At 37.4% G+C, this 127,969-nt stretch overlaps 6 protein-coding genes, 2 long non-coding RNA genes and 1 pseudogene across 17 annotated transcripts; 4 read left to right on the top strand and 5 right to left on the bottom strand.

Moving 5' to 3' along the window:
• The first annotated feature begins 22,441 nt into the window (after nucleotides 1-22,441).
• Nucleotides 22,442-72,741, top strand: LOC147486923 (uncharacterized). Its single transcript, XR_015203240.1, has 3 exons — nucleotides 22,442-22,484; nucleotides 72,102-72,248; nucleotides 72,361-72,741. It is a non-coding gene; the product is annotated as an uncharacterized LOC147486923 (long non-coding RNA).
• Nucleotides 24,044-26,669, bottom strand: LOC147486927 (AT-hook motif nuclear-localized protein 25 pseudogene; annotated as a pseudogene).
• LOC147486926 (uncharacterized) lies at nucleotides 31,929-38,767 on the top strand. 10 transcript variants are annotated; one of them, XM_086572454.1, is made up of 7 exons: nucleotides 31,929-32,069; nucleotides 32,783-33,052; nucleotides 33,378-35,076; nucleotides 35,192-35,784; nucleotides 35,888-36,106; nucleotides 36,272-37,008; nucleotides 38,250-38,767. In XM_086572454.1, the coding sequence occupies exons 2-3, from the start codon at nucleotides 32,788-32,790 to the stop codon at nucleotides 34,754-34,756; spliced, it is 1,644 nt and encodes a 547-aa protein (XP_086428580.1). In that variant the 5' UTR covers nucleotides 31,929-32,069; nucleotides 32,783-32,787; the 3' UTR covers nucleotides 34,757-35,076; nucleotides 35,192-35,784; nucleotides 35,888-36,106; nucleotides 36,272-37,008; nucleotides 38,250-38,767. The 10 variants fall into 10 exon arrangements, with proteins under 10 accessions (XP_086428580.1, XP_086428581.1, XP_086428577.1 ...); XM_086572455.1 differs by lacking the exon at nucleotides 31,929-32,069 and adding an exon at nucleotides 32,505-32,637 and having other exon boundaries at nucleotides 32,783-32,935; XM_086572451.1 differs by lacking the exon at nucleotides 31,929-32,069 and adding an exon at nucleotides 32,505-32,637.
• On the top strand, nucleotides 46,866-50,566 carry LOC147486925 (protein INVOLVED IN DE NOVO 2-like). The gene is made up of 6 exons (XM_086572151.1): nucleotides 46,866-47,161; nucleotides 47,618-47,796; nucleotides 48,937-49,083; nucleotides 49,200-49,415; nucleotides 49,609-49,856; nucleotides 49,978-50,566. The coding sequence occupies exons 1-5, from the start codon at nucleotides 46,870-46,872 to the stop codon at nucleotides 49,846-49,848; spliced, it is 1,074 nt and encodes a 357-aa protein (XP_086428277.1). The 5' UTR covers nucleotides 46,866-46,869; the 3' UTR covers nucleotides 49,849-49,856; nucleotides 49,978-50,566.
• On the top strand, nucleotides 56,410-57,321 carry LOC147486924 (uncharacterized). Its single transcript, XR_015203163.1, has 4 exons — nucleotides 56,410-56,536; nucleotides 56,639-56,805; nucleotides 56,882-56,980; nucleotides 57,075-57,321. It is a non-coding gene; the product is annotated as an uncharacterized LOC147486924 (long non-coding RNA).
• A 7,478-nt stretch (nucleotides 72,742-80,219) lies between the features above and the next one.
• Nucleotides 80,220-81,011, bottom strand: LOC147486922 (uncharacterized). Its single transcript, XM_086573889.1, has one exon. It carries the CDS (start codon nucleotides 81,009-81,011, stop codon nucleotides 80,220-80,222), a length of 792 nt encoding a protein of 263 aa, XP_086430015.1.
• A 55-nt stretch (nucleotides 81,012-81,066) lies between these two features.
• Nucleotides 81,067-84,666, bottom strand: LOC147486921 (uncharacterized). The gene is made up of 4 exons (XM_086573888.1): nucleotides 84,621-84,666; nucleotides 83,856-84,527; nucleotides 83,503-83,741; nucleotides 81,067-82,092 (listed from the first exon to the last, which is right to left on the bottom strand). Exons 1-4 carry the CDS (start codon nucleotides 84,664-84,666, stop codon nucleotides 81,067-81,069), a joined length of 1,983 nt encoding a protein of 660 aa, XP_086430014.1.
• Nucleotides 84,667-94,072: 9,406 nt separating this feature from the next.
• On the bottom strand, nucleotides 94,073-94,585 carry LOC147486920 (uncharacterized). Its single transcript, XM_086573887.1, has one exon. It carries the CDS (start codon nucleotides 94,583-94,585, stop codon nucleotides 94,073-94,075), a length of 513 nt encoding a protein of 170 aa, XP_086430013.1.
• A 2,009-nt stretch (nucleotides 94,586-96,594) lies between these two features.
• LOC147486919 (uncharacterized) lies at nucleotides 96,595-110,955 on the bottom strand. Its single transcript, XM_086573886.1, has 4 exons — nucleotides 110,586-110,955; nucleotides 97,717-98,001; nucleotides 97,115-97,623; nucleotides 96,595-96,993 (listed from the first exon to the last, which is right to left on the bottom strand). Exons 1-4 carry the CDS (start codon nucleotides 110,953-110,955, stop codon nucleotides 96,595-96,597), a joined length of 1,563 nt encoding a protein of 520 aa, XP_086430012.1.
• Nucleotides 110,956-127,969: the final 17,014 nt, after the last annotated feature.

Raw genomic sequence — 127,969 nt, 5'->3', positions numbered from 1 at the left:
TGCTAAGAAAAAAAAGAGGGGGGTTCAATTCGTATTTCCTTATATTTTAATCAGGTTACATTTTAGCTAATTTCAAAAAATAAATCAAAAGGTTTCAGAACCCTTACCTAATTTAAGAAAACTAAACTTTAAAATTCTTTCTATTAATTGAAATTGATCAAGAAAGTATATCTAATTAAAATTATAAAAATAGTAATGAGACTAGTATCCATTGTATAGTTAATTTATTAAACAATATTTAATTTGAAAAAAAATAAAGGGGCAGTTTTCTTGGTGAAGTGACAGGAAACAAATCGACGGATATTGATATTAAAGAATTTATCATCCACAACGAGGCAGTTCACAACCAATACTTTGGTATATTTTTTCTTGTTTAATGGATCTAAATTTTTGTAATGTTAAAAATATAATATTATGTATCTTCATAAATATCTTAGTTTATAATTAACTTAAGTAAAGTAGTAACTTTTCAACATTGACTTAATCTTCTCGTTTGACCAATTGTAACTTTTTTTTTTTTTTTTTTTTTTTTTTTTTTGAAATTGAAAAATTAAGTCCTTTCATAGTCTTGATTATAGTTCTTTTTTATCCTTTCGAAATATATAAGAGCTGGTGAATTGGAAATAATTAAGCAAAAAAAAAAAATTATTTTATTATGATTATGGAACTAACATACATATCAATATGCATAGATCATACCCTTCGTCCCCCTTCAAGTTCCTATAGCAATAGGGGTAGGGCTTCTCTTTGTTCCGACGGGAACAAAAAAGATTCGTCGTATATATATGGGCTTTTCCTAGCGTTTTATTACTAAGTATCATTATGTTTTTTTCTTATCCGATCTGTCTATTCATCAAATAAGTGGCAGTCCTATCTACCAATATGTATGGTCTTGGACCATCAATAACGATTTTTCCTTAGATTTCAACAACTTGGTAGATCCACTTACTTCCATTATGTTAATATTAATTACAACTGTTGGAATTATGGTTCTTATTTATAGTGACAATTATGTCTCATGATCAAGGTTATTTGTGATTTTTTGCTTATATGAGTTTTTCTAATGCTTCCATGTTGGGATTAGTTACTAGTTCAAATCTGATACAAATTTATATTTTTTGGAAATTGGTTGGAATGTGTTTATATCTATTAATAGGTTTTTGGTTCACACAACCAATTGCAGCAAGTGCTTGTCAAAAAGCCTTTATAACTAATCGTGTAGGGGATTTTGGTTTATTTTTAGGAATCTTAGGTCTTTATTGGCTAATGGGTAGTTTTGAATTTCGAGATTTGTTTGAAATAACCAATAATTTGATTGATAATAATGGGGTAAGCTCTTTATTTCTTACTTTGTGTGCTTCCCTATTATTTGTTGGTGCAGTTGCTAAATCCGCACAATTCCCTCTTCACGTATGGTTACCTGATGCCATGGAAGGTCCTACGCCTATTTCGGCTCTTATACATGTAGCTACTATGGTAGTTGTGGGAATTTTTCTTGTAGCTCGACTTCTTCCTCTTTTTACAGCCATACCTTACATAATGAATATAATTTCTTTTGTAGGTATAATAACAATACTATTAGGAGCTACTTTGGCTCTTGCTCAAAGAGACATTAAAAAAAGTTTAGCCTATTCTACAATGTTGCAATTAGGTTATATTATGTTAGCTTTAGGTATGGGATCTTATAGAGCTGTTTTATTTCATTTGATCACTCATGCCTATTCGGAAGCATTATTATTTTTAGGATCTGGATCCATTATTCATTTAATGGCATGGAAATCGTTGTTGGATATTCTCTAGATAAAAGCTTAAACATGGTTCTTATGGGCGGTTTAACAAAATATGTGCCAATTACAAAAACTTCATTTTTATTAGGAACACTTTCTCTTTGCGGTATTCCACCTCTAGATTGTTTTTGGTCCAAAGATGAAATTTTTAATGATAGTTGGTTGTATTCACCGATTTTCGCAATAATAGCTTGTTTCACGGCGGGGTTAACTACATTTTATATGTTTCGGATGTATTTACTTACTTTTGAAGGGCATTTAAATGTTAATTTTAAAAATTATAGCGGCAATAAAGATAACGTGTTCTATTCAAATATTCAATATCCGTATGGGGTAAAAAGAGACCGAAAGCGATAAAAATGATTTGATTTTTTCAAGTATAAATAATAATGAAAGGGCTTCCCTTTTTTCGAAAAAAACGTATAAAAACCTTATATATATATTCTAACATACTATTCTAACAGTAGCCATTAAGCCCGACCTATGGTCGGGCCTGCTACCTTGATAGTTGAATAAATTTTTTAAATATATATGTATTTTATGAAATCCATTAAGAACTTTTAGTTCAAAACGTTAAGTTGTGATGCAAGAAGAATCAATGAATTAGAACGATTTTATTATTATTAATTGAACTATTATTTATCTACTATTATTTATCAATATGGTTGAATAAATTTTCTAAATATGTATGTATTTTATGAAAGGCATTAAGAACTTTTAGTTCAAAACGTTAAGTTGTGATGGAAGAAGAATCAACGAATTAGAACGATTTTTTTTTTATTAATTGAACTATTATTTATCTACTATTTAGGTGTATCAAATTGAAGTTGTAAAGCATGAAGAAAAAATGTGAAAATTGTTTTATTATTTTGTTTGGGTTACGAACAATTGAAATCTGCAAAAAAGGGCATATATTTACCTTTTTCCATTGTTTGATGTGTCATTTGTATCATATTTGTAACTATCTTTTTATGTAGGGTAATAACTACTCAACATAAGAATCTGAACCACCAATGAAGCAAGATAAGGTTGTTTCTTAACACTGATGTGAAAAAGCAGGATATAGCGTACACAAATGTATGTATTCATAGAAAGTTATGTGAGTTGAGATAAACTTTATATTTCTATAGCATTTGTACTTGTGATAGTCATATTGATGCTTAATATTTATGCAGACATATATCTTTAAGAATGAATTTAAAGTGGGCCAACTTAAAGAAATTGATTAAAATAAATTACATATTACTAAATCCCAAAAAAATGAAATTTTCTTTAGAGTAGAGTATGTTAATAGAGAAGATTTTGTAAATGAAATTGGTCCTGTGGTGATTAAAGACTGAAAAGTCATACAATATATTAGAATAATTTAAACGAAAATCAAAAGTGGGAACTAAAAAAAAAAGGTGGACATTAAAAAGGGACTACCATAAAGAAGCAAAATGGATAACTTAATCACTTTTCCATGAACTTTGGAAGTGCTTATGTGAATGTATATGTCCTGCTTATGCATCAAGTCATGTGGCATTGTAAGTCATTGGAGCATAGTTGACTTCATCAGTCACCAGGTGGAACGCAATCCTATCTTAACGCAGTTGAGTTGACAACTACTCAAGTAGCAAGAATGTTGTCAGAGAAGTGAGCATAGAGATAGCCAGTAATTTTTTTTAATACGATTGTATTCAGTAAGTTTCCTCTGAATATTTGAGTTTTTGTAACATTCCACCGTCAGCCTGACACCAAGGCAAGATAGGCTTTTCGGGACTTCTTCACCGCTATCGGCTTGCAAAATCAAGAAAGATACAAGTGTTGCTTGGAGAGGGGAAGGGAAGAGGAAATATAGAAGCAATTCACTCTACTCACAACAGCTCTCATAGAGGAATTGGAGCAGCGAATAATGTATTGGAAATTGGTAAGTGGGGGAGAGGTATAGGAAAGACTCTGGAATCACAATGGAACAGAACTCCCGACTTGCGTAGGAGAATTCAGTCTTTACATGGTTCTCCTGCGGCAAGTGGATATGGCAGAGGAAATGGAGCAGCAAACAATATGAGGCCTACAACATCATATAGCTCCTCATTTGAAATAGGAAAGTGGGGCAAAGGTGGAGAGATGGATGATATCTAATCATCATGGAATCGAAATTCTGATTCTTGTAGGCGAGTTAACCTGCCTTTGGCACATGCAAAAGATATGGGATCATCAATAGAACAGGATTTCTGATTCCGAGCAGATGCATGCCTTTTCTGGTTCACCTGTTGCCAGTACAAAGAATGTCCCAGTGAGAGGCAAGGAGCATATAGTGTTATGGAGAGATCAAACTCCTGAGTAACTCCTGAGTCTAATATGATAGTACACGCACCAAATCAAGTCCTCGGAAGAGGTAGGGGTGTTCCTGAAGGAACATGGTTGGCAAAGAACAGTTCCTGGGCGTTAAGAAATGCCACAAAAAATGATAGTAATTTTGCCTGGCAGCGTGATTAATTACATCTGGTTTGACAAATGGGCATATATAGTGTTCCACTTATGGTTTAGCGGAATATATTTGGACTCACCACAGTGGTGACAAGAGGAAGATGTAAGATATAATCAGACGACTCTAGCCTTTTTGTTGACACGTTAATGGGTTCCTCATTCTTGCGTTGATCCTATTTTTGGTGCAAGCGTCAGGAAAATGCTGCAAGCATCTTGTACTTGTTATATGGCGACTGTAAGTACAATGTGGTCAAACTGTAAAATCGTATTTCTGGTGTGACAGCAAGTACTTGTTATATGAACTGTAAGTAGAAGGGCTATCGTATTTTGTGGTGAGTGTGGTATGTAAGTTGAATGCGGTATTTGGGTAGTTGCTGTAAGTAGGATATGGAGTTTAGCAATTGTCAACATAATGAGGAGAAAATAAAACAGAAATGATATATATCTTTTCGACCAATAAAACTTAATAAATTGATAATATCCAATTTTTTCTAATCTATTGATATGATGCAAACAGATACATCAATTAGCTAGAAGCTAATAGTCTACGAAGGCAACAAAACCAAAACAGAAGAACATATAGCAACACAGAAAGTGCCACTCCTATGAAAACACTCCTCCCACCGAAAAAGGTATAATCATGACGCTTTCTTATCTCATCTCATATGATATTTCGAATCGGTTGCTGAAATTGGGAATACTAAATATAGTCTCTAGTTATATCAGAACTCTGTAGCTGTTGTTATTTCTGCTACCCATTTTTCCCAGGGGATTTGTCTTACTCCGCTATATCTTCTCCTACTTTCTCCACCACCGCAACTAACAGCAGCAATTCCTTCTCCATCTCCTGCATTGTAATTAGTGGTTTCTTCTTTTGGAGTTGCTACTTGAGTTTTAGTTGTGGTAGTTATTGTAGTTGATTTAATGCTTCCACCTTCTTGTTTTACTGTAGAGAGATAGGAAATAAAGTCAAAACAAACACCTAATTGCCTCAAATGAGGTGGCCTAATTTTTACTTGGAAGTGAATATATATATTAGAAGAAAGAATACTGTTCGATAAAGATGAAATAATATTAGTTTACCAACAGAGGTGTAAAAGTATGTTAAAGAAATGTGTCATAGGAACATTCGAAATGACTCGATACAAAAATTTAAATAAAGCAGATAATTGAAAATGAGATAGGAATAATAAAAAGGACACTATTATAACTAACCATGATCAAGAATTTAAGGATATATGAGATATGTTCACTCTAACCAAGTTTGTTTTTAAGCGCCGAGGGGTGAAGTGGACAAAGTGCTTAAGCACCTGCACCTCCCTGCTAACAACATAATAGAGAAAGGTAAATAAAAAAAAACTTATAATGACAGTGATGAGTAGAGAATGTCAAGGTAGAGAATGTCAAGGAAGATTGTTGAAGACTTCTTGGAAGACAATATTTTTGGTATGCTGATGCAATTTGTCTTCTCTGTCGTTTAATAAAATCTTCAAGCCAGAGCGTGAAGTCACACGTGACACTGCAACATATAACTGCCCATGCAAGAATACTGAATTTTTGAGATATACTCCAACACTGCTTAAAGTTTGGCCTTGGCTTTTGTTTATTGTCATACAATAACAAAGCTTTATTGGATACTACGTTCGGCGTAAGACAAAAGGCCAATTTTTATTTTCTGACTTCATCATAATCCGAGGAATGGTGTGTTCATCTCCACTTCGTACTCCAGTAATGATTTCTGCTTTTAGGACATAATCTGTTATTTTTGTCACTTTCATCCTAGTACCATTGCAAAGTCCCTTACTCTGGTTTATGTTTCTAATAAGCATGATAGGAGCTCCCTCTTTTAGTTGAATTTGATGATTTGCAATCCCTGATATTTGAAGAGTGTTAAGGAACTCTGTAGGATACAAAATGTCTTGATCTGCGATTTTATCAGATGCCGCACTTAATGTGTCTGCACTCAAGTATTCATGTATTTCACCTGGAATTAATGAGAGAACGTATTTGTTTAACTCATCTGCAGAAGCATTCGTAGGTGTCAGAATGCATCGACTTCTCAAGTATTCTACATCTTTGTAGTTCCTTGAAATTTCTGTATAAACAGTATTTACAATCTCTTCTATCCCATCTCCTTCTGAACGAATAATTATATCTTCAGGTATTTCAATCCATGATGGTTCTTCCCCTTCGCATAATGATTGACTGGGTAGTTTTCCTTCACCAATAGCTAATATCCAATTGTTAAATTCTACATCGGATTGGGTACTTGGTGATGTAGAATCTATTCTACTCAAACACATGTTTATGGAAAGACGAAAAACCTTGAAGTGACGCCATAAGTAGGATCTATTTATCGAAGCTGATACAATAGCTTCTCTTGAGCCTTTTTCTATAACTGGAAGCGTCTGCCTGAAGTCACCTCCCAAAACAACTGTTTTCCCGCCAAATGGTTTATCTTTCAAGCTTTTATCAATCACAGACATTATGTCTCTAAATGTCTTGTCAACAGACTCAAAGTCATTTTTCTTACTCATTGGTGCTTCATCCCATATGACCAAATCTGTTTTCTGAATGAGTTTTGCCAAGTGCATCTTTAGTGTAACATTGCAAGTTGTAGATTCATCTGATCGAATGGGAATTTTGAACCTCGAGTGGGCAGTTCGACCACCTGGTAATAAAAGAGATGCTATACCTGATGATGCTACAGGTAGAACTATTTTTCTTTCAAAGCGCAACCTTGCAATTATTGTATTCCATAGATAAGTTTTTCCTGTTCCTCCACTTCCATATACAAAGAAGAGACTTCCAGCATTACTTTCAACAGCGCTAATGATAGCATAAAAAACAGTTTTTAGTTCGACATTCAATCCACCATGAAGCTGTAAGTACTGTGAGGAAAGTAAATTGCAATTATAATTTAGTTCCTCTTGTATCATTCTATTCTCAGCTTCATCTGCTTCTGGAATATCAAACTTATAATCTTTTAGACTCCACCCATTCTCGTTCATTAGAATTTCAACTTCAAGAAGTGTTTTCCTTTCCAGTTCCGATTCAGATAAATTTGGATTAGCCCTTAAGATATCATCAGATAGTAACTCCCAATGGCAGTTCCACATATCAATATCATTGGATAACTCACAAAACACTAAGAGTGTTACAAATAACTCAAGGCGAATGACGGACCGAAGACCATTCATATGCTTCTTTAATGGCAAGATGCCATTCATTGTCATCTTGTAAAAGACCAAAGCGACGGCAAGTCGACTTGTAATCATCATAGAGAGTACCATTAACAGTTCGATTTCTTCAAAATTTCTAGCTCCCTTTACAATGTTTAGAAGCATACGCATATAATATCTTTCCCCTTGTGTTGGCTGAGCATAGAATATTCTTCCAATCTTCAATCCTTGGCTTCTTCTTTTCCATTCCTGAAAAAATTAACAAATATGTATGTTATGAATAAATATAAATTTTATATGTAATTTCAAATATAAATTTTTGTTTGGAAATTGTAATGTATTGAGACCTTTGCATTTTTGTCCCACACAAATTGTAAAGGGAAGTCAACATATGTAAGATGTCTTCCACTCTGGTCTTTTTCATTAATACGCATCCACTCAGTGAACATAGTTTTTTGTCTTTTTTCACTTGCAACAATTTCAGCTGGATCCCCATTTGCACGAAAAACAATATTCTGTTGATTTTCAAGATGGAAACTCATTCTTTCAATAGAAGGATCTCTGTACTGGATGTCAAATTCATAAATCCTCCAACTTGCTTATGATCCAGATACATATCTGAAGTCTAGATAGTGCTTAATCTCATCAACTTGATGTACGACCCGCTTCTGGTTATCTTGGTCATAGACATTATTTTCTTCAACAATACCTGTAGCTCGATCTTGCCCTTTTGAAATGTACTTGAATAAGTACTTAATCATCCGTGAACGGTTACAATGTTCAACATTGATGTGACACTGAAATTCTTTGGTAAGTTCAGGGTTGTAAGGAACAACCCACTGATTGTCAATTTCAACCGGATTTTGATGGCCCACCACTGCAGTTCTTTTATTATCTCACCTTTGATAAACTACAAAACCTTTCTCATCAAATGTCGTTTCACTGCAAAAATCCTTTGGAAATTTCCTTGTACATTTCTTCTTCTTAGTGTCCATACATGGAGAACCCTTTTTCTTCTCACCACACGGACCATGAATCATTGTTTGGACTACAATATCATACAGTAGAGGTTCACTGGCTTTGTCTGGCAATTCAGCTGATATCATCTTGTCTATATCCGAAGTACTTTTAGATTTATCTTCCGGATGTAAAAACAATAAAATGTGAGCATGTGGTAGTCCTCGTTTTTGAAATTCAATAACATACAATATTGCACACAAAAAAGAAAAATTTATTTATCTTCCGGATGTAAAAACAATAAAATGTGAGCATGTGGCAGTCCTCGTTTTTGAAATTCAATAACATACAATACTGTACACAACAAAGAAAAATTTATTTAGTAGCAGTCTTTAAATAATTATAAAGGTATATGATCTTATCAATAAGTAAGAAATATATCTTCCTATTAAGAAGTGAAATAGATGGATCACTCAGAAAATGAGACAAACCGTAAGCATCAATCTTAACAAATTGAATTTAAAAGGGTACTAAAGTACATTAACTAAGTAAATGACACTGGACACAACAAAAAATGAGTAGTTTTCGTTAGATGGATGTTAGTTCTCTTTTGTGGCTGAGTTCTATGAGGGCGCTTTTTCATTTCATTGGGGAGTTATTCTTGTTAATCAAGAGTCTTTGCTAACCTAAGAACCTCACTAATGATAATAACTCAACATGTACACCAGCTAGTTGAGTATCTCTCAAGGTCTAACTGTAAATCTTGTAGCATTTACCAACTATTCCCGAGTGGGTGCTTTCGGACTTCTTACTTCTAAAATTTGGTGCTCGGACTTCAAAATAATAACAGTTAGTGTGTTTTTTCACTGGTGAAGGTAGCTTCCTTCTTTTTTCCTCCCATCTCCTCTTCATTACGTATCTGGTTTCTAACAACTTTGACTATATTTTATCTTAGCCACAATGCACTGTTTTCCATAAAAAACACATAGCTCAATTGGTGCCCGGACTTCAAAATAATAACAGTTAATGTGTGTGTTCTCCCCTGTCTAAATATAGGATGTTAAAACACATAAATTTACATTTTACAGTTAATAGCAAACATGAATTCCACATTTATGAATAAATTATTAACTATTGTTTCACATTTTGTAGGTTTTTCCTCTACGTCAATTTATAGTCTTACTGGACATTATCTATTCTATATAAAAAAAAAGGTATGTGATTATAACCTGCAATGACTTTGCCGAAATGATTTCCATAATGCAATCTTTTCATGATGCACTCCAACTTCATTTTGAATACTCGACACACAACATCAGGAACATCATTAGGCAATAGTCCAGGGTCTTTTTGTAGATAACTAAGAATTTCATTCCAATTTGGATTGCAAGTCACAGTAATAAAAAGATCAGGTGGTCCTGCCCATCTACATATGGAAATAGCATCTTGGTAGGTTTGTATCATGTATCTAGGGCCTCCTGTAAATGTTGATGGAAGGATCAAACGATTACCAATTGATGCTGACTTAGTATCACCTGTGTTTATTTTAAAACGGGTTATTGATAGATTAAAACAAATTATAAGCTAATGGAATTAAAATTTAAAAATTAAATAATATTACTTATATACCTGCGACCACTGCATCCATCACATTGCTGTATAAATCAGCCCTAATTTCTTCTTGGTGTGTTCGATACCAACACATTCTTTGATCTTCTATACATGTATAACCATCAACAATGACTGTTTGACGTAAACGTCCACCTATCCAGAGTAGGCGACTTTCTAGTGTCCTTCTTTGCAGTCTAAAAGCCCAATATTGTCTCATACTAACCGTATCTCTTTTATGATCATCTATATTAAAAACTCTTTCATTTTCCTCACTATTAGGAAATCTTCTATAAGGAATCCCAGGTCTATAGCCATCTTCACCACGGAGAAACATTAAAGGATATTGCAAAGCCATGAATTTAGGATGCAATTCATTTATTCTCTCCAAACCTCCTCTAGTTTCAACAATTATGTCCCTAAAATCATTAACATTAAATCCATCCCCTTCAATTAAAGCTGCAACTTCATTGCCAGTTGGCAGATTGTATTGTCTTCCATCACTCTGCCGAGAATTAATAAGTCTTAGGCGGACATCAATCATTTCATCTTCTTTAAATCTGTCTCTAGCCATCCTAAAAGATTGTACAACTTTATTGTGTTGATCAAACATTTTGATCAATCCATCAACAATTGCAGGATCAGGAAGTTCATTATATTCATTGAATATTTGCATCCTATTCTTCAATTCATTTTGAGTATCGTATATATATAACTGGGCAAATTGAGGAGGCTTATTTTCGAATGGAAGAAGAGACCCAATTTTATGATGATTTTGCCCACTTATTCTGAAAACGCAAGGACCTCCTCCATCATTGATAGTCTTATCTATCTTCCCTCCTGCATAAGTAAATTGAAACATGGAGTTGTATGTCCTTATATATCTTATAAATTTAGTAGATCTTATTCCTCCTTGCAAGTCTAAGAGTTTATTAAGAAACTCAAGGGCAGCCTCAAATAGTGGAAGTTGAACTTTTCCTTCTCCACAACATATAGAGAATGTTGGAACAGATGATTTTCCTTCCCAAAGAATTGCTACACAGTACATACACTCTTCAGTTGGTGGTCCAAAGTCATGAACTCCTAAAATATAAAAAGTAGTTGTGAATTTGGCAAACATTTTGAATAAAATATCAAAATTGAAGAAGAAAACACATACCATCATTGTTAGTATACTTGCTTAGATCACGATGAATTTTTTTTTTTGCTTTTGCAAATGTTTATTCCTTTCACTGATATTTGTGATTTGAGATATTGAAGTCATTATACGGCGCATAGCATCTGTAAGATTCAAAGTACCTATTTGGCCTGTGTAATAAAAAATATGAAATTTCAAAAACTCTAATTAATCCTCAACGGAATATAAAATACAATTTTACCTTTATTTGAACGCAAGTTGTTTTTCTTGGATGCCAACAAACGATTACGTTTCTTTAAAGCCAACAAACGACTTCGATTAAGGCGAGTTATTTTAGCAGTCTGTTCCTTTGTAGATTCAACATTGACTGTTTGAGAATTTTACCAAAAAAGGGTCAACTTTAGCCATTTCTTGTGGAAAGGATATTAAAATTGTTGTGTAATTATAAAATTAGTAAGTTCATACCAGTACTATTGCTTAAATGATTGCTCTGTTGCTCATTTAATTCCTGTGTGTGTATCAATTCCTCTCCTAAATATAGGCATAAAGAAAAATATAGATATCAGTTACTTACATCTATACAATATCTTAAAATCAAATGAGAGTATAAAACGGTATTTTTTTATTTCTCAAGTTACATACCAATGTGACTTTGATATTCCATTAGCTGTGGATGTTTTCTTCTATGCTCTTTCACCACTTTTTCTCTATGGTTGCTCTTTGTATTTGCAGACATCATAATTCTTCTATGACGCATAAGGTTAGAACCTTCAATATATTCGCAAAAGGTTAGACCCTTCAATATATTATTTTGTTAGAATATTTATCAAGTGTGTAAAATAAAAATTAACACTTCATACCATTATTCTTTTTCAGTGCAAGAATACATCGTCTATTGTACCGAGCAATTCTGGAGGTATATATTTTTTCGTCATCCATAAGGTAAACATGAACAACTCTTCCTCTCTTTGGCTAAAGCTTTAACTCTTCTTATAGCTGCTGCTCTTATTCACTGCAAGGAAGTGCATTTGCATCGGAGTTGGGAACAATGTAGGTTTTGGAGCAGACTGATACATTGAGAGTTCTTGGTACTGACCCAGTGGATTGCCTTGTCACGCTGAGAGTGATTGCTTGTTGTGTTGCTTTGCCGATTTTGACGCTGATTTGTTTCACGTTTGGGTTGGATTCCAGTGCCCTTCTTGCTGATGGGTTTTATGGTGTTAGTATAAATATTATACTGGAAGCCTTATGATATAATCAGTGCTAGGATTAAGTTGCAGGTGTTTGGGGGAATTATTTATATTGTCAGCTGTGCTTGGGGTGTTAAAACTCTTGGAGGTGCTAAGGGCGTTGGGGAGTTTACTACTTCGGCATATATGTGACACTATAGGATTTGTAATTGTGTAAGAACTGAGTTAGCTTTAGAGTTTTAATTGTATAAGACTTCTTAAATTTATCCTTGGACATTTGTATGTATTTAATTTAATCTTAACATTTGTAGTAATTTATTAGGTTATCTACTTATCTCTATTAGTATAGTATACCATAATTAACATGGACCTTTAAATTAGACCAACCTTTTTTCTACCATGAAATGCCCTTAATAAAAAATTAAAATCAATTATTCAATGCCTTTAAGAAGGACTACTTAGTCATTTTATAATTTACTACCATCTATACCCTCAAGATTATATAGTAATTTAAGGACGTATGTGTAAATTCAGGTCGGAAATCTACTATACGCCCCTATTCAATTGTTCGCCACTTACCCATCATTGATTGCCCAAATAATTACCTTTTATAAAAATTAAATTCAACAAACCAACCGTCTCTCTTCCACTTTACGGCTCCCTCTTTTGCAAATAGAAAATGCAATAATATCAGCCATCATTCTCTCTCTTCCAATTGAGTTCTCCCACAAATAATCGAACGTCTCAACCAAGCATTCAATCAAGACAATTCAGGTAGGCCTTTTTGTTTCTTAACCTCATTTTTTCTGCTTTAGCTAAAGATTTGATCGCACTGCTGGTATTTGAAGAGAGACGGTTTAGATTATTTCCTTTATAGTTCTTTGGTAATGGATATCTCCTCAGTGCGATTTTAGATTATTTGATTATTTGATTATTAGTTCCTTTATAGTTCTTTTAGATTATTTGAAGAGAGACGGTTTAAATTATCTCCTCAGTGCGATTTTCTATTCTAAAGGATGTAATGTTCTTTGAAAATTCCAGTTGTGCAACAGAACTTCAACTGGATGCACAGGAAATTCCATCGCACTGCTGGTGGCTACATGGTTTCTCCAAAGAAAGGTACGAAGCGAATATGAAAACATTAAAGTTACTGGATGAGGAAGAGGCTTGGAGGGTGGAGGAAGCAAAAACGATAACTTGGTCCGATGACAATCAGTACGATGATGATTTGGAGGACGATGAGGAAGACAACAGGAAGATAGCATAATCGATTTCGAGTACTCGTGGCTAGGGGTGTGCACAGGTTGGTTTGGGTTGGGTTTGGGACTAAACCGACGACCGAACTGACCCTATAACCGAACCGACCCGAAACTGACCAGTTCGGTTCAGTCGGTTCTGTCGTTTTCAGGGCTTTTAGGGGTGGAGGAGTGGGACATGTAGTAGGTATGGATGTATGGTTGTTGTGAATTTGAGGAGGGAGAAGGGACTGAATGGGGGGACTGCATCAGGACAGGAAATGACACTTTTCTGATGTTCCACCATGGTGTGGTGGTTCCTAGGTTTTTGCACTCTTTATGTTTTCGCTTTCAGGCCTTCTTTGGCTACTGTACTCTGTTTGTTTTCTTCGTGCGTTTGCTTTTGTTTCTACCTTATTTCGACATGGGGGGATTGGATGTACTTATTTTGGGTTTGGTCTTTCTTAGCTAATGGTCTTGGTGTTGTTGTAATGTCTACAATTATACCAATTTACTATCTCTTACTTATCAACAAAAAGCTTTTGATTAATGTATCCAGTGTAAACGCCTTTATAAAAAAACATATAAATTGTCCGTGGTATAAGAAGGATATTGCATAATTGGCATTGACATGATATGGTATATTAGCAAATGATCTTGACTGTTTATGTGCTATGACAGCATGATGGGCATATATTCTTGATTGCCCTCAATTGCTTACGAACTTTAGAGTCGCATGTGTTTTTACTTACCCATATGATCACCCCTCAATTGGGTACAAACCGTCCCAGATCATGTGTGTGTGTGCGGCAGACACATGCAAATATTTTCTGCTAAAATAAAGTGACCAGGAAACTGAAATCATCCAGGTTCATGTTAGTCCATGCTAATTTTGATCTCATTTTCCAGTTCCTAAAAATTATTGGTATCATCCTTTTTTTGCTTAAAGCTGATTAACGATTTTGCAGGAGTCAAAAGAAGATCCAGTGACCTCATTTCCGTCGAAAAGAATTACATCATCACCCACTAAATGCAGGTAGGTCGATATCATTTATCGTGTATTTAATAAATTATGTCTTTTAATTGATAAATTTTCTCAATTTTGGAATCTACAGGGATACTATGGGGAAGTTTAGAAAGAGTTGCTACAAAGCGGGTAACACTTAAATTATAATTGTGCATTCTTCTGCAAAATACTGCTGATATAATTTAGGCTTTATAAGTCTGAAGCCTTTTATCCAATTGAACTTTAACCATCTTTGTCTCCTCTGCTTAGGTCCGCAGCTTTGAGAATCTGCTAGATGGCTACAACTCCTCCCCAACTTTTGATGTTCATCGAGACGAATGTTTGAAAGAGCTAGAAGTTCCTTTATTGATGGAAAATGATAAAAATGTCGAAAAGGCCGAAGCGTATACAAAGGAGCTTGAAGATGTAAGTAACCTATGGACTTTACACTGGTTATAATATGTTGCTAAGGGTCTAAAGACATCAAGTATTGAATAAATAAGTTTGGGAGAAACTTCCAAACTCATAGTTTACTTTTATTTTCTTTCCATTTTCCCTTTCTTCTTTAATTGCAAGTAAACTTTTTTAGCACTCAAACTTCTAGTTTTGAAGAACATTTAGGGTTTATCCTTTCTATTTATGTTTTGTTTATGCTACAAGCTGCTTTGAAACTGCAACACAAACCCAAGCTGTTAGAAACGTAGAGGTTACATCCCTTCGGTTGGAAGCAGTGGTATTGAGAACTTCTGTCTCATGTGCCGCTTTTCATTTTATTGATCAATCATTTTAATAATCAGCTGCTTCTCAATTAGATTGACATAACTATTTTTGAGTTAGGCTGCTAGGGACGAGGCAACAACTTCTCTTGAGCAGCTCCATGAATCTGAATGTGAAATTAAAGCACTCTGAATCGTGTCACAGAGAATGATATTGACAAAGGAAGAGATGGTATGTATTCAAAGATCTGTTTAATGGAAAAATTACTCCAACCCTTGGGATATATGATCCTCAGGGGGCGCAGTTATCTCGAGTTGACAAATTAGGAATAACTATCCCAAACTATTTATGCAAAGGCACTTTTCCTTTTGTCAGTGCTACACATGTTTTATTCCGTAGTTAACTTTTTCTAACTTAATCAAAGAAAAAAGTCGAGATCTATGCTAATACCCAAGTTTGCTCAACCTTTTTCTTCACGCCAAAAAAAATTCTCTGTTGCCAGTGAAAATATATTAGTGTAATATTACCTTCAATATATTACCGTCAATATTAGTGTAATGGTTTTCAATATTTGTGTAGACAAGAATTAGTGTAATATATTACCTTCAATATTAGTGTAATGGTTTTCACAGCTATTGTTAAGAAGCCCACCTGAGGCATACAAGAAATGGAGTAGACAAGAATACTGGGAAAGGTTTGTGCAGTCAAGAATATCAGATGAGTTTCAGGTATGAATTTAATTACTACAAGATTCTTATGGTATATATTTTCTTCAATTTAGGATGCAACATAGCTATGTTTTGTACTTCCATATATTTTTATGTCCACATGAGCTGGACTAAAGAGGGGTGATAAGCTCTAATTCTTGCAATAATTATTGGTTAGTGAAATTCTTTGGTGATATATAGAAAAATTTCTTTGGTAGCTTATCAAGGTTAATAAGCTCATAAATTGTATTCACCATAATGTTTGAAGAGAACCCATCTATATAATCACACAGTCACTTCATTCAGTTCCATCATCAATGAAGAATTTAACCACACACGAGCTTCGTTGGACATCTGATACAGTTTATGGCAATGGGTCATACTCGAATTCACTTTCTGGTGAGTTCATAGAAATAACACTCGACGTACAAGATGACGACATTGTACTTCTTCGAAGCGTTGAACACTTGAACCAGCAACTTCCACCAACCATGATGGTAATGGCACAGATACACCCATGTCGTCAAAGCCATCAACAATGAAGAGAACTTCATCAAGCAAACTTCTACACTTTTCGCAAGAACTCAAAGCAGAAGCTATCACAAAAGCTAAGCAGTTTTCGCAAGAACTTAAAGCTGAATTTCAAAGGAAGTTTTCAAGGAATCATAGTACTGCATCGAAAGCACTTTCGAGATCTTCTTCTTCTTTAAATCATAACCAAAATGGTGATCACCATTTTGACTCGGCTTTCATTTGCTAGATCTTTGAGGCGACAACGAAATGCCGAGTTTAACAGACTCGATCAAGTGCTTTCGAAAAGCACTTAAGGGGTTGAGATTTATTAGTAGTAATGCAAGTTCAAGTCATGGTGCTAATGGTTGGAATGATGTTGAGAATAATTTTGATAAGCTTTTGAAAGATGAGTGTTTCTATACCGATCCAATTTAAGCTTTCGGTGCATAGGTTGGTTTTTCATTTTTCATTTTTGTTAATTTTATTTTTTTTTTCTTAAATATATATATTTTTTCTATTAAATTTAAATAGTTAATTTATTTGTATGTTTATTTGTTGACATTTTTTTTTTTTGTTTGAAGGAATGAGAGATTCGAAAAGAATTTGCATTGGAACTATTCGATGCACTAGGCGGAGGAGGCTTAATGAAGGTGGAAAAAAATCAGCAAAGATGAACTATATGAGTTTTGGTCTCAAATTGCTGATCGAGAGTTTCAATTAGATCTTCAAATATTTTCCGACATGCATGTTTGTTTTTTATATATATATATATATATATATATATATATATATATATATATATATATATATATATATATATATATTTTTTTTTTTTTTTTTTTTTTAATTTTTAGGTGAGTCAACTTAAATTTTTTTTTATAAAGAGGTCAACTCAATATTTTTGTTTTGTTGGAGCTAATTATAATAAAATAAAAAACACGCGGAAATTTTAAAAAGAAACTATGATGTAGTTCTTTTGGGAATTTTTTTTGTTTATGAGAATGCTAACCCGACTAGCTTTTTTTTCTTGGTCATAATTATATATTTCATGTATATGAATGTATTCCATGTGTTCATGGTATACATTCAAGTTTTGAGTCGAGGATATATTAGTGGTTCATGGTATATTCACAACAATCCAAGTTTTTTTTCTTAGTCATAATTATATATTTCATGTAGGCATATGAGTGTATGAAGAAATGCTTAGGGTCTTTTGTAGCAACTGGTGGTGTTACGCTATAACATTTATGTAGTGGAGACAAGTAGTTATGCTGATTTTTCCATTATTGTGATCGACTCTATGTTACCATACTTTTTATTAGATTGTTAGGTGCTATGGTCGTCATATACTATGTGAGTAATGTCTCGCTTATGCACCCTATCAATACTATCATGCTTATGCGCGACTAGATGGAGACAATCCTGAATATATATATTTTGGACTTATGTTCTTGGAGCTAAATAGGCGTACATTGCATACGAGTTCATTGTCCCATCTCCTTTCTTTCAAGCTGTTGTTAGTTTTGCTCTCTCATAAACTGTACGTATTACACTAAATAATATGTTTTGCCCTCCTGATTTTTTTTTGGGATAGCATTTGGCTGTGTGAGACTGTCCTCTATTTGGGATCGAGCTGATTTCTTTTCACCTTATTTATGAGGATAGGTTGCCTTGTAAGCGACTTCTTCAGAAGTAGAACAACTGATTTTGGGATTTTGACTTGGACGGAAACTTGACTTAGTAGGTTGGCTCTTGGATTATACTGTGGATGGTAGATCTGTATCTGCTTCTCTTTTACATCCATAGAATTTAGTTGCTTACTTTCTGATAATTTGATTCTTTAATAAGCTACATTACAAAGTCATCTTTGGGGCTTTGTTGAATTACAAAATCAATCATCATAAGGATTGGCCGTCTGCCTGGAATAGGATTTCATTCCAGCGGTCTTATAGCATTTGTTTTTGCTAACGATTGGGTGCAGAATTATGTTTACTTATTACAATTCTTATTCACCTAAGTTCTGAATTTCTGATTAATTGGACACCTTCACGAGCTATAACTCCTGGCCTTGGTATACACTGTAAGGATATCCTCTATTATTGTGATCCTCAATAACTACTTCTTTTAATGTTTGTTCTTAACAAGATACCCTAGCTATTGTTATCCTATTTGTATTACTTGCAGGTTAATTACTTGCCTTTCGAGGATTCTAATCTTATGAACCTATACAAAAAAGTTAGCACTTTATGGACTTTAGAATATCATTTTCCTGTTTTATTTCCATTTCTGTTTAGGGTCCCTTCTGTTTAATAGTTGCTTCTTCTTGCCTCCAGATTTCGATGGCTGAGTTTACTTGCCCTCCTTGGCTCTCTTTAATGCAATGAAACCGTTAAGCGAATTTTGGATCCAAGCCCTATAACTGTAAGTACTTATGCCTACTTAGCTCCTAAAGCGATAGAAATTGGTATTGATCACATGGCTTGAGATATATGCATATCACATTAAATAAAAACTCCATCGGAAAAAAAAATCTACATGTGTGAGTACCATTACAAGATTTTGTCAACATGTTTATATGCGTGCGCAAGCAACGCCTGGACCATCAAGGATTTCTTATTTGGATTTTGAGTGCAGAGAATTTCATAAGAAAAATAGGTTATAAGGATGAGCAAACTATGTACCTTTTGACGATAGTTTAGTAAGAATGCTAATGCCTTCAGTCATATAGGAAATTTCAGTAGACTGAACCCTCATAATCATTTGGATAATGATGGTTTTAAAAGGATTTTTATATGATGCCTAGGACACTAAAAATTTGTCCTCCGGGAGTTTACGTGCACTGTCGGCTTCTTGCTTTGGCTCCAGTTTTTTCGCACATTCCCGTCATATAAACTAAGGCTTGAGTAATAGGAACAGAGATATGATAGAGCGGACCTTTTTTTGGATAAGTAGAGATAGGGCAGAATGTTCTTGGCTACATTTTGGGAAAATTTCGAGATGTTGTGCATGACTTGAAATAGGTACAATTATTATTATGATTTTTACAATCTCCCTATGAGACATTTAATAAATGTTTCTTCTTTTGTTCTAGCTTTTGCAAATGATTGATGGTGGGCAGGCAGTTGACACGATGAGGATATCTGATAGATATTTTGTTAAACAATTGAGGAAGCTATTTGTTTCTTTGAATCTTAAAGAAAGTGATGATGGGATCTTTTATTGCCTACAAAATGTCGTCCTACTCACGGAAGTTGTTGGCCCCATGATGTCCTTGCATGGGAGGCTTAGGGACCGAAAGCTTCCTCGATCTGGGTTCAAATATTGAACCTATGAAAAAACAACAGATGGCGCTCATGGAAGTCCAGTTGTTGTTGAGGAAGACCTTGCTCCTAGAAGAAGGGTGATTGGTCCCGAAATGCCTTCTTCGGAGTTACTAGCTGCTGCAGACAAAATTAATGTAAAACTACGGCCGAGCTAAGGGACGCTTGAATTTGAGTTCGACAATGATTTATTTATTGGCCCCCACCACTGCTGAAGTTGCATCATCAAATGAGGCGTGAGCGTTTTGAAGAGGTATTGAAATCGACATTTATAAGTCGTCAAGAAATTTTTGTCATGTTAAGCTAGTCGAGTTAGTAAAGTTCATATATTGAGACATCGTGGGGAGGAACATTCCTACTTGCTACACACATATTTGTCATCACCCCCAAAATATTGCAACTGTAGTATGGTCATTTGCTTTTGATGATAATAATTCTCTTCCTACATCACTTTATGGTTATATGAACAATAAAGTCATGTTGACTTTCTTGTAAGTCCTTATCCTTGTGCACGCTTTGATAGTAGCATATGAGTATTTAGTACCTTCTTTGCTTTATTTGGTTGATCGGTGACAAGAATTATGGAAGTCGAGACCGAAGTCCATATGATTTGCTTGGAGTGAATCGAAACATGTCTGGCGATAACATTAAGAAGAGGTAAGTCGCAAGTCTGCTACATGTTCTTGGATCATACATACCGTAACGTCGCGGCTTTGGATGCTTATATATTTTGAATATTTAAATAGTGTATGTAGTTTTAATAATGCGTTCGTTAAAGAATATATGTGTCCTCATTATGTGGAAGGACCATGCCATAACTATGTCCATAAGGACATTGACTCGTGAACTGATAAGGCAATAAAATTCGTCTTGTAAATTAAATGACGACACAAGTTATATCCTTGTAATATGTGTTCATGGTACTCATCATGTCAAACAAATATATTTTTGCAAAATTAGATACAATCAGAACATGAAGTAGATGTAAATAAGAACACATGAACGGAGTAGTAATGTGTGTACATAGTACACTCCATTTGAACTTTGAAGACATTTTGTCATTAGAGTAATCTTGTGCTTTGATGTGGAAGAACTCTCTCTCTCTCTCTCAAGCCAATGATAGAAGTTTGTCGCGTGTGTGATCTGCAGCTTTCTCATGATTGAATCTTAGAGGGCGACAAGTAGTCCCCAAAAGCATTTTATTATAATAACCGAGTTTTCCAACGAAAAGTTTCAAGGTATCGACAATTTCATATTGCTCAATGGTGATAATTAGTGTTTTTTCCCTATCATTTTAATTTAGGTGTTAGTGAATGGGCTGCATGTTCTAACTTGATAGATAATATTGTGAATAGGGATGATATTCTTACTGAAATGTTTTTCATGCTATCTTACGTCCAGTGCTTGGAAGTCATCACTTATGGTCCATCCGCACAAGTGCTCTCATCCACAGGCCCATCAAGCATTTGTTAAGTTGAACGAGGGTTTTAAAGAATTGCATGATCCAGATAAGGTAATTATTCATAAATCGTAGCTGTTTGCTCAACCTTAGAGAAATTAGGCGTGATTTTGTTTTGGAGTTTTCCCTAGGAGAAGAATACCATACCTTAGGAAAATGCAATTTTAGAAATTGATGATACTGTTTAACCATGATCAGACGTCTTTTGTATATATCGTTTTTCACCTCCCTTAACTGATCTTCATCAATAATCTTTGTGAATAATGTACAATAAAAAAAAACAATTATGGTATATTACTATATTTGGTGGTGCTTATTGGAGAAAGTTGGCGATAAATCCAACGCCTAAAATATTCATATTAGAATAGGAAATATCTAATTCAATGAATTATAAAAAGGCCATCCAATTATAATTCTAGATAACTATAACAATCTGAAATTTAATCTCTTTAAATGAGTACAGAAATATTTTCTAACTGAATTAAATTCATCCCAAAGATACTCGGTTAATATTGGAGTATCAATGGATTCAATGGGTTGTATTTTTGATGATTTCTTGCATATATGTGAGTATGATGCATTCCATTTCATAATGCAGTTACTATATGAGAATCATTCCCTTTGACAATTGCCAATGCCCAATGTATGAACACTCATAAGAAGAACGTACTTCCATAGATTCCCCACCCGTCTCACTCTACCTGTGAGTAGATGGTTACAACATATCAGCTATTATAGTGGAGGACAAGTCAGAGCGACCTACTTCTTTTTGTTATTGGTGTACTTTAATTCTTATATTGATGTAATATCCTATGTAGACTGAGTATGCCATTGTGCCGCATATGCCATTGTAATTCCATTTTGGATGATTGATTAACAAACCAAATGACTCAGCTCCTGCATGTCCCATTCTTCCAATTCAACACCTACGATTGCATATTATCTATTTACATAAGGTTTTGATACTGATTTCAGTGAATAAAGTTACATAGATGCTTTTGATGCACTAACCTTTTATCTTTGTCTTTTGCAACGTGCATTTGCTAGGATGAGAAGCTTAAAGTACATGTGATTTGGAGCTATACTTAAAAGTTTATTACTTACATATGTCTGGAAATCAAATAGGAATGGAGTTCCATTCAATTCAAATTTTAAATGGCTGCAAGTGTGTCTACTCAGGCATAATGTCAATTGTAAGTGCTCATCTAAATTATGTTTACACTATTGGGTGAGTTTTGTTTGATATCGCGTGCATAGCACGTGCATCTTGCTAGTTTGAATAAAGAGTGTGAAACAAATCAAATTCCTAGTTTTGTCAAGATAAAACAGGATCCTATTCCTAGATCCTATATAATAGCTCTGTTCATGTTTGTGCTAGCTCGTGTTAAGATTTCACTACAAAATAAGCCTCTCCGATGATATAGGTGCTGCAAGATAATGTCTAGATAATTATGGGGTGCAAGTATAAAGCTCAGCCCCATCAGTTGTTGTGGATAATATATAGGTGCTGCAAGACAAAGTTTAGACAGTTTTGGGGCGTTAAGTATTGAGTTCGGCAAATCAGTTGTGAATATCTTTTGCTCCAATTTCAGAAGTTTTAGAGTTCCTAAGATTCATTTCATCTTGAAATTCATCATCAGTTTCACTTTCTATTTAAGAGTGAACCTAACCAACTAACATCATAATAGAAATTACTTGAGCCAATGATAGTTCGAATCTGAAAAGGATAACAAATTAAGAAACGCACATCAAATAATTCGAATTAAGCATAAATATTACCAAAGTTTAGTACCACTTCAGGAGGGGAATCCAAATATAGAGCTAGCGGACCCTCTCAAAAACGTCATTTCATTTTTACAATAAAGCTTAGTAATATATAGTAAGAAAGATTTAAAAGATATTAATCACTTGTCTAGCAACCAATTCAATTCCCCGATCGGGGAGTTTGCGGGTATTGTTTACGAAAGTATGAGACACTGAAGTCACCAAGAAGTGGAGCTCCTTCAGCATCGGTTTATTCTGACAATTAAAGTCGCAAACATCCATTGGCCTACCAAGAAGATTAAATTCCCACTTGAGCTGCGTGTTGTTGATATTTCTCTCCGTTCTATAGTTTTTATCAAGTCCATTCCTTTTGTAGAACGCTGCCACATAGTCCAGTATCGGCCATCATAGTACCTTGGTGTGTCTCATGTCCGAGAAACTTCACTGTCCAGAAAAATTGATTATGTGTTGGACCATCAAAAACATCTAATCGGAAGATGAAATAAAAATGAAGAAAGAAATCACAAAAACAATGAGAACCAATACCGGTGGAGAAAGCTGAGGAAGCTTATTTGGTTGGGTATGCATCAACCCCAACGGCTCAAGATCATTTAAGAACTCATGCTCAGGAAGAGCAGATGGAAGATGGACTTGTTTGGCGAAGTTCCCCATCTTGGCGACATAGCAATGCAAATGGATTTCCTTGACTTGAGGGTTGTCTGGGGGACTTATTCCATACAGGTAACCTGCAATTTGGGTCCGTAGATAAACTTCTTCAAAATGTTTTTGGGCATAATGTAGGTGGAGTCTGTTTCCTGTACACACAATTTGTACTTGCAGATATGTAAATTTCAAATGAATCATCGTCACCAAGATCCGAGAAAGACAAAAAATCTATGTTCGGCAATTCAATACAAATATATCACTACCAAGTTACCTTGATGTCTTCGAGTTCACATAAATGTGGTTCATTCGAGATCTGAGGTTCGTGGCTGAGATTGCTCTCACACACCAATCTGTTTTAGAGCCAAAAACATTTTGCTCATATGGACACCATTTCCACTGCCACCATCAGCGAGTTGCTCACCAACACCTCCGCCACTACCTGTAACCCCCGAGGATTGTGAGGCTGTAGGCTGGATGTGGACAGGAGACTCCTCATCATCTAATGGTAGCCTTTCAAACACTGCATTTGCAAATGAAGCGGCCATCAACACCATTGGACCTGATGCCATCAACTTCTGAGTTTTTGCAAATAAGTATTGTATTTGCCTGATTTTGCAATGCTGAAAACCTGCTGAGTGGACAGAGTAAATGTTCAACACCTATTCCACTAACCCAATTCTCGTTTAGGTATAAGCTCTCTAGATACTTATTCTTGAATAACCCAAATCGGCGATATGACTCCCTTGTCTTTGAGGCAAGTCGTGGATAGGTTCACCTCTCACGAGGCTTTGATTCGTTCTAAAACCCATCTGAATTCCTTTACCCACTTGGACTTCAATCTGATTCTGTCATATCTAGAGATCGGCGATTAGATTCCACCCCAATGCCACAGGCGACCACCGCAAAGATCCCGAAAGATCTAGTTTGTAAATCGTAGTGCAAGGTTGCACGGTTTCAAATTCCACCACTTTGGAGCTTTTTCTCCATTCCCTCCACTCCAAACATGAATTTCCATGGTCCGGTTCCTTGCAAGTCTTGTGGAAATGAGAGGGCCTGTTGTGATCGAGTTTGAATCAAGAACTATTAACATCTTCAAAGTGGAGTTTACTTCAATCATTTTTGAGAGTTCCTCTGCCCTCTCGAACCAATTGAGTCCTCCCATATCTGCAACTCTTCCAAACTCTCGTTTATCTTTAGAGCGGAAGCAAGGAGCCCAACTCAAAAAGACCCAATCGTTGATTCAAAAACATCATCTCTTTGATTCCATCATGTTTTTCAGCATTTCAAAGCTCGATAAAGCTTCGAACTCAACTGTTTCTCGGAACCGCGACTTGCTTGACATTCATATTCTTCTCAAGTAGGGTGCAAAGATTGTGTAGTTGTTGCAAGTCCCATGAAACCTTTTGAAACTCCAAATTTTTAAAGTTGTTCGAGCATTCTTTGCTTCTCCAATTGCTATTAGAAGCTGTGAAAAGAACCGGAGGTCGTCTTTGTCGTGGAAATGTTTATGTTTAAAGAATTTGTTGTCTCTCAGATAGCAGCGAGGAAGTGGGTTGAGAAAGATAGAAGCTGATCTTTGTCGCGGGTTTACACTTTCTCGACTTGATTGCTTGAAGACCCCATTGGAGTTCCATGAGCTTACGGTTATTAACGCCATTAGTTTGTTAACATTGCAAGAGTTGGAGCTTGGAAAGGTTCTTGAGTTTCTAACTAACAAGTAGCATGCTAAATTCTTTATTTCGAAAGGTCCAATCATCCTATTGTAAGCAAGGTAGAATAGAATACTAAATCACGATGCCACTTTCTCGATCTAAAATATAGGCTATTGTTAATATATTCAAAAAAACATTTATGCTTTTATTAGCAAAATAGATATATACCGACCACCAAGATCTTGAAATCCTGCAAAGTTCAAGCTCTTTCAATATGCCATCCCACCAATTACGTAGACCTATATGTCCGCCAAAGAAAAGGAAAAAATATATATTATAGAACAAATTCAAATGCGATGGTCAAAGTGGCTTTGATTTATAGGTTTCGAGAGGATCCGATCTGTTCAAGGTCTTAGGTTCTTGGTTCTGAAGCATACCTTTTATCCTTGGGGAAATTAATGGATGGAGATAAGCGGCGGCTGCAAAACATGAAGCAAAAATTTCTTCCCGAAACACTTTCGAAAGCAATAATTAAAATTGCAAGAATATGCAACGAGAGTTTATAGAGTGAGTAAAAATGAAGCAAGCTCGAGTGAACCCGACCTCGGTGGCGCTAAGGCCAAGCTGTTCAAACTTTTTTCCGTATTGTTTCCTAGATTTGGTGGAGTTGTTTGTAACAAATACTAATCTCTTGCCCTGAAGAAAGAAAAGGAGAAAAAAAATTAATTCTTCGAGAGTATTATTGGGAAAGAGAGAGAGAATTCCATCGTGCCTTGGAACGAAGCATATCAAGAGTTTAGGGCACTCCATCGATCAGACTATCGCCTTTCCATATAACCCCTGCATGCCAAACATGATCATCATCACCGGACTAAATTCTAAATTACCTTAGATAAAATTAGTAACTGTATAGAATATAGAAAAACGACCATCGCAATCAAATATGAATGTCTCCACGGACTCGATACTTCCACCAACAACCTGACCTAGATACTATCCTGATAAAAATATTGCAAGTCCTCCTGCGCCAGGTGGTGCTGGTGGTGGGAGCAGTGTACCCGACAGTGATAGTATATCGAACCGCCCGTGAAGTGTGACCACACCTCCGGTTGAGTGGTCGGATCGATGCAAAGGTAACATTTACAACTGTCGCCACCATCGAAAGTACACAAACTCCCCGCCTCTTAAGCCTTGTGTAGTTTGACACACGATCCATTATATCAACACCGATGATACCTCCGTAACATGAGATCTCGGTGCATTTGACTCACGCCCCGAAACAATTATTAATTGCATAGATGCTTTTAACTTTAAAGAAATTGTTTTGATATGAAAATGCTTTTGGTGAGGCGGACCTTACCCAGGAACCGACTTCAGCGATTCAACCCTCGCTCGCAAAATTTAAAATTCTCAAAGTGCAACTCAAATTGCCAAGTACAAAGTGTTAATTACAATGATTCTTTGCGGAAATGCTAGGCCTACTAACAAAATGTTTATGCTCACTACAACTGATACAATGAATAGCATTATAAGACGGCCATACCTTGTATTCCCATGATTGTGTTCGTCTTGCATTCCATAACTGATAAAGCGTTTTCGGAAACTCAAAAGATCAAGTTGTTCATTAGAAAAGAATGAAACAGAAATATGTAAAGAGAAAAATTAAAGAATCCCAAATACAAAAATTAGGGAAGTTTGTACCTCTAGCAAAATGGGTTCCTTCGACTGCTATTAATTAAAAGATATACATACAAAATCCTCATCTACTCCAAAATTAAATTGAAAGGTACTATCTAGTATCTATTGAAAAGTAACGATTATCCAAATTTCCAATTTGAAGAGGAAGAAAATAATCTTATTGACGATCGTATTCAATCGAGCAAAGAAACAAAATAAAAACTGGAAGAAAGAAAGTGAGACAGTGCCTACGCATGTTTGTAGAAAATATAGAGCTGGATGGCGTCAACATTTGTTGTCCTGGTCGTCACTGCTGTCAGCTGATTTGCTTCTTTTGCCTGCATTAGGTAGAAAGGAACATAATCCGCTGTGAGTAAGAAGGACGAAATTAAGGTTCATGAAAACAGCTCAACAATGTGATCTCACATTTTTACATCTGTTCTCATATTTTCAATGGATTTATGTCCTGCCTAAATCTTGATTCATAATATAATTAAACAAAACAGCTTATGCACGTTCCTTGATAAGCAATTTTGATAGCAACTGCATGCCCGACCAGCTAACTAATCTTATGAAGCATAAAACTCTGCCCCAAAACCTCACACTTAACAAAATCACGATGAATCCTTAGAAATTCATATATACATCATAAATTTATAGCAAATAAGAATATACGTATACTTGTATAGGTTTGGCAATGAGAAGTCCAATAACAAATACCGTCTTTTTCATTGTTAGTAAGTACTGGTTTCTAATAATTACGTTGTGTGAGCTTGTGTACATAATGTGTCGATTTACCAAATTGATAGTGGATACATTTCAGGTTTAATTATAGTGAACTTCTTTTTTGTTATCTTTTTACTTCTTTTTTCTTTTCTCTATTCCTTTACCAATATTGTGTTTTGAGTACAATAACCCCAAACTTATAGCTTCTCTTCGTCTTCCTCAAACCCCGAACTCGTAATCTTTCTCCTCTAGGAACCCATCCCCTCTAAATCCTATCAAGGTTAAACCACAAAGTGATGAAGAAGACCTGGTCTAATAAGATTTGTGCATTTCAGATAATGTTTTGGGTGATAACTATCAAATAGATATCTTGGATTTCCATGTTAATTATGTTCCCCAATTTTGATAGGTAAAATTTTCTGTATTTGCTCAGATTTGATTTTACCTAATGAAAAATATTGCTTACTTCTATCTTTCCTCTTCCCATGGTAGCAACGGAAGGCGTAGCATCTTTAATCTAGCGATAGAGCAGCTGCAGCAATCCTCTTGGCCTCATCACTGGAGTAATCCAATTCTATGGAGTAAAGCAAAGATCAAAAGCAATCTATGCCATTATTGGCCAGGAAAACAGTTGCTTTAACATTAGCGGTAGTCAACGATGAATGAGCACTTAAACAATTAAACTATGGTTCTCTGATGCATTGGCATTTGAATCCACAGTACAAAGAAGCCATAAATGGAAATATGTGGTTGGGGGCACTTACATGGTTATTTTTCTTCCATTGATATCCAATAAAACCCATTTTCATTATGAGTTTAGATTCTTGGTCGCGAATCGTATTGCATATCTATAAGCACCACCGCTATATCTCTATTACACTCTTCACTGCAAAAAAAAATATATATTAATAGATAAAGTTTGAAGTTTTATTTTAAGGAGAAGAAAGATTATTACCATTGGGTGAAAGCACTTCCATCTTTGGCACGTTTGAGAGAGTTATTGGTACTGTTGGTGTCGGTTTTAGCTTCAACCCTCTTTCTTGTTCTTGGAGGATTCGTCGATCTTGCTCGAGCCATTATTTTCAGAGAGATTTTGAGAGATGGTTTGGAATTTGGAAGTGAGAAAGGGTGGCGGTTTGTTTAATAAGTTGGGTGAAATGTTTTTGGATTTTGAGTAGCCCAGGTTACAGTGCTAGTTCCATTAATGAGCTCTTGCTTAATATTTCATGGTAATGGCGGTGAATTTGAAGAAGTGGTAGGTTAATATTTCATGGTAATGGCGGTGAATAAGAAGAAGTGGTAGGTTTTTGTTTTGTTTTTTTTTTTGTTTTCTATCTGGTGAAGAGTTTTGTTTTATTATTTTGTTTGGGTTACGAACAATTGAAATCTGCAAAAAAGAGAGTATATTTACTTTTTTTAAGAAAAATCTGATGTGTCATTCTCAGATAAAAAAAGGGGGCTAACGTGGGTCACTGGGAGCATTCTCAACTACTCAGTATTAATGGTCTTTGATACCAGCTATCTTGACATATCGAGCCAACCGTCAGATCCAACCGTCAGATCGATCTTATAGAATCTAATGTCCATATAAATGTTTCTAATTAACAACCAAACACATAAAAAAGATGGGCCCAAACTGACATTTGCATTTTTGGTTTTTTTTTTTACAAAAGAAAGTCTCGTTTCTTCTTCTTCATTCAACATCACTTTCGTTGCCATAAAATTCCTAGGAAGAAAAAAAATATTGTGCTTGTTCCCATTTCTATAATTGCACCCTTACAGAACTGTGTAGTGATTATATGTGCATTATAATGATTGATTGCCTGTATCTTTTGATAAAGAGGTACCTCAAACAATTGAGCTCGATGGTATAAAAGCTAGACTCCATGGTTGGAGTTCCTGGTGTGAGTGGCATATCCACTGAGCAGGATAATAGACTAACTATGGCTGTGGAACTTGTTGGTAACCCATCAATTATATGTATTCCCCGACACTTAAATGCTTCAAGTGCTTTCCAACATAAAAAGCTTTATGTACACCTTCAACTGATTCGATACCCAACTATTATTAGACTTGGATGGGTCAGAACTTTGGCTTAATCAATCAAATAACTCTAAGTTATAACTTATGAACAATGGCACTGTTTGGGTACTTTTAAAGACTAAAACACTAAAAAGGGCAATGTAGTATTTGAAGTTTACCAATTGAAACAATGTACTATTTTTTGGACCAATTTATGCAATGTACTATCTTAATTTGAGCAATTGACATAACGACTGTAATTCAGGCCAAATTAGATTGCCGGAGTGGTGACGTGTCAGGTGAAGAAAAAAATCTTAAATTAAAAAAACTCTAAATTAAAACTCTAAATTGTAAAGAGAGATAAAATAAGATTTGAATACAATGAAAATGTGAAAACTTACTTCAATTGATGTTGAAGTGATCTTGAATTTCTTGTCAATTTCAATTTAGGGTTTTTTTCACTTGACACGTCATCACTCCGACAATCTAATTTGGCCTGAATTACAGTCGTTATATCAATTGCTCAAATTGATATAGTGCATTGCATAAATTGGTCCAAAAAATAGTACATTGTTCCAATTGGTTAATTGCACATAGTACATTGCTCTTAGCAGTATTTTAGTCTACTTTTAAATGACAAGGGTGCAAGTATCTCATCTTTGTGTTAGACAAGAGTATGACTTGTCGTTTCTTTGTTTCTTCATTGAACCTTTTGTTCCAATGTCGAAAAATATGCTTATTCATTAGTAGTGGTTCTGTTAGGATTCAACTTAACGCTTGTCAGGATTAAACATTGATTTCAAGTGTTATAATGACTTCATACCAACCAAAGTGAAAGAGATGGCTAGAGAAAATGACTTGTTCTTCTCTTTGGTGTGTTGCTCTTGGTGGGAAAAAGAAATGTGACTAAAGAAAACGTGAATGAAGAAGATGAAGAAAAGTTCATTTAGGGGTTGTTTGTTTTTTTTGAATTCAGCATTCAGAGCCTCTTAAACTTAAGTTTTAAGCATTCAGAGCCTCAAAACTTGTTTGTTTTTTTTAAGTAGTTTAAGCATTCAGTGGTACTTTTAGCATTCAACATTCAGCACCAAAATTTCTTCTGAATGCTGAATTCTAATACTTGAAACAAGAAAGTCCCTTCTTGTCCTTTCTTAAGAACCCAATCTTAAGAACCCATCTACTTTCCTACCTTGACTTTTATGGCTTCAAAATAAGTTCTTCAAAATTTGATGTTGGCGTCACGGGTTTTTTCATTTTTTTGGGTGAATGATATCCACTTTGTTAAAAATAGAATTACATATATATATTCTGAAAATAAACAAAATATGAAAATAAACCGTTAAAATATATTTGTGAAAACATATTTTAAATAAATTTATTTATCATTTATTTTTTTCGATAATCCATCTCTTCTCCTCAAATATAATATATATTTTGTTTAACAAGAAATCAAGTTAGTGTTTAAAATAGATAGCATGAGTAAAATTGTCCGAATGATTTATATTCAGCCTTGAGAGCCAGGTTATTATAACAGAAAAACAAACATGTTTTTTAGAATTCAACAATCAACATTTAGCATTCAGAGAATGAGCCATTCAGCATTCAGCATTCATAGGCTCAGAAAAACAAACGACCCCTTAGTTTGAGGAAAAAACAAAACGGTGAGTTTTGCCTATATATATATATGCTGATGCTTTTAATTCAAGTCTCTCTCCCCTTATTTGTTCCTCATTTTATGTGTTGAATTATCAAAATATAAAGGGTATGTGTAATGAGTTGGTTTGCGAGAAATGAAATGCATAAAATTATCATAACCTCACTTTAGTGTACGCATGAAATGATTATGAAATATAAAACTATTAGAAATGGTTATAGCATCGATCCCTGCTACCATGGAAATGGTCTTTTGGAAGTTAATTAAACGCAAAATGTTTTGAGTGCCGACTAGTTAACTAGAATTTAATAATTTCCAACAATGGCAAATTACAAGTGCATCCTTGAGACCTTGACCAATGGTCATGCACAGTTGCAACACGTAACGCTGTTAGAACTATGGCGGCACTGCACTACACTACGTGAAGTAAAGACTCATTTTGGACTTCTATGTTTTGCACAGTACACAGTCCCATTCGAATCTTTAACCGCAACTCTACAGTTTCTACTTCACTCTCCTTTGTTTGTATTTTTTCTTCAGCCGTATTCATAGCTTGATCAAGTTGGAGATATACTGCACCTTGACGGCATGCCCTGAGAGTGACAATAATACCTCAGGTTAGTAAAGTTTGTTTCTTTTTTTTGTTTTTTTTTGACAGCGTTTGGGGACTTTGGGTTTGTGGAAAATCTACTTATTCTGGACCTAGGCCCTTTTGCTCAATTCTGCTGTAGACAAAGAGGAGCTGGAAGACGGCATGGAAGGAATCAAATATAATCAAGAAGGAACATTATTTCACGATTCTGAAAAATGGAGTTGGGTTAGAGGTAAGCCCACGAGATTTAAGACCATAAGCGAGGGTTGCCGTTCAATTTCGGACAGAGATACCTGGATAATGAAACTATCTGGAGCTGAAGATTACCCTGATGCAGTAGTGGATTACCATTACCTACGTATAAGACAGGAAAACAACTTGAACTGCGGGACACAGGAGATAGAGCTCGGATCCATCTTTGCCATTCGAGATCCAGCTGTCTCGTTTAGAGTTCAATATATATCTCCCAAAGGGAGGACCTTCCATTCTCTTGTTCAGGCGTTGTCTGCATTTGACAATGACCAAAGAAAGCGATTGGAGCATACCTGAACAGGGATATAATCCAGAGGCAGTGATGGAGCTGTGTTGTGGGGGTGAGCTAAGTGCATCAGATTTGAAGGAATAACACAGTCATATATACAACTTAACTTTGTCTTTTAAAGTTGATAATAGCTATAACTGTATAACTCTGCTGTTACAAGACTTTGTTAGACTCCTTTGACTGTCCTTGTTTTTCAGGTATAATGCAGTCCCAAATGGGCAGTAGAATGCAGAACAACCAGCCCTTTGGTTCAGAGTTAGGTGCTACCACGTCATCCCAGTTTGTACCTGCAACACTGCAGAAGGGAAATACAATGCAGCAGAACCAGCCTATTTATGCAGTCCCAGATGGTAATACATTGCTTGAATCTGGAATTGTACATAAGATTCATGAGAATTCTGTGCCATCTAGGTTGCATGAGAACATTCACTCGGTACCGGGGCGGAACCAGGAATGTAGATTAGTAGGTAAGGGGGGTGGGGGCTACTTTTTTTATAGTAGCCTGAATTGTATGTCTATTATACACTGTTCATATATAGTTTTTTGTTTTTTGTTTTGTTTTTTAGAGAGAAATTTAGGGGACCTGTTAGCCCTGCCTTAGGTTTGCCCCTGACTCGGTATCCAAAAACCAAAATAGTTGGAGTAGTATCATCAGCCATCCACCATTGGCCGAGAACAGAGTAGAGAGTACATCTGCTACAGCTCGTTCCCATAACGATGATGACAGACGCTTAAATCTGATAGGGTCCCATTTTGTTTCTCTGCAAGTTTATGATGGGATGTTTTTTCCAGTTATTTACGAGCAAAGGAGGAGAACAAGGCCTCCTGTTGTTCCTGAAAAGCCGAGTCCAACAATACCTCAAAAAAAGATTGCTGAAAAGCATGGGAACCCAGAAACACCAGATTGGAATTCAATGCCTTTTATGGAACTCGTAGCTAGTGCTAATGCACCTTTTGAGGCTTCAGCAGCGTCGGCCAGTGGGAATCACGTACTACAAAACATTGCAGCGGGTAATATCGTTTCAAATGGTAATTTGTCATTCCATGCATCTCCAACTCTGAATAATGGCAGCAGAATGCAGAACAACCAGCCTTTGGGTGCAGTGTTAGGTGGTAACGTGTCATTTCAGTTTGTACCTGTATCAGTGGAGGAGTGGAGCACAGTGCAGTGGAACAAGCCTTTTCATGCTGTCCCAAATGGTAAGACATTGCCTGAATCTGGAATTATCCATAAGAAGCATGAAGATTCTGTGACATCTAGGTTGCAAGAAAGCATTCCCTCAATACAGAAAAACCAAAATAGTTCAAATTTTATCACCCCTCCACAAGCGGCCGAGAACAGACTAGAAAGGGCATCTGATACAGCACATTCACATACCGATGATGAAACAAGCCTCCGATCCTTGAATTTGCCAGCGGCGCATTTGGATTCTCTGCAACTTTATTGTCAGATGTTTTTTCCAGATATTTACAAAAGGAGGAGAACAAAAAAAAGACATAGAGCCACATGTAGCAAATTCCATGTGGCAACTGTTGGAGATGTTAGTAAAGAAACAAGAGTGAACAGTAACAGTACAAAAAATGATAACTCCACACTTCCTGCATCTCAGGGAATCTCCTTTCGACATTGTTCTCCTAGCACCAAGCTTCCTCCCCCACAAGAAGAAGACTCTCAGCGTTGTATTTCTGACGGTACACCATGCCTCACAAAAGGAGCCGGTACACTCACAAGTGATTCTCGTTCTGTGTCCACAACAACTGGAGACATTTGCCAAATGGGAAATATTCCTGCAAAACCGCTCACAAGCACTGAAGAACTAACCAGGAACACTTTTGATAAAACGAAGTATTCCGCGTCAATGCTTGCCATTCTCCAGAGGAAAACACAGGTTCCTGAGCCGGCAATCTTAAATTTAGTTCCTCAGCTTGCTATTGGCCTGACAGAAATGAAGAGAAGAAAGAGATCTAGAGGGCGTATTCGCATTCGCGATGCGGCAAACTTAACTTCAGTCACTCCGTGTAAGAATTTGCAGTCAAATGTACCAATAGATAATCCAACATCTCTTGACGGAGGAGTCATTGAGACGTTCCAAAGAACTCAGAACGGCACACAACCTTCAGTTGTAGATAACAATGCAGATTGCAGATATTGGAATGAAACAGTACAGTAGAAAAAAACGTAAACGGAAAACTCCTGTTCGCAATCTAGCAACATTAACTGCAGTTACTCAGTGCAATAACTTGTCCTCGCCTGTACCAAGAGATGCTCCAACGTCTCATGAAAAAAGAGTCATTGAGACGTTCCAAGGAATTAGGAACTGCATACAACCACATGGAAGTCTGTGGCTGAAGGTTGCATGCAATTCTGAGTGCCTTGGAATGAATCAGTGCAGAAAAGGATCTAATGACAATATAGCATGCTTTTGCAGTACCAATGATATGAGAATTCCAGAGCATCAAGCTGACATATATGGGAATCACGACTACTCAGGTATGTCCTAGTCTAAATATAGATAGACATGACTGATCTGCATACTTGAATTCTCTACGTAAGTCAATTTTTTCATTGACATAGAAGTAACATTGTGAACTTTACTTTGATACAGGACTGAGTAATATTGAAGGTGACAATAATTCCAAGGTCCAACAGGAGATGGAGGCTTTGAGAAAGGAAATGAAAGAGAAAATGGAAGAAATAGTGGATATAGTTAGTCGTAATCAAAGTCCAACTGTCAAGGAGCTTAAAACCAACCAAGAGATGGAGGCATTGAGAAAGAAACTGAAAGAGAAAACAGAAGAAATAGAACATTTAGTCAATCTCAATCAAACTCTAACATTCAAAGAGCGTAAGAGTAACCAAGAGATGGAGGTTTTGAGAAAGGAAATGAAAGAGAAATGCAAAGAAATAGAAGATTTAGTTAACCATAATCGAAATCTAACAGACAAAGAGCTCAACAGTAACCAAGAGATGGATGCATTGAGGAAAGAACTGAGGGAGAAAACAGGGGAAATAGAAGACCTTAATCGAACTCTTAGTGTTAAAGAGCTTAAGAGTAGCCAAGAGATGGAGGCTTTGAGAATGGAAATAAAGGAGAATACAGAAGAAATGGACGATTTAGTTAGCCTTAATCGAGCTCTAACAGTCAAAGAGCTTAAGAGCAACCAAGAGCTGCAGGAAGTACACAAAGCATTGATCGATGTAAAAATATTGGTTAATTTCGGCTGAACTTAGTGCCCCTCCATATTCTTTTCCTTAGAAATGTATGAAAATAAATGTAACACCGACTTTCTTTTATATCCAGGGCTTTAATGACTTCTTGAGTCATGGTCGCCGAACAACTTTCGGGATCAAGCGAATGGGGGAGCTAGATGAGAAACCTTTCCAAGATGCATGTTTAGAGAGGTTACCAGCAGGAGAGTGGGATGTGAAATCTGCCAAGTTATTCTCCATTTGGCAGGAATACATAAAAGACTCAGAGTGGCACCCTTTCAAAAAAACTAGTATTGATGGAAACCTTCATGTATGTAATCCACTTCCTTTATCTAAGGGGGATTCCCATTTGTGATTTTTCTCTTAATGCTCATCTTCGTTGGTAAACTTCCAATCTGTGAATCTATTTTTGGAAATGTCTCCCATTTGTATACAATATTTGTTTTGTTGATGACGTAACTGGTCAGAAGTGCAGGAAATCATTGATGACAATGTTGAACCACTAAGAGACCTGAAGCGTGAATGGGGTGAGAAAGTGTATGATGCTGTAGCTATGGTGTTGCTGGAGATAAACGAATACAATGCCAGTGGCAGATATGCTGTTCCTGAACTTTGGAACTTCAAGGCAGAAAGAAAAGCCAGCTTAAAAGAGGCCATCACATATGTATTAACACAATTGAAATCTCTCAAAGCTTCTAAGCGACGCAGACTATAAGCCAAGGTAAGTGCATTTTAATGTTTCTCTTATAAAGTTATAAGTCTTGCGTGACAATAGCACAGCCTACAAAAAAAATAAAAAATACCTATAACGACTATTTTCTCCTGTCCAACTGATATTTTAGATTGGGTTATCTGTCCACACCAAAATGACAATGATTTTTGGTCTCTAATCTCAGCTTTGATTATATTAAAAAAATAGTGAAATTCCGTAGGGACATTTTATCTATTTTTGCATTCAATATACCTCTTTGTTTTGTTGGGCTATTTTAGCTTTAGTTAGAGTGAATATATTATATTTTGGTAACTTCCAGACTTGAAGCATTTTGATATTTGCATTTTGCATTCTCTTTGGTTTCAAATTGTAAATCATTAATGGCGGCATTGGCAAGACATCCTGAGTGGCTGGGAAAGTGTGGGGACTAGGGCTGACTCACTTGGGTGGTCAAATTCGTTGCTTAGTGAAGTGGTCAGCCAAGCAATCCTAGGTCTCAGGTAAGCTCTCAGCAGCAAGGAATGCTATTGAAGAACGATCGTAATTTTCAACGTCCTGCACACAACACACACACACACACACAGAGACCACTCAACAGAGTGTAAATAATAATGTGCAAGTCGTTTAGATATTTTGTTAAAAAGTTAATCGTAAAATTTTGTTGTGATATGATCAAATATTCCCAACAGCTTAAATCTCCATCCTTTACTCTACTTTCCTTTGAGGTAGGATGCGATACATCCAGACAGTATCTTAGTTTATCTATAACTTGTAGGCATTGAAATTTTTGTTAGCAATGAATCCCTTTGAAGGCCTTAAGTGTGCAAATTTCACTTATTGATCTGTAAATTTACAATCGTATTGAAGATATCCTTGAGATGCATCCTTGGAAGTTATGGTACAAGACAGTATCTCATGTTGCAAGTGGTGTATCATGTGGCCATTACATGGATCCATAAATTCCTTTTGAAGATATCCTTGGGCTGCATTTGACATTTTCATTTTTGTAAATTTAAATTGTTAGCAAGTTACCATTAATTAATATTTTTGGTTACAAGTTTACTCATCCAAATATGTTAAAAATATGTAAAAGGAAGATAATCAGAATCATATTACGCTATGAAATCTCGAGGATAAGTACTTGAAAATGAATCAGTGCATGTCAAGCATGGCCCTACTGCGGCCCTTTCCCAGCTTAGTGTCAGCATTGCTTCATATTTGGAGCGTCAGTTGAAAACCTTAACAGGCTTTCGAAAGTTACCATATGAATACAACAAATCCAACATTAACGGACCTAGAGTCTTATGTGTTTATATGAAGTTATGTTGTGAGGATAGTTTTTGTTTTTGTTTTAACTCCTGATACTGGGTCGGATAAGTTTGTTCTTTGGTTGCTAGGACTGTGCTGGGCCTATCTTTGTTTGTGAACTGCCAGGCCTAAACATCCAACAACTGTGGATAAATTTTGGTGGAGAATGCTCCCTCAGGCCTTCAAGATTTAATACTGTATGAATTATGGAGACAAATGGAAGTGACTTTATCTTGAACCAAAAAAGATATCTATAGCAAGAAAGGTTCTAACCCGGAACAGATGCAGCTAGAGGCACAATACTTGGAGTAATTGGGTTGCCTATAATTGGAATAGTATCGATAAAATAGAATAGACTCAGTTCTACCTATTGTAATCCCTGTTTAAATTTCACCGCATTATGTGATTTGGCTTTTGATACTATATCTGACAGGTTCGTGGCTGTGGAGGTGAAGGGATGTTTTTTGCTGGGAAGGATACTACTTCATGTGAGGAACGGAGCTTTTGGTACTTTGATTAGCAGTTATGGAAGCACACAGCAGAATAGTACGTGCCTGAAGGCCTTGAAATTATCAACCTAGTGAGAGATTAGTCTGACAAAGTTTTTGTGGGCAGGGTACATGGCAGGCTCTTGTATGAGTATCCGTAGGTTAAATATTTAAATAGGATGCTTGTACCAGCTTTTGCTAGTTATAAACTATGTCAGGGCGTCAGGCAGTGTATTAGCCTATGAACTATCCTTGGGGTGTTACTGTGTGTAGTAGAAGCCTTGCTTATGAATTTGTGAATATTCGTATTGTCAATGTTTAGCGGGGAGAAAAGTGCACAAGAATGCAAGTTTTGTTGACTGAATTAAAATACTGCAGGTAATCAGGAGCTACTCTACCGGAAAGACATGATCATATATGTCTGGCTGGAGATATTTGAATTTTATAGACTTTCACTTCCCAATCATTGTTTTCATCTTATATTCTCCCAATGTATGCCATGGATGAGTTCTAGAACTAGCATGATATCCAACCGCTTTGTTCATCGTCAATCCTGAGATTGCACTTTTTATCCAGTCTTTAAGGGCATCACCAATGGGACCTTGATATGGCCCTGTATCTTCAAATTTAAGAGAACAATACATAAATGGGCTTCCAATGCAGCCTCTATATTGGCCCCTATAGTTACCATCCTTTAAAACTATCTCTATTTCTATCACATTTATAGAGGTCCCAGTCCGTTTCGCGAGATAACACCAAAATGGGTCATAATAATTTCAGTTGAGTGGTACCAGCAAAGTTGGTCAAAATTGCTCATATATTGGGAAATATCCCAAGTTCGAAACCCCACCCGAACAAGTTGTCTGTTTTTAAATTTTTGTACCAAATTTAAAAAAGAAAAATAAAATCACAATGAAATGTTACAAATGGGACTCGAACCCAGAACCTACAGGTCTTCAGGCTATCTCTACACTTCCACCATGCCAATTTCACAAGAACTGAAAGTTAATACAAGATTTAAAATTAATTTTAAAGGTTAGCATTCATAGGACACAAAATATAAGGGTCCTCTATGTCCCTTCTCTCCTCTATACATATCTTCAAAGCTTTGTGGCCCTCTATTATGAGGGCCTGCATTGGTGATGCCCTAACCCAAGTGCATTAACAAACACATCACTTTTAGGGTACAGGAAAATTCATTTGGAGTAGGTTTCTAAAAAGAATGGGCTTTTCGCCTATATTGCCTTTTTTTTTATCATCATCTTCTTCCTGAAATCCTTCTTCCCTTTTGCAATTTTCATAGTGAAGTAAAGACAAGCATAGCACGTTTGAAAAATGCCGAACTTCCTACTTTTTATTTTACAACACTTAGGAGTTAAATATAATATGCTTATAAATATATTTTTACTGTTCTTAGAACCCGTTTGTGATTGCATGATTTTAGTTTTTCTTTCCGTCATTTTACCAAAATGTTCAAAATCAGTTCATAAGCAGCTTTTCCACAACTCCATTTGAAGTTATTTAGCTTGTGTTTTTTTAACTGCACTGTCTGGCTTAGAAGCGTAGTAAATTTTAGGGTTTGGAGTTCTTTTAATATATGAAAAGGTAAATTTTCTATTACTGATGTAGCTAAAGGTGAATTTTTCTTAGAGTAGATAGGAAAAATCAAGAAGAAATAGTGACACAAAGATTTTAACCTGGTACGGAAAAGCCTAAGGGGTCGTTTGTTTTTCCTCGAGCCTATGAATCTTTGAATCTTTGAATGGCTCATTCTCTGCTAAATGTGATTGTTGAATTCTAAAAACATGTTTGTTTTCCGTTAGAATAACCTCCTCTAAAGGGTTTGAATATAAATCATTCGGACAATTTTACTCATGCTATCTATTTTAAACACTAACTTGATTTCTTGTTAAACAAAAATATATATTATATTTGAGGAGAAGAGATGGATTATCGAAAAAAAATAAATGATAAATAAATTTATTTAAAATATGTCACAAATATATTTTAACGGTTTATTTTCATATTTTGTTTATTTTTCAAATATATATATGTAATTCTATTTTTAACAAAGTGGATATCATTCACCCAAAAAAATGAAAAAACCCGTGACGCCAACATCAAATTTTGAAGAACTTATTTTGAAGCCATAAAAGTCAAGGTAGGAAAATAGATGGGTTCTTAAGATTGAGTTCTTAAGAAAGGGCAAGAAGGGACTTTCTTGTTTCAAGTATTAGAATTCAAAGATTCGGGAAGAAATTTTGGTCTTTGAATGTTTGGAATGCTAAAAGTACCACTGAATGCTTAAATTACTTAAAAAAAACAAACAAGTTTTGAGCCTCTGAATGCTTAAAACTTAAGTTTAAGAGGCTCTAAATGCTGAATTCAAAAAAAACAAACAACCCCTAAGAGAACCATTTATTAACTTTTTTTTTTTTTTTTTTTTTTTTTCTCTCTCAGTTACAAAAAATCAGTGTCACTTTTCTACTATATACATTTAATTTATTTTTTATTTGAGTGATTTTTATTGTACTTATACATTTTTACTTTCAGCAAATTCTTCTGGTGATTACTAACTTGGAAAACTTCCAACTTGTTCGATCACCACAACTTCAGTTGGGAGTTGCTGAAGTTGCCCTCACAATAAAACTTCCATATCATAAGGTGAAGGCAACGGTTGCGTGTGGGAACAACACAAGCAATACAGCAGCCCTCACAAGTCATGAACTCTGTGCGGGATTCTTCAAATGTTGGTAACCACTTTGAAATTGCTAGAAACATTCAGAAGCTTTTGCAGCCAAGGCTTCCTGAGCATCATAGGTGGTCTCCTCCTTCAACTGATTACACAAACCATTCCTTAACTTGCCAGATATGCAATGTTTCTGTAAATGGTGTTGAACGTTTACTTGTTTGCAACACTTGTGAGAAAGGAAACCACATAAGTTGCCTTCAGTTGCACAAGCAGGGGGTAGGCGACTGGAGCTGTTCTCAATGCTCGGTAGCAAGAAATGGGAAGTGTTTGCCACCTAAATATGGTAGTGACAGGAAAAATGTCACTGCAAGAAGTCAGACTCCACTAAACGCTTCTTCAAATGCAGCTGGAGGTCAGGGTTCTATGGAGAAGCTGGGAAATTCAGGTCAAAAGGTTAATAATCAGAAGACAACAGCAAGCCTGGAACCTAGATCTCTGCATCCTGCTCATCTAGTCTACAATAATGAAATGGAAAAAAGTGCAATGAGCTTTATACGCCTTTTAATAAAGCAACAGAAGAATGATATGCTACACCAGAAAATCGATGGCAAAAATCAGATGTTGGAAGAAAAGGAAAAAAGGTGTTTACAATGAAAAGGTTTATGTAGAGAAAATTTTTTTCACGGTGGGAAGGACTACCACTACTCCAGTCATGTTTTAGGAAAGAAAAGCGGCCATGGCTTTTAACTTTGATTAGCAGTTTTTGCGGGCCTCGCTACAAGAATCGCATATTTTGGTATAAAAACAAATCAGTTTTTGAAAACCTAACTTTTCCAAAACCAAGAAAGAGAGTGATTACAAGAGAACAATTCTTTGTGAGTTGAAAGTGTTCATTCTTTGTGAGTGAATTGAGAGAGACTTGTAATCTGCTATCCGACATCTATTAAAGCTTGAACTCGCGGTGTGGATGTAGTAAATTCGTCAACCACGATATATCTCGCCTTGTGGTTTGTTCTTCTTTTTACATTGATTGTTTTATTTCATATGCTTGTTATTTGATATCGAGAAGTGTTGGGATATTGCTTGGAGGGGTGTTGAAGTCTTGTCTATTGAAAAGATCAATCTTTGTGTAGGATTGATCCGTTTTGCGGGGTAACGCTGTTTCCGCAGCTTATTTATTCACAAATAATCGTATCGAGTCATACGTTTAGATTTTGAGTTTAGTACTAAAAATTTGTGTAGACAAGGTGTTCGATTAAATTCCGAGGTGAAATTGTTTCTTTTGGGTTATTGTGTGTAACTTGAAAGATGGCTCCCAAGATGTCAAACGCAAGGTTTGAAGTAGAGAAGTTTAATGGGAAGAATAACTTTGGGATTTGGCAAGTCCAAGTAAAGGACATCCTTATCCAACAAGGTTTGCACAAGGCCTTGAAGGGGATTAAATCTAAGGCGGCGAGTATGAGCAATGATGATTGGGAAGAGTTCGATCTTCAGGCTTGTTCATCAATCCGGTTATGTCTTTGCTAATGAGGTCATGTATAGTGTGATGGGAGAAAATACCGCTGCCGGTATTTGGCTCAAACTAGAGTCTATGTATATGACAAAGAGCATGATTTAACAAGATGTACCTTAAGAAGCGCCTTTATCGGTACATGATGGTCGATGGTTCAACGATGCAAAGAGCACGTTAGTGAGTTCCGTCGACGCCTAGCGGATTATTTGAATGTTGGTATGAAGATGGATGATGAGGATCAAGCGGCATGTTTGATATTCTCCTTGCCGTAAAGTTATGAGCATCTAATGACTACATTCATGAACGAGAAGTCGCCGATCTTGATGAAGTTCGAGTGCACTTCTTTCTTATGAGTTGATGAAGAAGACACGCAGAGAATAGCATCGATGCAAGTCGGGGCTAGTGGCAAGAGGAAATTCGCCCAACGTAATTATTCAAGTAATGATAATTCTAGGTCCAAGTCAAAGAAGCCTTTAAAACATGTACAAAGGCTACAATTGCAATGAAAAAGGACATTACGCTGAGTAATTGTCCTCACCCAAGAAAGAGAACAAGAGAGATGGTCGAAGAAAGGTAAGGCAAAATTTGAGGCAAATTATGCTTCACGTTCAAGAGGATTTAGTTCAATCCACACAAGACTATATGACCGAGAGGTGGATTCTTGATTCGATGTTCCTATCATATGTGCCCGAATAGAAAGTGGTTTACTTCTTATGAGAGCATTGATGGCGGTTCCGTTTTAATGGGTAAATGACGCTGCTTGTAAGACGGTGGAATCGAACTATACCGTTCAAGATGTATGATGGTGTAGTGAGGACTCTAACCGATGTGAGACATGTTCCCCGAGCTAAAGAAAAGTCTTATTTCTCTTGGTACCTTGATTCCAAAGGCCACAAGTTTGTGGGCTTAATGGAGTCCTAAATATTGTTCATGGCTCTTCAGTTGTTATGAAGGGTCAAAAATATGGAACCTTGTATACTCGATTGGTAGTACGGTGATAGGCGATGTAGCAAAAAAGTGCATGTAGTAATGATTCCGAAAACTAAGATGTGGCATATCGCTTAGGGCATATGAGTGAAAAAAGGGTTTGTCCGAAAGTTATGCAAGCGAATTTCTTGAAGAACTTGAAGAAGCCAAGTATGGGGTTTCCGCGGAGCATCAAGGCCTACGGGAAGCAAAGCAGAGTCAAGTTCAAGTCAAGCAAGCACACAACAACGCATCCTTGATTATGTGCATACGATGTTTGGGGACCCTCCGTGGTGGCTTCCAAGGGAGGTAACCGCTATTATGTCTCATTCATTGATGATCATACTCGCCATGTGTGGGTGTATATGATGAAATCGAAAGATGAAGTGTTTGAGACATTTAAGAAGTGGAAGGCAAGGGTTGAGAATCGCATTTCATAGGAAGGTAAAGACATTACGGTCCGACAAATGGTAATCGAAAGTATACCTATGGACCTTTCCAAGAGTTCCAGGCGCTAACGTGGAATTGCCGCATTATTAAAAAGCACGCCACGCCAGAATGGAATGGCGAGAGGATGAATAGAACTTTGCTTGAAAGAGCAAAATGTTTATTGTCTAATGCCGCCTAGGCAAAGAGTATTAGGCGATGCAAAGGTCCATGGCATGTTACCTTAATAATAGGTCACCAAGCATTAACTTAGATTGCGTGACACCTTATGAGGTGTGGTCGTAACCCAAATGATTATAGTATCTTATATTTTGATCGACAAATTTTACTACCATGTGAGGGACAGAAGCTAGATCCTGTGAGCTAAGAAGGCCATATTCTTAGGGCTCGCAAATGGGGTAAAGGGATACGATTGTGGTGTCTAGAAGCCCACAAGTTCCCGGGTCACAGAGATGTTACTTTTGATGAGACTTCCGTTTATCTTTCAGTTTTTAGTCGGGCGTAATGGTGAGTCTATAGAAGTTCAAGCTGTCGAGCTTGAGTTGTCCGATGCAGCCAGATGACCGGGTTAGATCATGATGAGGTACCAAATCATGGAACCGCACAAAAAGAGCAAGAGCATCCGCAAACTTGTAGTGGCTGACCCTAGGCCACGAGACAAGTTAAAGAAGCGCACAAGTATGGGCACGGAAGCCGGTGAAACACTATGGTCGTGGATTTAGTGGCATATGACCGAATATCAAGATGATGAGCCGATAGCTTCAAGGAAGCCGTTAGAGATGCTCATTACGAGATTGGTTGGTAGCTATGCAAGCGCAGAGATGGAATCTCTTGATAAAAATCACACATGGGACCTAGTTTTATTGCCAAAGGGCAAAAGGACTATCGGCAAAAAATGGGTGTTCGAAGAAAAAGAGGTCCTTCCCGAACCGACAAGATCGGGTACAAGGCAAAGAGTGGTAGCAAAGGGTTTTTCACGTAAGGAAGGAGTTGACTACAATGAGGTATTTTCCCGTGGTCAAACATAATGCCCATTCGTGTGTTATTAAGTTTAGTTGCTCACTTCAACCGGGAGTTAGAGCAACTTGATGTGAAAACCGCTTGCATGGGGACTTGGAAGAAGAGATCTATATGAGACAACCCGGGGGTTTGTCGCTGCTTGAGAAAGAAGATTATGTATGCAAATTGAATCGGTCAATCGGGTTTAAAGCAATCGCCTGCAATGGTAAAGCGCTTTGACACATTCATGATGCAACATGAGTACACCCGGGCAAGTATGATCATTTACTTTTAGAAGGCTTTTTAAATGACTTCATCTATCTCCCCGCTTTATGTGGATGACATGCTTATTGCTTCCAAAAGCATGGTGGAGATAGACAAGTTGAAATCTCAACTTAGCTCGAAGTTTGAGATGAAAGACTTAGGTGGAGCCAAGAAGATCCGGGCATGGAGATTGACAGAGATAGGAAGAAGCCGACGGATAGTTGTATCTCGAAGAAATACATTCAGAAAGTAATTTCTCGATTTGGTATGGAGAATGCAAAGTCGGTTTCTACCCTTTAGTTGGGCATTTTAGGCTTTCAGCCTAAGTTCTCTCCTAGTTCGCGGAGGAACAAAAGCATATGGCTAATGTTCCTTATGCAAGTGCCGCGGGGTAGTTTGATGTATGCTATGGTGTGCACACGCCCGGATTTCAACACGCTTAGTGTGTTGTGAGCAGTATATGGCAAATCCTCGGGAAGCAAAGATTGGGAGGCAAAGAAATGGGTACTAAGGTACTTTGAAGGGTACTTTGGATGTGGGATTAGCTTATGGTGGAGGCACTTGTTATGTCGCTGGGTTTGTGGATTCTGATTATGCAGATCTAGATAGACGACGATCGACTCATCGGTTATGTGTTTATGATGCATGGTGCACCGTTAGTTGGAGGTCTATGCTACAGCTACTTGCTCTATCTACTACCGAGGCGTAGTATATGGCAGCGGCAGAGGCAAAGGAAAGAGGCACTATGGCTTCGAGGTCTTCTAGATGATTTGGGTATTGAAAGCGCAATGTTCCGCGGTATTGTGATAGTCGAGTGCTATTCATTTGGCGAAGAACCAAGTTCATCATGGTCGGACCAAGCATATTGATGTCCGATATCACTTTATACGATGTCGCTGAGGATGGTGATGTAGCACTTGAGAAAGTAGACACCCATGACAACCCCGCCATATGCCGACGTTGTCACTTAAGTTCCAACACCGTTTGGACTTGCTCCAAATCCTACATGTTTGAAAGAGCCGGTGGGCATATAGTTCTCAATGCTCTTCCTTTGCCGAGGTGTTCCTACCGGATGTGATCTTGTTGATGTGTTCGGCTTGGTTTTATGTGTTAAAACCTCACCGAGGTGGAGAATGTAGAGAAAATTCTGTTTCACGGCCGAAGTCAGAAATACGACTCCCACTACTCCAAGAACGCTTCTTCAAAAAGAGCTGGCTTTAATATTGCCATATTTCGCCAGTCAGGGTCTTTTTATGGCCTCGCTACAAGAATCGCTTTTTGGTTTTTGGTATAAAAACAAAATCAGGTTTTTGAAAACCTAACTTTTCCAAAACCAAGAAAGAGAGTGATTACAAGAGAACAATTCTTTGTGAGTTGAGTGTTCATTCTTTGTGAGTGAATTGAGAGAGACTTGTAATCTGCTAGTCTACATCTATTAAAGCTTGAACTCGCATGGATGTAGGCAAATTGTCAACCACCTTATATCTCGCCTTGTGGTTTGTTCTTCTTTACATTGATTGTTTTATTTCATATGCTTGTTATTTGATATTGAGAAGTGTTGGGATATTGCTTGGAGGGTGTTGAAGTCTTGTCTATTGAGAAAGATCAATCTTTGTGTAGGATTGATCCGTTTGGTGTGGGTAACGTTGCTTCCGCAGTTATTTATTCACAACAGTTTATGAGAATGAGAAAAAAAGATGTTGGAAGAAAAACGAACTTGCTAGAGCTCTTAATGAAAAGGTTTATGAGAATGATAAACTACGTCTGGACTCTGGCTCTAGATTTTAAGGAAAAGAAGTACAATGAGCTTTCTGTAGGTCTTAGCAAAGCACTGACCGAGAATGATATGCTACATCAGCAAATCAATGTCAAAACTCAGATGTTGGAAGAGAAAGAAAAAAGGTGCAATGAACTTTCTACAGCTCTCAACAATGCTATGCATGAGATAGATAAGCTAAACCTTAGTCATGTGAAAGGTATGCCCTGTTTTATGTATAAAGACATTTTCTCGATCTTGGGAAGTAGTAGTACAGTATTGATTAATATATTTGGTTTAAAGAATCTACAAACAAGAAATCACCTGACTTGGTGCTCATGTAGGAGGGGCAAGTCAGGAGGATTTCTTAGTTGTATTGCTTTGACCTTTAAAGTAAGGATTCACACAATATTTTCCAACGTTGTTAATGTGTGAACTCTGTTTTTTATTCTCACTAGATCGTCCATGATTAGAACTTTTGCAGCTTCAGAAATATTGAGACTTATAAACTTCTCAATTGTCCCATAGTTTCTTCTTTTGCCTCTTAAAGTATGTCAAAAAAGTTGGATTCCTAACAAGACATTCCCAACGTCATAATACTGTATATCTGAATCACCTGATGTTTCCATTCCCATATCTTTGTGGTTTGACATGGGTTTTATTTATGGCTCTCTAGAAATGAAGAGCATGAAAGATACTGCACATGACCTTTCTCTTAGGCTTTCCCAAGAGAATGAAAAGCTAAAGTCCGACTTATTATGTCATAGAAAGAAACTTGATGAGAATAAAGATCTAGAGAGGCATGACACCCAACTCAACCTAGAGAAAAATTATGCTTCCTCTCTTAAGGAGAAAGTAAGTATGTGATTACAATTGTTTATACTTCACTTGTTTATGATTACATTCGCAATTCAAAAATATATATCTGAACTAAGATTCGTGTGTATTTGTATGATCCCATTAAGCTAGTAAAACTGGTATATAAAGTCCTACCATTGAATAATAAGAAGGAAAAACATTAACGTTTGTAAAATTTCATTTCCCGGTAAACACTATTATTAGGTCTTTTAGCATAAAACTTGTCAGATGCACATACAGAATGTTTAAGAAAGATACCTTTAGTCATTGGAATTGGATCCGTTTCTTATCGAGACTCAAAGTAATAAACGGTCATCAACTTACTATTTCTGTTGCTTCTCATATGATTGTTGATGTCCAAAATATTCTGCTGGATTTGTTATTGGAGACATCTTTTTCTTTAATTGCAGTTCCACAAAGAAAAGTGAGACTGTGTCCATCATTGCTAATTTAGGCTTAATGCATTAGACATGTTAGTGTCGATCATGGATAAAGAATATGAGGTGTTAGACACAGACTATTTAAGTATGATGCATAAATACAGATGTTAACTCTCTGGTCTGATGCATGAATCTATTAATGTTCAAAAGTTTTTCATAGGCAGGGTATGAAACGATGTCCACTACAACCATGGGGTGCATTCACCATTTCTCTCGTTCTAAATTTCTAGTTAAGTACGTCATAGAACACAAATTATATTACCCTGACCTGTAAATTAAAACCGAGCAATTCAAAAGTTATTTAGTTAAATAGTATCATTAGATCTCTCTGTCATCGGTGATGCATGTTTTGACCTCTTTTTGGCTATAACTGGCTTGCACACACTTGGTATTGGATGCTATAAAGTTATGCCATTCATGAGAGCAAATCTCAACCCCAAACCTGTGGTGGTGCTTCATTCAAAGTAATCCGAACCCAAAAGTATCAACAGGTATCTGGATGACTGAACTTCAGGCGTAAACTTTGTCCTTCGAACATTTTCAGTTTTGCTCCAAACTTTTCCTGATTTATTACATAGATTTGGACCATGAATATTTTTTTATAAAATTGTTGGTTCTGCATTATGCCTAGCTGACAGCTAGCCTTAGTTGATTTTAATGAGAAACCCCATTTTAATTATTCTATTTTTGGTTTAAGATGCAACAAGAGTTAGAGGTTTTGAGCAAGGAACTAAAAGAGATGACAGATGAAGTGGAATCTCTAGTAGACCAATGTCAGACTCTTACAGTTGTAGAGCGCAAGTATAACCATGAGCTGCAGGAAGTACGCAAAGCATTGATCGATGTAAGAATTTGTCTAGGTTCACATACTTGTACTCCCTTGCAATACATGTTATTCGTGGTTCTTCATTAAATCTTTTGAGAAACACATGAGGATGAAAGTAACTTTCTTATATGAAGGGATTTGATGATTTTTTGAGCTATGCCCGTGGAACTATTGGGTTAAAGCGGATGGGGGTGCTAGATGTGAAACCATTTCAAGATGCTTGTTCGCTGAAACTGCAAAATGGAGACTTGGACGTCACATCTATTGCCTTGTGCTCCTTGTGGCAGGAACATGTAAAAAATTCGCAATGGCATCCTTTCAGAATTATAAGCAACAAGGGAATATTTCATGTACGTACGAATGTTCTTAGTCTTTTATTTTTACTTGTTTTCGAGATAATTTCCATTTTATGTTGCTTGTTTTGCTCCTGTATCAAACCTGATAGTACTATCGTTATATTGATCTACTATCGTTATATGACTTATATCTACTTTGATTTGATTGCTTCTTGTTGTTTGAGGATCTAACTGATTAGAAGCACAGGAGATAATAGATGAAAATGATGAAAAACTAAGAGAGCTGAAGCATGAATGGGGTGAGAAAGTTTACGATGCTGTAGCTGTGGCTTTGTTGGAGATTAATGAGTACAATGCAAGTGGTGGATATGCAGTTCGTGAACTTTGGAACTTCAAGGAAGTCAGGAAAGCCAGTTTGAAGGAGGTCATTGAGTACATCCTAAATAAATTGAAAATTTTGACGGCGTCCAAGCACCGAAGAGTGTAAAAGTCAAGGTGAGCATTTATTTCTTTCCCTTTTAACCATTATGATGTTCGAAATAGCATGACCTACAGCACCTAATTTTCCCCACTCTAAATTTCACTTGGCAGTTAAATATAATTCCTACTTTTTCAGGTGTCTGATCTGATCACCGAGTAGAATTCATTAGGAAAGACAAATACACTTGAACTGCCGAGGGTCCTCATGGTGTCATTTTCTGCCTTATGGAATCCAGTTTCATGTAACTCCTAAAGTTCATTTTGGCGTGTACATTTTGGTTTTCGCCCGAGTTTTCACCGTCCACATTTACATGGTGTGCTAGATGTGCAGCAACAAGGTCTTCTGGATATCATGCCTCAGTATTGATGTTTAATTATCGTAAGAAGTGAGTAAGTGACGACGACTCTATCTAACAAGAACGTTGGACAGACTTTGGTGTAAATAAAGCAACCATTTAAGTGTATTGATTAACAAATATTTTGTAAAGAACTTGTTAGCAACAGAAGTATTTCTTAGCGGGGAAACTGTAGGCACCGATTACGTGCTGTTGTAGATTTGCTACTTTGCTAGCCACTTGAATTGGTCATAGTTTCCATAGTCCATTGCCAATTACTTTAAGGGAGGAGCCTTTCACTCCAAAGAAGGCCTTCAAATTATTTTATTCCATGGTCTATATTCTCTACCTGTGCATCTCTGATGAGCTGCTAGTGGTCATTGCTTGCCCTTATGCCCTATGTAGTTTATCAAGAGAAAATTTGCAGCGATGGGAACTAAGGAAAAGTAAAAAGTGAAGGCCGTTAGTACAATTGAAGACACAATAGAAATACTATTAGTTGGTGACAATGGACCAAGCTTTTTCCACATTCAAATTTCGCGCGAAACAATCCAACTTTCAAATTCTGAGAAGATTTAAGCGGGCACATCAATTCATTTCTCAAGCTTTTCTTCAAATACTCTTCAGATTCGTTTTTCTTCCCACCCAATTTAAGTTTCCTTGCTTTTACTTTGTTCTTTTAGTATACAAATAGTGCTCAAAATCATCAGATTATAATTAAGCTGCTTATATGCAATCCAAATTTGAAGGTGTTTTTCTTTTTTGTTAACTAAGTTTAGAAGCATTGACAAATCTATCGTTTTGAATTCTATCTAGTGGGTAGGAAAAAAGATGAAGAACAATGACACACAGATTTATGCGATTCGATACATTCATTGACAACACTCCACTATATTTTTCTACTCAATTACCACTTTTGCACAAATTATTAATACGTTTTATATCCAACTCAATGCTATATATTCTACAATGTAGTTCCTTGGTCAACAAGTAATATTTTTGCTTCTGATAACAACGCTGAACGAAGTAAGACTGCATCAATGGCGTGCTCAAATGTAGTTGGAGGTCAGGCTTCTGGAGAGAAGAAAGTGGAAAGTTCAGATAAAAAGGCAACTGCAAGCTGGGAACGTAGACCTCTGCATACTACTCATGTTGGTGTAGCTGGAAATGAAGAAAAGGGATAAGTGTGTACTGATCTTTCTACATCTTTTCATAAAACAATGGAGGAGAATGATAAGCTACGTCAGCAAATCAATGTTAAAAAGAAGATAGTGGAAGCAAAGGAAATGAGGTGCAATAAGCTTCCTAGAGACATTGATAGAGATTTAATTTGTATGTATGAGAAAGCTAAGGTTCATGATCAGGAAATCTATGTCAAAAATCTGATGCTGGAAGAAAAGGAAAAAAAGTGGAATGATGAGCTTTCTACAGCTCTTGATAAAGCCATGGTCGAGAATGAGAAGCTACGTCAGGCAATTGATGTGAAAAATCAGATGATGGAAGAAAAAGAAAAAATGTGCAATAAACTTGTACTACATCTTCGTAAATCAATGTTCAGGAATCCTAAGCAATATCAACAAATCAATGTAAAAAAAAACAGATGCTGGAAGAAAGGGGAAAACAGTGCAGTGAGCTTTCTGGAGCTTTTGATAAAGCAATGGCCGAGAATGATAAGCTACATCAGAAAATTGATCTCTGTTAGTTAGTGGTGATGCTAGGAGAGTTTAAACATGATTGTAATTGGGTAACCAGTAAGAAAAGAATGGAAAAGAGTGGAGGCTAGAATAATAGAGTTGTTTTCTCTACACCTTAGTTCTTATAGTTATACTTGACTTACTTGGGTGTCATGCTACTCAAAACAGCAACTACTAATTATGTATCCACACTTATAGAAACGTGAGATGCTTTACATATTTCAACACTCTCCCTCAAGCTGTAATTACGCAAACTATGCAAATTTCAGCTTGGATTGCAAAAATAAAAAATAAGAATATTGCTCCCCCTTTGGCATAGAATTGTTTTTAGTTGAAGAATTCGAATAACTGTTGAGACGTTCTAGAAAGTGAAACTATCGGTGTAGGCAATGCCTAACCTGAATACTGAAGGTATACCACAATCACAAACTGAAACCATAACACCGGTTTAGTGGCGCGCTGCTTGGCTACTACTCACTACATTCGCTATTATGGCTGTCATAATATAAATTGAAAACAATACACTACTACAGAATGACACATATACCACGGTCAATAAGAACGTTTATACCACGGTTCTTTAAAAAACCGTGGGAAATACTTATATACCACGGCGGAAATTTCTTTGGTTATTGGTTTACTAGTATATGTCACAGTTAGATGAAAACCGTGGGATAAGTTGGGCCATATACCATGGTTAGTTTTTTTCCAGCATGAGAGTACTCCACATCCCCACTACCTTAAACATAAACAGTGGTATATAAATTTTCCACTTTCTACTGTGGTTTATGACTTTATGCCAAATAGTCAAATACGCGAAAAAAAAAAATAAAGATCTTAAACTCATTCAAATTGGATTCCCGCTATTCTCTGGGTCTCTCCCCACAACTTCTACAGCTTTCTACGACTCTTAGGATTCCCGCAATGGTGAGAAAACCCAATCGTCACTACACCATCACTACACCATAAGGGCCATTTTGTAACAGGGCAAAATTTTCATTTGTAACAAATATATCCGTTACTACCTTTCTAACGGATATAACTGTGAGCTTTTTTGGTTTCCGTTAGTATATTTCAATTTATTTTTCCAATTATTATCAAAGCAGTATTTTAATATTTTGTAACAGATGCGTGTCCGTTAGGAAACAACTAAAATAATAGCCAAAAGGGTATATTCGGAACTAACGGACTAAATTAAATTAAATAGAAAAAAATTGTGCTTTTGGTCTTTATTTTCCATTTTCCATTCGTGTCTCCTCATTCAAACCCTCGCTGAGGAAGAAGGAAATAAACCAGGTATGCTTTCTCTCACTCTCTCACTCTCCTCGATCTCCTTTTTTTTTTTCTTCTACCCAAACCCCATCTAGCAAATTTATAAGTGTTTTTTTTTTAACTCGTATCAAACCTGCTCAAGTTAGGTTTATTTGGTTCTCTTGTTGATAAATTTGGGAAAATTAAGCTTTGTGTTGGAACTGTAAGATTGGACTAAATTTACGCTTCTCAATTGGGATATTTCGTTGGTTTGGGTTCGATTGGTTAATAAAAAATCAAAAGAATTTCGGTATTAATTAAATAGTTCCAGTTGATCTAAGATTCAGTTTTTCTTACAAATTGTTTATGTTTGATTTCCTAGGTTGTGACTGCTACATAGCTTTTTCTCTCTTCCAACAGACTGATATAAAGAACTTGCTGAAGGCTGCTCCAGTTATGTGTCCACATAAGTATTGCAAGTGAGTCGGTCTTTTTGGCTACTCTAGTTACTTGAGGAGTCATTAGACCTTTCCTTCCAGAATATACTGAAATTTGTAGTTCAACTCTAGTTCATTCCATGCTTTTCTTCTCATGCAGATGATATAATTCCTAGATTAATTGTTGTTTCCCTAAGAAGGTTGAGGAATGAAATTCTTGAAAGTGATTGGTAAGTTTGAGATTAGCTGTCTACTTTTCGAATGGTTAACTAGTATGTTTCGAAGTTTAAATCGTTTGTACTACAGCCAACATGAACTATATAACCTTTTTTTTGATTGCCTAACTTTCATAATTTTAAAACCATAGATCTTGTCTTTTTTGAACTTTAAGGCATCTTCCTCAAGGTCTCATCTTGAGATGAACTTCAATATTATACGCAAAGGCTTCCATTTGTCTCTTTGAACTTGCAATCAAGCATTCCTTCTTATTGTCGCCTTTTACGAGCCATTGGATTTTTTTTTTTTTCTGTTTTATTATCCCATTTGATTCCTTCTTATTTGTATTGATTAACGACCAAAAGGTCAATGAGTGCGCACTTTCCTAAAACTCGCTTTGGTTAACGATGTTTCTCGGTCACTTTTTCCCGGGCTTCTACACCAACAAATATCTTCCGCCCGGCGCAAAATTGGAGTTAGGATGCCTAAGGAGCTGTTTGTACCTTGGACTCTCTACTTTCTAAAGAGGGATGTGGACAGCAGTAGCAAGAGAAGCACTATCGGGCAAAGGTAGGGAATCTTGCTCTCTCGGGAGAGAGACCATGTTAAAAGTATAACCTTTGAAAGTATTGTTTTCATTAGAGCAAATTGAATGAGTTAGTGTAAATTGTGTTCTTTGGAATTTTTCATCGTAATAGTTTATGTTGATTATAGGTTGTTTATATATTGGTATTAGACCACAGCCCTCGGTGATTTCGTCATTGGATGCACATAATGAAGAAGGATTGCATAGGTTTGTTTCTATCTTTTTTGTTTTTGGAAATTCTTTCAAATGTTAACATGTATAGTGTTTTATCTTTAGTATATAAGCGGCTGAATGACAATATAGAATCTTCAGAAGATATTAGGAGTATGTTATAATAGGTCCGCTTTTGTCATGTTTACTATTGTTCACCTCCAATCGACATTTACTTGTAGGGGTTTGCGAATGTCGAAGTATTTGGAAGCTCGACAAGAAGGTGTTGCCTTTGGCGATCTCTAGGTAACACCATGCCTGCAAGTAGCGAGATGCATCCTTCAAAGTGTTAGTGAGGTTTCGAAAAGTGTTGGGCAAGGCAGTTCCACGATGGTCCAACCAAGAGCAAATAAATAAATAGTGAAGTTGACTCAGGTTCAATCAATCCTGCATTCCTGGATGCTCTTCCGGAGGAGTTGTGTGCTGAAGTTCTTTCCACTCAACATGGTCAAGCAGCACAGCCTTCAAATTCACAACCTCAGTCTGCAGCAGATATTTAAAACAGGTAAGTCACAAATTTCTGGGAGTGGGTTTGAGGATAGAAGAGATACTACATTTTCAACTATGGAAAATGGGATTTATAGTAGTGGGAATAATAATAATGGTTGTTATTTTGCAACTAGTTATGAATACGTTTATGTTTTAGGCCAATATGAAAGAGATTTGAGTTATGGTGATTGTGGGGATTAGGTGAGAGAGCTATTAGTGGACTTGACATTGGTGGATACCTTGGTGGGCAACTTGGCAATCTATTAAGTTTAAAGCAGCTGTAAGTGTCTTCACCAGAATCTTTCAAAATTAACTTTGAGTGGATCCTAAGTTGCTGCACTACACCAGAATTTAAGAATTAGGACACACTCTTGGGACTATATACCCCGTCTCTAATTAGGGAGGCACGTGAGAGAGCAGCTGCTGATGCTCGCCTAAGGGTGTAAAAGGCTGCTGTTGATAAGGTCAATGCTGAGGCACGTGAGCATGCCAACGTCTTCTTTGTCTGAGAGAATACAAGCTCAGGCAATAGGGCAGCAGCCGATGCTAAGGAAAGAGCAGAGAAGGTAGCTGCGAAAAGCAAGAGAGAGCTGCTGTTGCAAGAGTTGAAGCGGGCGCGGCAAAAGAAGCAGAGCAAGCCTGGCGAGAGCAACAACCGCAGAGGCTTGTGAGAGGGGGCTGCTCTCTGAGAGGCTCGTGGAGAGGGCTGCTGCAAGAGAGAGTCAACAAAAGAATGAGAATGATCTTGAGTCTTTCTTCTGGCGGTAGAGCTAGCATGCACCAAGGCCTAACAACAACTTCGAACGCTTTTGGGGAATAAGATTAGAAGCAAGATATTGTTTTTTTTTTCCGAAATATTAGCAGACTATTATTTTCGTCTTTGTTTTCTGCATCAGGAGTCTACTTTTGAGTCCCAATTGAAAAAAAAAAAAAAACGGAAACAAAACGACCGTCGGACATCTTACGGAACCTAGTCGACCATCGCGGAAGGCATCCTCAACTAAAATATTGTTGATGATCTCACTTCAATCTTTGGAGGTAATCTTGTTGATTTTACACTTTCTCTTGTGCCAGTAAGAAGCCTTCCTGGCAATAGTAATCAAGAGAGCTCCCAGAAAGTATGCTAATTGCTTAAATTCTACTTTGTTAAAGGTGCTTCGTCATCCGGAGAATTCCGGGCGTTGAGGGGAAACCAAGAAAGACGAAGAATTTCATCTGTGGAGATTAGCTTTTCTCTATTTGTTTGTGTTTATGATTATCTTTACTTGTCATCTTATAAATGTAGAAAACTTATAAATGTAGAAAACCTATTCAAGTGCATTGACTAGTTTCATACTAAATTATTCATCAATATTATTTCTCTTTTTTATGAAAATTGTTGTCAAGTTTTTTATGGAGTCCCTGTCCTCAAGCAAAAGCATTGGTAGAAAAGAATGAGCGTGACCGTCAAACTCAGAGAGATTAGACAGAGAGACATGTAAGTTTTGCGCGATCAACACCATTACGGTTTGCTCTCTTTGTTATGAGTTTATATATAAAAATGCCTCTGCTGTAGATATTAACACTTCCATCCAATCAGTTTTTTTAGATGCTTAGCACTTATAAAGGAGTTGTGTTTCTCATGTATGCCTTCTATTGAGCACTTGAAATAGACATACTTCTCAAAATCGCTTATTGTGAAGTGCGGTCCTCACATTGCAAAGGGTTGATGGGAAACGAGTTCCGCTGAAGTGGGACAAGATTAAGGTAAACAAATCCTACACATTATTGTCTTTTTCTTTGAAAAGTATATGTTTACATATGTTGTGAGTCTATATGTTAGGGTCCATATCAACTAGGTGGCACAGAGTGTGGGTATTATACAATGAAGTTTATGAGGGAAATAGTAGAAGCTTGTTCAACTGGATCATTTGAAAATAAGGTATTCGAAAGTTTTGACAAACACTTTATTTGGCTCAACGACTTCGCCTTATTCTTATATAGTAACTCCACATGTTGTGCTTTGACTCATCCAGATAACAAATTTAGAATTGAAGGAGACATACACGCAAGATGAACTTGACGGTGTTCGACTCGATATTATTCAGTTCATCCAGGAAAATGGGGTGTTTCAGTCGGAAGCGAATGAGGATGAGTTTTAGCTATGTTCGGATCCCTCCAGTTTAATTTATGAGTCTTACCTTTTTAATTTATGAAAAGGAATTTGAAGTTTGTTTTCTTAGTGCACTCAAAAAATTAATGGAAGTTTTTTTATTATTATTATTATCTTTTTTTGCAATGTTTGATAGTTTATTGTACATTTTGGAATTTGTTGGGAAGATGGAAATGTTGTATGTAGGCAAGCTATGTAAATTTTGTTATGCAGGTTTGGTTTTTAAGTGGAAAACTGTTACTAGCATTATTATTAATATATATATATATATATATATATATATATATACCACGGTTTGGCATAAACCGTAGTGTTTAGTATAACTATATACCACGGTATTATAACACATACACTAATATAAACCACGGTTTCAATAGCTTATATGCCACGGTTATGTTGACAACCGTGGTATATAATGGGCATTACAAACCACGGTTCTTTAAAAAACCGTGGTATCCGTTAAACATATATACCACAGTTTTGCTATTATTATATACCACACCACCTATTGTCACGGTTGTATAACAGTGGTAAATATATTTATACCACACTTAAAAACAGTGGTATAAATGTCATTCTGTAGTAGTGATAACACTAATTTGATGTGCGCTTCTTGGCTGCTACTATCAATTAACACTGTTGATGTCAACAAAATACTATTATGGGTACTCCTGAATACTAAATATTGGTGCAGTTAAAACTTAACTACTACCTGAATACTGATGAGTGTAGTTTAGGCTTGACTGCTACCTGGATACTAAAGAACGCATTTTAGGCTTGACTGCTACCTGAATACTGATGAGCGCAGTTTAGGCTTGATTGCTACCTGAACATATGTGCAGTTTAGGCGTGACTGCTACCTAAAACATACATGCAGTTTAGGCTTGACTGCTACCTGAAAATTTGAGTGCTGAATAGTGGGGATGTCATACTGTTGAGATGCAAAGGGAGCGCACGCCCTTGGATATGCCTTGTATGAGGGGCGCATTTCCCTCATGAAGTGAGTTCGCCAAGGCATGATGGAATACGGAGACATGAATACTCTTCCTCATATCTCCATATTCTCCCCCTCAAGTTGGAATAAACAAAGCAAAGTTAAAACATACAAAAGCTTGTCTATTTCGACTTGAACTTGAAACAGATGAGACCAAATACCAACCCAATAAATAAACGGACCACCCCACCAATGCTAAACTTAAAACTTGAAATTATACAACCAACCAATACCCACTTTAAATAACAAAGCAAAGATGAAGTTATACAACCAAAGATCAACCTATGCCCACTCCAAAAAACAATACTTCATACTCCAATCCAAAAAAAAAAAAAAAAAAAAAAAAAAAAATCTAACAGAAGATGTATCAAACAATACGCACTATAGAGGGTGGAGGGTGGGTTGCGCTCCTTGTTTTGACTGCGAACTTCTGGAACAGTTCTGGAAACAAAGGAAGATAGAAAGAATAATTTCTCGCGAGATAGAGGTCATGTTCCCCTATAATATAATACTTCAAACGAACAACTTGAAACATATAACAAATACTTTGGCTATCAATACCAACTGCGCAGAAGTTAGAAACTCAAACATCCATAACAAGACTGGCATCAAACTTTATATTCCTCAAATTTGACATACCAACAATACTCAAAATTACTCAACGAGCTCATATCTCCATATTTTCACCATACACCAACTGCGGAAGCGAATCAATACTTTCAATAAAGAAACCCATGATTGCAATAAAGTTTCTGAAACGTGCAAGTTGTCGAGAAAACCTATATGAAACAGAAGCCTCCAATCAAGATACCAAGGTGGAGAACTTTTGAAATAGTACTGAAAACAGAGGAAAAATAATTCTTTGCAATATTGAGCGCGTGCGCCCCTATACCAATACTGATTAGCGATTGCGAGATACAGAGAGGAGCACGTGCGCGCCTTGTCGAAGGCAATCTTGAGCACGTGTGCGCCTTGTCCAATACTAATTTCAGAGACTGTGAGATACAGAGAAGTTGTGCCCCTCTTATCAATACTAAGACAAAGATATTGCGGAAGACGGAAACTTCGGAAGCGAAACAATACTAAAAGACAATACTGAGACTAATACTAAAACTGGAACCTTGAAACTTCGGATCTCTTCTCCTAGCCATTCTTCAAATAAACTTTAAACACCAGCGGAAAGTTCTTGTGAGAAAGATTAAAACTTGAATTGAATACTATACTGAAAACTGAAAAAAACTTGATTTTTTTTCTTGTATACTTATTTTGGGGGTTGCCTCTCCTAGCATACCACTAAACTTAGATTTGAACATGATGCTCCGATACTATGTTAGTGGTGATGCTAGGAGAGTTTAAACATGATTGTAATAGAGTTAGAGAGAGTGTTTTCTTTACACTTTAGTTCATATATTTATACTTGACTTGCTTGGGTGTCAAGCTACTCAAAACAACAACTACTAATTACGTATCCACACTTATAGAAAATAGAAACTTGGAATACTTTACATATTTTAACAATCTCCAAACTCAGATAGAAAGAAAAAAGGTGCAATGAAAAAAGGTGCAAGAAAAAAGGTGTCAATATAGCAACACATGACATTCATAAGTTAAATCTGCGCTATTTCGAAGGTATGCCAGTTATTTAGATGAAGGTATTTTCTCTTGGAAAGTAGTAGTACATTATTCTTTATTTGTTATTGGTTAATTCATTTGTTATGGGGTATCGTGTTTTTAGAAACAAGAAATTATGTGACTTGGTGTGCAGTGTCAGGAGTATTTCTTAGTTGTATTGATTTGACCTCTACAAAGTAAAAGATTCACACAAGGGTTTACACTATTGTTAATAACTTAATATGTGCATTCTCTATTCTTGAGTCTCGCTGGATTGTTCATGAATATGCATTTACAGTTTAGTAACTATTGAAACTTATAAACTGCTTGATCTTCCCATATATTCTTCTTTTGCCTCTTAAAAATATGTCATATTAGTTGGCTTCCTAACAAAACATTCCCAGCGTTTACTTCCTATTACATTTGAACCGCCTGATGTTTCCAATCACATTTGATTGTGGTTTGACATAAGTTTGTCTTTACGGTTATGAAGTCTCTTTACAAATGAAGAACATGCAACATACTGCACATTCCCTTTCGCTTGGGCTTTACCGAGAGAATGAAAAGCTAAAGTGTGATATAGTATGTCAAAGAAAGAAACTTGTGGAGTAGGGCTGTCAATGGGCCGGGCTAGGCCCGATGCCCGATTGAATCCAAACCGATAAGATAGGGACTTAAAACTTAAATGTTGTCTGATAAGACTATTGGGCCAGTTATGGACATACCCCCGTCCGACCCGAGAATGGCCCAGCTCGAAAACTAAGATTATTTTTTTAGTTTTTCAAATAAGTACTATTAAATTTGTAACTACTAGTATACATAAAATGTAAGTACTATTTAAATATTGTAGACAATTTAAATTTTGGAGTGGTTGGTTTGATTTTATGATTTTAATGAGGTTTTAATGGGGTATGTTGTGAAAATATTGATTTAGAGTGAACATGAACGTTTTCTTGATCTACCAATGAAACCATAAACCATTTGGATTTTGAGAACTGAAGATGATGTTAAAGGCATTGAGATGAAAGCTATTTTTGCAAAATCAACTCGACTTTGGACAAAACTGGTTTTGAATGTTTTCAATGAAGCTATATGAAGTAATCAATGGGAATCTGTTCTTAAGGTATGTGGCCATTGGCTTTTAATTTTTGTTTGTATTTTGTTGATCCTTTATGAACAAATTGGAAGTGCCCAAGAATTACAATGAAGTGTCACCCATTAACTGAGTTTCCAGACAAATTTCTTAAAGCTTCTGAAAAAAACTTAAATGTTGAAGCTTTTTAAGGTAGACGGAAGGATACATTCTAATTTGGCGTATAATGGAGGTACCTGATCTCTTCAACAAACTCCTACAATTTCTTACCATCTTTGAGCTTTTATTAGTACGGTGTAGTCCTACTGTTGTTAGAAGGATATACTAATCAACATGTATTAACCAGAAATGCACCAAAAGAAAAGCACGTCTCATTACCCATCAATTTGGTTGAGAAAAGAATTGCAGAAAATTAATATAATGATAGGGAGTTAGTTATGTTAAAATGTTGTTACTGAATTTGCTATAGTTACATTAAATTTTTGGGTGAGAATGAAGTAAATTCTCTTCGACTAATAGTTTTATTTTTCGTTCTTGAGGTCATTGAGTTTATGCCTTTCTTAAGGTTTAGGCATCTTACAAAATACACATCAAATTAATCACCATCAGGGAGCGTGTTGAGCGCCACTATTGACATTTGTTAAGCTGATATTTATTGAACAGATTTGTCTCTCATGATTTTTGCAGGCGTATACCGGGTGTTGTTGGGTTTCTTCAAGGTATTTTTTTCATATTCTCAATTCATAAACATTTATGGATTACCTTGCTTTGGTGCTTAGTAATATTGTGCTTAATACAAACTAAACATGTATGGAAATCAGCTTATGGGGGACGGTTATACTGATGAGATGAGTTCTGAATTCAATTTACAATTTTTTGTTTAGTGGAAGTTTGCGTTTTTGTCTTTGGGTCGACTGAGTACCTCCAGGACAGCGATATAGTTTCTAGCCGCTTTCAACTTTGTCAGTTTGATTTTTTTTTCCCTAAACTTTGTTTCTTGGCTTGTATTTGTATATTATTTTCAGGCGATAATTGTTTTCTTTTCTATCATTTTGCTTTGTTACTCGCTTTGTTTTGTGTACATTCATATGTACTCCAAAGAAACTTTTATTACTATGGTATTGTTCATGGGACATGTTAATGACATGTAAAGAAGGAATGAGAGGGAATAAAGGTGGTGCTGTGGTGGTGATCAAGTTTCCAGAACTCCAGCAAACAATCCAGAACTCTAGCTTCTTCTTCGTTAAATTTGTGTGCATGAAATACAAAACTATATTTTTTTTTGTTACAACATAAAACTCAAATTTTGCGTATAGGCTGTTTTGGTTGCAAGTCTAAGGGAGTGATTCCCCGATCAAAATTCAGAGGATATTAAGGTACTATAAATGATCTACAGATAAAACACCACGCACAAATCATGGAAACTGATTGGAAAGAGATTTGACTCAAACTCAAGATTAAGAAGACTGTGATGTTAGGGTAAAACACCTAATTTAAGATGAGAATTTTCTTCAAATGGTTTATTCTCTGATTAACACCAACTTTAATGCTTGCTTCTCTTCCTCACGTCTTCTTCCCTACATCAAAAACCAACTCATCAGCATGAGTTTTTAATGCAAAAGTCTTTTGATAAAATTCCGTACTCAATCGAGCGTTAAATATTTTTGTTTGGGTACTCATCAATTTCATGTGTTCCTTTCGCTTTGAATTGAGTAGACATGCTTTAGTTTCTATATAGTTCTGTGACTTTTGGCTTTGAATGTGTGCATACTGATTTATCCCAAACAAAGAAATTGTAATTGAAAAACCTGGAAGTGAACACAATCTGTTTGGTGTCAGTAACTAAGCTAAACCGTACGATATAATTAAATCTGTTTGGGATGAATGGTGGTGAAAACCATTAGGCTGAGGATAAGTTTTTCGATGTACATGAAGGCCTCCCTTGAAATTATTGTTGCAGGTTGAAGGTGGATATGAACTGCATTTGGTGACTTTTAGTACCTTACACTTGGTTATTTTTAGCTATATGCTTATCATCAACTGTCAACTCCAGAAAGTGTGCAGAAGGGTCCTCTTCATTTTCATGTCAATTGGTGCTTATGAAAGTTTGCAAGCTATAGGTATCGCTAGCCATAAATCTATTATTTTATAGAAAATTTGTAATTGTCCTCTCTTTGTCGAGATAGAGACAAAGATAATGTTATTTTGACTTTCACACACACACACACTCACTCAAACCATGAAATAGGTAGCCACCAACAAGTTATCAGGCTGCATCAGAGTTTCTCCAACAAGTGTTACATCGCACTAAACGAGTGTAGGTTTGGAGCCCTTTAGAATAAGCCGTTTCAATAAAAATTAAACCTATCGTTTGGTTTCTGAACTTTTAGGCTTCCAGTCTAGAAGTTGATAAAGGATATCTCTGTATGCTTATTACATAGGCTAATAAGTAAAAAACAACCCTTGAGATTTCAGTAATCATCTCACTTTGTGAGACAGATAGACAGACAAAGTTAAAATGTGAGGACTTATGTATGGACATTGATTTCTAATGATAAAATTGTTACTGCAGGTATGGCCAAGAATAAGGGATCGCGCGTTGCTCTTTTAGTGTGTGCATGCTAATCAAAACATTGATTTGATACTGGTTATATAGTACCAGACTATGGAAAAATCTACACATCCACTGATTGAGTACTTGATTCTCTTTTATGAGGGATGCAATGCAATATATTATTAGTACTGGTGATGGGCTGATGGTGCGTGGTTCATCTTGGGGTATTCGTTTTGAGTGTCATCACTCATGTGTTTGGGGGATATACTGATGTTTATAGCTTTCAGGGCATATAGTGAAATGCATGAGGTTCTTAGGCATTTATGCTACTTAAAACTTCATCAAAGAAAAGCATGTTGACTGGAGCCTCTACAAGTGATAGTAGTAAGTCGGTCTTTACCAATATAGTAATTGTAGTGTTCAAGTCTCACAGGACGCATTGGATGGGCATGTTGGTGAGTGATGCGAAGGGGCTTATCGGGTTCGTGCGTTCACTTTTGTACCTAATTTGGGTGTCATTCCCATATCTAAAGTTGCTCTATAAGCTCAACAAGGTTTTATTGCCATTTCCATGTATATTTATATTTGGGTCTCATTCCCGTATCTAAAGTTGCTCTATAAGATTTGGGTGTCATTCAAGGATGTACCTTGCATATTGCCATTTCAGCATGTATATTTAGAAGATGTGGGAAAAAATCTTTGTAAAATTGTGAACATTATGAAAACATTAATGATTAGTATTTACGTCTTTTGTATTTTAATTATTATGGTCAAAACCCTTTAAGGTGTCTGTTGTAGTTAAGGAAAGTCACCCCTTACATATTGCTAATTTAGTAGAAGCTTTTATTTATTTATTTTTTTTTTTATGTCTATGGAATGGAGGGGGCAATTACTATCTTTCTTCGTCAAATTTAGAGGAAACAATTATTCTTTGTGACTATGTTTACCATGCGGTAGGGACTTCAATTCAACTTAGAACCTATGATGCACAATTGCATTTTTTTTTTATGAACGTACACAACATTACCTAATTGTATTCCATACTTCTAAGTTCCACCTCTAAAACCACGTAACATTTTACGTAACATTTTTTCTAAGAATATATATGTCGCCACTATGTGAATTTTTTTGTATGTACGGGCAGGTATATGCAATGACGATATTTAATGGCTTCTATATTCTTTTAGCATGCCAGTTTTAGAAGCTAATGAACTGAGTATGCTAACATAATTTCATAAATTTAAATGTAAACACCGATATTATATTCAAATACAAATACCTGTCAACATGATCTATTTGTTATCCACGTGCAGATCACGTACTTCAAATGGGTCACAGAGTCTTTGAGGACCATATACATTCATCTTTTTTTTCCTCCCATTTTTTTTTTCATGTACTTAGATTGTTCTGCGATTGCGGCATTGGAAATTATTTGTAAACAGAAAATGATATTTAAGCAATGATATGTATTATGAATGTAATGTTATGTTCACAATTTTTAAATTGCAGTATTTGTTACACGTGTAGCTTTGCTAGATTTTTTGAATTTCATGTATAAATTAATAACAAATGAATTAGTAACAATCTGACATATCTCTCCTCTTGATAACTATGTTCACATTCTCTTCAATAAATTTTGTGTGTCGTTCATGTGCATAGTACGTGCATTTTGCTAGTATACATAAAACTTTCTACCACTGAAAAATCAAATAGAAAAAACTTAACATATACCAAAATTTATCTGACGCACTAAGGCTAAGTCCAATGGTTTGGTGCGCCATCCCGCCAAACCACAATAGCATAGTGTATACAGTTAGCGGCTTAGCGTTTCCCAACCCAATGGTTTTTTTTTTTTTAGACTCTTCAACCGCCATTCCCACAGGCGTGTGGAAAAAAAAATAAAAAAAAGTTTTTTTTTTTTAGGACTCAACCGCCAGTGCCTATAGCGGGTAGGATTTTTTTTTTTGAGACTCTCCAACCGCCATTCCCACAGGCGTGTGGGGAAAAAAAAAATTAAAAAAAGATTTTTTTTTTTTTTGACTCTCTAGCCGCCATTCCCAAAGGCGTGTGGTTTAGATTTCTTTTATCCGCCACTTTGAGTGGCGTGTAGACTTGACGCTATCCCGTTAAAACTGACGCTATATATAAGTAAACTTATACCGATAGCGTTGGCGGGTTAGCGTTTTGACGCACCATTGGATCAAAATGTCCGTGATATTTGGTGTTTTGCCGCACCATTGGACTTAGCCTAAGAGAGAATGTTTAAGAAAGATATACCTTTAGTCTGGAATTGGAACATGTTCTTATGGTCTCTCAAAATTATAAAAGATCGTCATCTATCACTTGATTCTCAGAGTTCAGTATAATGATTGAATTCCAAACAGTTTGCTAGGTTTGTTGCTGGATACACTTTTTCCTTTACTTTCAGTCACTTTTGTCATAGAATTATGGGCAATGTGAAGGCCACATGGAAAAATGATATTGGGACCATCATTATGCTACTACTTTTCGCTCAATGCATTAGACACATGTTAGTGTCCACCATGGATATTGAATACAAGTCCAAAGCGTCAGACACGATGTTTTAAGCATGATGCATGAATAGACTTGTTATAACTCTAATTTGATGCATGAATCCTATTAACGTTCATAAGTTTTAATAGGCAGGATGTAACGCAATGTGCACTACAACAGTAGGGCGCATTCAGCATTTTTTTCGTTATAATGTTCTTGTTAAAGTGCTTACTAGAAATAAGAGTTTTATAAACCCGATTTGCAAGTTAATACCGTTATAACAGTTTGAAAGTTTGAAATTTAAATAGTCAAATAGTATCATCCGATCTCTGTGCAACATATGAACTATTTGTCTCTGTCGCTGATGCATATTTTTGCTATATATTGCACATACTTGGTATTAGATGTGTAGAGAAAAAAGAGTTTTTTTTTTTTTTTTTTCACGCCGGCGCTGCGTTGAGTGAAGCGATCAGCGTTCATGCTCCAGTGTTTTGGCGCGACCCAGCTCGGTTTTTTGTGGGCTTATTTCTAATAACGCGATTTTTTTGGTTTTGGTATAAAAAACAAAATCGGTTTTGGAAAACCTAACTTTTTCCAAAACCAAGAAAGCGAGATTATAAAGAGAGCAATTCTTTGTAAGTTGAGTGTTCATTCTTTGTGAGTGAATTGAGAGACTTGTAATCTGTTACTCGGGACATCCAAGAAAGCTTGGAACTTCGCGGTTGTGGAAGTAGGCAAATTCTTAGAACCACGATATATCTCGTCTTGTGGTTTGTTCTTCCTTTACATTAATTGTTTTACTTTATATGCTTGTTATTTGATATTGAGAAGTGTTGGGATATTGCTTGGAGGGTGTTGAAGTCTTGTCTAGTGTGAAGGATCGATCTTTGTGTAGGATTGATCCGTTTGTTGTGGATAACGTTGTTTCCGCACTTATATATTCATAACAATTGGTATCGGAGCTTAGGTATACGACCTAGGATTTTGAGTTTAATGCTCAAAATTTGTGTAGACAAGGTGTTCGATTAAATTCCGAGGTGAAACTGTTTCTTTTGGGTTATTGTGTGTAACTTGAAAGATGGCTCCCAAGATGTCAAACTTGAGGTTTGAAGTAGAAAGTTTAATGGGAAGAATAACTTTGGGATTTGACAAGTCCAAGTAAAGGACATCCTCATCCAACAAGGTTTGCACAAGGCTTTAAAGGGGATTAAATCTAAGGTGGCGAGTATGAGCAATGATGATTGGGAAGAGTTCGATCTTCAAGCTTGTTCATCAATCCGGTTATGTCTTGCTAATGAGGTTATGTATAGTGTGATGGGAGAAAATACCGCCGGTATTTGGCTCAAACTAGAGTCTATGTATATGACCAAGAGCATGACGAACAAGATGTACCTTAAGAAACGTCTTTATCGGTACATGATGGTCGATGGTTCAACGATGCAAGAGCACGCGTTAGTGAGTTCCATCGGCGTCTAGCGGATTATTTGAATGTTGGTATGAAGATGGATGATGAGGATCAAGCGGCATGTTTAATATTCTCCTTGCCGGGAAAGCTATGAGCATCTAATGACTACATTCATGAACGAGAGAAGTCGTCGATCTTGGCCGAAGTTCAAAGTGCACTTCTTTCTTATGAGTTGATGAAGAAGACACGTGTAGAGAATAGCATTGATGCAGTCGGGGGCTAGTGGCAAGAGAAAATTAGTATGAACGAAATTATTCAAGTAATGAGAATTCTAGGTCCAAGTCAAAGAAAGCTTTTTAAAATATGTACGCTACAATTGCAATGAAAAGGGACATTATGCAAGTAATTGTCCTCACCACCAAGAAAGAGAACAAGAGATGGTCGGAAGAAAGGTAAGGCAAAAATTGAGGCAGATTATGCTTGGGGCTCACGAAGAGGGATGAGTTCAGTCTCTATGTGTCCACACAAGACTATATGACCGAAAAGTGGATTCTTGATTCCGGATGTTCCTATCATATGTGCCCGAATAGAAAGTGGTTTGCTTCTTATGAGAGCATTGATGGTGGTTCCGTTTTAATGGGAAATGACGTTGCTTGTAAGACGGTAGGAATTGGAACTATACGGGTCAAGATGTATGATGGTGTAGTGAGGACTTTAACCGATGTGAGACATGTTCCTGAGCTAAAGAAAAGTCTTATTTCTCTTGGTACTTTGGATTCCAAAGGCCACAAGTTTGTGGGCGAAGGTGGAGTCCTAAATATTGTTAATGGCTCTTTAGTTGTTAGGAAAGGTCAAAAATATGGAACCTTGTATACTATGATAGGTAGTACGGTGATAGGCGATGTAGCAGTGGGTGCATGTAGTAATGATTATGAGTGCACTAAGATATGACATATGCGTTTAGGGCATATGAGTGAAAAGGGTTTGTCCGAGTTGTGCAAGCGAGGGTTCTTGAAGAACTTGAAGAAGCCAAGTATGGGGTTACGTGAGCATTGCGTCTATGGGAAGCGATCGCGAGTCAAGTTCAAGTCAAGCAAGCACCGCGACAACAGGCATCCTTGATTATGTGCATCTGATGTTTGGGGACCTCTCGGGTGGCTTCCAAGGGAGGTAACGCTATTATGTCTCATTCATTGATGATCATACTCGCTATGTGTGGGTGTATATGATGAAATCGAAAGATGAAGTGTTTGAGACATTTAAGAAGTGGAAGGCAAGGGTTGAGAATCGCGCACGATATAGGAAGGTAAAGACATTACGGTCCGACAATGGTGCTGAAAGTATACCTATGGACCTTTCCAAGAGTTAAATGCGAATGAGGAATTACCGGTCTTAATCGATACGTCGAGGGCCGCCATAGCCAGAAATGGAATGGCAGAGAGGATGAATAGAACTTTGCTTGAAAAAGAGCAAGATGTTTATTGTCTAATGTCGAGTCTAGGCAAAGAGTATTGGGCAGATCACGGTGTCCATGGCGTGTTACCTATACAATAGGTCACCACCATTACCGACTATAGATTGCGGGACACCTTATGAGGTGTGGTCGAGTAACCGGTGATTATAGTATTTTCATGAGTGTTTGGATTAACGACTTACTACCATGTGAGGGGCCAACAAAGCTAGATCCTAGAGCTAAGAAGGCCATATTTTTAGGCTTCGCATGAAAATGGGGTAAAGGGATATAGATTGTGGTGTCTAGAAGACCACAAGTTCCCCGGTCGTGAGAGATGTTACCTTTGATGAGACTTCCGTGTTATCTTTGATTTCCGGAAGTAGGCGGGAAAAAGAATGGTGAGTCCATAGAAGTTCAAGCTAATGAGCTTGAGTTATGCGATCTGGCCAGATGACCGGTTAGATCATGATGAGGTACCAAATCATGGAACCACCGCGAACAGAAGCGAGCAAGAGCATCCGCGAACTTGTAGTGGTGACCACAGGCCACGAGAGACAAGTTAAAGAAGTGCACAAGTATGGACACGCGAGAAGCCGGGTGAAACACTATGGTTAGGTGGATTTAGTGGCATATGCACCGAATATCGAAGATGATGAGCGGATAGCTTCAAGGAAGCCGATAGAGATGCTCATTCTGAGATTGGTTGGTAGCTATGCAAGCAGAGATGGAATCTCTTGATAAAAATCACACATGGGACTGGTTTTATTGCCAAAGGGCAAAAGGACTATCGGCAATAAATGGGTGTTCGAAAAAGAAAGAGGTCCTTCCCCGAGTCCGAAAGATCTTGGGGTACAAGGCAAGAGTGGTAGCAAAAGGGTTTTTCACGAAGGAAGGAGTTGACTACAATGAGGTATTTTCCCGGTGGTCAAACATACGTCCATTCGTGTGTTATTAAGTTTAGTTGCTCACTTGACTTGGAGTTAGAGCAACTTGATGTGAAAACCGCTTACATGGGGACTTGGAAGAAGAGATCTATATCGAACAACTGAAGGGTTTGTCGTTCTTGAAAAGAAGATTATGTATGCAAATTGAATCGGTCACTGTACGGGTTAAAGCAATCGCCCAGGCAATGGTACAAGCGCTTTGACACATTCATGATGCAACATGAGTACACCCGAAGTAAGTATGACTACTATGTCTACTTTAGAAGGCTTCGTGGTAATGACTTCATCTATCTCCTGCTTTATGTGGATGACATGCTTCTTGCTTCTAAAAGCATGGTGGAGATAGACAAGTTGAAATCTCAACTTAGCTCTGAGTTTGAGATGAAAGACTTAGGTGGAGCCAAGAAGATACTGGGCATGGAGATTGACAGAGATAGGAAGAAGCGACGGATAGTTGTATCTCGGAAAAACATTCAGAAAAGTAATTTCTCGATTTGGTATGGAGAATGCAAAGTCGGTTTCTACACCTTTAGCTGGGCATTTTAGGCTTTCAGCTAAGTTCTCTCCTAGTTCGGTGGAGGAACAAAAGCATATGACAAATGTTCCTTATGCAAGTGCCGTGGGTAGTTTGATGTATGCTATGGTGTGCACTGCATTTCCCGGACATTTCCTGAGCGATTAGTGTTGTCAGCAGGTATATGGCAAATCCTGGGAAGCAGCATTGGGAGGTAGTGAAATGGGTACTAAGGTACTTGAAGGGTACCTTGGATGTGGGATTAGCTTATGGTGGAGGCACTTGTTATGTCAGTGGGTTTGTGGATTCTGATTATGCAAGTGATCTAGATAGACGACGATCGACTACTGGTTATGTGTTTATGATACATGGTGCATCGGTTAGTTGGAGATCTATGCTTCAGTTCTGATTGCTCTCTATCTACTCTTGAAAGGCCGAGTATATGGCGATGGCGAGGTAGTAAAAGAGGCACTATGGCTTCCGAGGTCTTCTAGATGATTTGGGTATTGAAGCGTGTTGCTTTGTATTGTGTTGCTTTGTATTGTGATAGTCGAGTTTTGCTTATTCATTTGGCGAAGAACCAAGTTCAATCATGGTCGGACCAAGCATTTTGATGTCCGTTATCACTTTATACACGGTATGTCGTTGAGGAGGTGATGTAGCACTTGAGAAAGTAGACACCCATTCAAAATCCTTGCTCCAAATCGATATCTTGTGAAAGTTGTCAAATATTAGGTCCGGTTAAAAATACGATATCAACAAAATTTAATTTTTTCTTTAAAATTCGGATATTGCTCCAAATTTTTATTTTTTTACAATTTTATTCATAAAAAATAATATGTTTGAAAATTCGAATAATTAAACAATTATAAGCCCGACCCAACCAATTCGGCATAAAAATTCGCGCCGCCAAACCTTATAATTCGCGAATAATTAATTGAATAATTGGCGACTACTAGCTATGCTCTTGGGCATAGGTGTTCCTTCTTCCTTGATGGAGGTGTTCCCTTTGGATGTGATCTTCTTTGATGTGTTCGGCTTGGTTTTATGTGTTAAAACCTCACCGAGGTGGAGAATGTAGAAAAAAAGAGTTTTTGTTTTTCACGCCGAGTTGGCGCGATCCGCTCATGCTCCAGTGTTTTGGCGCGACCAGCTCAAAGGGCTGACCGACCAGCTTCTTTTTTTGTGGGCTTCGCTTTCAAGAACGCGATTTTGGTTTTGGTATAAAAACAAAATCAGTTTTGGAAAACCTAATTTTTTCCAAAACCAAGAAAGAGAGATTATAAAGAGAGCAATTCTTTGTGAGTTGAGTGTTCATTCTTTATGAGTGAATTGAGAGACTTGTGTCTGTTTCTCGGGACATCCAAAAAAAGCTTGGAACTTGCAGTGTGGAAGTAGGCAAATTGCCGAACCACGATATATCTCGTCTTGTGGTTTGTTCTTCCTTTACATTAATTGTTTTACTTTATATGCTTGTTATTTGATATTGAGAAGTGTTGGGATATTGTTTAGAGGGTGTTGAAGTCTTGTATAGTGTGAAGGATCGATCTTTGTGTAGGATTGATCCGTTTGTTGTGGGTAACGTTGTTTCTGCACTTATATATTCATAACAAGATGCTATCTAGCTATGCCATTCAAGATGCTTCAATTATGGCGATGCTTTATTCAAGACTTTTGTGATTTGTTATATATGGCGATGTTAGCCGTGAATAGTTTTTTATAGCATCATTGGTTCTGCATTATGCCTAGCTGACAGCCTTAGTTATTTAAATGAGAAACAGCGTTTTAATTTTCTGTTTATGTTTAAGTTGCAAGGTGAGTTAGAGTCATTGAGCAAGGACCTAAAAGAGAAGACAGATGAATTGGAAACTTTGGTAGACCAGTGTCAGACTCTCACTGTTGTAGAGCGCAAGTATAATTATCAGCTGCAAGAAGTACGCAAAGCATTGATTGATGTAAGAATTCCTCTAGCAGTTTTGCATAGTTGTACTCGATCCCTTCCTTCATGTTTTTGTGGTTCTCCATTAAATCTTTTGAGATGGATCAAAGTAACTTTCTTATATGAAGGGTTTTCATGACTTCTTGGGTTATCCCCATGGAACAATTGGGCTAAAGCGGATGAGAGTGCTAGATGAGAAACCATTTCAAGATGCTTGTTCGTTGAAGCTGCCAAATGGAGACTTGGATGTCAAATCTGTTGCATTATGGCATTATGCTCCTTGTTTCAGGAACACATAAAAAATTAACAGTGGCATCCTTTCACAATTAATTATAAGCGATAACGGAAACTTTCATGTATCCTTAGTCCTTACTATTTTATATTTAGTTGCATGTTTTTATGATCATCTTCATTTTATCTTGATTGTTCTGTTCCTGCATTGAATATTTGAATCTGATGGTAGAAATATTTATCTACCTTTGTTATATACACTCCTTTAATTGGTTTGATTGGTTATAAGTGTTTGAGGATGTAACTGGTTAGATGATGTGCTGGAAATAATTGATGAAATGATGAAAAACTAAGAGAGCTGAAACATGAATGGGGTCAGAAAGTTTATGACGCTGTAGCTGTTGCTTTGCTGGAAATTAATGAGTACAATGCAAGTTGTAGTAGATATGCAGTACCTGAACCTTGGAACCTCAAGGAAGTAAGGAAAGCCAGCTTGAAGGAGGTCACTGAATACATCCTAAATAGATTGAAAACTTTCAAGAATTCCAAGCGCCGAAGAGTATAACTTGAGGTTAGCATTCAATTCTTGCAGTTTAAGCCTTATATGTCTGAAAATAGAATGAACTGGAGCGCATAATTTTGAGAACTGCTCCTGTTACTTGAGGTTGGTACTCTGTCAAGACTCAAGAGTTGAATTCCGAATATATACTTGAGGTTTCTGATCTGATCACTGGATAGATTTTGTTAAGAAAAAAGAGAATGCTTGAACTGCCCAAGCGGTGCTCATGGTGGGTGTAAAGGAGCGTTTTAGTTCACCTTTACATACAAGGATGGAGGGAGAATGAGATTGAATATGGTAAAGACCGAGTTCGTTGATGAGCGACCTACCTATGTATCCTCTCTTGATTATGGGGAGAGAGAAGAATCAGATCTGGCGTAGTTCATAAGAGGAGTATTTATAGGCGATGAAAGTGAATATTCATCTAACACGTGTAAAGATCAGTACAAATGTAGGGTGGAGATTGTTGATTCGTGTGAGAACTGTGCTAGTAGGTTTGCTGTAATGATGGGGATTAGTAGCATGGGTTAGTAGCTTGCGGCAGTGGTCAGTAGCTGGCGGCAGTGATTTGTGTACGTATAGTTTTATACATGATTGCTTCTAGAAGATAAGCTGAGTCACGATATAGAACGATCTGTGTAATGATACGAACTGTTCGAGAGCGATCTCGTAGCTTGTGGATGCGACCTAGTGACATAGGTCTCCAAAGTAAGTCAGAGGTCAGTGTGGTATTTTCACCATGCTGAGCACGTGCTTGATATTCCTGAAGGAGAATATCACTCCCCTACACAGCCCCCTCTCAGTAGGTCGTGCCGCTCGGTGAAGCGATCTGCTGAGAGAATACAGTAGCGCATGTGGAGCATGCATAAAGAGACAAACTGGTGAAAGTGGAAATACCCAATGAACTATGGAGATCGATTCGTGCTATCTGGTGATCGGATGTGCGATAACATTTGGCATGTGTACGACACGTGAGCAAATCTGAGCAGTTACAGAGAAAACGGGCCACCCCATTTTTTCGGGATTTGAAAAGACAAGACAACTTGTTGGAAGTCGTGTGCGGCTAGGGCTAGGATGTAATCATAACACTTTGGGAACTAGAGGGGCGGTTATACAAAAACCACGCTGGCTATCTGAATCGCCATTTGGTTGCTTCGCTTTGCAGAAAAAATCTCACTACCCCAAGAGTTTTCAGGTTAGTTTTCTGCCATTGTTGATATTCTGCTCTCTGTTTCGTTCTTGGTTCTTGTTATTAAGTTGTTAGGTCGTTCGCTCTGTTGCGTGCAGTTAGAGTTGTGAGTGACAAGAGAGAGATGTCTGACTCAGACGATATGCGATCTAATGAGGTTCGCAAAGTTTTTCTTGGTTGGGATGACGCGGAGGAAGAGAAGGAAGAGTCAGTTTGTGGGGTGAGTGAGGGTGACGATGAAGATGATGATGTTGATGGGGCGAAAGGTGGGGAAGATGATGCCCGATCTGGTCTGTGGTTGCTGTAACTAGCACTTCAGGTCGCGATGAGAGGTCATCATCTAACAGGCTGCCTCCTAGGGCTGTAGACAGACACGCTTTGAGGGCGTTCTCCTACTTGAGAGAGACGTATGGGATAACCGTAAGCGACCTGGAGATCCATGAGCCCGAACAGGACGCGTGGGTCTTTAGCGATAGGTACAACCCACTGAACTATGATGTTATAATCTGTGAGGGGCAGCTGAGGGCACATATGACGATACCGTTTCTCTAAATTGGTGTGTGAGTTCTTGAACTTTTGTGGCAAAGCGCCCTGTCAGTTTGTGGGTAACACATGGCGGTTGCTTAAGGTGTTTGACTTGTTGAACGCCAGCGGTGAGTACCGGATAGAGGTCACTGATATTATTGAGCACTTCTTTTCTTTTTTTTTTTCTAAACGATATGCTCGGACTGTATTTTTTACTTCATCTATCAATCATTTGTAGTCTTCATAATAAATAGTATTCTTGTGTATTATGTAGTAACAGAGTCTGTTTTGCTCAATTATAATCCGCGGATCACTTAATTTTTGAGTAATCATCATTCCATTGCAGTTGAAACTATTTTTGTCAACATCTATGCTATCCATGTGGTTTACCTGCATTATTTGATCGAATTTTAGTCACAATTAATATAAAATTTGATTCATATATAACAGAAAATATGAATATGAAACTAAACTATCTTTTTCTTATTATTCAAATTAGTTTTTTAACTGTATTAGCTTGTAAAACATGCTCTATTATTTCTATTGCTAAGAACAAATACAGCAAATAAATACCATGGTAGATTATGAAATTACCTCGTAAATGATCTTATCTCTTATTCTACAAAAGAAAATAAAAATTGTGTAAGTTTAAAAAAAAAAATCACTACGATACTTATGATAAGCCCGTATAAAAATTGTCAGTATATATATATATATATATATATATATATATATATATATATATATATATATATATATATATATATATATATATTTACCTTCTGCTACTGCATTGTGGTATACGGGAAGTTGTGTCCTTAAATTTATAAGGATCTATTGTGATATGGTTTTAGAAGTTTAGTTAAACTCATCTTTATAGTGTTTCTCTTTTATGAAAACTCTAAGTAGGAGTCCATTTGATATGTAGTCTTTGGTGAAAGGTGTAAATGTGTCTACCGAAGATATTTCATGGCAATTACGGAGTCTTTTGTTAGAGTTGGTCACTATGCATTAGTGTTTTGAGTCTTGTGAAGTTGTCTTTAGTCCCAGAGAAATGATTCAGCATGCACACTTGCTAGCTGACTTATGGAAGTCTAATATTGATCTGGGTTGTAATTTGGTTGTTCCCATGACAAATCAAAATCTTTTTCGGTCGAGTCCAACACTCATTATATGAACTCCTTGCTATAAGCTAATAAATTATGTTTTTGATCAAAAAAATAAAAAGAAAGAAAATGGGAGAGAGGTCGAGATACCTTTAATACACATTACTTCTTTCTTTTATCAATCCTTATTCTTTCGGTTCCAGTAAACATCATTTCCTTCATGAGCTCTGGCAGTCCAATTGACTCCCATTAGCCCATAGCCAGTATTACGTTTAGATCACAATGATGACCATGTCTGGAAATAACACTGATAAACACCAGAACAGAGGACGTACCACTACTTTGAAAGTGCTCTATGTTTGGCAATATCTATTAGACCCGCCTTACCATGTTAAAGATCATTTGCACACAAAAAAATAGGTGAGCCCTGAAGTCAGAAGTTTAGGGCCTGTTTGTAATCAAAAGTTTAAATGTATGGAAGTTCCGCTCATTTTCGTTCAGGGTCATATTGGATTGAATCGTGGTTTCTAACATATTTCTATGTTTTTAAGAGTTCCAATTCTTGATTTTCCGAAGTTCAACTTGATACAAATAAGCGATATGTTCCAACTCTTTAAATAGACAAATAGGTGGAGCAAAGTTGGAACTGCGAGAGGTTTAAGATTGTTATATGGATGTTGGCGAGCGAGCTTCCAAAGAGTAGAACCTTGGTTTAAAGACCCTTTAAACAACCCTAAATAAAGTTAAAACAGAAAATATCCCTGACTGTAATTGGCCAAGTTCATGAGCATGAATACAGACATTCCTTTAGGTATTCTGCCAGAAATGTGACTGCTCACTGCACAGTATGTCGGCTAGCTCACTGCACAGACCTAGATCGGTTATGACATAAACACTATTTTGGAGTGCATAAATAAGGTCCACACATGCACACACCTGACGTAACAAAGAGCTGGTAAAACAAAAGGATTTCAAGCTAGGTGTAGGAGTTGCGTAAAAGTAGAAAATTGGATGGTTTCTTGAGCAATTGCCAATGTTGTAGGTATTTATTGGGACAAATTGTCTCCAGAAAAGCTGAGCCAAATTCGCATTCGCAGGGAACTGAAAAGTCGGATAGAGTGAGAGACAGGGCAGAAGCTTCCATGTGGTCCTTGGAGAAACTACCACCCACCGCCCAAAGGATGTCTTTGACTGCAGATACCGGTTTCTGTTTGGATTATTTATTGGCATGGGATTGTACTTATACCAGTACTTATACCATGCAACTTAATCGTGTCCTTGCAAAACATGGTGTGAAGTAATTGTAAGTCGTAACAACAATAACAATAGGTAGCTTTCCACCAATGAAAAACTTAGGGCTCCAAACAAGTGGGACCTTGAAGAGGTAAGTTTCCAATACTTTCGAGTATTGGTATCATCCCTCCTACATGGTTGTAACCTTTCCAATCTTTTTGCTCGGTTGCCTCTCCAACTAACTGCTTTGTGGTCGGAAAGGCATTAAAGAGAATACTTCTTTTGTGGCCACCCTTGCTGCCTCAATACCCTTTGCAACCAATGTTCTTTCTTCTCTTGTTTGTCGGATATGCTCGTAGCATCGGTTTCCAACTCCACAATCTTAGCAGAGGTCGAAGATGAAACTTTAACTTTCTTGAATGTATCGGTCCTAGCATCCCCTTTCTCTTGGATCCGTAAGTCGATAATACCTCGATTCGGTCGGTTCGCGGGTGATCCAAAGATTGGTGCACGACTTGGTAAGGGTGAGGTAATTAAACCTATAATCCATTCTTTACACTCTGTTCTATCTGTCTCGACGGCAACCGTAATGCGTTAAGGTAGTGAGTCCGATTAGCAATCTTCTCCGCTTTGTTTGTGAGTGCTCATATTGGTTGCCCGAGCTCCAAATGAGTGCGAAGTTAGATCATTCTCAAGCTTACTCAGGGAAGAGTGTAGTTTTTCCATCTCAAGCATGCGAGGGACCGGACCTTACAACACGGTTGTTAAGCTCTGCCGATCGCTCCAATAACTGCGATGAGAAAACGAAAAAAATCGAAGGACAAAGAAAGGTAGAACTAAATACATGCATAACAATAGTAAATAGGAGAACATAAAGCCTTACCCCTGATAAGCATCTAGCTATGTGGGTGTAAAGGCGTGATGCATCCCTGTATTGGGTGAAGTACGCAATGTCGGTGGGGAGCCGACCTCCATGAACTAACCCAAGAGCAACGTCATCCATGAAAGTAGATTGGTCACTTTTCAAGGGTCCCTTTTCAGGATTTCCACCAATGAAAAACTCAGGGCTCCAAACAGTAGGACCTTGAAGAGGTAAGTTTCCAATACTTGGAGTATTGGTATCATCCCTCCTGCATGGTTGTAACCTCTCCAACTGCTGCTCCGGTTGCCTCTCCAACTACTCTTTGTGGTGGGAAAGGCATTGGAGCGAGAATCCTTCTTTTGTGGCCACCCTTGCTGCCTCAATACCCTTTGCAACCAATGTTCTTTCTTCTCTTGTTTGTCGGATATGCTCGTAGCATCGGTTTCCAACTCTACAATCTCAGCAGAGGTTGAAGATGAAACTTTAACTTTCTTGAATGTATCAGTCCTAGCATCCCCCTTTCGCTTGGATCCGGAAGTCGATAATACCTCGGTTTGGTCGATTCGCGGTGATCCAAAGACTGGTGCGCGACTTGGTAAGGGTAAGGTAATTAAACCTATAATCCATTCTTTACACTCTGTTCTGTACTAAATAGAAGATTGTGTAGAGTGTAGACTGCTTGTTAGCTCAAACATAGGCGATATTCTATCTTCTTGACACCAGAAGTAGTGTGTTCTGCATAAAATTAAGTAGACCTTGTGAACAATCTTACTATAAACATAAATAGATATGTTTAGTGTGTGGCAGGGTTTTGCTGAACTTGAATATGGGATGCTGCGTTACATGGGAGCTATTGATGACACAACTCTAGTTGTCACTTATGCTAAGTATTCTGACTTGTAAGTTGTAATCCTTTCATGTATTGCTATTTTATTTTAGCAAATAAAATAAAATAAGGCAATCAATTATCTTTGGAAACCTTTTGGTACTTTCGTCACTTTGCAAGTATAAGGTTACTCATTACTGTTAACTTTCACTTCTTGAGCCACTTAGTTAATCAATAATATGAAAGACGCATCACATTCGCTTTCTCAGCTTGTATTATTGTTTCTTTGCTAAATGCTAGTATAGGTTCTTGATCAGGATGAAACACCTTTTCTTTACTGGTGGGGTCTTTGGCTTTGGCGTTGGTAATGATGCCACATCAGTATTGCTTTTCAATGCAATCCAGAATTTCAATCTGACAAACATCAACTACAACACCCTCTTAAAGATTATTCTGAACTTTTTCTATTTATTTACTGTGAGCACACTGTTGGGAGTATTTGTAAGTCCCTCTCTCTCTCTCTCTCTCTCTCTCTCTCTCAATTTCTCACACACACACACACAAACTTTTATCGCTTTCTTCCTGCATGCTAGCCAGTGCTTAAAATTCTGAGGTGTCTCTTTCTAAGTATCTTACATCGATCTTGGCTCCATTTCCCTCTTGGTGCTGTGGTCCGTTTATCTAAGGATATGCTTTTCCAAACCACCGTAGATCACTATCGATTACTAAAATCTAACCTATCTCATAGAAAGAAAAAAAACAGAAATAGAAACGGAAAAAGTACAAACCACATCCCACACTTAACTTAAACAAATAGAATCCTCTAACATATGTTGCCAAAAGCATGTTCGTGGCACTCTCATAGAAAGACAAATATTTAATTTTGTTTCTTCTTAATACACATATTTTACAGTAAGGTAAGTAAATGTAGGTTGAGGACATAGAAACAAAAAAATTGGGTGTTTGGAAGCATCGAGTGTTTAGAATCATCACCTTCAGTTCCAAAATGGTCTTCTCACTACATTGTTGAATGAGTACACAATCCAAACATTAATGTACTTAATAAAGTTTGCATGTTAAGAAGAATTCCAAACATTAAGAAGAATAATTAAGAATAGATAAGATTCCATACAATATGATTTAATAGAACCATGAAGAAGACAGAGTAGAAGGGAACGTTAAGGTAGATAACATTATCTCCTACTGTCCCTAGTACTACATGGCTTATAAAAAGGGATTAGTAGCAAAATACTTAGGAGATAATCAATTACACTGAAGTAAGGAGGATTCGATCTCTGTGCTGTTTATGGCCATACTGTCTCTATTTGTTTTCCCTATATTCCATTAAAAGGAGATTTTCCTATTAAACAATGTAAAAAAAATAAAATCAGTGTCTAAAATATAAAAAATATAATAATCATTTGTTTTAAGAAAATACCTTTGAGTGTAATAATCTTCAGATTGAATTGAAAACTTCTTTATAGACAATGTTCTGTGTATGTCCTTTAGGCTCGTCCCCATTCCTTATGATTAAAAACTTCAGTTCCTCTCGTGAGCTTGTTCTTGAAACTGCAACATATAACTGGCCATGAGTAAAAACTGGCGTTGGCAAATATATTCCAACTTTTTCGAATGTTTGTCCCTGGCTTTTGTTTATGGTCATAACGAAACAAACTTTAACAGGGAATTGCTTCCTTCTGAATTCAAATGGCCATTTCGTATCGCTTGGGGACAAAACTGTTCTTGGAATAAAAACTGGATCTCCTACTCTGTTCCCTGTAATAATATCTGCATATATCACTTTGGAAGCCAATTTTGTGACGATCATCCTAGTCCCATTGCACAGTCCTCGACTCTGATTAATGTTTCTCATTAACATGTTCGGAACACCAACTTTTAAATCCAGTTTGTGGTTCGGTATGCTAGAAAATTCTAGAGTGTTTAAGAATTTTGTTGGGTATAAAACATCTTGTTCAGCACTTTTACCTTGAATTGGACTTAGTGAGTCTGCACTTAAGTATCTCTTTAGTTCTGTTGGGAGTTCTGAAATTATTGTGCAATTAATTTCATCAACTGTTTCGTTCCTTGGGGCTAGAATGCTTCTTTCTTTAAGATACTGAATATTTGTATATTTGTTGACCAAATCCGGATATATGCATGACACAATATCTTTTACTGGATTATCACTATCCGGAATAAGCAAATCTTCAGGAATTTTGATCCAAGTTGATTCCACCTCATCACTCATTCTAGAAGTAGGAAGATTTCCGTCTCCAAGGTCTAAAACCCATTTGCTAAACTCTTCAATAGACTTTGTTGTAGCTGATTCTATATTTCCGGCCATTCTTCAGTCGCATGTTCTCAGTTAAGTGAAAGACTTTGCAGTTTTTCCATAATTTTGACTTGTTGATAGAAGCATCAACAACATTAGTTCTTGTGCCTCTTGGAATGACTGGTAATATCTGTCTAAAATCTCCTCCTATTAGGAATGTTTTACCACCAAATTCTTTGCCTTGTGATTTAAAAAGGTCCTCCAGTGTACGGTTTACTGCCTCAAATCCATGTATGTGAGTCATTGGTGCTTCGTCCCACACTATTAGATCAGCCCGTCTGATAAGGTTGTGTAATAATGTCCCTTGAGAGATGTCACAATTGGTGTTTTCATCAGTCAGAATAATAATTTTAAACCTAGAGTGAGCAGTCCTTCCACCTGGAAGTAGGAGCGCAGCTATCCCAGACGACGCAACTGCAAGAACAATCTTTCCTTCAGATCGAAGTTTAGATATAATTGTTTTGTAAAGATATATTTTGCCAGTTCCTCCGCATCCGTACACAAAAAAAACACCTCCTGATTGAGATTGAACTGCATCATTAACAGAGTTGAATACCTCAAGTTGATTAGCGTTCATTCCGTTGTTAAGAATCTCATATTCTTTTCGCAACTCATTGCAGTCGTAGTCTAATTCTTCAGCAATCAATCTGTTATCTGTGGAGATCCTTGAAGACATATTAAATTTCAGGAAATCAGGAATGTTTGTGAGAGATAATCCTTTTTCAGCTATAATTTGTTCAATCTCACAGAGAGTCTCATTTCTAATCTGTTCTTCAGTGAGTTGGAGATTCTCATTATTGTTCTTCTTTCTATATCGAAACAAAATATCTTCTCCGAGGTGCTTTTGATGTTTCTCCCAAAGTTTTTCAGGATATGTCACCCCACAAAACAAAATCAATGTGACGAACAATTGTCTCAAAGATTTTGGAACTTGCCAATGACTTGCTTCCTCCATAGCGTCATCCCATTCACTGTCATCCTCAAGTAATCCATGTGCCTTGATATAAAAATGAAACATTAGAATAATAATGTAACAATATGAATTGCATTTTAATAGTAAACCATCATAAATGAGTTGAGGTTTTATGATTAATACGTACTATTTTTTTTTTTGTTTCAATATCTTTTTCTGATGAAAGGTTTTTTGTATGTTTGATACAATATTTTTTCCTCAAGGGTATGACCACAACTGTATGTTTATATGTAGTTTTCTTTTGATAAAGTTTGCATATAATTATCGAAGGCTTAATGTTGTGACCATGAAAAAAATGGGTCCTAACTTCGAGATGATGAGACTTATTATATTCACCTTCATTTGACTTCAAATGATTCTGATCTTCTAAAAACCTCTGGCTTAAAGAATAACAAAGTTCAAGAGCAGGTAAAGTATTACAAAGTTCAGGTATTTCATCATAACTGAAGCTAAACCCAAGATCCACACACCCTTTTAAGTCATCAAGATCTTCATCCGTTAAACTCAATTGCTCGGATACTCCTTTTGAAGATGTGCCCGATCCCGAACCATCTTGGTCTTCTTCTTTCATTCATGATTCTACTACATAACCTTCTAGAAACACGTGGCTTTTTTTCTTCTTTGTAAACCATACATCATCAAAACTACTTCTTGGGTTTTCTTGTTGGTCTTGGAAATCTTGGGTTTTGGTGAAAAAAATGGGTCCTAACTTCGAGATGATGAGAGAGCATTCCTTAGGAATGATAAAAAACGACAGGAGTTTTCACATTTGAACATTTTTAGTGAATTATACATGTCCTATTTTATCTACAACCACGAGAAACTGTTTTTTGGTAACGAGGTACGCATTTAACTTGAGATCTGAGGCGACTTAAACTCATTGATGAGAGAGCATTCATTAGGAATGATAAAAAATGACAGGAGTTTTCACATTTGAACATTTTTAGTGAATTATACCTGTCCTATTTTATCTACAACACAGAGAACCGAGGTACCCGAATGTAGCACAGTTCATTCGGAAGTGAGATAGTTAAGAACTGCAGAGGTGAAGCATCATCTAAACCCTGAAGTCACGCTTCTATTATACAAACACCACTATGGTCACAGAAGCAAATGTCTACAATAAACTATTTGAAACATTAGAGCAAGTGCTTCTTGTAAAGCAATAAAAATACTCATCACCCGGTTTTTACTGTTATGACCTTACTTATATTTGAAATTCCAAAATGCAGTGGCAAAAAAGGCTCAAAAGCCAAGGTAACAAAATGTTGTGTGCGAGTTGTGTGCTGGTTTTTAAAACATGAACATAGACTGGAGAGGTTTTGAATCAGTACATATGAATTAATTTGAACTTCTAAAAGTATATGTGACAGATTTTAGGCGAGAAAACAATATAAAAAAAAAAGTTAATATGGAATATGTAATAAAATATACCTGACAGGTAGCTCTGAAAGTTGGATAAACTTTTCCATTAACAATTTTAATATCTTCATAAGACAAAGGACCTTTGATGATATTCAGCAACAGCCGCAGATAAAATCTCTCTCCTGCTGTAGGATGTGCGTAATAGACACGTCCAATTTTCTTCCCATTTTTTCTTGGCTTCCACTTCCTTTCCTTTTTATCCCATACGAATTTAGTAGGAAAATCGACATACGTACCCCTAGCTAATTCTGGATACTCAACATTTGCTTTAAACCACTCTGTGAACTTGGTTTTTTATGAAGATTTCCTCTTTACTGCATCTCTTGCATCATCCCTCTCACTATAATAAACCAAATGCTCACCTTCAAGATGGAATGGTAACCTTTCAACGCCTGGTCTTCTGTACTGAATATCAAATTTCAATAGTCTCCAAACTGCTTCAGAAGCAGATAAGAATCGGCAGTCTAAGAAATTTGCAACTTCATCAACGTCCTTTACTATTTGATTAGTACTATCTTTGTCTGTGACCATGTTTTCAACAATAATTGCAGTAGCCCTGTCCCTTCCCTTGTTAATGTATTTGAAAATGTATTTGATTGATCTTCCCTTGTTGCAGTGTTCCACATTAATATGAGCTTGGTACTTAACTATCAAATCAACATTGTGTGGAACAACCCATCTGTTATCAACTTCTATATTCTTCTTCATTCCCTTTCGATTATTATTCCGCCTCCTGTAAACTGTGAAGTCATTGTCATCAATAGTTGTTTCTTCACTAAACGGTCTTGGATAGAATTTAGTACACTTTTTCTCATTCATGCAAAGGGAATCTAAGTTTTCTATTCCACATGGCCCATGTATCATGAATTCTAGCACTGAATCATAGGCAATTTTGTCACCAATTGGGTCAGGTAACTCTGCTGATATGAGCTTGTTGATTAGTGAAGGAGTAGTAGGCTTTGAAGCGTTGTCCAGAAAAAGTAAAATGTGAGTGTGTGGTAAACCTCTCTTTTGGAATTCAACAGTGTATAATGCTGCAAAACATTAACAAAACCTGTATTTATTAATATTTTCATAAAATATTATGACTTTTTAAATTATTTAAAACAATATAGTATATAGGTTACCTGCCCAAGCCTTCCCAAATTTCTTGCGCTTTTGTAAATCAGTCATCAGTTTGTGCAATTTCATCTAAAAAACTCTTGCAACAATATCGGGAAAGTCTTATGGTTTATAACCAGGAGCTGTCATGTCAATACATATCTGGATTTCTAGCCATTTAGGGTTGCATGTAAAAGTAATGAAGAGATCTGGGGAACCTGTGTGCCTGCATATTGCAATGGCATCTTGATAGTTTTATACCATGTACTGCGGACCACCTGTGAAAGATGAAGGAAGAACTAACCGTTTGCCTATAGTACCAGGCCTCGTGTCACCAGCGACAACTGCATCTACTAATCCTTGATACAATTCTACCTGAATCGTTTGTTGATTATTTCGAACCCAATCCATTCTATTTTGTTCAACAGCTGTATAAGCATCTACACAAAGTTGTTGTCTCAATTTTTTCCCAAGAACTATAGTCTGGCCTTCATTGCGTCTGAGTTGTAATCTAAAAGCATAGTATTCTCTCATGCTAATATTTTTTCTTTTTCCAACTACTGCATTGTTTCTATATGGAATGTTAAGTTTGTATCCATTTTCAGCATGGGGGAACAAAAGTGGATACTGCATTGCCATGAAACTTGGTAGCAATTCGTTGATTCTCTTCAAGCCAAATCCTTTCTTGTCCACAATAACATCTCTGTGCTCGTTAAATTCATCACCATTGCCAACGATTAGACCAGCTATCTTTTTTGATGATGGCAAATTATAAAGTCTTCCATCTTTTTGTCTTATATTAATCAATTGTATGCTGACGTCGGCCACATGACATTCTTTAAATCTATCCCTTGCCATTCTATAAGTCATGGTGAGTTCGTTGGTAACATTCAACATATTTATCAATCCTTGAACAATTCTAGAATCTAAAGCATATTTTGGATTCCTCTTAACAATTTTTTTACTAAGAGAGTTCAACCTGTGGGTGACTTCATTTTCAATATCATGTATGTACAACTGTGCAAACCTTGGACGTACTCCTTCAGCTGGAAGCAATGTTCCAATTTTGTGGTGATTTTGCCCTTTTATTTTATAAACAAAGGGTGCCTTTCCATTATTAACTGAGCTCTGAACTTGTCCACCAGTAGATGTGAACGCGAACATTGAGTTGTAAATGCTGATGTTTTCCATGTAATTTAACGATTTTGACCCTCCATTGCAATCCAAAAGATTCTTCAAAAATTCCTGAGTATCTTTTAGAAGAGGCAATTGAACCTTTCCATTTTGACAACATATGGAGAATTTAGGATTAATAGGTTTTTTGCTCCTATCATTCCTTTCTTCGTACCTGACAATAGCTCCACAGTGAGAACATATGGATGTTGGACATCCAAAATCCAAAGGCTCAAAACAACTTCCTGCAAGGCAAAAAGTTATTTAAAATCAAAGAATTTAATTATAATAAGAATATAAAACATTGCTGTAAGAAAATTACTTTTATGTGAGACATCTATTCCACATGAAATAGAAACTTCAGTTTCATTGTCCACTTCAATGTCGGAATGTGATCCACTCATTTGTGATAGGTAATCATCATCACTTTCATCGTCAATGTAATTATCGTTTCCAATGCTCTTCAAATTCAGCATCTCTTTTCGTTTAGCTCTATTTATTTTAGCTTCTTCTTCACTTGTTCCGGGCATAGATACTGTTTAAAAAATAATAATATGTCATTTAATAAAGTATTTGATGCTATAAGAACATTAAATTGAATACATAAGAAGAAAATATTTACCAAAACGTTTCATTCTACTATGACAATTAGATTTATAACTTCTCTTCGGTGTTTTCCTCCTCTGTTTTCTTTTGACTAGGGTAGACTTTGTAGTTGTTGTTTTTCTAACTGATACTTGATGCTGACCTGCAATTTAAGAGTAATATTAGTATGATTAATATATAAAGTACTTGTTAGAATCGTTGCAAGTTAAGACATACTTTCTTGTGAAAGAACAATGTCACCAGAAGTTTCTTCCATATTATTAGGCTTGGTCTTCTTTGGAGAAATTTCAATCTCTACTTGAATTTCATCTGAATCTTTCTCTGCGTTAATGAGTGCTTTTCTTTTCAACTTAGCACGCATGTTGCGAAACCAAGTAACTATGTTTTTTTCTGAAACATTACCGTGTTGATTTAGTTCAGCTTTCAAATTGTTAATTATCTATTTATTTGGACTTCCATTGAATTGATCAAATACTTGATGTAGTTTTTCAACTTGGATTATTGTTGGTGTCCATCGCTTTCTGCTGGATAAATTCTCGTCAACTGAAATCATGTAGAATAGAATACTGCTGGAAGCCTGGAAAGAAAAGGAGTCAGTTAAAGCACCCAAATGTGGTGTGTTGGACCAAAATTTAGTTGGACACTGTAAAACTCGATGTTAATTGGAGGTGTCAGTGTGGATAAATCTGGAATTGGTGGACTGGGCATATTAGTGATGGTGGTGGTCAGACTTCAGAGTGGTGAAGCAATAGAATCAGCAAAACAGCAAAATCGCAGCCAACATCTTAACGATGACATTATCACCAAAGTTCTTCTAGGAGTTCCAGGTAATTCACTAAGTGAGTTGAGGCGCACGTATGCAAGCTATATCAAATGCATTTTATTGGTCACAGAAACTTGATATTTTGATATCCGAGCATATGGAAGAAACTTCTTTTAACTTATTTTTAAAATATCCGAGCATATGGAAGAACCAAATAAAATATCAATATATGCATTTGAAGAAACTTCAATATATGGAAGAAACTTATCAAGTTCTGGTGAAACATATATCCGAGCATATGGAAGAAACTTATTTCAACATGATATTTGATCCTTATTTCATACTCCAACACATGGTCACAGAAGCAAATGTCTACAATAAACTACTGAAACATTAGAGCAAGTACTTCTTGTAAAGCAATAAAAATACTCATCACCCTGGTTTTCTGTTATGACCTTAATTATATTTGAAATTCCAAAAATGCGCAGGCAAACAGGCTCCTGAAAGCCAGTAACAAAATGTTGTGTGCGAGTTGTGTAATACCAGCAGCAGGTTCACAAATATTTCATCAACATAAAAGATGGGAAGATTTTGAAAGAGAAACTAAGAAATCTCAAAGGGGTGATTCTTGCTTCTTGTAATGGTCTACTTCTCTTACAGATTGACAATGATAATTATGTTATTTTTTTTGGTGAAGAATTATGTCATTAATCCAACAACAGAGCAAAAAGTGAAGCTTCCGCCATGCAGTAATCAATCTTATGTAAGAAATTCCTGGGGGTTTGAGATGAATTTGAAAGGGAAAGCGGAAGTAAAGGCTTTTCCTTTGCCATGCATGAGGTCGAAGCATGAGAAAACATTTTGATTAAGTGTGTTTGTATTTCTTATGTACCAAAAAATATGTAATAACAGTAAAAAAAATACTAACCTTCAGTGGAAAGAATTTGGAGTCCTTCCAAAGATGGTGTACCAGGGAAAAACCTTCAGTCCACGAAAAAAATACGAACCTTCAGTAGAAGGAAGTGGAAGGAATTCGTAAACCTTTCAATGATGGTGTGTGCTTCGTGAATATTGATGTGTTTTCTTAGGATTTCTTTATGTATATTGGCGTATGCTTTCAATAGGTTTTTGTTGAATGCTTCATGAATATTGATGTCTTTATATATATTTTAATATGACAGCAGTTGTATAGCATAAGAATTCTGTTGTTGATCCATTAACTAATTCGTATCCATATCTATTAATTAATCCATATCCATATCCAATAACTAATCCATAATTCGTATATTTTATGAATTGTTGCTTGTATTTTATGTATGTTCCTTCGGTGTTTTTGTTGTGCTAGGACATTATACATTCGTTGTGTTATTGTTATACGAACTTTTCACTCATTAAGACACTACATAATAGCAGAAAAGTAGGACATTAATACACTCAAGTTTAAGGCATTTATATATGAACCGCATCAACCGCTTATTTGCAATAGTTAAATTAACAAAAGTTTGTAATATTGTGATCAAGCATCAAGTTATACCGCAAAGACAGGAAAAAATGACACTTGCCTTCATTTCCATGTGATTATACTTATACAGTTCAACCAAAAAGATACAATTTCGGTCAGTGGTGAAATCCACCCTTGCACTAAATCCTTCTACAAAAACAATTTGGAGCAATTGTGATAAGTTATTGTGAAGGCTTCTTGAAGCTTCATTTTGTTATGGTTTTGATCCCGAAACTACCGCGAGTGCCATAGCGCATCATAGCAGCCGGCCAGACTCACCTTTAACGCTTACCAAAGCTTTTCATTGCACCAACCACTTTGGCAAATACAGCTAATCCACCTGCAAATATAGCCCTCAGAGCAACTGTTGGTTTTACCTCCATTTTTCTTCTAATACCTGCGACCACAAATCTTCAACAGGGTTAGGATGGCATATGACATGGACCAAATTCACTAAGAACATAATAGACTTGAAAGCATGAATGTAAATCATATTTTCTAAAAAAGAAGATCACATGTTCATTATTTTTGAAATATGCCATCTTTCAATAACACACCAGTACCCTGGGACTGGGAGTCCCAAACATGAGGCTGAGGGACTTTGGAAAAAAAAAAATTATTTCCCTCGAATTGAGTTAGATATATAGACATAGTACACGGCATTTCCACCAAGCAAAGAATAACCTGCAGCTGAGTTAATGGATGCATTCGCATTACCTGCGTTCCCTAGAAAAGTTGAACTTCCTTTGTCGATTCTTTCCCAACAGAAACCGCCCATCACATCCTTCAACAATGACTCATTATTAGCACTCGTCTACTTCCAGTTGTAGCCCGAGAGTCTTCAAAGCACCAAGCATATAATGAATATCCTCACTGTTTCTCGTATCTATCTTCATAGCATATATGCATACTGATTTAGGCATACAAATGCATACTGACCAATGAATACAAATTTGCAAAAGCAAGCCCAAAGCAGCATCACCAACGAAATCTAAACGTTGGTGATGCTTTAAATCAATAAGAAACAACATATTAAGCCCAAAGAATAGAAGGAACCGAAAAGAAAAATATGTTAAATGTTCGTTATTTTTCCAAGTTGAATCTGGGGGTTAAAACAAAAGCGAGGATTGGTGACATATGCATAAACAACAGAGGTTAATGCAAAAGAATGTACCAAAAGCACAGAATACTTGGAACCCGACACCACGAATCAGCTATGGTGAAGCAAAGGAAGCCTCAACTGGTCCCAGCCATGATATCTGCAAGAAGAAAAAAATGATATTAACTCAAATCTCCAACTATGATGCCGAAGTCAAGGTCCAATAAAAAAAAAGTTCAACATTATAATGATCGTGTGCTCAAGGTTTTCGCAAGGACAGGTACAACATATGCAAACACTATTTTCTATTTCTCCTTGCAGTAAAAATGTACTAAAAGTTTCTGTAATCATAAAACTTAAATGACCAATTCCCTTGCAAAAGTTATTCTTTTTTATTTTTATGATATTTTGGGGAAAAAAGCAAAAGACCAAAAGTCAACCTGTTTGTGTGGCAAATTGAATTCTCAATACTCTCCCCACCCCCTGCTTACCACGAAATAGGTGACGACGCATAGCTCTTATCTGATACACTTCATATGCAAGACACTACTCATTCATATGGAAGTCCAAGCCATCAGGAAGTCCTAAAACTCTTTCGAGTTTCAACCCTTGTCAGGGAGTTGAGTTCAAAATTCAAGGTTCAGGATCTTCTTATAAAATGAATATCTGGTTTTTGGTAGTTTTGGACCCAGTTCTCTGGTAGGCACTTCATCCCAGGTAAGTTAGCTGGCACCTGCTAAAAAATACGTTTAGTCACAACAGTGAGCCCGATGTTCTTTTTGCAGCTTCTCCTAGAGGCATAACATCATTCTTGGGTTTTGGTAATGTGCGAGAATGTAATCTGATTCACACCCAATATTATAAAATCGATCAGCATTGATGTAATGTGCATCTTGACCACTCAATAAAAATAAATAAAAATAATAAAAATAATCATGGCGTGTTCTCCTTTAATTTGCTCTCCTCAAAGATGAGCAACGAATAACAAACTCGTACCAAGCAAAAAAAATAACAACAAACCGGTAATCGGTTATCCATACCCACCACCACTGGCTCAATCTAGCAACTACAACTCTAACCATAACCAGGTCCCACAGCGCAAAATAGCAATTACAACATAAAAACAAACACTGGTTACCTTTATACTACACCTCTTACTTCCCACAAATGCAATTGAAGCTCTCCTACATAATTTTCACCTGTAATTAATTTATGGTTTTTTATTTTCTTAACAATATGGGAATGAAGTTTAATAATATAACCACTTCTAACTGTAAAATGTTATGGTAGGTCAGTTGTCTTGCGCAATGACATCCATGAACCCCCTTACTTGGTTTGCCTAAACAGTATTATGCTCTTATTATATTTCGTTAGTTAATTATCATACCTCATTCTTGGCATCCCGAATTCCAACACTTTTATGTGTCTTCCCTCTATGAGGTATCTCAGATTCGCGGGTTGATTTGAAACCTTAATTGTTGGGAGATTGCTTGTGTAGTGTCCCTTTTACCTAGCCTTACTGATTTTCATCCACCCATCTGGTTGGATAGATGTGGGCGGCATGAGGGCAAGGGTGTAGATACTCCACTTAATCCTATAATTTATTCATCTTTTTAAAATTTATGTGTTTATTCTAGGCATCTGTGTGTGTGTGCAGCGCGTCGCGTCGTGAGTCTTCGTGTCGATAAAGTCGTTGAAATTTGTGGTCGGTCGGTTTGCGATGAATTACAACTTGTAAAGCACTTAAACATTTTTGTTCAGAAAGGCCTATATAACTTTGTATAATGCTAGGGTAGTCTCTACTAGTTCCTCGAGCTCTCTGATAAGCAATACCTTAGAATTTGCAATAAACTTTTGACAATAAGAAAGAGCATAATACCTTAAAACTCCTATAACCAAAATCCACTGAGCATATGCTCCTATGTTGCACGGTTACGATTGAGACACGGCAGGAACACTCCGGAGACACGACATTTTCAGTTAAAATGCGGAGTGTCCGACACGGTACGACTTCAATTTTGAAGTACCTACGCAACACAGAATTATGCTCCTATTGAACACAAACAAATGCAAAATAAACCACTTACTATGTTAAGAATTCCTTCCCTTTATCTTATGTAGAGGATTCAACCATCTCTCAAGAACAAATTTAGTAAAGAGAAACAAATTTATTTAGACGACTGTTTAAGTTGTCCATTTCCCAAAAAGAGAAACAAAAAACCACGTAAAGGGGATTTATCCAAAAAACAATCCAATTTTCATAAAAGAAAGACTGTTGAAAAAACAAAGCATTGTAGTTTGGTAGTGAAATCAATTTACTTGGGACTTAAGTAATGGTTATGGTTATAAGAATAAAATATATGAGATAAACTAACCTCAGCTAATTCTTTCTAACTATTGGCCTGCCATAGTTAGGTCCATATACACGACCCTCTTTCTCAACTCCTCAAGAAAGGGAATTCCTAAGGTTGCAAAGAAGATACCGCAATTCCAAATTCAAGATGTGCTTGCAAATTTCCTACTTCATGAGCGAGTACAGTGGACTTAATCTTATTATTCATCTGAAAGAGATACCCAGTCTCGAGTAAATGAATTAGATAAGATAAACTGACCTAAAGTATCTTCATCTTCATATTTGTCTATCGTAGTTGAGTCGACTGAAGGTGCAACTATCTATCAGTTCATCAGTTCATCAACCTTCAAAGAAGACGTCAGAATTACAAAAATTGTGCATGTGCGTGTGCGTTTTTTTCACCATCTTTCTCGTAATCCATCTGCCACAGGTTGGATGACATTTTCAGGAACCAAGTAAAAACATATCGAGTCAAGCCATTATGACGTAAAAACACGTAGTTCTTCATCCAGCGTTCTCAATATCTAGCCTGTAGTTTTTTTCGCATATGCACATTATTATTTATTGAGATGTTTTGTCCGACATTGTAACTGTTAAAACACGCATAATTTTTATCTTTTAGAAACTGATGTTGAGGAGGTTCCAGGGAAGGCAGTTATTTTTTTTATAGAAGTGTCTCAAGTTCTGCTATGAAGACACAAAAATTCACAGCCCTATTCTATGCAATGTAGTTCAAACAATTAGAGTTGTGAATGCAAGAAAATAACTTAGAAGAAGTAGTGGTTACAAAAGATCTGAATTAATCTGTTCCGAAAGGTAAGTCTAACATCACAATTCTAAATTCTTCTTTTCTGCTTTTTTTTCTAAACGATCTCCCCGGACCGTAAACCCACTAAAATTAAAAACTAACAATAAAATCCTTGTTTAGTTTAATAGAATCACTTTTGAATAATTTTGGTAAAGTAGAACCCATTAATTAGTGGGTAGTGATTTACCAAAATTTAATTTCTTTAACAGAGATTTCTCAGAGGAGAAGACTTTAACAACAATGCAATCAAATACAAACACCAATGGGAACACTAACCTGATTTCCAGTGAATCATCAATTGAACAATATAGGAAAGTTGAAGTTAAATACCAACTTTTTTTTTGGTCAAGAGGGAAACACTAACCTGCAAAACAAATAAAATGGGTAAGTGAAAGCAATATGTTATTGATGCGTATTATTAAGAAAAATCAAACAAAAATTGCTTCAGAACCATAAAAATTAGAATTAGAGGAAGATAATGAACGAACTTACCAGAAAGGTGATCACTTAGGGTGCCATTTGGTAGAAATTCGTAGACCAACATCTGTTTATACCCAATAAGAACACAAAAAATATAATTCTTCTCCAACAAATTTCATTACTCGATAAAATAAACCATGCAACAACCTAGTAGGGTTTATTGCTGAACTTAAGGAGATGAAGTGCGTATCTAATAATTCAACAATGGCAAGGAAGCACATAAAGGCTTGGTAATGAAGGAAAAACAGCTAAAGTACCTGATCATCTTCTTCATCACAATATCCAATCAAATGATTCTCTTCTTCTTCTCCAAATAGATCTTACTCTGAAAATTTTATTTTTTTTCTTCTTGAGGGAATGGGAGGAGAGAGAGAAAGAGGCAGAAGCGATGTTGGCAGCGTAGATTGTTTTTTTCACAGGCTATAGAGAGTTGGAGACCAAGTGATTGAGATTTGAGAATAAAGGGTTTCGGGTTTTTGTGAATTTGGAATTGGTAATTTTCCTGTTTTAACGCCTACTTTATCGTAATTAGTTTTGCCCACGTGGACACTCTCAAAACTCTCCCTCAATTGATGAGGGGAGAGCTATAATATATATATATATATAGTTTTCGAACCCGTCCTACGAACGGGTGCCGTTATATTAAATTATTCTAAAAAATATTAGTAACTATGCATAGCTATGAGATATTAAAATTATTCTGTCGGGTATAAAACATCTTGTTCAGCACTTTTACCTTGAATTGGACTTAGTGAGTCTGCACTTAAGTATTTTTTTAGTTCTGTTGGGAAATCTAAAATTATTGTGGAGTTAATTTCATCAACTGTTTCGTTCCTTGGGGCTAGAATGCTTCTTTCTTTAAGATACTGAATATCTGTATATTTGTTGACCAAATCCGGATATATGCATGACACAATATCTTCTACTGGATTATCACTATCTGGAATAAGCAGGTCTTCGGGAATTTTGATCCAAGTTGATTCCACCTCATCACTCCTTCTAGAAGTAGGAAGATTTCCGTCTCCAAGGTCTAAAACCCATTTGCTAAACTCTTCAATAGACTTTGTTGTAGCTGATTCTATATTTCCATTCTTCAGTCGCATGTTGCAGTTTTTCCATAATTTTGACTTGTTGATAGAAGCTTCAACAACATTAGTTCTTGTGCCTCTTGGAATGACTGGTAATATCTGTCTAAAATCTCCTCCCATTAGGAATGTTTTACCACCAAATTCTTTGCCTGTGATTTAAAAAGGTCCTCCAGTGTACGGTTTACTGCCTCAAATCCATGTCTGTGAGTCATTGGTGCTTCGTCCCACACTATTAGATCAGCCCGTCTGATAAGGTTGTGTAATAATGTCCCTTGAGAGATGTCACAATTGGTGTTTTCATCAGTTGGAATAACAATTTTAAACATAGAGTGAGCAGTCCTTCCACCTAGAAGTAGGCCTGCCACTATCCCGCAACGACGAATGCAAGAACAATCTTTCCTTCAGACCGAAGTTTAGATATAATTGTTTTGTAAAGATATGTTTTGCCAGTTCCTCTGCATCCGTACACGAAAAAAACACCTCCTGATTGAGATTGAACTGCATCATTAACAGAGTTGAATACCTCACGTTGATTAGCGTTCATTCCGTTGTTAAGAATCTCATATTCTTTTCGCAACTCATTGCAGTCGTAGTCTAATTCTTCAGCAATCAATCTGTTATCTGTGGAGATCCTCGAAGACATATTAAATTTCAGGAAATCAAGAATGTTTGTGAGAGATAATCCTTTTTCAGCCATAAGTTGTTCAATCTCACAGAGAGTCTCATTTCTAATCTGTTCTTCAGTGAGTTGTAGATTTTCATTATTGTTCTTCTTTCTATATCGAAACAAAATATCTTCTCCTAGGTGCTTTTGATGTTTCTCCCAAAGTTTTTCAGGATATGTCACCCCACAAGACAAAATCAATGTGACGAACAATTGTCTCAAAGATTTTGGAACTTGTCAATGACTTGCTTCCTCCATAGCATCATCCTATTCGTTGTCGTCGTCAGGTAATCCATGTGCCTTGATATAAAAATGAAAAATTAGAATAAAAACCATCATAAATGAGCTGAGGTTTTATGATTAATACGTACTATTTTTTTTTTGTTTCAATATATTTTTCTGATGAAAGGTTTTTACATCTAAATGAATTCTCGATAATGAGGATACATATATATTAGTTCACAACCAACCGTGTACCTTTTCTTCTTCTTATTATTATTATTTTTCTTCTAATGTATTCAAATATTCATTGCATTTAATGGCCTTTTAATTGGAATAACTATTTTGCAGGATTGGTTTCACGAATCAGGTGGGAGACATCCCATTAGACTAGGCATTAGGAGCTTTTATCATGCAAAATATGTCAGACTTGGACAGAGAACATTCTGACTAGATTTTTGCTATACTCAGTGGTGACTCAACTGGGAGGTTCTCTCTTTTTATTAGCTCGCAAATCTTGTTGACACAATTTTGGATACGAAACATTTAGCTAATTTTGAAGAGCAATATGAATTGGGAGATCAATTGGGATGGGGGCAGTTTGGTATTTTCAGATTGTGCTATGGGTTTTGGCATGTAAGTTTATAGCCAAGGAGAGATTGGTCACTGCAGAAGATATTCGTAGTAGCAAGCTTGAGATAGAAATAATGGCAAGGTTGTCTGGCCACCCGAATGTTGTTGATATCAAGGCGGTTTATGACGATGAGAATTCTGTACACTTAGTGATCGAGCTTTGTGCTGGCACATTAGAGAAAAGGTATACATTTCATTCGGAAGTGAGATAGTTAAGAACTGCAGAGGTGAAGCATCATCTGAACCCTGAAGTCACGCTTCTATTATACAAACACCACTATGGTCACAGAATCAAATGTCTACAATGAACTGCTGAAACATTAGAGCAAGTGCTTCTTGTAAAGCAATAAAAATACTCATCACCCCGGTTTTCTTTTATGACCTTACTTATATTTGAAATTCCAAAAATGTGCAGGCAAACAGGCTCCTAAAAGCCAGTAACAAAATGTTGTGTGCGAGTTGTGCGCTGGTTTTTAAAACATGAACATAGACTGGAGAGGTTTTGAATCAGTACATATGAATCAGTTTGAACTTCTAAAAGTATATGCGACAGATTTTAGGCGAGAAAACAATATAAAAAAAAAGTTAATATGGAATATGTAATAAAATATACCTAACATGTTGCTCTGAAAGTTGGATAAACTTTTCCATTAACAGTTTTAATATCTTCACAAGACAAAGGACCTTTGACGATATTCAGCAATAGCCGCAGATAAAATCTCTCTCCTGAAGTAGGATGTGCGTAGTAGACACGTCCAATTTTCTTCCCATTTTTTATTGGCTTCCACTTCCTTTCCTTTTTATCCCATACGAATTTAGTAAGAAAATCGACATACGTAAGACCCCTAGCTAATTCTGGATACTCAACATTTGCTTTAAACCACTCTGTGAACTTGGTTTTTGATGAAGATTTCCTCTTTACTGCATCTCTTGCATCATCTCTCTCACTATAATAAACCAAATGCTCACCTTCAAGATGGAATGGTAACCTTTCAACGCCTGGTCTTCTGTACTGAATATCAAATTTCAATAGTCTCCAAACCGCTTTTATAGATAAGAATCGGCAGCCTAAGAAATTTGCAACTTCATCAACGCCCTTTACTATTTGATGAGTAATATCTTTGTCTCAGAACCATGTTTTCAACAATAATTGCGGTAGAGTAGCCGTCCCTTCCCTTGTTAATGTATTTGAAAAGGTATTTGATTGATCTTCCCTTGTTGCAGTGTTCCACATTAATATGAGCTTGGTACTTAACTATCAAATCAACATTGTGTGGAATAACCCATTTGTTATCAACTTCTATATTCTTCTTCATTCCCTTTCGATTGTTATTCCGCCTCCTGTAAACTGTGAAGTCATTGTCGTCAATAGTTGTTTCTTCACTAAACGGTCTTGGATAGAACTTAGTACACTTTTTCTCATTCATGCAAGGGGAATCTAAGTTTTCTATTCCACATGGCCCATGAATCATGAATTTTAGCACTGAATCATAGGCAATTTTGTCACCAATTGGGTCAGGTAAGTTTGCTGATATGAGCTTGTTGATTAGTGAAGGAGTAGTAGGCTTTGAAGCGTTGTCCAGAAAAAGTAAAATGTGAGTGTGTGGTAAACCTCTCTTTTGGAATTCAATAGTGTATAATGCTGCAAAACATTAACAAAACCCATATTTATTAATATTTTCATAAAATATTATGACTTTTTAAATTATTTAAAACAGTATAGTATATAGGTTACCTGCCCAAGCCTTCCCAAATTTCTTGCGCTTTTGTAAATCAGTCATCAGTTCGTGCAATTTCATCTCAAAACCTCTTGCAACAATATCGGGAAAGTCTTCTGGTTTATAACCAGGAGCTATCATGTCAATACATCTCTGGATTTCTGGCCATTTAGGGTTGCATATAAAAGTAATGAAGAGATCTGGGGAACCTGTGTGCTTGCATATTGCAATGGCATCTTGATAATTCTGTACCATGTACCGCGGACCACCTGTGAAAGATGAAGGAAGAACTAATTGTTTGCCTACAGTACCAGTGATAAATGTAAAATGAATAGTTTACCTACGAAATGAACGATGAATTCAATCCGTAAGTAAACTAAAACTAATCTTTTATCTCAATTATCAAAGCTTCTACTCTCGATGCGAATTGCACTAAGTGGAGTAGGAAGTTCGTTCCACTCCTAGTTCCCTAGCATGGATTGTTTTCTAAGTCTAAGAAATCAGTCTTAAGTCAATGAGAGCTTTACGAAGGGGAATTATACTACGATGCAATATGAAATTGATTATTTGAATTTAAACTACGAATACTACCGAAATACGATTGGTTGAATCTAGATAAAGAAATCAGAGGGGAATTGAATCCACCTCGAATCCAACTTAACGACCTAGCGTAGAATGTTGTATCTCAATTCTCACGTTCTTCTACGCGAGAATTTCGAAGTTCTAATCCCTAGTGTTCATGGCATTCCTACCGGATACTAACTAGCATGTGAGGTCGTCCACCCATTCTCATGGCTAAACCACGATCTTCTAGAGTGGAATAGATTCTACAACCAATTCTATACTAACCACTAAGTTTTCATCAAGGCTTCATCAACCCCTCTAATGGAGGTTTTAGCCTTGAGTCATTACGCAATCATTTCCATTTAGATTAAAACTAAACATAATATAAAGCATTGAAATTTACTTAATTTAAACAATAATGAAATCTAATTTAATGACTAAAATGAAATAAACACAGGAATTGAAATTAGATCTAGAATTGGAAATGACAAAATCGAAATTGATAAAGAATACTACTTTATTGATCTAATCAAATTGAAGAGCAAGATTCAAGGGTTTAATCTAATACAATAATTTAAATGAAACTAAACTTAATCAAAACAATTCAATCTAGATCTAGAAGCTATTCTAATGGCTACTTTCTATTATAAGCTAACTTTATTTTCTAACCTAAAAATCTACCATTAACAATGAGCTAAGCTTTTGTTTTTATACATCCAGATCCAAAAATCGTGCATGGGCTTGGAGCCATGTTTTGGGCCAGAGAATCAGGCCCAAAACCCAATTCTTTCAGTCCAAAAAGGCCTCTTCAACTAGATTCGGCTTCAACAGACTTTTCGTCCACTTCTGCTCCTCTGATTGGGTCAAGGCTTGGACCATTGCAAAGCTCTTTCCGAGCTGGTCGTTTTGACATAAGGTAGGCCCAATTCCAAGGTCTGAGTCCAAAGATATGGCATTCGGAAGTTCTGCTGACTTTTGCTCCTTTATCTCGCTAACGTGGCACATTTACGCACATAATGGACTTTGAAGCCCGAAATGCATAAAACACGTAATCAGTATTAACTCTTACTTATTATTCACATAATTGGTTCTAACAAGATGATTATTAAGGGGTTAAAACTACAGTTTTGGGCTCTTATCAAACCACCCCAAACAAAGATTTTGCTTGTCCTCAAGCAAAGATGAGAAATTAGAATAAGTGACCAAAAATGGAGTTCTAACTACTCTCGTTTATTTGAGTCGCGATTTTATTGACCATATGCAACAAGGCCTTAAACCACTAGGAATTCCTAGTGGACGAGTTATAGCCTCGTGAGAGTTTTCTAGTGAAGGTACTCACAAACTTCATCTATACTACAACGACTAAGAAAATAAAACTATTGTTTCCTTATTCATGCTCAACTATCTATACATCTCTCTAGCAATTGAATAAGAATAACCAAGTCGAAACCTAAGTTAATATATCCATAATAATCTATCATCTACAATAAACATATACACAATGAGTAGTACTATAAAATGTTTAGCGGGTTTGTTTTAAGAGAACTTCGGAATAAGCGTCCTTAAGTAGGTTCTCACAATAATAGTCAAGAAACAACACTCGATTTTTCCACTCAAGTTTAAGCTACTCCAAATTAATACAATTGGGCACACTTTACCTTACAATCTCAATGACAACAAGGAAGCCGAGTCGATCAAACACATCTGCCACTTACTATCACACTAACCTATTCCTAATTGAGCTAGAGGTCTTTATTAGGTGTTACGGGGATTAGGAGATGGTTTAAGAAGGAAGGAAATGGATATTCAAAAGGACAAGTCTGAGATAATAGAGTCTTCATATTATGTAACTAGAGAAACCTTGTTATTTACTTTTGCTTCTACACTTTGTTTCCATCCTTAGCCATATTTTTTTTCTTTTTCTTTTCTTTGGCTTTTGACTCCCTTTTATTCTATTTTTGGAGTTTTTATTTTATTTCTATTTTTATTTTTCTTTTCTTTGGATGGAAACTTATTTTCTTTATTTTTTGAAAGCAACTAACTAAATTTTTGTTTACACGGGTTTTTTCTCTTCTTCTTTCTTCATCATTCTATTCTCGGACTTATTCTAAATTGGGTAGGTTGATTTTTTTTTTTTTTTTTTTTTGTTTTTGTAAATGGGTAAAGAATTTGTGGTTTATGAAAGGGCTAATGAAAGGCTCGATTAGGCTTACTAGCGAAAAATATACTTAGGTCAGAATTTCTAGCTATATCGATCCAAAAAGGGCCTAAATTCTCGCTTAGGATATGGTTTAGTGATCAAGCAAGTGGACGTGTGATTTCTCTATCCGGATTTTACTTCTCCCTTGTGTCATTTCTCAAATGTTTCATTCATATAAGGCTTTAGGCTATATTCTCACAGATTTGTAGAATAAGTACTCTAGCCTAGATTTCAGAAATTTACTGCTAACAATCATAGATACTCATGTAATATATTTATAGATAGATGTAAAGCTTATTACCTATATATTCACCTAAGTTTCTAACAATTATTCTGATGCAACAAACTCATTGAGACTTCTAGATTGTTAAGAGCATGGAGAAAGAAACAATACCAATATTCCTAAGTGTATAGCATAACTTATTTATTTATATTTTTGAATTTTTGAAATTTTAACTAGAAAACAAATGCATATTATACATATTTATATCCTAGCAGATGTCTTAATTACACGTGTTTCTATGCCCCCAAAACAAGAAGCATGCTTTGTCCTCAAAGCATTTAAATAAAGAGGGTAGGAAAAATACCATTGAAACGCGTGAAATTTAGAAACATCTACAAAACAAGGTTAGAACGTGCTAATATAGGAAATAAAACCGACGAAACTCTATAAAGAGTTCCACCCATTATGGGGTTAACAAATTAAATTGCTTGGGACATAAGCATACACTAACAAAAACTAAAACTTACCTCCACTCCGCTTGTTATTCGTCATCTTCGCCATCCTCTACTTCTATAAAGAAGTGAGGCTCCTTCGCGATCTGCCATGCCATGCTATGATAATTTGCCGGCTTCACGCCATTTATCATCTATGGTTGCTAACCTATTAAGTGCCACTTGGTCCGATGGGGTGTAGGGTGCAACCTCGGGTGGGTTGTATCCGCCACCCTTGCCAAGTCATTACGCGGAAAGATCGAATAATACTATTGGTGGGTCGCGACCGCGGTCTACCCTAATCCAACCCGTGAAATGTGTACAAAAAACAGGAAAGAAACATAGCATAATACGTGAAATTAGAACAGGCATAAGAAGGTACTTATGCCTCATGGTATGGGCTCGTGCTAAACTAGACATCAAAATTCTAGGAAGGTCATAGAACCGGTGTCCCGTGGCTAAAGCAAGGAAAACGCTGCAAGTGGCGTCATTCACAGAAGAAAAACGCCATTCCCCTAAAATGTTTAGCATAATCCAAAACATAACAGTTCCTATGTTCATGGACAGGCTACCAAGGGCAACGTTATAGTCCCATTGGTCCTCAATACGGAAAATGCCTGCCCCATACGCCTCGTGCAAAAACTCATAAGTGTAGACATGCATATTATCGACCCAATAGCACCATGGGTCTTGTATCTTAGCGGGCATAGCAAGTCCAAGAACAAATGCTAGCAAGAACCTGGTAATTTCCATTGGTTCATCGTCAATGTTGATGGAGAACACTTGTTCTCCATCCGGTCTCTCAAAGAAAATGCAGTTATTATAAAAATAAGATGCAAGTGCTGGAGAATAAAGTTCAGCCGGTCTTACCATAAGATTTTCCCAGCCAACGTATGTGATCACCTCGCGAAACCAAGCACCGTAAGTAGTGCTTTGGAACAAATCTTCGAAAGACTGTTCCGGTATTATTATAGGAGATGTCATCTCAAAACTACGCTCTGGAACAGCTGCAAAACAAACGGGCACAACTCGCGGAAAACTGGAATTTTTCTGGTCCAAGGAAGTCAGGGCGCGAGCGCGCTCAACTAGGGCGCGAGTCGCGCTCTTTGTATTTTGGAATTCCAGTGTTTGAGCCGAAGTCGCTTTGACTTGCGCTGGCGCTCGAGCAAAATTTTCTGTCAAAAGTGTAGGTAGCGCGAAAGGCTTCCTCCTGCCCTTCGCCCGAAAGGTAAATTTCGCGAAAATGGAGACGAAACGTGGGAATCGCGGGTGTGAAGGGTGCGTGATGGAAGTTAGATGTAGTGTGAGTTGTGAGTGTAGAATGTATGAAGTTTATATAGGTTTTAAGTTGCTAAAACGGATCGGGAAGTTGCCAAAAAGTATTTACGGCAGTTTCCGGAAATCCTAAAATTTCCAAACCCTAAAACGGAAACAACTCATTTTCTTGATTCTAATTCAAACCCAAAGATCTTTTAGGTTGATTTTATGATTGAATGTACCTATTTAATCTAGATTTCATCCTACAATGATTCTCAATCATAGATATGCCTAAACGCCATCATTTCACCTTACTCCGCGAATAAATTCTAACACTAGGTTATATAAAAATAAAGCTTGAATTGATAAAACCACCCCCAAACAAGTTGGGAAGGTGGGATCAATATGAAACAACCACACATACTGAAAATAACCCCTTATATTAAAATTTTCATTCGGAGTACCTTTCACTACAAAATTCAAATTACGAAAATAAAAGTTACATTACAATAAAAACAACAAAAAATAAATAAAACAACAACCACTATCAATCCTCACACTCTCTAAACACCTCGCCACTGGTGGCGGAGGGCACACTCTCTAGTGGTGGCTCCTGGGCTCCCGAAGGTCCAGCAGCAGTCGTCCTTCGTCGACGACGCTCATGCCTCGTAGCTGAGTCCTCAGAAGCAGAGTCTGTATGAGGTGGGAAGCGTGCAAGCATATCCACTCTAAACTGGCGCTGGGCTTCCATCTCAGCCCTCGTTTGTTCCCATCTTTCATCCTCTCTCTGGGTGCGGAGCTCGAAGTTGTGATGAATAGTCGCCTGTCGAGTCCGGAGGTCTGCACAGATAGTGTTTAGTGAACGCATGCCCCTATGAAGCACAGCCATGCGTTCTGCATCAGACCAACACCTCTGGAAGGCATCCGTATCAAAGCAAGTCACGTCCTCCTCATCCTCCTCCGAATCATCCTCATCCTCCTCCTCTATCTCATCCTGTTCCCTATCCGCGGGCAATATCCAGCGTTGTTGGACACACTCCCTATAGATACGCGGGTTACGGTGCAGGGTAATGTAAATCCTATCAGACGCCGGAGTTGCTTTCATCTTCAGCATGATCTTGGTAATTAACACAGGAAGAGGTGCCAAAGACTTTCCGACCCCCCTAATCATGCTCAGCAAAAACTCCAAGATACAGAAATCGTGCTTCCTACGCCCTGAGTACCCATAAGATGTGGAGGCAGTCGGTCGATGTCATCACCGACCTTGTCCTTCCCTAGGACATTCCGACCCGATCCACCGAAATAGCCACCGGTTTGGTCCCGAGGATGTCCGCAAAACAAATGGGAGTTTGTATTGTAGCTCCCATTGATGCGATCCACGCCCATCAAAGGCTCTACCCGTCAAACCGGGGCTCCCGTAAAGTGGCATCGGATGGATTCTAGCGGAATGCCTAGAATCTCACCCAACAAACGATCCGATGATCAACTCCTTCCTCTTCTTCCTTACCAACACAAAAATCCTACTCCCTCCAATTCTCTCGGTGTTGTAGAACCGTCGGACCAAGTCTTCATGGTAGAAGGCTTCGTCGAAAGTACCACAAACTACTCCAGTCTCTACTAGCCATTTCGTCACCGTAAAAGCGGGCGAAGTGGTCGGCGAAAAACTTGCTCCGGTAAAATTCGCGTTGTTGAGCCATTTGAAGTTTGAATACGGTTTTGGGGTTTGTAGAAGGTGTAGGAGTAATGAGGAAAGACCTTACTGATAAAAAACGATGGTGGTGGTGATGTAGTGGCGCAAAGACCAAATTTTGATTTTTTCGGTGGTTTTGGTGGTTTGAATTGGTGGTGTTTGTGGTGGGTGGAGTTTGGAGTCGATTTAGGTTGGGATTTGATTTTTGGCGGGTTATTGTATTTTCTTTTTAATTTTTATTTTGTTTTAGGTTTTGGTTTAAGCTTTGGCGTTAATGGCGGAATGGAGGAAAGAAACGCAAACTGTTCGTGGAGGTAAAGAGCGCGAAAGTCGTCCCGTATGCTGGTTGGGGTTGGTTAGGAGTCCAAAATCGAAATTTTTGATTTTTTTTTTCAATTTTTTCGCGAACTTGAAATCAAAATTGCCACTTCGTTACCGGTCCGATTTTTGCGAATGAGATATGGAAATGATCAGGAGAGAATTTCCTATCCAATGATCCATAAAACATTCTATTCCGACTTCAGATGACATACGAGATAGTGGAAAATGTCTCGAAGTGCGTGCATGACGTAAGTTATGCGAACGAATGAACTCTAAATTAATAGATTATGTCAATCCGAATCGTAATACAATAAAACGACCTAAGCAACTCTAATGGGACATAAAACATTTTAGTATGCGAAACATTTAACACCCCACCCCCAAACAAATTTTTACAACGGCTTAGAAAATTTGTTTTAGCAGATGGTCTTTTAAAGTCGATTCGAGACTTCCTAGATTACTATGTGTATTTTTTTTTTTTTATTTTTTTTTTTTTTTATTTTTAGAAGGAAAAACAATAAGCAATAAAGACATAATTCACACCATAGAGAAACATGACTAAAAAATCTGAGAAAAACATGCAAGAGTGGAAAACGTGAACTATGTGAACCGTGGACTTAGGGTCCGGTACTTACAGCCACACACTCCATAGGGAGGGCCCGGTTACCTTAATGGTGCACTCACCAATATATTAAAGTGAAAGGAAGTGCACCAAACACAGAAATTGAGTCGTTTATAGTCAGATACTCGAGACTTTATCTAAAACATATGTATGAACATGCAGTTGATCATATATCAACAATCGAAATAGTTGTGGATCATTCCATAAATAAATATCACATAAAACATATCCAAACACAATCAAGCACCAAGATTTCCCTCGATGCAGCACCTAGTGGAATCCAAAACGAAGTCGGATAACCCTATTGTGTAACCTATCATGCACCTTCTTTTTAATTTTTGAATCGTGGGTGTTTTAGTAAATAAGTGTGGAAAAGTGAATGGTTGTGGAGAATATGGTGGATATGGATAAATTGTAGAAAGACAGCATACATACACAGGAGGATGTGGTTTTAGCACCGAACTCATTCATTGTGTGTGTAGGGACTGTCTCAATTCTGAAAATGAAGGTGTCAAATAGTTTGTCCTTCTGAAGTATCTGTTTGCTAGGAGGATTTAAAAAATTATGAAGCACAGGAGAAACAAAAGGATCGAGTGCAAACTCGAGATTCCTTTGAAATGGTGGAAGGAGGGGAATCGAGGTGGATGTTGTGCAAGTTAGTTCTTGATAGGGTGAATCGTCACCTACTCGAAGAAACTCATCGAATTCCTCATCTAGATTGGTCATATCCACATTACTATGGTAGTCCTCTACATCTTTGAGAAAGTCATCTATCCCGTACTCATCAATAATATGTGTATCGACTAATGTAGGAATGAAGATGTTGGAGTCTGACTTTCCAAAGGAAAGAATTTTGGGCATATGATTATCAAGGAACGTGTTGTTGAAATAATCTCGAGCAACGTTTTCGATCATGCTAACCTCTCCATCCATAGACGAATCGGATAACGTGTCCTTGTTTTAAAAACATTGACTTCACAAACAAGATGGCCAAAAGACATGGACATTGAACCATCACGGCAATTAATGAGCGCATTGGCGGTTGCGGGAAAGGGCGCCCTAAAATGATCGGGAGAGAGTCGTTAGCGACTTACAGATCGAGGACTACAAAATCAGCCGGATAGTAGAAATCCCGAACTTTTACCGAACATTTTTTACTACACCCTTAGGATACTTAATAGACCGATTAGCTAATTGCAACGTCATTTTAGTGGGTTGCATCTTGTCTAGACCTATTTGTCTATACAAATAAAATGGGAGTAAGTTAACACTAGCCCCGTGTCTAATAACGCTGGCGTCGTCGTATAGGAATCTCCTAAGGTGCATTATCTGATAGGACTACCGTGGTCCTTGTACTTAACAATTCCATTATGTTCAGATAAGGTTGGGAATTGTTCTGTTAAAAGGCGTCTTTTGGTATATTTGTCTTCGCCTAGTAGTACACAATTCCTTAAGAAACTTAGCATGATGTGGTAGCTTTTAATAGCTTTGAGGAAGGGTAGGTTTATAGTTAGATTCTTGAAAACGCCCCTAATCTCCTCGTAATTTGTATCCCTAGTTAACATGGCTAATTTTTGTGGAAACGGTGGTTTCTGTCTATATTTAGCAATGGTATCACCTCGATGTTTAACCGTGGCTTTTGTTTCTTAGGTTGTGTTGTGGCGGGTACCTCTACGGTGGTAGGCTCTTGGTTTCTATTTCGGTATCTAGTAAAATAGTAGGTGTAGGGACTCTTGGTGGGAATAAACCATAGGCATAGTTACCTTGTTATCAACCACTCTGCTAGAACGCGGAGAGTGGTGATGGCATTTATCTCACCTACATTTTCATATTCATTACTAGTATTATCGGTTACCTCAAAGGCTGTGTTTGTTGTTTTAGGATTAGGTATTGCGTGACTGGCAACACACCTTTGGTTTGGGCTTTATCTTGAGCCAACCGTTGGGTTAAATTATTAACGGATTGTAGAAGGCTGTTGGTTAGATTGAGCCATGGTTTGGAAAAGTTTTGGCTCACTTGTATGAAGGTGTCAAAGCGATCGGTTGGTTGGGTGGGTGTAGTAGTCACGCGGGTGGTGTGGTTGGAACTATTTCACGTGAATTATTTATGGGTGGATTTTGATAATTATTATTGACCGGAACGATACCTCTATTAGCATTATAATTATTATAATTACCTTGACCTTGTGCTTGACCTTGTCTTGACCTTGTCGAGGTTGCACTTGGTTGTTATAATTATTAAAATTACCCGACCACATCCTTGTCGTGGTGGAGCTTGGTTAAAGCTGTGCGTGGGCCTAACATATTGATTATTGTACCTTTGAGGTGTGACTTGTTGGTTATTTCTCCAACCGGAGTTGGGATTTTGTCTCCAAGGGGCGTTAGGTTCACTATTAATGGAACAAGCCTGTTCATAGGCTATAGGGCGATTAAGGATCTCGGGATGCTTAGGACTCCAAATGAAACTACATGGGTTTGAATTTACATTCATGACGGGGATAGGCTTTTGTTGTACGTAAATGGCCTCTACCTTTTTAGTGAGTGATTCGATTAGAGTTTTAAGCTCGGAATCGTGTTTAATTTCAAACATACCGGCGCCTTTAATCTGTATTAGTAGAACTAGCGGAGCGGGAGAGTAATCGTCCACTACCCCCCATTATTATTTAAGCTTAGTTTGGTCCTCTAAAATTTATAAGCCTCCGAGGCTCCTTTACTTAAGAAACTACCCCCATTCATTATGTCAAGGACTTCTTTATGGTGATGTTGAAGTCCTTTGAAAAAGCACGAACCAACGTGTCTTTTGCTAGGTTATGGTGTGGACACTCTATAAGCGGTCGGTGAAAGCGATTCCAAGCCTCTGAAAATGATTCATGAGGATTTTGTCGAAAAAAAATGAATCTTGGAAAGCATCTCATCCGTCTTTAGGGGTGGGTAAAATGTTCCATAAACAAATTGAACAAGTTTAGCCCACGAGTCCACGTGAATTAGGCTTGGGCGCTTAACCAAGGCGTCGCCTTTATCGGCTAAGGTGAAAGGGAATACCACTTAATTTAATTTGTTCCATACCAACCGTAGGATGGTGGAATGTTGTTAGGACTTGTTCAATCCTACGCGTAATGTTGATAAGGTTTTTCATGGTCTAAACCATGAAAAAAAGCGGGTAACAAATTAAAAATATTTGGAGGGATTCTCAAATCTCCCACTGGTCCGCTAGAACGATGCAAGATTTGGGGCTATCGCCAAGGCTTTGTAGAAGTCCGAGAGAGGAGTCTCTCTTTCTTCCCCCATTATATCAGGTGGTGTGTGTGAAATAGTAGTTAGAGGTGTAGTGGGTGGTATACTAGATAGATTTGATTGTTGATGTTGTTGTGTATTTACGTTCGGTGTTTTTGTTCGGCCGGACCTTAATCTCATGCAAGACTAAGTCGAACTTAACTAAACATGCAACACTCCAAACAATTCTGATATACTAGTAGAAACCTCTAACTGGAGATGCGAGGTGTGGAAGAAAGGAATACCTGATTGCGTCCTTGCTTCGCTTATGAATAATAGCGTCTTGTTTACGCTTTGTTCGATGTATATATAGCGAGTTTAGAACACTGAAAAATATGAAAAATTAAAGTTCGAATCAAAATATGTCGAAATCCGAAAAATTTAACCGCGGCGCTCGCCAAGCATAGAAGCCTGATCGCTCGAAAGTAATTTTCAAATTACAGTGTTTTTAGCGCGGGTCGCGCTCCACATGGGGGCGGGTCGCGCTCGTTGTCGAGCTATATAGGCTGGTCAAGCTCAAAAGAGATAGCCTTGGCAAGGTAATTTTTACCCGGAATTTTTCAACTTTGAAATGGACAACCACAGTATGAATCAAACAAGGGTGGGTGGGTGAAATGGGACTTAAAAATGACTACTTCTACAAAGAAAACAATGCTAAAGTGCAACTAAGATGGCAGCGGCACCATTTGATAAATGTAAAATGAATAGTTTACCTACGAAATGAACGATGAATTCAATCCGTAAGTAAACTAAAACTAATCTTTTATCTCAATTATCAAAGCTTCTACTCTCAATGCAAATTGCACTAAGTGGAGTAGGAAGTTCGTTCCACTCCTAGTTCCCTAGCATGGATTGTTTTCTAAGTCTAAGAAATCAGTCTTAAGTCAATGAGAGCTTTACGAAGGGGAATTATACTACGATGCAATATGAAATTGATTATTTGAATTTAAACTACGAATGCTACCGAAATACGATTGGTTGAATCTAGATAAAGAAATCATAGGGGAATTGAATCCACCTCGAATCCAACTTAACGACCTAGCGTAGAATGTTGTATCTCAATTCTCACGTTCTTACGGCGAGAATTTCGAGTTCTAATCCCTAGTGTTCATGGCATTCCTACCGGATACTAACTAGCATGTGAGGTCGTCCACCCATTCTCATGGCGAAACACGATCTTCTAGAGTGGAATAGATTCTACAACCAATTCTATACTAACCACTAAGTTTTCATCAAGGCTTCATCAACCCCCTCTAATGGAGGTTTTAGCCTTGAGTCATTACGCAATCATTTCCATTTAGATTAAAACTAAACATAATATAAAGCATTGAAATTTACTTAATTTAAACAATAATGAAATCTAATTTAATAACTAAAATGAAATAAACACAGGAATTGAAATTAGATCTAGAATTGGAAATGACAAAATCAAAATTGATAAAGAATACTACTTTATTGATCTAATCAAATTGAAGAGCAAGATTCAAGGGTTTAATCTAATACAATAATTTAAATGGAACTAAACTTAATCAAAACAATTCAATCTAGATCTAGAAGCTATTCTAATGGCTACTTTCTATTATAAGCTAACTTTATTTTCTAACCTAAAAATCTACCATTAACAATGAGCTAAGCTTTTGTTTTTATACATCCAGATCCAAAAATCGTGCATGGGCTTGGAGCCATGTTTTGGGCCAGAGAATCAGGCCCAAAACCCAATTCTTTCAGTCCAAAAAGGCCTCTTCAGCTAGATTCGGCTTCAACAGACTTTTCGTCCACTTCTACTCCTCTGATTGGGTCAAGGCTTGGACTATTGCAAAGCTCTTTCCGAGCCGGTCGTTTTGACATAAGGTAGGCCCAATTCAGGTCCGAGTCCAAAGATATGGCATTCGAAGTTCTCACGACTTTTTGCTCCTTTATCTCGCTAACGTGGCACATTTCTACGCACATAATGGACTTTGAAGCCCGAAATGCATAAAAACACGTAATCAGTATTAACTCTTACTTATTATTCACATAATTAGTCTAACAGTATGATTATTAAGGGGTTAAAACTACAGTTTTGGGCTCTTATCAACCAGGCCTTGTGTCACCAGCAACAACTGCATCTACTTATCCTTGATACAATTTTGCCCGAATCGTTTGTTGATTATTTCGAACCCAATCCATTCTATTTTGTTCAACAGCTGTATAAGCATCTACACAAAGTTGTTGTCTTAATTTTTTCCCACGAACTATAGTATTGCCTTCATTGCGTCTGAGTTGTAATCTAAAAGTATAGTATTCTCTCATGCTAATATTTTTTCTTTTTCTAACTACTGCATTGTTTCTATATGGAATGTCAAATTTGTATCCATCTTCAGCATGGGGGAACAAAAGTGGATACTGCATTGCCATGAAACTTGGAAGCAATTCGTTGATTCTTTTCAAGCCAAATTCTTTCTTGTCCACAATAACATCTCTGTGCTCGTTAAATTCATCACCATTGCCAACGATTAGACCAGCTATCTCTTTTGATGATGGCAAATTATAAAGTCTTCCATCTTTTTGTCTTATATTAATCAATTGTATGGTAACATCGGCCACATGACATTCTTTAAATCTATCCCTTGCCATTCTATAAGTCATGGTGAGTTCGTTGGTAACATTCAACATATTTATCAATCCTTGAACAATTCTAGAATCTAAAGCATATTTTGAATTCCTCTTAACAATTTTCTTACTAAGAGAGTTCAACCTGTGGGTGACTTCATTTTCAGTATCATGTATGTATAACTGTGCAAACCTTGGACGAACTCCTTCAGCTGGAAGCAATGTTCCAATTTTGTGGTGATTTTGCCCTTTTATTTTATAAACAAAGGGTGCCTTTCCATCATTAACTGAGCTCTAAACTTGTCCACCAATAGATGTGAACGCAAACATTGAGTTGTAAATGCTGATGTTTTCCATGTAATTTAACGATTTTGACCCTTTATTGCAATCCAAAAGATTCTTCAAAAATTCTGGAGTATCTTTTAGAAGAGGCAATTGAACCTTTCCATTCTGACAACATATGGAGAATTTAGGATTAATAGGTTTTTTGCTCCTATCATTCCTTTCTTCGTACCAGACAATAGCTCCACAGTGAGAACATATGGATGTTGGACATCCAAAATCCAAAGGCTCAAAACAACTTCCTGCAAGGCAAAAAGTTAATTAAAATTAAAGAATTTAATTATAATTAGAATATAAAACATTGTTGTAAGAAAATTACTTTTATGTGAGACATCTATTCCATGTGAAATGGAAACTTCAGTTTCATTGTCCACTTTAATGTCGGAATCTGATCCACTCATTTGTGATAGGTAATCATCATCACTTTCATCGTCAATGTAATTATCATTTCCAATGCTCTTCAAATTCAGCATATCTTTTCGTTTAGCTCTATTTATTTTAGCTTCTTCTTCACTTGTTCCGGGCATAGATACTGTTTAAAAAATAATAATATGTCATTTAAAAAGTATTTAATGCTATAAGAACAATAAATTGAATACATAAGAAGAAAATATTTACCAAAACATTTCATTCTACTAAGACGATTAGATTTATAACTTCTCTTATGTGTTTTCCTCCTCTGTTTTCTTTTGACTAGGGTAGACTTTGTAGTTGTTGTTTTTCTAACTGATACTTGATGCTGACCTGCAATTTAAGAGTAATATTAGTATGATGAATATATAAAGTACTTATCAGAATTGTTGTAAGTTAAGACATACTTTCTTGTGAAGGAAAAATGTCACCAGAAGTTTTTTCCATATTATTAGGCTTGGTCTTCTTTGGAGAAATTTCAATCTCTACTTGAATTTCATCCGAATCTTTCTCTGCGTTAATGAATGCTTTTCTTTTCAACTTAGCACGCATGTTGCGAAACCAAGTAACTATGTTTTTTTTCTAAAACATTACCGTGTTGATTTAGTTCAGCTTTCAAATTGTTAATTATCTCTTTATTTGAACTTCCATTGAATTGATCAAATACTTGATGCAATTTTTCAACTTGGATTTCTGTTGGTTTCCATCGCTTTCTGCTGGATAAATTATCATCAACTAAAATCATGTAGAATAGAATACTGCTGGACCCGTGGTGCCTGATAAGTAGCTCCTGTATTATGATTTGTCTGCCTTGTCATGCCTCGTGTTATTACTTGATACAGTTGTGGTGCACTGTGTTTATTGCCGCAGCTTATTACTGGGTATTAGAAGTTGAAGACGGCCGCTCAGTTCGCTGAGATAGAAAAGACTGAGGTCAAGTCGCTGAGGGATGAGCTCTCGACTCTTCGAGAAGTGGAACAGTCTGAGAAGAAAGAACTGGACGTTCTGAAGACGCAGCTTACTTCATTGATTTTGGAGAAGACGTCAGGTTTCAACGAGTCGGTCGAGCTGAGGCATGAGGTGGAGGACCTGAAGAAAAAGTTAGCCTCAGCAAATGTCTTTGCTGAAAGATGCAAAACTGCCACTCTGCAAGCGAAAGAAGCTTATTTTGGCATTCATGCTAAGGTAGAGGAGCTGGAGAAGAAATACGAGGATTTGCAGGAAGAACATGAATGTGGGGCTTTGGGTGATCGTAGAAACGAACCACTCGAAGATGCTAGTAATGTTCCTGAGGTCGTGCCTCCTTCTGCTACTGGTGTATTGGCAAATCAGCCCTATGCTTCAGGCGACCTGGATATGACCGTAACTGATGTGGCTGTGGCGACTTCCGGCAACCCGAGCTCTTCTCAAGTGTTGGATGTCCTTCTCCATGAAAGCTTTGATAATGTTGTTTAGAAATGGCATTTTACGGTTGTGTTTTCGTGTGGCCTCTGGCCTGAAACAATAGAGCTGGTTTCCTAGGGTAACCTGGGCAGTTCGTCTTTCTTTTTGTTTGTGACAATGATGAACGACTTGGCTTCCTTGAATGTGCTGGGGAGTTCAAGTAGTGATAACTAGTGGCTAACTTAGCTGGATTTCCTGAGTAGACTCAGCAGCTCGGTTAGCCTGCGAACTGCGACTTAATTGTGGTCGTCGGTTCGCTCTTTTGCTTGTATGGAATGCATGTCGCTTTATTTTGTTCAATTACTTGATGCTTTGCATATGATGTGTCAGATTATGCTTTATAAATGTGTGACTGTTGTTGCGACCTGTGGTTAGGGTGAGACAGGTTATGCGACCTGTGAGCTTGTTGACCTGTGATGCTTGTTGTTCGATTTTAGCAGTGTAGGTTGCGCATATCTCTAGGACGCATGAATCGTTCTATACTCTGGAGCAACCTGAGCATTACGGTGCGTCGTGGCACGTGTAGGAATATGGGTGGTCGGGAGATATGAAATGATGGCTGCCAAGTGGCCTGACGTTTGGCGTCTCGATGCAATTATGCCGTGCCTTGGGAAGGTACATGTTTCGACAATAAACTGGCAACTCACTAAACCAGCGTAATGCTTCTCCCTTTAGAGTTGATGGAAAGAGCTTACACATGAGCGGATCATCTCCACCCCATAACACCAACTTATTTTTGAACGATAGAACATGCAAGCCAGGATCTCCTTCCGACTCATCATAAAGTTCAAAATCGGGTTGTTTGAAGTCGGGATGGTGGTAAGCTTCCTAAATGTCGAGCAAAAACTTATCAAGTACGCCATCATTGACTGTCAAGTTTTTCATTCTTACATCCCTTGACTCTCTATCGTTAAGTTCTTTTGCAATCAACTCTTTCAACTATTGTTCTGTTAGAGTAAAAGTATTGGCTTGAACAACTGGACACCCCCGGTCGTTCCCATGTGGAGAAGGATACATTCCATTATCTCTTATTGGAGTTAGAGATCTTTGGCGGTACGCACGATCAGCTCCGACCGGTGATTGCCTTTGTCTATCCCTGTAACCAGCCTGTCTAGGCCGGTAGTCACTCTTGGCCGGGTGGTCGGTATAATTATACCACTTCTCCATGTTTTGTTGCTCTTGTCTGGGATGCCCGCCTTCCCAGTCATGTCGGACATATCTCGGATGGCGATCTTCCCTGAAATTGCTTCTCAGAGGTAAATCTTCCATTTGAGATCGAACATGTCTAGGGTAGTAGTTATCCCTGCCAATTCGATTCTCCCCATAAGTACGGGGATAATAGGGTCATTACTCTTAGAGTATGCACTAGTTGATTGTGTTTGAGAAATAACATGTTGTTGAGGACGATGAAGTGGATCTTCAAGACGGTCCCATACACTGGAATGGCCTGCGTCCCTTCGTGGTCTCCTTGATGTTGTTGAATTTGCAGCATCGTCCACCGGCCTTTGCCTCTTTGCAAGCTTCATTCTCAAGTTTCTATTTAAATTTTTGACTCGTCGTAACTTACGCTCAACCATATTAGGGGTGAATTGGCTGTTACTATCACTTTTCCCATTAGTTGGTGTGAGAGTAATGTCCACGTCCATATCCATGTTAACTGAAGGATCGACATGGACAGACGGCGGACCGCATGGAAGATTATTGACTTGTCGATTTTCTTGTTGCAAGACTGTTAGGGTTGGTGCGGCGGTTATCTTGCCTTTTCGCGATTAGCGATGGGAGCGGAAGGCGGTTCGATTCTGCTTTCTACTGTTGGATGTTGAGAATTGATCCTACCACTAGGAGCAACTTGATTGTTCAACGGTTCTTGCATTGGCCGATTTGAATTTCGAGGGTTGCGAGTCCTATTAACATGAGGAATATGTCGACTATTTGGTTTGCTTCTTGTGCTTACCATCTTAATTGTTTCACGTGATAATAAATTCTAAATTCCCCACAGACGAATTTATGTTTCGGCAGTAAACTGCTTTAACACAACGCGAGCAATGGTAAAGAACGCACTAAGAAATAAAGGAATTTGATGTTGGGGGAGATGAAACTGAACCAAATAATGGTTGCCTACGTACCCAAGATCTATTATCTATGGATCAAGTTTCCACGTAGTTCCTTGAAAAATAATGTGGTATTTATATAGGTAGAGTAGAGAGTCCTTGTAGCTCAAGTAATCTTGTTGCTTGAGTAATTGTGATAGAATATAACTGTCAACTGATAATTATCTCTTTGATAAGAAATGAATCTTGACATAAATCATTGTACATTAGTGGCAAGCCATGTGGCTAAGGTTCAGCCTTAGACACATGAGTTAATGGGCCTGTACATTGATCCATGGTATTGTAAATTGGGCTTTAGCCCTGTTGATTAAATGAATAAAATAGAGACTCCTACTAATAGACGTTTGCCACATAGGTGGGGGTCGAAACAGTACGTTACTTGGGCATAAGTAGAGATGTTAAGGGAAATGCAAGGGTGTTTGCACTGCTTCCCCTCCAAGCTATTCTGTTCTAAATTTCTTGCGCTCTTGCCTTCACTGATCTGTCGAGGTACGTGTTCTTCTTGACTTATTTTGTCCTTGGATAATAATGCTTTGTTCTTGTGGTAGTTCACTGATCTTTTATTTTCGTTTGTAGACTTGAGTATGGCCAGGCGACATGGAAGTGCTGCTGGTGGTGATGAGGGGACAAGGGAACCCTCTCCCCTTGTGATGGAGGAGATGGAATTTAGAGCCCATCCTCATGGGAACCATGGTAAGCGTAAAGTTGTTGACTCTGATTATGAGAAAGACAAGCGCTTGAAGGTGGAGGGACGTGGGCGACCTAGAGGTGTCGTGTTCAGGTCTCCCTGTCGTGGAGGTGGCAGTGACCCGAACCAGGAAGGACATGGTAACTTGGGGCGAGGTCACAATGTTGTGGCTAGCAGTTCGTGCCCTCGTTCTAGCGATGTGGGACGCGACTTCTTCTACATTGGGCATATGGGGAAGAAACGCGTGGTTAAGCGTTCTGATTGCAGCTTCCATTCGGCCTCTATAGCGAGCTGCCTCCTGGAAGGGATAGTGCTAGATGGTGATAAAGCCGAGCTGGAGAATGAAAGTTTGGAAACGACCCTGAAGACCACAGACGCGTGCCTCCTGGAAGGGATAGTGCTAGATGGTGATAAAGCTGAGCTGGAGAATGAAAGTTTGGAAACGACCCTGAAGACCACAGACGCGGCTTGTTGTTTGGTGAGCTTTGTACTTATGCCGATTTGTTGTGGTGTGAATGACAACTACTAATCATTAGCGTTCTTTTTACAGTTTTTGGTAGGGTACGACAGATTGAAAAGAACTGTGCAGCGTCCTGGTAGCGACGATGGTGGCGTGGCTGAGCTGATTAGGATGCGTACTGCCTGGGAAGTTGATAAGAAAAATATGAAGGCCCTGAGGAAGAGACATCAGGATGCGCTGGAAGAGAAGGTTGTATTGGTTAAGTCAATGATGGACCTGCGGGAACAGTTGGCGTTTGTGACTGAGTACGCCAAGCAGTGTAAAGTGATGGCTCGCAAAGCGCAAAAGGAATACGATTGAACTTGTGAAGATCATGCTGTGTTGGCGGAATTGTAAGTGGAACTGCTGGAAAAGCAAGATCGTGAAGCTGAAGAAACCTGGCCACTTATGTCGTCGCCGTCGCTACGATGCCGATAATATCCTTCTACCAGCCGCCCTACTCGATAAACATGTTGTTGGTGATGCTTGACTGTGATGTTGGATATGCTTTCTTGTAAGTGAAGAGGAATTGTTTTTGGCTATTTTGTTAGTTATCCTCTCTGTAAGAGAGTTAAACAATAGAACTGGTTTCTCAGGTTTGCCTGAGCAGTTCGTCTTTTGATACAGATACTAAACGAGTTGGTTTCCATGAAAGTGGTAGTTCGATATATTGCGACACATGTAAGAAATACCGATATGGATTTCCTAGGTAGACCCAGCAAATCAGTGTAGCCGCGAACTGGTTTCCTGGCCTTGGGCAGGCAGTTCTATTGATGAATGTCTATGGAACGTGTGTTTTTGCTTATGCTTGTTTGCTAGTAGCTAGTGTTTTGTTTATGATGCTTGTGGTGTATAGTGGCTAGGGAGCCTGAGATTTAGCTTAAGAAAGCATTTTGCTCGTTAAGTATTGCTCAAGAGAGCAGTCTGCTTGGCGGAGAGTGTGCGGGCATATGAAAGCGTATTGCTCACTGAGAGCATTCTCACTGAGTTGATCCTAGAAGTATAGGTCCTTAACTAGTGAGAATTGGAAAGGCTATGGAGCCTGTAAGCTCAAGAGAGCATATTGCTCGCGGAGAGCATATTTAGCTTATGAAAGCGTATTGCTCACTGAGAGCGTTCTCACTGAGTTGATCCTAGAAGTATAGGTCCTCAACTAGTGAGAATTGGAGAGGCTATGGAGCATGTAAGCTCAAGAGAGCGTGCTGCTCGTGGAGAGCGTATTTAGCTTGGGAAAGCGTATTGCTCACTGAGAGCGTTAGAACTCATGAGGGTGCTAGAAGTGAGCGTATACTGGTGGTGCTTTCGGTTCAAGCCCAGTGTTTTGTTGATAAGATTGAACAGCGTGGTTTGTAATACAAACATAAGTAAACTACATGCATTTACAATATATAAAAATATGGATTGTACAATAATGCATTTTTTATTGATAAAATTTCTTTAACAAATAAGTGTTCCAAGGGCGTGACAATGGTTTCCCTTCTTGGGTCTTGATCCAGTATGCTCCATGTTGGGGATAGCTTGGATTCATCTTGAGTCTTTTTCAGAACTAGATCTCCAGGTTGAAAAGATCGAGGATGGACCCGTTTGTTGTAGGACTTTTTCAGAGTCTGCTGATAAGATGTCACTTTAATGGCTGCTAGGTCGCAGCGTTCTTCCAATAGGTCGACCTCTTGAGCTAGGACGGAGTCATTATATCCGCACTTCGGCGAGTTACGAAATGAGTCGTAGTATTTGTCGATTCGGTGGGAATAAACCGCGTGCCATAGCATAAGGAGAAATGTGAGTCCAGATGAAGTGATTTGGCCACAAAATGAGCCCATAAAATGTGAGTCCATATGAAGTGATTTGGCCAGATTAAGTGATTTTGTGGTGCGATGAGCCCACAAAATGTTCTCTAACTGATTTGGCCATTGCCTCTTGTTCTTTTCAATCTTTTTCTTCAAATTTTCTAATATTGCTTTGTTGCTGGCCTCTGCTTGGCCATTGCTTTGAGTGTACTGGGGAGTGGAGAATGTATGAACGATCTTCCACTTGGCCAAAAACTCTTTGACTATTTTGCCCTTGAACTGGGAGCCATTATCCATCACCAGGGTGTTTGGCAAACCAAATTTGGTGATAATGTGAGTCCAGATGAAGTTTCTGACATGTGACTCTTTGACATGTGCTAAAGGAATTGCTTTGACCCACTTAGTGAAATAATCGGTTGCAGCTAAGACGAAGCGAAAACCGGTGCTTTTCTGTGGGATGAACGGTCCCATGATGTCCATGCCCCACATGTGAAATGGCCAAGGGCTCGCAATGTTGATCAACTTGCGAGCTGGTTGGATGATGTTATGGCCAAAGGTTTGGCATTTGATACACTTGAGGACATACATCTTGGCATCAATCTGCATTCGAGGCCAAAAGTATCCTTGGGAGATCGCTTTGTGGGCCAACGAGCGACCTCCAGCATGGTTTCCGCACTTTCCCTCATGAATTTCTGCAAAGATTAATTGACCTTGTTCTGGGCTTATGCACCTCGAGTGAAGTCCACTAGCAGATTTTCGAAACAACTTGTTATTTACTAAACAATAATGGCGTGCCTGATATGGAATTTGTCTAGCTTTGGCACGCTCTTCTGGGAGTGTACTGTGCTGGATGTACTCCATGATGGGCTGCATCCACGTCTGACTCATCTGATCTTCAAAGAGTGGGCATAGGTCGCTGATTTCTAAGACGTGCTCCACTTGGTAAGCAGGTCAGTCAACTACCTTAATGAGTAGTTGTCTAGGGGTACAGTTCAGTGTTTGAGTAGCCAAGTAAGCTAAATTGTCTGTGTGACGGTTCTCGTCATGCAAAAAGTGGTGTATGGTGGCTTTCTTGAAAGAAGGAAGTAACTGATTAACAACTTGAAGGTATTTAGAAAGATTACCTTCATGGGTAGTGTACTCTTTAGCAATCTGGCGAACGACAAGTTGCGAGTCACTAAAGAATTGAAGTTCTTGTACACCGAGCTGTAGCACCATTCTAAGCCCCATGATTAATGCCTCGTACTCTGCCTCGTTGTTGGAGGTCGTGAAGTCAATACAAACTGATTTCTCTATCATCGCTCCATCTGGAGATACTAGGACAACTCCGATTCCACTTCCTCTGGGGTTGTTAGATCCATCTACAAAGAGAGACCAAACGGCCTTGTCACTTTTCTTTGTGGATAGGAGAACCGTTTCTGGTTCCCAATTTAGGTCGTCGACGGGGAAGTTAGCTAGGAAATCGGCAACGACCTGGCCCTTCTGAGAGGTGTGTGGGACGAACTCGATGTGGTGTTCCCTGAGTTCTTCCACCCACAATGCCATGCGAGTTGTCTTGTTCTCTTTGTGAAGGATCTTCTTCAATGGGAGGTCGGTGAGTACCTTGATTGAATGTGCTTAAAAGTAAGGCCTGAACTTCCATGCAGAATATAACAATGCTAATACTGCTCTTTCAACGTAAGAATAGTTTTTTTCAGCTGGAGTGAGCGTCTTACTTGTGAAGTAGATTCCTTTCTTTGAGTTGTTATCCTCCTTGAAGAGAACCGAACTGATGGCAAAGTCTGATATTGCTAGATAAAGCCTCAGCGTTTTGCCCTTTGTCGGTTTTGCGAGGACAGGAGGTGTAGTTAGGTACTCTTTGAAGGTGGAGAACGCTTGGTGGCACTGGTCATTCTAGGTGAACTATTCACCTTTTTTAAGAAGTTGTAGGAATGGTCGGCATTTGTCTGACGCCCTCGAAATGAATCGGTTGAGTGCAGCAACCATTCCTGACATCTTTTGTATCTGCTTCTTTGTCTGTGGGTCGGGCATGTCCAAGAACGCTCGGATTTGGTCTGGGTTAGCCTCGATCCCGCGCTGTGATACCTGGTAACCCAGAAACTTTCCTAAGTATGCTCCAAAAAGGCACTTTTCTGGGTTCAGCTTCATTCGAGTTAGGCGTAACCTGGAGAACGCTTGCTCAAAGTGAGTGAGGTGGTCACCTGCTCTCTTGCTCTTGACGACCATGTCATCAATATAGACTTCCATGGTATCCCCTAACATATCTTGGAACATGTTAGTTACCAATTGTTGATACGTCGCTCTAGCGTTTTGAGGCCGAACAGGAAGAGGACGTTGTAGCAGTAAATTCCTTGTTCAGATCAGTTATGAATGACGTTTTCTCTTGGTTTTCTTCAATGAGTGGAATCTGGTTGTATCCACTGTATGCATCCATGAAGGATAAGAGTTCGTGGCCACAGGTCTGATCCACAAGTCAGTCGATTCTAGGTAAGAGAAAGCTATCCTTAGGTGTTTCTTGGTTGACATTGGTAAAATCCACACAAAGGCGAACTGTGCTATTCTTCTTTGGAACTACTACTATGTTAGTGATCCATTCGGGGTAATCGACCTTTCGAATGAAACCGACTTTTTTTAGTTTGTTGACCTCATCGTTGATTGCTTTTTGGAACCGCAGTGATAGTCTCCTAGGTCGCTGCCGAACTGGTCGAGCATTAAGGTTGACATTTAGCTTATGACATGCAACATTAGGATTTATACCCGGTACATCAATATACGACCAAGCGAAAACATCTTTATTCGTAGGTAAAAAGTTTACAAGCTGGGCCCTAAGTGTAGGGTCAAGATTTGCCCCTACATAGACGAACTTAGGATCGTCGTCGGTTCCTAAGTTCACTCGCTGCCTTTCTTTAGTTTATACCATGGCTTGTGGTGGTTGAGCGTCCTTTGGGGATTGCGCTCTGTAGCTGCTTTGTCGGTCTGATGAGTAATGGGAGTGGCCGCAGGAACTGGAGCGTCTTCTGTGGTTATGACAACAGGGTCTGGTACGACTTCTGTGGTCATGCCAACAGAGACTGGAGTAATCTTCTAAAGTTGTATTGGTTGTATAGGATCTAGTGGGCTGATCTCTGGGGTCTGAACAGGGGGGGTGGTGACTGCGGGAGCGACCTCTAGGGTCCTGATTGGTAGATCGATAACTGCTTTAGCGACCTTCGAGGTCTGGGGAGACGAATAGACCTTCTTGCCGGAGCCCCCATCATTCTGTTTTGGTGCGTTGGCTCTGACTTCAGCGACCAAGTCTTTGGCTATTGTATAGCTGGTGGGCTCGTTCCTTGTGTTGATAGGTGAATCAGCGGCCTTATTTGCTGAAAGGATTTTGTTACAATGATAAGCCTCGAGCTGATTGCTTCGAAGCTCCATCATGCTTCTAGGGCCTAGAAAGCGGAGAACTTGATGAAGTGTTGATGGTATACCTTGCATTTGATGAATCCAACGCCGTCCTAGGATGGCGTTGTAGGACAACTTGATGTCCAGGACGCTGAACCGCGTGTTGAAGCTGACTTTGTCCTCTCTGGATCCCACAGAGACTGGGAGTACGATGTCACCAATTGGGTCGGCTCTGGAGCCGTTGAACCCATAAAGAGAAGCGATTGGGTCTATGAAGACCGATTTGGGCAAGTTCATCTCTTGGATGGTATGGTAGAACAAAATGTCACACGAACTACCAGGATCTATCAAGACACGCTTGACAGTCCAGTCGCTGATTTTGACATGACCTAGTAGTGCGTCATTGTGCGGGAGACAAACCTTGTTGAGGTCGGCCTCGGTAAAAGTGATATCACCTGAACTGTGACCAGAACTGCGTGGAGCAGGTGCGGCCTAAGACGAGAAATGGTAAACTTCTTGAAAAGCGCCTACGTGCCTTCTTTTCTCTCTAGACGATGTTACTAAATCGTCAGGAAACGTGATCATATGGATGGTTCTTTCATTGTCACGATCTAACGAGTGCTGACGTCGCTCATGACGGGAACGGTCTCTGGGACGTCCTCTGCTACGGGAGTGAGCTTGGACGTGGTAGCAATCATGGCGAGGTGGAGAGCGACTTCGTTCCCTGCGGGCCATGAGCTTGTGGCGTAGATCGCCGCCAGCTATATTGGTGTATTGTTTGATATGTCCTGATTCGATGAGGTCCTGGAGGTTTCGTGACACTTTGCTGGGTGAAAAGCGCAGTAAGGCTTGTCAGGGCAATCGACGGGCTGTCGGACTTCGGGTCGGTAATATGTAGCTCGCTTGATCTTGTCCAGTATGTAACTGGGAGATCGTGTGAGGACAGCGAACTCGCGGTCATTGTTTGTTCTGTTTCCCGACTTTCGTTCTTGCTATCGAGGTCGCTTTTTTTAAGTTGGGGGGTCATCGGAAATTATTGCAACTTCTTCTTCTTTTGGTAGGCCTTGGCGCCTCAGGCCTTCTTGTAACTTAATGTACTTGTCTACTCGAGCGTATAGCTCGGATAACGTCTCGGGCGTTCTTTCATCAGCGATCTGGCGAGTGCCGTGTTGCGCACACGACAGGCATTAGAGAATGCCAGGGTGGCGAATGATTCTTTCAGGCCAGTGTCCATGCACAGTAGTTCTGCCTTGAATCGACCTAAAAATTCACGAATGGTTTCGTTTTCTCCTAGTGAGAGTTGGAACAGCGAATCAAGATCAGCTTTCTTACGTCTGTTGTGGACGTACTGACTAGCAAACAAATCGGTGAGTTGCTCGAAGGTCTTTATCGAGTCTGGCTCGAGTGAAAAGAACCAATCGAGGGCGCCATCTTTGAGACTGGCAAGAAACAAACGGCAATGGAGATGATCAAACTCTGGTGCACTATAGAGTGCTAGGCTTTGAATGTAGCGAGCTACGTGCTAACCAGGACACGCGTTGCCGTCATACATTGGAAAATGTGGTTGGATGAAATCTGGAGGAGAGGCTCGACTAAGTTCTTCAGTAGTAAATGGGGACGTGCGGTATGCCTTCAACATTTTTTGAACAATCTGGGTGGTATCCTTCTTGACTGCACTTTGGTCGATCCGTTGTGACAGTTCGTTAATCTGTTAATTAACCTTGTTGATGTCGTCTTCTGCTAAGGTAACAGGTGGATTTTGTGTGTCTACTTGTGTGCGAAGAAGGACCTTCTCCCACCTGAGTAGGGTGATTTGTTCATTCATCGTTCCAAGCTGGCCTGCTAAGCTCTGGATTTGAGCTTCGAGGTTTGCCATGCTTCGTGGGATTGAGAATTTTGGTTTTTGGTTTTAGGATTTGTTAGGTGGTTTCTCAAGAAATCGAGACCACAGACGGCGCCAATGTAAAGGAGCGTTTTAGTTCACCTTTACATACAAGGATGGAGGGAGAATGGGATTGAATATGGTAAAGACCGAGTTCGTTAATGAGCGAACTGCCTACATATCCTCTCTTGATTCTGGGGGGAGAGAAGAATCAAGTCTGGCGTAGTTCATATGGGGAGTATTTATAGGCGATGAAATTGAATCTTCACCCAACACGTGTAAAGATCAGTACAAATGTAAGGTGGAGATTGTTGATTCGTGTGAGAACTGTGCTAGTAGGTCTGCTGTAATGATGGGGATTAGTAGCATGGGTTAGTAGCTTGCGACAGTGGTCAGTAGCTGGTGACAGTGATTTGTGTACATGTAGTTTTATATATGATTGCTTCTAGAAGGTAAGTTGAGTCACGATATAGAACGATCTGTGTAATGATACGAACTGTTCGAGAGCGATCTCGTAGATTGTGGATGCGACCTAGTGACATAGGTCAGCAAAGTAAGTCAAAGGTTGGTGTGGTATTTCCACCATGCTGAGCACGTGCTTGATATTCATGAAGGAGAATATCACTCCCCTACACAGGGAATCCACTATATGATTATCTGATAATTTGCTAGCTTCTCTGTAAAATTCTTTGAGTTTCGCCTGGTGAATGGTGATGCACTATATGATTATCTAATCATTTGTTGTCTTAAACACCATAATTAATGTAGCCGCTAGATAGAGCGTTTCTATCTACGTACATCCATGACGTTAAAAACTTAAGATCATGGCTTGGGTTATTAACTCATAATAATGTTAGAGGTCGGATCGTCTCCACCCGGGTGGAAAACTTTAGCTATTACACCTTACAAAATATTTTTGACATGTGTCCTTTATTTAACACCCAAAGTAACAGTGTTACTTAAAACCAAAAAACAAAGAAAATCAATAAAAAATCACTACAAAAAAAGAAAGATTCAATGGAAAATGGAAAAAAAAAAAAATCACCACCATTTTGTTTTCAAAAATGTTCTCTCTCCTTCAACAATATTCTTATTATTACTTCAATGAAATTGCCAAATTTTCCATTGAAATAGAAAACAACATTTAGATTTGAATGAAAGTCAAAATATAATCATAAATTATCACATAACTTCACAACATTTGATTAATACTCAAGAAATAATCCAAAGAACTTATTAAAACTCAACTTGAAGTAAAAAAGATGAAGTTATTCAAAATTATGATTAAAGCTCAAAATCCAATCATCAAATTACTAATTTGTAAAAATCAAATTGATCCCGTAGAAAGGAATTTAATTAATTTTCAACCTAATATTGAAAATCAATATCAATCAAAAGTTATTGATGTTTATTACAATTAGTGTTTTGATGGCTTGATTATAATTAAGTTATGTTTTGATGTTTATTACAATTAATTTTTGTAATGATTTTTTTTTTTTGGTTTTAAGTAACACCGTTACTTTAGGTGTTAAATAGGGGGACACGTGTCAATAATATTTTGTAAGGTGTAATGGCTAATGTTTTCCACCCGGGTGGAGAAGATCCGGCCTCATAATGTTATTAACCCATTAAAAATTTTGATTCTAAAAACATTATGAGCAGATTTGTTGAATAAACCCGTACTTGGAGGAATTGTTTTAGACACGTGGGTCAATCATATTGAGTACGAATATCTTAAAAAACTAGTTTTCGAACCCGTCCTACAAACGGGTGTTGTTATATTAAATTATTATGAAAAATATTAGAAACTATGTAGAACTATGAGATATGAATATTATATTGATCACTCATCTGAATTTTATCCAATGTGAAATCCCAAGAAAAAACACACATTTGATAAAACTCTTAACTTGGTCTTCTTTTTGTTGTCTAATAATATAATTTTGATTGAAGTTATGTGAAAATGTTCAATGAAGCGAAGATAATATTGAAGCTACTTGAAATCAAGGAATTCCCAAACATAAGAAAAAAAATATGATAAACACCATTTTCAATGCAAAATTATACTTGTCGAGACATCCCCACTACATATAATACAACTATGTTATTTTTTTAGATTAGTTCAATGCATTTATATCAAGTTTCCGATTTTCTGTTAATTATTATTTGAGTTAAGTATAGTTGCATCCAGTTTAATTATTTTTTTAGGTTAGTTCAATGCATTTGCATCCAGTTGTCAATTTTTCGTTAATTATTCTTCGAAATTAGTTCAGTGCTGTTGCATCCAATTTTCGATTTCCCGTTAATTACTCTTTGAGGTTAGTTCAATGCATTTGCATCCAATTTGTGATTTCATATTTAATTATTATTTTTTGGTTAGTTCGATGTATTTGTATCCAATTTGCGATTTCCCGTTAATTATTCTTTGAGGTTAATTTGTTCGATGCAGTTGCATCTAGTTTATGATTTCCCGTTAATTATTCATTGAGATTAGTTCAGTGCATTTGCATCCAGTTTCCTATTTCCCGTTAACTACTCCTTGAGGTTAGTTTGCTGCATTTGCATCATGTTTCCAATTTCTTGTTAGTTATTTTTTGAGATTAGTTTAGTGCGGTTACATCCAGTTTCCGATTTTTCGTCAATTATTCTTTGAGGTTAGTTCAATGCATTTGCATCCAGTTTCTGATTTCCCATTAAATATTTTTGATATATCATTATTCTTCGAGGTTAGTTCAGCGCAGTTGCATCCAGTTTATGATTATTCTGAGGTTACCGCTTTCCGTTAATTATTTTTTAAGATTACTTTAATGCAGTTGTATCTAGTTTTCGATTTTCTCGTTAATTATTCATTGAGGTTAGTTCAATGCATTTGTATCCAGTTTCCGATTTCCCATTAATTATTTTTTGAGGTTATTTCAATACAGTTGCATCAAGTATTGATTTTTTTTTTTCCAATGCATTTGTATCAAGTTTCTGATTTCCCGTTAAATATTTTTGATATATCATTATTCTTCAAAGTTAGTTCAGCGCAGTTGCATCCAGTTTATGATTATTCTGAGGTTACTGCTTTCCCGTTAATTATTCTTTAAGGTTATTTTAATGCAGTTGCATCCAATTTCCGATTTTCCCGTTAATTATTCATTGAGGTTAGTTCGATGCATTTGCATCCAGTTTCCGATTTCCCATAAATTATTCTTTGAGGTTAGTTCGATGCATTTGTATTAATTTTCCGATTCCCGTTAGTTATTCTTTGAGGTTAAGTATTTGATTTCCCTTTAATTATTTTTTGAGATTAGTTCAATGCATTTGCATCCAGTTTTCGATTTTCTGTTAATTATTTTTTGAGATTAGTTCAATGCATGTATTTGCATCTAATTTCTGATTTCCGGTTAATTATTTTTTGAAGTTAGTTCATTGCATGTGCATCCAGTTTCTGAGTTCCAATTAATTATCCAATATGTACCTACCAACTTCATTGATCCTTTTGTAGTGTCATTGCAATCATGGTTGAAATCTTTATTGGGGGAGAATGGAAGGTGATGATGAGGAGGAGGAGGAGATCGGAAGAGCATAGCATAACATCTTTAACCACAAAACATCATTTCAAAATAACGTTAGATCAAGCATCAATAAACAAATGCCTCGAGCATATTTCAAGCTGGGAATACCAGGGATAGGAATTCCGCTTTTTAGGTTTCGTGTGGCCCCCAACTCTCGGTTCATCAAGCCCGTTGAAAGGCCGATTCATTATTTATCAAAGAGGGGTAGGAATCTTTACTGAGTAGTGAGATAAGTGTCCTGCCCTAGCAATCATTCTAACAATTCTATAACAATGCTCTATCCACACACCGAAAGGAGAATAAAAAACTTACTTTCAATAATGATTTCTGATTTCTCGTGCTCCAGTTTGACATAATCAGCAAGTTTGTTTATGAGAATTGAGGGGAAAAAAAAGTGATTCAACCATCCAAAATCAAGTCGAGTGCATAATCATAATAGGGGACTTGGCTGCTCTAGCCACAAAGGTTGAAATCATCTTGAATATAATCATCATCAACTTCACAGAAGAACTTGTTCCCTCTCAGATTACAAAACCATGAGATCCAAGAAGTATCCTCCCCATCAAAGCCACTAACATCCGACTCTTCAATATCAGTTGCAGATCCTAAATTATTGCCAAAATAACGTGTTTTTTTTCCTGATTATCAAGTTAAAGTAGAACAAAAATTCATATGTGTTCTTATAATGCCAAACTGCTACATATACAATTTTTTAGTACAAAGCTATGGAAAATTAAAACAAAAAAAAATGTGTATGCTTAATTTAGATGTGGTTTCAAATGAACTTGAAATACCTCGTCTCAGGATAATAGTTTTCCATTTGCAATGGGCAGTATAACAACGATTAGGACTGTATAAATCTGATGATGATTTTCTAATAATTGTAAGCACGCGACATAGTATTGAGGGTAATAATCTGGCATATATATCA

The sequence above is a fragment of the Coptis chinensis genome, chromosome 7, assembly GCF_015680905.1.
Source record: "Coptis chinensis isolate HL-2020 chromosome 7, ASM1568090v1, whole genome shotgun sequence".
Classification (NCBI taxonomy): domain Eukaryota; kingdom Viridiplantae; phylum Streptophyta; class Magnoliopsida; order Ranunculales; family Ranunculaceae; genus Coptis; species Coptis chinensis.
This window is presented reverse-complemented; position numbering and strand designations above follow the sequence as displayed.

Excerpts from the sequence above, each read along its gene's own strand:
- LOC147486926 (XM_086572451.1), top strand. The coding sequence starts at position 32,562 with ATGACCAAAGAAAGCGATTGGAGCATACCTGAACAGGGATATAATCCA. Across the intron at positions 32,638-32,782 it reads GATGGAGCTGTGTTGTGGGG|GTATAATGCAGTCCCAAATG; the intron begins GTGAGCTAAGTG and ends CTTGTTTTTCAG. Across the intron at positions 33,053-33,377 it reads CCAGGAATGTAGATTAGTAG|TTATTTACGAGCAAAGGAGG; the intron begins GTAAGGGGGGTG and ends TGTTTTTTCCAG.
- LOC147486919 (XM_086573886.1), bottom strand. The coding sequence starts at position 110,955 with ATGGCAAGGGATAGATTTAAAGAATGTCATGTGGCCGATGTTACCATA. Across the intron at positions 97,624-97,716 it reads ATTTGGGAAGGCTTGGGCAG|CATTATACACTATTGAATTC; the intron begins GTAACCTATATA and ends AATGTTTTGCAG. Across the intron at positions 96,994-97,114 it reads CAATTATTGTTGAAAACATG|TACAGAAGACCAGGCGTTGA; the intron begins GTTCTGAGACAA and ends TTTGATATTCAG.
- LOC147486925 (XM_086572151.1), top strand. The coding sequence starts at position 46,870 with ATGAGAAAAAAAGATGTTGGAAGAAAAACGAACTTGCTAGAGCTCTTA. Across the intron at positions 47,797-48,936 it reads CTTCCTCTCTTAAGGAGAAA|ATGCAACAAGAGTTAGAGGT; the intron begins GTAAGTATGTGA and ends TTTTGGTTTAAG. Across the intron at positions 49,416-49,608 it reads GCAACAAGGGAATATTTCAT|GAGATAATAGATGAAAATGA; the intron begins GTACGTACGAAT and ends TTAGAAGCACAG.
- LOC147486922 (XM_086573889.1), bottom strand. The coding sequence starts at position 81,011 with ATGAGTGATGAGGTGGAATCAACTTGGATCAAAATTCCTGAAGATTTG.
- LOC147486920 (XM_086573887.1), bottom strand. The coding sequence starts at position 94,585 with ATGGGAGGAGATTTTAGACAGATATTACCAGTCATTCCAAGAGGCACA.
- LOC147486921 (XM_086573888.1), bottom strand. The coding sequence starts at position 84,666 with ATGACTGATTTACAAAAGCGCAAGAAATTTGGGAAGGCTTGGGCAG. Across the intron at positions 83,742-83,855 it reads GTTACCATTCCATCTTGAAG|AATTAGCTAGGGGTACGTAT; the intron begins GTGAGCATTTGG and ends TTGAGTATCCAG. Across the intron at positions 82,093-83,502 it reads CTTTCAGAGCTACCTGTCAG|GCACATGGATTACTTGAGGA; the intron begins GTATATTTTATT and ends TTTTATATCAAG.